Source organism: Vitis riparia, chromosome 12 (genome assembly GCF_004353265.1).
Source record: "Vitis riparia cultivar Riparia Gloire de Montpellier isolate 1030 chromosome 12, EGFV_Vit.rip_1.0, whole genome shotgun sequence".
Classification (NCBI taxonomy): domain Eukaryota; kingdom Viridiplantae; phylum Streptophyta; class Magnoliopsida; order Vitales; family Vitaceae; genus Vitis; species Vitis riparia.
In genome coordinates this window covers 11,064,486-11,203,235 of record NC_048442.1, presented here as the reverse complement: position 1 = coordinate 11,203,235, position 138,750 = coordinate 11,064,486, and the positions used below count along the sequence as shown (strand labels likewise).

The following is a 138,750-nucleotide window of genomic DNA, read 5'->3' as shown; positions in this document are numbered from 1 at the left end:
TTTTCATGATACATGTCCTGACTCGTTTATTTTAGCAACATTTCCCTTCCTATTATTAGCCTTCCTTTTAGTAGAAACCTGCATGAGTAGCAAATATATCACTCTAATATGAAAAATAAGCTTCTTCTAGAAAACAATAGATAGTAAAACATAAATATTTAAAACCATAAAAAGAAGCATAACTTTAACTTCAACAAATCAATACCAAACAACTAATATAAAGTGAAAGTTCTAGTTCCACATACTCATAGAAAATGAACTTCCTAATGTTGGGATTGAGCCTCAAAAAGCACGACATGATGTAACAAAGTTAGACTTAACTATCCTCTTGCTATCTCTTTGGTATATTGGCATTGATTTGGGCATTCAACTCATGTCTTTTACATTATACATGACTTGGATGCATTAGGAGTTGCACAGAAGATACAAGTCATCGGTTCCTTGCAAGTAGATAACTTGTCCATAGTTGGTTCATGGATTTGGACAATCCAATAAAGGTTGTAGTGCACTACCTTCTAATTGGAGGGATGCCTTGTCTTGGTCATTGGGATGAGTTTCTCATGGTGAGTGTATGTGATGAACAATGGACGAGACCTATGGTGAATCATGATGCAAGGTTAACAACTGTCATGATTCACCAAGATACTACATTGCATGGACTCTCAACCTTTAGAGGATATTAAGCATGTGCCAAAATCAATAGGAGACTTTAACCTATGGATGAGACAATAAAGTGGTCATATATCCATATGGATTGGGTCACTATTGATAGAGGTCGGTGGTAATGGGTATTCTCAATAAAGGTACCATGATATCTCATGAGATTGAGACAGTGTGTCCCCTTGGGTGATCCAAAGGACATGTGATCATAAAATATGTGGCCACATTAATTTCTTTAGTAGAATTTGACATATGCTCCTTAGAATTAGAGTATGTCATTTGATCACATAATCAGTGGGATCTGTAACTTAAGGATTTGAGAGCTAATCTTGATAGGTGATAACACTACCTTGTTAGATTATGAACACCAATTCATGGAGAGTTTGCATACAGTGGATAGTAGGTCACGAATCTGAGCACTTGGTGTTTCGTTGTAATATACATAAGGCATGGGAGTGTAGTTGACTCTCTATAGTGGGATATTGAGTCAATTTCAAAATTTGATTCCGAGGGAGCTAGTACACCTATGGGTCCTAGTGGTCCTCGTCGTGAGCTCATATTCCTTGTTGGCACAACTTATGAGGGTTGGATGGGTTTTTAGTTCACTTTTGTGCATGTGGTCATTTTAATAATTACATAAGGTTGCACAGGGATAAGTGAGTGGTATCTTTAGATTAGGTTAGTTAATTAATTAGACCTTGTATGGTTAATTAATCAATTAGTAACCTTTTTAGGCTAGATTAAGTGACCCAAGCCCATGGTGGGCTTAAGTCACTTAAGCTTAGTAGGAAACTTATAAATACCCCTTTAGGGGTTAGGGTTTCCAAGTCTTACCATTCTCTCCTTCAGTTTAGAGAGAGAACCCTACCCTCCATCTTTGAGATTTCTACCATCTCAATGCTTAGACACAAGGAAGATTCATTGGGCGGAAGATTATGATGTTTACGAGATCCATTACTACTTTGGAGTTATCTATGGATTGGAATCAATCCTAGAACATTCGAATCAAAGGTATGTGACTTTATTCTCTAAATCTATGTTTTCTATGGTATCCTTATTTTTTTTTAGTACCTGTTTATTTGCTGCGATAGATCTAGAGAGCCCTAAGGATTGTTGCATGCACCCTACACAATCCAGGGCATGGAAACAGAGTAATCCGAGGTTCCTAACACCTAAAAGCTTAACACTAACTAGAAGTAATTGTAATACCTAGTGGAGAAATACACAAACCTATAGGCAAACAAGCCACAAATATCATCCTTTAGGTTAATAAAATGGGGAAATAAACATGCGATGGAGTTCAAATAAATGACATCTCGCCAAACAAGACATTGATGCCATGTTGGACAACTAATTTTCCTAAAAGCTTAAGCTTATAAGATTTGGGCACACAATGTATATCATGCACTCCAACAATTCTCATAATTTCTAAATTCAATAAGATCTTATGTTTCATAAAAGTAATAAACTCATTTCTTTTTATTAGTTGTTTTGTTTTACTAACAAGCAAATTGTCCAAGAAAAACACCTCAACAACCTACATAGCTCATGTTAAGACTATGGCAACACTTATTTTTCTGTATGGAACCCACCCTTTCTCTTAGGAGGGAGTAAAGTATTCCAAGAGCTAAGACTAAATAAATTGCTAGTGACCAGCCAATGATTTTAATGAATTGTTTATTAAAATGTAATCGGTGATTAAAATTTTTTTAATTAAGCTTCTAGTATTATTAGATGTAGATGCATATTAGTTTGATAAAAAAAAAAAAATCTATCTCCTTCCAAAGTCACTCATGGATATTAGTTGATGGATGGGCATAGTTGAAATAATTACAAAGTTTTGGGTTTCATTGTATCTTGTCTAGGAGTGAACCTATTATTTAGTAGAATTAATAATAATTAATTGATTACTATTCTAATTAAGAGTTAATTATAGGAATAGCAACCATTTACTTATAAAAAATAATAATAATAAAAAAAGAAATAGCAACTAGTTGGAGTCAAGATTAGAGAAAACTTGTCAAGCCCATTTTCACCTTAGCTAGGAAACTAGCCATCTATTTGGATCTTGGAAATTCATGTTCTCTTGTTTGCTTTATCAAAGAAAATAAGAAGGAAATGAAATATAATGAAACAATAGTTAAAAACTTATAATATTTCCCAAATATGCTTTCTTTATATAAAAAGGTATAAATTTGCAAAGAATGGAGAAAAAAATTGAGTTCAAACTTAATTTTCATTATGTTTCATGTCTATCAAATGCCCACATCTAATTTATGTGCATGTTAGCGTCTACCTACAATTCAATCATGATAGCAATATGATGTACAAGTAGTTCTTTCAACTCTCCAAATTTATAGTTATAATGCATAGACTAGGCAAGTTAATATATCAACAATATACAAAACTTGATTGTTGGAGAAGAAAATTGGAAGATGGGTAAGCTTATCCAAAAAAGACCCAACCATTGAATGCATGTCTTGGAAACATTCATGAAAATAATAACACACTACAACAAATATTGCTTTTTGCACTAATTTTTTTACCATAAGCAAAATTTCGTGGCAAAATGTCACTTTTAGCCACAAATTCCTTTTTTGTCACTAAAAATAGTGGAAATAATTCTTAAAAAAAATACTTTTTACCATAAAATTATTTGTGATAAAATATTATTTGTTGCTACGAAATTAATTTTTGTTGTTAAAAATATGACAGGAATAATTCTCATGCAATATATGACATAGTGTCATGAACTCCACTTTTTGCCTCAAAATCATTTGTGGCAAAATATTGCTTCTAGCCACAAATTTGCATTTCGTTTTTAAAACTAAGATAAGAATAATTCTCACATAATATGTGACATTTTACAAAAAACTTTACTTTTTAGTACAAACTTATTTCTAATAAAAAAAATATATAAGGAAATACTTATAAATTTAATTTTTTGTTCTACTTTTTTTCTGCAATCTAATTTGCAGTAGACAATTACCTTTTATTTTAATTATATATGCACCACTTTTTATATAATAAATTAAAAATTAAATAGAACTATTAAATAATTAATATTTTATATTTAACAATTTATAAAAGTATTATACAAAATAGTCATTAATTATAAAAATAGTTTTTCTTTATTAAAACTAAAAAAAGCTTGTTGTTGATAAAAAGTGAAAAAAAAGAAAAAAAAAATAGTCATTTGATATTTTTATGCAAGTTTAACAATTCTAAAGTTGAATAAATAAATGAAATTTCTAAAAATTTAATAAAAGTAAATAAATTTTGAAGCTTGCATTTTATTTTAACTTTTTCTTGGCAAAAAATTATTTAGTGATTAAAAATATAATGAATCAAATAAAATAAAATGAGCGAAAAGTAGGTTTTCATGTGCTAATATGAAAATATTAGCAAAATGGAATCCCAACTTTATATATTTCAAATTACCCATTCGACTCCCATAATATTTGGAATTTCATGCACTATTTACTGATATGTATTTCAATACTGACGTTGTCGGCTACCTTGCCAATCAAGCCTCCAACTAAGGCTGCCACGTATGAAAAAAAAAACAAAAACTTAAAACTTCACCAAGCACTTAACTAATTTTGCATGAACTCTCTGCTTCTTTTTCTAGAAAACCTAAAATCCCATGAACCCTAACCTCTCGACCCTTTCCCAAAGTCCCAAAATCCCATGAATGCCTAATCTCTCTTCTTCTTTCTCTAATTCTCAAAAATTGAAATCCAGTGAACTAACCTTTGTGTTTATCTAAAAAGATTGACAATGCAAAAACCCTAATGCATCGCTTCTTACTCTCATTTGTCATTCTTATTTTCTTAAGCCCATAAACTCTCATCTCCATGATACAATGAGGAGTGTAGCTTTCACAAGTGAATTTTATACATTTTGAAGTCGGATTATTTAGTGTGAGAAAAAGGCTTTGGCTGTTGTAGACTAGATCCTATAAATCCCATCTCACTTCACTTATCTTTAGGTACCATAATTTCCTGCTAAAATCTTACACTATGAGCCCATATATGTTTGATTCACCCATGATCTATACTTGATTTCATTATTCAAGAGTTCAAGAGTTCAAGTGCTTCAAAACAGACCATGAATCCTTCAAAATTTTAAATCTTATGTTATGGGTGTTGTTCAAAACCACAATAAATTTGTTCTTATGTTATGAATCGATTTAGTATGAAAGCATTATTTATATATATTGTGTTGTAGAAACCATAGTTAATTAGCTTTTTTCTATTTCATTTTGTTTGTATGTGTTTAAACCTGAGAGTCATAGAACTCCCTTAAAAATTACTAAAAGAGAGGGATATTAGTAGGGTACCTTAAAAATCTTTATGGGTATCTCAATAGCACTAATTTCACAAAACATACAATGGTATGTTTTATGAATGCTAGTTCTCATTGGGTTTTGAGAAAATAATATAAAGACAATATTGAAGCTTCAATGTGTTTGACCTCTTGTTTGGTATGTTGGAAAATTGTAGGAAAGGAAAATAAAGATACTGAAAATTCAAATTGTTAGGTGTAGGAATGCTACTCTAAATATTCACATGATGAAAAATGGTCTATTTCATCCAATGGTTTTTTGGCCTCCCAATTTTGATTGAATATTTAGAGCCCCTTATGTTATATATATATTGGAATTCCAATAGCTCTTGGGATTGATTTTAAGAATATTAAAAACTATTAAAACTTGGATATTTTGTAAATTTTTTTAAAATATGGAAGTGGTTATCTTATTTGTTGATAACCTGTGCTCTTGGGACTGATACAATATTGTATATCTAATTTTTAAAAACTTTATTTTATTTGATTCTAAGAATAAATTTCTCCTTTAAAACCAAATATGAAAAAAAAGTATTTTTCTAAACATCTTAAATTTATTTTAATTTTTTTTTTTGGAATGGATTCTTTAAAAATTTGTTTTAGTTGAAAACTAGTTTTAAGCCAAAACTTAGGTATTTTAAAAAACAATTTTCAAAAAAAAATTATCAATATTTTTAAGAATAAAATTTTGTTAAAAAAACTCAAATATAAAGATTGTTTTTATTTGTAGAGAAAATTATTTTTTTTTAAAAAAACCTTTGTTTTTGAAAGCAAACAAACTTTGTTTTTTAAAAAAAAAAAAAAAAATTGGTCAAATAAGGTTTGCTCTTTGTAAAACTTATTTTTGTAACAAATTCTCAACAAATTATTCTATACAAAAATTGAAAAATAAGACAAATATAAATTTAAAATTTTTACATATCTATTTTATTTTCTTTAAATATATATATATATATATATATATATCATAGCGTAATGCTTACTATTTTGGGTGAACTAAGACTAATGACTACCAATCATGCTTACTATTTTATGTGTACTCGATTACTTGTCTTTTAGACACAATGAAAGCTTGGGATGATAGGGACAATATTTGATTAGTTTCTTTGGTTCCTTTTTATGTAAGTTACATTACCTATTTTGTGATGTAAGTTTTCTTGTTCAAGACCCTTATGCTTTGCAACCTAGTCCTCTCTCAGTTTTATCACATTGAGATAGTAAAGCTAGATATATCATTAGCATTATGTTTTAATAGGCTAATCGGTTCAACTTATGTATTAGCTTACTAAACCTTAGGTACTACTTTAGTGAACTTTAGGTACTACCTTAGTAAACTTTAGGTACTACCATAGTAAACATTGGGTTACTACCTTGGTGAACCTTAGATACTCCATATGTGAACCTTTGGTAGTTCCTTTGACATTCTGTTTTAATAGGTCATTTAGTTGGTTCGCTTTAGGTACTAGTTTACTGAAGTTTGGTACTACCATAGTGAACCCTAGGTATTATCCTAGTGAACCATAGGTACTACCTTAGTGAACCTTAGGTACCACCTCAGTAAACCTTAGATACTACCTTAATGCACCTTAGGTACTACCTTAGTGAACGTTAGGTACTACCTTAATGCACCTTGGGTACTACCTTAATGAACCTTGGGTACTACCTTTGTGCACCTTGGGTACTACCTTTATGAACCTTAGATACTTCATTTGTTAACCTTAGGTACTTTATTTTTTAACCAAAGGTAGTTCTTTGGTCTCAATCATATGACCTACCTTTGGCATTAAATTAGGATGAATCTATAGCTTGAAGAGCAATTGAGAAAGTATGGAACTTGTCTACTCAATACCCAACTTATTTAATTGCATTTAGATATGAGCATGATTATTATTTCTTAATAGGTTAGTCATTTTCTTATCTTGGCACCATGGTAGGGATTGTGGCATGGGTCATGGCATAGGCGGTGACACGTTTCATGTGTCTTGGCTCAGACCATGGCAACATGGCATGGGCCATGGCACGTGTCATGGCATGGTCGATGACACTTATCATGTGTCTTAGCATGGGCAATAGTAATCGTCACATGTCTTGGCTCGGGTCGTGGCACCATGACATGGGTCATGGCACTATGACATGGGTCATGGCACCATGACATGGGTCATGGCACCATGACATGGGTCATGGCATGCATCATGACATGAGTGGTGTCATGTGTCATGTGTCTTGCCATGGGCTGTGGCACGAGCGGTTGAACGCGTCATGTGTCTTAGGTATGGCTATGGCACCATGGCATGGGTTGTGGCATAAGCGATGACATAGGTGGTGGCACGCATCACGTGTCTTGACTCGAGCAGTGGTACGCGTCATGACATTGGTGGTGGCATGCATCACGTGTCTTGACAAATGTCGTGGCATGTACTACATGTCTTGGCTCTAGCTATGGCACAATTTCAGGGATTGTGACATACGTCATGGCACAAGCGGTGACACAGGTCACATGTCTTGGCACGAGGTGTGGCACCATGGCAGGGGTCGTGGCACGAGCAGTGGTACATATCATATGTCTTGGCTCGGGTCGTGGCACAGGTAATGGCATAGGCAATGGCACATGTCACATGTCACATGTCTTGGCTCAAGTTGTGGCACCATGGCCGGGACTATGGCATGGGTTATGGGATAAGTAGTGGCATGCATCACACATCTTAGCACAAGTCATGACACCATGGTAGGGGTCATGACTCAGGCGGTAACAAACGTCATGTGTTTTGGCTCGAGCCATGGCACCATGGTACAGGCCTTGGCATAGGTTATGGCATCAGTAGTGGCACGTGTCACATATCTTGGCTCAAGTAGTGGCACCATGAAATGGGTCGAGGCACTTGTCATGGCACAGGAGGTGGCACGTATCATGTGTCTTAGCTCGAGTCATGACACCATGGAAGGGGTCATGGCATGCATTATTACATAAGAGGTAGCATGCGACACGTGTCTAGTCTTGGGCCATGGTACCATGGTAGGGGTGGTGGCACACATTGTGACATGGGTTGTGGCATGCGTCACATGTCTATGCTTGAGCCTTAGCAACATGGCATAGGCCATGGCAAGGAAGATGGCACGCGTTACGTGTCTTGGCATGAGTAGTGGCATGCGTCATGTGTCTTGGCATGGATAGTGGTACCATGGTGGGGGTCATGGCATGCGTTATGGCACTGGCGGAGGCACACATCACATGTCTTGGCTTGGGTCATGGCATCATGGTAGGGGTTGTGACATTCGTCATGACACATTTTGTGGCATGCATCACGTGTCTTGACTTTGACTATGGCACTGTGGCATGGGGGTCGTGGCACCATGCTTGGGGTTGTGTCATGCATCATGGCACAAGTGGTGGCACTCGTTACGTGTCTTGGCATAAGCCGTGGAACCATGTTATAGACTGTGGCATGCGTCATGACACGGTAGTAGCACACATCATGTATCTTGGCACGAGTCGTGGCATGCGTCATGACATAAGTGGTGACATGTGTCACATGTCTTGGCATGGGGCATGGCACCATGGCAAGGGCCGTGGCATGCGTCATGGCATGAGCAGTGGCACACGTCACATGTCTTGGCTCGGGTAATAGCACCTTGGTAGGTGTAGTGGCACATGTCATGGCATGTGCGGTGACATGCATCACATGTCATTGTTTGGGTCATGACACCATGCTTAGTGCTATGGCACACATCATAGCATAGACAATGGTAAGCGCCATGTCTCTTGGCATGAGTCATGACACCATGTTAGGGATTGTGGCACATGTCATGGCATGAGCCTGCATGCGTCACATGTCTTGGCACGGGCTGTGGCACCATGTCACATGTCTTGGCTCGGGTTGTGGCACCATGGCATGGGAGTCGTGGCATGCATCATGTGTCTTGGCTCGGGCCATGGCCCCATGGCATGGGAGTTGTGGCACCATGTTAGGGACCATGGCACGCGTCATGGAATGAGTAGTGGCATGTGTGATGTGTTGAGTCATTGCAGCCGTCACGTGTCTTGGCTCAGGTCGTGGCACCACCATTTTCTAAGTTTCCCTACTTCTGTGTTTCCATGTGCCTCACCCTTGGGAAGGGAGTGACCGACAGATTGATTGAACAATCATGCTTCCAAGTTTTCGTGTTTCCATGCCTTGTCCATGTCTTAAGGGCTTGAGCGTCATGGAAAAAAGGAAGGGGAGGGATGGGTGCAATCAGCAGATGCATTGAAGGGTCGGGGGGGGGGGGGGGGGGAAGCATACTTGGCACCTTCCTAAGGGATTCTAAACCTTAGAGCCGCAGTCGGGGAAAATGGAGTGGGAGTGTAGTAGGGTGGTTTACGGGAGGGGGAACGAATCAGAATGACATAAGGTTGAAACATAATGGATCACAACAGCAAGACCACTCTGCCACTTACAATATCCTCTATTTTATATTTAAGTCATCTATAAAGGATCCTAAGTATTTGTAAGGATTCAACTTATGGAGGTGATTTCAGAAATTTATAAATGCATTTTTCTGTTCAAAGCTAATAAAGATGCAACTGCATTGAATGATCCACAATATTTTGTAAATCCATGGTTTGCCAAATATGAGGTTGCTAAAAAAAGCCTAACTCATTACTGCCACCAATGTCACCACTACTCAAATGATGACCATGTTCATTACTTGAGTTATCAACATTTTTTGGTTGGTATAGACATCTTAGTGGTGCTTATTCTTGAAAAAGGAAAAAAATATCTTATGGCTGATAGAGTTATCAAATAAGTAAGGAAAAATTGTGATAAGCACGACCGTATTTGAACTAAGAATTGTTTATGGATAGAAAAATTATTCACAAAACAAGGTTCTAATATTTAGGTGGAAGCCCCAATTGGTTGACTACCATATTTGTAAGGATTGGTTCCATCACTAGAGACACATTTTTGAAAAACTTGAGGGAATTCAATATTGTGTAAAACAACAATGATCAACAATCCAAAGTGATTAAGGTTTCAATCCGTAAAGCTTAAAGGTTATATCTTCAGTCAAAAAATTGAAATCTAAAATATTGTTTTTGATTTCATTTGCTTTAAACTAACTAAATCATGAGCCAAAATTTTTTTGGAAATAGGAACAATTTAGCAAGGATTTTAATATCCTAAGTATTTGACACGGTAGTGTAGCTAGTGGTAATGATTGCTATAAGTATAGTTCTAAAATGTTGGAAGGGCATCAAGGTGCAAAGTCCTCCTGAAGCCTAAGGCGTAAGGCATGCTTAAGGCATGAGCTTTTGTCAAATGAGGTGCACCCTAATTTACATACATAATTTTATATAATAAGCTTGGAAAGGTACGAATTTTTTTTTTCTTTTTCTTTTTTTTTTTCTTCTTCTACTCAGTGATTGCCAACACACTTGAGATAGGAGAAACCCTAATTTAGGGCTTGGGCTATTTTTATTTTTTTTTTCATTTTGTTAGGTCAAAGTGCAACATTTGAAGCATTAGAATTTTAAAGAAAAAAAATGCCAAAACAACATGATTTTGCCCCTTGAAAAATAAAAATAAAGAAATGTAAAAACAACGTCATTTTGGTTCATTTCTGTTTAAAATTCTACAACTCAAAACATTGTGTTTTAACTTAACAAAATTATACAAGAAAATACAAGAAAGAGGTTGTGTGAAGAACTTAGGCAAGAAAAAGGTTCAAGGATAAAAATTGATAAAGAAAATACAAGTTGAAGAAATGGAAATATACAATACAAAATTATCAAATAAGTGAAGAAAAGTTTAGAACCATTCTCATGCAACACTGTGAACACTGACCTGTCCCCACTGATTCTTCATTACTATTGAATATTTTACCAACATAACTAAATGGACGAGAGTTGATTCCTTTTTCTTCCTTGTTTCCCCATTTGGCTTCTTTAAAGACTCTTATGGATATAAAAAAACTCATAAAGAGAGAAATCAAAAGTGAAAATATGAAAGAAAAAGAAATATCATAAATTTTATGTGGCAGACAAACTGACTTGAAGAATCCATTATATCACAAACATACATTCTCTTCAAAGATTTCATATTCAATAGAAAACTAAAACATTGGATCATTGATAAAGACATATAACAACCTATTATATATAAAAGTAGATCACCCAAAAACCCAAATTTCAACTCATACTAACCGATTTAAGACATTTCACCAAACAACTTTTTAGCAACAAATATACAACCTAGCTTGGCAACTAAATGCACCCTAGAAACACAAAAAAGTTATTGAGATAAATAATAAGAAATTTAAAACATAAAAGACAAGTCTATTAACACTTTACAATCAAATGGCATGTTAGCTAGCCCAACAAATTCAAACAAATACCCAAAACCAAAGAATATGTAATGTATAATAACACACTACTGCATCATAATATGTTGTAGATGCAAGCAATTTGCATAATAGTTAAGAAGTGCATTGAATTTTGAACTTCACTAAATCAGTGGCAAGTATTTTGTTTGATTTTAGAAAGCTCTATAAAAATAAAATTAAAAAATAAAAAAGTTGCCAAAATGTCAAGTTTGAGTTGACTCCATATTGATTAATTAACTGAAATAACACTCCTTTGTTTGAATTTTATTTACATTTAAACCATTTTAACTTGAACTTTACTTGTGGTGGGGGGTAAAGGGAATTGGGAGCTCATTTAGATTCCATATTTGTCATCTCTCACTTTCTATGCACTAGACAAGCTTGAAAATATATGGAGATTCAGTTGAAGGTAAGATGTCACATGGAAACTCACTTTCAAAACTCAACAAGAATCTCACAACTTCAATGTTGAGGTAGAAAAAGGATTTTTACCAACCCAAAATATCAATTCATGTACACAATGCAGACGTAAACAATAACTTTGTTTGTCCTTCAAATTTTGGATTTGGAACTTTTACTAAGATAACACATCGTAATCCCTCTCTTTTAATGCTTTAAATTTTTTATTTAAATTTAAATATAAGTTCAATAAGTCAAAGAAAATAACTTAAACATTGTTATTTTCATATAAACCATGTGATGCTTTACACAATATTTACATTTAATAAACATTAATAAGGAAAATATTAAGGTAACATCCCTCAGCCTTAAAACAGGTTTCTACTAAATAAATTGAGATAATTATGACAATTGATATGTAAACCAGTGGATACCATGAATCAAGGAATATATTAAGGCAATAACAAAAACATAATCAAGGAACATCCAGTCAAGCCATGCACACTCAATAAATCAATAAACAAAGCAAAGGAAAAAAGTGTACCTTGTTAGCTTGTTAAAAGTTTCCATAAAACAAAGGAGTTAATTCACAAGCAATAATATCATAATATGTCTAATTATGCATTTCACCCAAATCATGAAGCAAGGATAGGACAACATAAACATTAAGCTAAGCAAGATGGTTTAGTCATGAGAATATAACATCTATACTAATGAAGATAAGGGGATAAAGAAAGGAAGACACATACCTTATTGGCATGTAAAGCGCGTGCATAAAGATGAGATTAATTCATGAATAATAATAATGAGCTTAAAAAATCAAAGTTTAAATTTATATATACATAGCATGCCTCAATTCAAGGAATAAAAGATAATAATGAATAAACTCAAGGGAAAAAGGTATATTATTTACAAATTTAAGATTGACTAACTTGTATTCATCTATAAGAATCAATTCACATAAAATATCAAAGGAATGATTTTAATATAGAGAAAAGTCCAATTAATATACTTAATCCATCTACAATGTGAATTAAAGTGATCAAAATTGTCAAAAATATATGAATTATCATTAACAGGGCATAATAGAGGTTTTCACAAAATAAATTATAAATAAATATCAAGAGTTGTTATTTCATCATTATTCAAAATGTTGAATTAATTAATCATATCTCAATTAATACTGAATTAAATCACAAGTGGGTTACTACACATAAAAATCAACATGTGACAAAAACAAGAGACTTTGCAAAATAAATCCTAAAAAATTATTTAAAGATGAAACTTATCATGAAAAAAATAGGTAACCTCTCCTATGTGTTTAGATTACAACCTAAAACATCAAATTAATTAATTATGGCTCAATTAGTACCAATTCTCACAAAAATCACAATTAGTCCAGAATAGAGTAGTTTTCCATGACATATAGAAACTAATTTATTTAACCAACCTAGAGATGTGCAAAAATCCTACCAAAATTTGTATAATGTATTTAAAATGTCTATTTTATATATAGGAAAAATAATTCCAAGACATGATCATGTACGTAACATATTTAAAATTAAATAAACATTTCTCAACTTCAAAAGAGAACCCGTGTAGTACATGCAAAAAGAAAAAATAACAATTTTTTAATATTTTATGTATCTAAAATTAAATTCAAGAAGTCTAGAATAAAGAAAAAATATCTAAATAAATTAAAGAGGTCATTTAATAATTTAATGTTGTAAAGACATTTCGGGTGTCCAGAATAGTTCTTAAATTGTATCTACTAAAAGACTAAATTAAATCTATTAATGAAAGAAGTGTTTTAGGTTCAAACATAATTTATTTCATACATTTAAGGAGTCCAAAGCAATATCCAAGCATTAAAATAATTTTAGAGTCTCCAAAATTCTTATGGAAATTTATCTAATGTGCAACCACCAAACTCACTTTAATCCACCACAAGTTAGGTCTCCAAAAATCCATTTACAACACAACCCCATTTGAATAAGCTTTCCATATGCTACTATATATTCAACCATTAAACTAGGCACTATACAATTGCCATTTTATTCCATTAAGTATTGCTACAATTAGCTTTGAATCCACATGAATTCCATTTGAATCCAAACTTTAAACCGTTGAATATGGATGAAATCTCTTCATTAATTCAAAGCATCATCACAACTCAAAGTGGATGAAATTTCTCCATTAGATCAAAGCATCATCATGACTCAAAGTGATTGAAATCTCCATCAAAATCCAAGCAATCAATAACTGCAACTTTTCTCCATGAATTAACAATTGAAGATAACTGAATCTCCACTAAGGGCAGTTGAATGTTCCACTATGAATGGTTGAATTCTCCACTAAGGACAACTATAATTCCCAAACACGCACCAAGAAGCCTTCAAATTCTTTATAAGTCAGTTGCAAAATTTTCACTAAATCTGAACTTCAACATGACACTCTAGTGGCTACAACTACAATTGAATTTATGCTCCCACACGGCTAAAAATTCGACCATGAGATTCAGCACAAACATGACCACAAATTTAACCACGTAATCGTTTTGAAAAAGTCACCAAACTTAGCCGTGCAATTCGACATGCTATGACTGTAACTTGTTGTTTTTTTCATCCACTGAATCCGTCCACTTTCCCCCTAAAAATTTTTCTCACCAACCAAACAAACTTTCTTTCTAATCTCCTCTTTCTAGTCTCTCCCAAGTTCTAAAGATATATCCTAAAGTTCCCCTTTAGAATCTTCAAGCAACAACCCCTTAAAAAATGCATGTGATGTAGTTCTTCTACTCTCCTCCCCAAATGTGATTTCCATGCCCCTCACCTTCTAGAGACTTCCACCCTCCTAACCACCACCTTTTTCCAAAATATTTCCATCTCATGACAACTTCATGAATTTTACTCTAACCAAAGCTTCTTACTTCCAAAATTTTCCTCCAAATATGCTTTTCAATCCACATGACCTCTTATCTCACGTGGCCTCAAGAAAATCATGCATCTAATAATCTAATCAAACTATGCACTCACCAAAAACAAAAATAAATAAATAAATAAATAAAAATAAAAATGATCACTTGCAAAATATAAAACCTAAGTTAGTGCACATGCCATACAAAATTACAAACCAATCTTATGCAACCTAAAACAAAACTAAGAGAACAAAAATCATGTAACAAAAAAAAAAAAAAGCAAAGAAAATTTCATATTTACCAAAAACCAAAATTGAAACTCATGAAACTAAAAATCAAAATGTTAATCACATGCAATCAAGCATAACAAATATCAATCTCATGCATGCAACCAAGATCAAAATATCAAAAATCACCTAATCCTAAAATTGTGCAACAGGAAAATAAAACCTAAACCTAAAGCACTTAAAATCAAACAAAATCCTAAACTAAAATTAGAGGTCATTGAGCAATCACACTAAGGACCCCTAGAAACCTTCTAAGATATCTCCAAAGAAATTTTAACAAAAATGATCACATGAGTCATAGTGGATCACTAATGGAAACTCAATAACAACTCAAAAAAGGGTCCTAAGTGCATAATGAGGGAGTAGAGGATGAAGAAAGGCAAACATCGAATAACATGTTCCAAATGGACAAAATGGAGGGACTACACTTGGAAATCCTTATTTCTAATACGCATTCTTAAATCTAATTTGACCATCTCATTTAAAAATCAATCTTTGTCTAGTGTGGGTGAGTTAAGCCTTCTAAAAAGGGAAGCAACTTAGGATACAACTAAGAGTTAAAATCTAATTTGCTATACAAGATGGATAGATTAGAATGAGATGGTCAAGAATGAAACTTTCTAAAATTTGATGTTACCATTCTTTTGATGATTACAAATCACAATACGTGAAAGTAGTATTATTGCACTCAATGATTTGTAGGCATCACCTAATTAGACATTGGCCATATTGTAGACCCTCAATTTTGTCCTCCTAGCACATGTCCTATTAGATACTTGTTCAATACTTTACAGTAGTTCCTCGGTGGCCCATAGCTACTCACGTTACTTACCTTTCTTGAGCCACCTCGGAGACTCTGGTTAAAGGATCGCCTAACCCCTTTATTGTGACCCTTGGCAGTTTTGATTTAGACTTAAGCTTTCCATTCTTTTTTAGGATAGTTCTTAGGCATGTTTAGGTCACTGAGGCAATATCCCAATCACTTTAAGACACCTAGTTCATTAGACACCCACGTAAGCACACTTGGTCCACTTCGTTCGCCCTAGCGCACTAGGACACACCCTAAGTCACCTTTAGATGTTCCTGCATGGTTTGCATGATTGCATGACTCGTATTTTTGGTGGTTACATGGCTCGTATGGCTTGCATGTGGTTGATTTTTATTTTTTTGTTTTAATTATTTTTTATTTTTTATTTTTAGGTGTGTGATTTAAATTTCTTTTGATTTTCAATTTCATGATATTTATTGATTTTAATCTTTATTTTATTTTACTTTATTTTTCTTTCTATTTTTATCTTTATTTTATTTCTTGCATATGGAAACGGTTGCCATCTATTTGGAGGGAAGATCACCAAAATTTTAGGAAAAGGAAGAGATTGCTGCCCATAGAAGAATATATGGAAACTTCCATATAGAAAAGGATTTTTAGAGAGATGCAATCTCCATGGACAGACAGATACATGGAAAGAAAGACGAGATTTTATGATTTTCTAATAGGAGGCACGAATAGCAAGGGGATTCGATACCGAGATCTGGCACTAAGAGGAGGCCAGCAGATGAGGAGGATTCTTTGATTGTCAAGGGCAAAGAGAGAGGTTGTCAAGGGAAGAGGAAGGAAGCACGGAAAAGACTAGTGGGAAAAATCTGAGAATACAAAAAAACCAGTGGAGATTTTCTCACCGAAAGGAAGTGTTTCCAAGTATGTTTACTGTAGACCCCTTCTTGATTCCGATTATCCTTTTGATGTATGAATTTTCGTTGGATTTTGAGTCTCGTTTGGATGCTAGGGGGTAGAATGACGGAGGTCATATGTTTGTCTACATTGGTACTTGATTGCTTCTATAGATGCTGTTGATTTGTCTTTTTGGAGTTCTCTAATTTTGATTTAGGGGTGAAAGGTTCTATTTTTTTTAATTTCCTGTGCATTACATGAGAACTATGGCTATACTTGTTTGCTGGAATCTGCTCGTACCTCTCTCACCATTCCAAGCCCATTGACAAAGCAATAGAATGTGGCTTGGCTTGGTTATTCTTTTTTTGTTTTTATTTTTATTTTTTCTTATCTCTACTCTATTTTCTGAAGCTCTTTCTTTTTGTATTCGTTTCTTCTTTTTCTTTTCTTTTTCTAGTTTCTTTTTTTGGGGGTACCCTGTCTCTGTTAGGCAACAATTTCTGGAACTCTTGGGATGGGAAGAATTTTGTCCGGCCAACGTTCCACCTTCTCCGGATATATCACATCCGGAATTCTGTCCGGCCTAACATTCCACCTTCTCCGGATATCTCACATCCGTAATTCTGCCCGGCCCAACGTTCCACCTTCTTCGGATATCTCACATCCGAAATTCTATCCCGCCGACATTCCACCTTCTCCGGAAATCTCACATCCGGAATTCTGTCCCGCCGACATTCCACCTTCTCCGGATATATCACATTCGAAATTATGTCCGGCCCAATGTTCCACCTTTTTCGGATATCTCACATGTGGAATTCTGTCCCGCCAACATTCCACCTTCTCCGGATATGTCACATCCAGAATTTTGTCCGGCCCAACGTTCCACCTTCTCCGGATATCTCACATCCGGAATTCTGTCCCGCCGACATTCCACCTTCTCCGGATATCTCACATCCGGAATTCTGTCCTGCCGACATTCCACCTTCTCCGGATATCTCACGTCCGGAATTCTGTCCGCCAACGCTCCACCTTCTCCGGATATCTCACATCCAGAATGTCCGGCCAACGTTCCACCTTCTCCGGATATCTCACATCCGCAATTCTGTCCGGCCGACGTTCCACCTCCTCCTCTATTTGCTTCTTTGATTGGGAATTTATTGTTTTGAATTTGAATTTTTTGAATCATTTTTCAACTAAATATTCTCAGCATTAAAAAATCCATCTTTAATAATCCTTTGCTGTCATTTTTCCTCTCGGCATGCACTTTCACTACTTTCTTTGACTTTCAACCATTTTCTTGATCTTCTTGATTTTTCACAAGTGTGAATAACTTTCATGATTCCAAACAATGGAATTCATAGAATCAACTCATGCGAAATTGATTAGGGTTTTGGAGAGGGCCCAACATTCATGATATGTTCTTCGATAGTGTTTGTCCGATAGTTGATTAATTGTGCTTTCTCTTTGAGATACGTGAGATTATTATGCACCTATCATTAAGCAATCTTGTTTCCCATAGAGGCGTTTTAGCTTGCTATCCAGGTACGCTCCTTCACACCTATTTTTGAGAATTCTATAGACACATATGTTACTGATGACTATATCCATACATGATGCGATTCTTGGGTGTTTTGATATATGCTTGACTTGCTTGGATAAAACACTTTGTGTGATATATCATCTAAACTAAGCATTGATGCTTTATAATAGCGCTCAAGAAGCGGTTCAGGTGCGCACCCTAACTCTCCTTTATTGTGTTCTTATCTTGTTTAGCATGCAATTTTTTTTTTTTTTTTTTGAAATCACCCTTGCTTACTTAGGTATCCATGATCAACTATTTAATTGCCACGTTTCCCTCAACTTAGTCAGTAGAGACCTTTATAGGGCTTAGAGGGGTGCTACCTTTTAGAGGTACCTTCCCAATAAGTAACCTGATCCTCGGACCTAAACTCAGGTTTCCCAAAGACATGCTTTTTCCAAAACTATGGAGTAACTTTTAGGGTTTTTCTTTCTTGTTTTATTTTCCCTTTAAAATAAAAATAAAATAGGTGGCGACTCCAACTTTTCCAAAACTAAATATTTTTTCACAAATAAAAAGCGAGTCTTGCCGATCGAGTGGGGACGCACGTGAAAAATGCGGGTCTACAAATTGGCGACTCCACTGGGGATCTTGAGGATCAAGCTTGAACACTAGTTAGGAAAATGTGGCGTTTAATTGGTCGATTAGTGGGTACCTCTTTTTTAGGCAAGGTGATTCGATTTGCTTGTTTGTTTGGTTTGCTATCTTAACATGTTTGATTGCCTTGGATGATCACTTGTTTGTTTTGCTCACTTTAGCATGATTCACTTTCACATATGTTAGATAGGACTTTGTTTGTTTGATATTTATTTGCTTCGCATGACTATTTGATGCGATCACTTAACTGTTTGTTCACTTTAGCATGATTCACTCTCACATATGCTAGATAGGACTTTGATTGTTTGATATTTATCTGCTTCGCATGACTGCTTGTTGCATGACAACCCTATCTCCTACATGTTCGTATGATTGCTTGTCTTCGTTCACTATCTCACTTTAGATCTTAGGTTTTTTTCGGATACACCCACATCCTTCATTGTGCACTTTAGATTATCCCTGAGTGTTGAGAGATTGGAGAGCCTTCACCTTTAAGAAACCCCCTGGGAACACGAGGAAGTTCATGTGTGGAGGTGATGACCACCTTGCATGGAAGCACCCCGTCTCCTTCGAGGCGTGCAGAGGGTTGCGTACCGCCGGAGGGTACGATCGCTTCTGCTATGGATCCTTTGACCCACCCATTTTATCCTATAGAGCCACCTCAACCTTGTAGGCTAGCCTAGATCCAATTAAGATTTCATTCCTACACGTGGGTGCATCTGTGGACCTTCAGAGCTGCCTTGGTCACGATTGGGATTGGTTATCACTTCCATAGTCTCCTTTTGGTGCGATCAGAGATGGGTATCAGATTGAGTATATTTGGGCTTTACTTCTACGCACTTGGTTCCTACAGAGTCACATTCGTACCGCACCTTATCCAGTGTTTCCATATTTGTAGGAGGGTTTATCGTGATCGACCTGGATTCGCCTTTGTGGATTAGAGTTGAAGGTAGATTGACCAGAGTATCAGGCCAATCAGATTAGAGATCAGATTAGAGGGATATGGACTCACAGGTAGTTACCGTTGATCAGTTTGCCGCAGCCATGGCTTCTATCCAGGAGGCTATAGCTAACCTTGGTCAGAGGATAGATGGACAGCAGACCCAGCAGGTCCCAGTTCAGGAGAGTACCCAGTTCGATACCACAGTATTGCCACCTCCTCCGCCCAGCCAGTCAATACCACAGGCTATACCTTTCACTCTGCATAGTCAGATCGAGACTGCCCTGCCTCCTGTCACATCGCCTATCCCGACTTCAGAGGACCCACACACACGTATGGATAGACTTGAGCAAAAGTTGAGACAGATGAGGGCTTCAGACGGAGTTGTTACTTGGGAGGATTTTGATGGAGCACCAGTGGCTAGTTTGCCGGCCAAGTTCAGGATGCCCGAGATTGAGAGATACACAGGCATAGGCTGTCCTCGCATCCATTTGAGGCTCTATGGTACAGTTATGAGGGCCCACGGACTGGATGAGGCCCAGATGGTTATGCTTTTCCCTATGTCTTTGAGTGGTGCGGCACAGCGTTGGCTCGCTTCATTGGATGCATCACGCCGCAGGACTTGGGATGACTTGGCCCAGGAGTTTTTGAGACAGTTTGCATTTAACACTGTCATTGATGTTTCGAGGAGAGAGTTAAAGGCTTTGAGGCAGAGGCCAGAGGAGTCAGTCACTTCATTTATCTCCCGCTGGAGGGAGAAGATTTCACAAATTATTGATCGTCCTTCAGAGAAAGATCATATTAGCATGATCATGAGAAGCTTGCAGCCTAGATTTGCTAGACACTTGATGGGATTTCCCCATAAAGATTTTGGATCTTTGGTACAGGCTTTGTATGGTATAGAAGAAGGCATTGCTAGAGGATTGTGGTCCAAGTCTTCCCCTATTGATTCTAAGGGGAAGAAGCCTTCAGGAGAACAGAGATCAGGAGATGTTGGTTTTATTAGTTCAGCAGGGATGAGACCTCCTAGACACTATCGGACAGTTGGACAGACTTCTGGATTCTACTATCCACTATCACCCCATGTGTAGTATAGCCCACCTGTTCCCTCCAGACCCATGACTCCTACTTACCTACATCCAGTCTCACAGCCTGTTTTTGCCGCACAGGTCACAGAGAGACCTCCTGCCCCATACACCCAACCCCAAGCTCCACAGACCACCAATTATGTGCAAAGGTCATCACGTCAGTTTGCTTAGTTGGGTATGCCTTTGAGTCGAGCTTTTCAGAAGCTCGCAGAGGGTGGATTATTGACTCCATTAGCATCTAGGCCTTTACCCCAGCCCATACCACCTCGCTTTAGGATGGACTTACATTGTTCCTACCATCAGAGACCAGGGCATGACACGGACCATTGCACTGCTTTGAGACATGCTATTCAGGACTTGATAGACCAGGGTTTGGTCAACTTGGGGCAGCCAAGTGTGACTACGAACCCTCTTCCTGCTCATTCTACACACGCAGTGTCTCCATCTTCAGGAAATATTTATCACATGGACCTTATAGAGGATGACAGTATACACATGTTGAGTTGGGATGATGGATTACCCGAGTCGATTGTTTTGCATGAAAGTTATGAGGTTAATGGGGTTTCATTGGTCCCTCAGACTCCTGCACCATTCAGTTTGATCCCGAACGAGGCATCATTCCAGTTGACTCATCCTACACCCTTAGTTATTGGATGTCAGGATGCTTTTGTCCCATTCACTTTATGGCCAGAGGATGATGATTCAAAGGGGAGAGAGGTACAGATTGTGACTCGTAGTGGGAGGATAGCTCAGCCACCACCACTAGCAGTCAGACCATTTGAGGGTGCAGCCTCTCATGAGGAGGTTAGGAGAGAGGATGATGAGGTTTTGAGACAACTACAGAGCACTCAGGCTCGCATTTCCATCTGGAGTTTATTAGCATCATCCAGTACTCGTAGAGATGCTTTGATTCGAGCCTTGAGTCAGATTAGAGTAGAGACTACCACCACTCCTGAGAGATTGATTCATATGATGACGGCTGGCAGGGCCACTTGCATTATGTTTTCAGATGATGACTTGCCACCTAATGGTTTAGACCACGTGCGCCCTCTATACATCACAGTTGGATGTTCAGGCCATAAAGTCCCGTCTGTCCTACTGGACAACGGCTCAGCCCTGAATGTTTGCCCTTTAGCCACTGTTATAGCCCTTGGTTTCGCGCCTTCAGATTTTGGTCCTTCTACTCAGACAGTCAGGGCATATGATAGCACCAAGAGGGAGGTTATGGGTACCTTGATGATTGATTTGCAGATTGGTCCAGCCACATTTTCCACTTTGTTCCAGGTTTTGAGGATTCCTACATCATTTAACCTGCTACTAGGCCGACCATGGATTCATATAGCTGGAGCTATTCCTTCTTCCCTTCATCAGAAGGTGAAGTTTATTCATGATGAGCAGGTCATCACAGTGCGGTTTACCAGGGATATATTTGCCGCTTCTGAGCCAGTACTTCAGATCAGTCACACTGAGGACGACCTACTTCTGACTGGGTTTACTTTTGATGAGATACAGATTCTTGAGATTGAGGATTTTTGCAGAGATTTTGTAGCTATGTCTTTTGATCAGCATAGCAGCACAGTGGTCCTTGATATGATGAGGGGTATGACCTTTCTACCTGGCATGGGGTTAGGAGGACGTCAGCAGGGACCGAGCGAGTTCATAGCTGCCATTGACCATGATACGACATTTGGACTTGGATTCATCCCTACTGAGGCCGATTACCGTTACATGGCGCGGCTGCGCAAGGAGAGGGTGAGGGCCCGTTTATCCCACACACCATTTGATTATCCCATTCGACCATATAGGATGAGTTTGACCGACTACTTTGTCAGAGGATCAGAGATTCGACCTCGTCTAAAGGAGATTGATAGTGTGGTTCATATAGATAGAGAGACCGAGCTTCAACATCTATTTCACCAGCTACAGTTGAGTGATGGGGCTCCCGACACTTCTTTCCCTATGGCGATTACTCCCACGTCTCCAGATCGAGCTAGCATGTTGTCTCTATGCTTTCTAGAGGAGATCACTAGTGATGGGGTGATTGTTGATCCTACTGAGATGATTGATGGAATTGTTCCCCATGATGAGTACCGTGATGAGATGGACATGATGACCGTGAGCCAGATTACCAGCATTGTTCAGCTTCAGCCTGTTTCAGCATTTGATATGTTTGGGGTGTCTACCATTGAGATCCTTGAGAGGACCCAAACTATTCCTATTCCAAAGCTTCTAGAGGATGATAGTAGTTTATTTGAGGGCATTGTTAGCCCAGTTGAGGGAGCGTCCGACCTTGTGGACCCACTTTTTTCTTTTGATGTTTTATCAGGATTTGTCTCCCGCTCTGACGTTGTTACTATTGCTTCATTTATGGATTTGAGCATTTTTTAGTATTCGCCTGTCTCTTGTGATAGCATCTCTATATCTGCACCCCACCCACCCATCTCACAGATATTTGATATAGATGATGAAGTTGCATGGCCCGATCCGGATAGGGACTCTTCTGATCATGACTCTGATCCCATGGATGAGAGAGTTTCACCTGCTACAGGGGATGTTGAGACTGTTGATTTTGGCACAGAGGATCAGCCTAGAGAGCTGAAGATTGGTTCACCCCTATCTACAGATGAGAGAGATAGACTTATTCATTTACTCAGGTCATACTTGGATGTTTTTACATGGTCTTATGAGGACATGCCTGGTCTTGATCCTTCTATAGTTCAGCACCACTTGCCTATCCTACCACATGCCAGACCAGTTAAGCAGAAATTGAGACGATTACATCCATGTTAGAGTCTGCAGGTGAAAGAGGAGATTCAGAAACAACTCAGTGTTGGATTCATATCAGTGGTTGAGTATCTAGAGTGGTTAGCTAATGTCGTCCCAATACCCAAAAAGGATGGCAAAGTTAGAGTTTGTGTGGACTTCAGAGATCTTAATAAAGCCAACCCTAAAGACGACTTCCCTCTCCCACATATTGATTTGTTAGTTGATAGCACTGCATGTCATTCGATGTTGTCTTTCATGGATGGGTTTTCAGGGTATAATCAGATTTTGATGGCTCTAGAGGACATGGAGAAGACAACCTTTATTACTGAGTGGGGAACCTACTGTTACAAGGTTATGCCATTCGGGTTGAAGAACGCAAGAGCCACTTATCAGAGGGCCGCTACTACTTTGTTTCATGACATGATGCATAGGGACGTTGAAGTTTATGTGGATGATATGATTGTGAAATCCCAAGGCAGAGCAGATCACCTAGAGGCTCTGGAGAGATTCTTTGAGAGGATCCGGGAGTTTAGATTGAGGTTGAATCCCAAGAAGTGCACCTTTGGAGTAACTTCTGGGAAGTTATTGGGACATATGGTCAGTGAGCGGGGCATAGAGGTTGACCCAGATAAAATCAAAGTCATACTTGACATGCCTGCACCAAAGACTGAGAAAGAGATTAGAGGTTTTCTGGGTAGATTACAGTACATTAGTCGTTTCATAGCCAGATTGACAGACATATGTGAGCCCATATTTCATCTTTTAAGGAAGAACCAGCCAACAGTTTAGAATGATGATTGTCAGCTTGCATTTGAGAAGATCAAGGGGTATTTGCTTTCTCCTCCTGTTTTAGTGCCTCCTACGCCAGGACGTCCACTTTTTCTATATTTGTCAGTTTCAGACATGGCCTTGGGATGTATGTTAGCTCAGATTGATGACTCAGGGAAGGAACGAGCTATTTACTACTTGAGTAAGAGGATGCTGGAGTATGAAGTGAAATATGTTATGATTGAGCGCCTATGCTTAGCACTAGTTTGGGCTACCAGGAGATTGAGGCATTACATGACAGAGTACTCAGTGCATTTGATATCCCGCCTAGACCCATTGAGATACTTATTTGATAGACCTGCATTGACTGATAAACTGATGAGATGGCTCGTACTTTTGACAGAGTTTGATATCCAATATGTTTCTCAGAAGTCTATTAAGGGAAGTATTGTCGCCGATCACCTAGCCTCACTACCGACATCTGAGGATAGACCAGTTGATGATGATTTTCCAGATGAGGAGTTTGTTGCTATGACCAGCTTATCAGGATGGTGCATGTACTTCGATGGTGCAGCTAATCAATCAGGGTATGGGATAGGTGTTCTGTTGGTATCCCCTCAGGGTGATCATATTTCGAGGTCCGTTCGTTTGGCATTTTCTGATCGACATCCTGCCACGAATAACATAGTTGAGTATGAGGCTTGTATCCTTGGTTTAGAGACTACATTGGAGCTTGACATTAGACAGATGGAGGTATTTGGTGACTCCAATATGGTACTTAGATAGATTCAGGGGGATTGAAAGACTAGGGATGTGAAGCTTAAGCCATATCACGCTTATTTGGAGTTGCTGGTTGCGAGATTTGATGACTTGAGATATGTTCATCTACCTAGAGCGTAGAACTGGTTTGCCGACGCCTTAGCTACCCTAGCTTCTTTTGTGGACATTTCGATTGATGTAGTTATACGTCTATTGCTGATTGAGTTGAGGTTTGCACCCGCCTACTGTTGTTTGATTGGAGAAACAGAGATCCAGGATGATCTACCTTGGTATCATGACATTTATCAATTTCTTAGATTTGGCACGTACCCTGAGGTAGCCACTGCCAAGGATAGGAGAGCACTGAGGAATTTGGCCACTAGATTCGTGATTTGTGGAAATAGCTTATAAGACGATCAGTTGATGGTATGCTTCTATTATGTTTAGATCGAGCCTCTGCAGATCGAGTGATGAGAGAGGTTCATGCAGGAGTTTGTGGTCCGCATATGGGAGGACACATGCTGGCCATAAGATTATGAGGACGGGTTACTTCTGGTTGACTATGGAGACAGATTGTTGTCAGTTTGTTCAGAAATGCCCAGAGTGTCAGATTCATGGTGATCTTATTCATGCACCGCCATCAGAGTTACACGCTTTGACCTCGCCATGGCCATTTTCAATATGGGGTATTGATATTATTGGGAAAGTTTCACCAAAATCTTCCAGTGGTCATGAGTTCATCCTAGTTGCCATAGATTATTTCACCAAGTGGGTGGAAGCCGCATCATATGCGAGGTTGACAGCTGTTAGGGTTGCCAGTTTCATCAGGTCACACATCATTTGCCGTTATGGGGTTCCCCATGAGTTGATTTCAGATAGAGGGATGCACTTCCGAGCTGAGGTAGATACTTTGTTGCAAAGTATGGCATCCGACATCATAGATCTTCAGCATATAGGCCACAGACTAACGGGGCAGTAGAGGCTGCGAATAAGAATATTAAGAGGATTTTGAGAAAGATGGTTGAAACTTCTCGAGATTGGTCAGAGAAACTTCCTTTTGCATTGTGGGCATACCGTACCTCTTTTCGTACCTCTACAGGAGCTACACCTTACTCTTTAGTATATGGTATGGAGGCTGTTTTGCCGGTTGAGACAGAGATGGGTTCTCTGAGAGTAGCCCTTGAGCAGCAGATTTCTAAGACAGAGTGGGCTCAGGCTCGGTTTGACCAGCTTAACCTTTTAGATGAGAAGAGATTGAGAGAAACTGATCATATTCAGGCCTATCAGATGAAGATGACTTGTGCCTTCAGGAAACGGGTTAAGCCTAGACCATTACAAAAAGGGGATTTAGTTTTGAGGATTCTCAGAGGTTTGATTGGAGACCCTAGAGGAAAGTTCAGACCCAGTTGGAGTGGGCCTTATGTTATTCGAAAGTTGACTCCAGAAGGGGCTGCATGGTTGACTGACTTAGATGGAAACCAGTTTTCAGAGCCTACCAATGTGGATCAGCTGAAGAAGTATTATGTTTGAGATTATGGTCGCAGGATGGGTGGCCATCATTTCGATCAGCCTTTCACCTTATCACCTTTATTAATATATTAAACTGTTGCTGCCCATTGAGCCTCACGTGGTATGTTATAGCCTTATTTCTTTCTTATAGCCTTGATTACCATTTCTACACCTGGGTTGGGACCCTTTGATGTATATGCATGCTTTGCTAGGAAAGTCTCATGAGCTTTAGACTTATAAGTCTATCTTCTCATTCTTGTTACCATCCCCTTATCGCCCTATTTGTTCTATTTTACTATCATCACATTTTCATTGTCTCTCTTGCGTTTAATATTATTTGTTTCATCTTATCTCTTCTATTTCTTGGGTTGATGATTCTTCACATCTTGGTGCAAAAGAGGGCAGTCATATCACTCTATCCATGCCCTCATTTGGCATTGATTCGGAGATTTTAGTTTGAGAGGTTGTCTCATGGGTTAGGGTTCATGTATTCATCAGTGGTCTGAGAGAGTTTGTTCATTCCTTGTATCTTTCCCATTGGAGTTCGATTTATTGATGATCAGAGCATGCGCATCCAAAAAAAAAAAAAAAAAACGCAATGACATGTTTGTGTATGGTATCTTGCTCCATTGGGCACTTATATCACCTTTTGAGGTTTATTTACTGGGTATTTTGGTCGTTGTGGGTTCTTGTGAGATTTTTATACGAGTTTTCACTCCTTGAGCCACCTCGTTATGCATTTGAAGTGTTGAGGGTTCATGTGAGAGTTTTATGGTATCCTATGCTTATCGGATCATGGTTGATATGTATTAGATATGAGAGATGAGTAATCTTTTTACTAGGGTCTCCGGATCATTGTCTAACTCATCATTCCATCATTGGTGACATGACTTTCCTTTATTGTACTAACATGGGTTGACAATCATCTATTCTACTTTCTCATTGCCTTCTTTTGTATCCCATTACCTCTTTCCAGATATTCATTCCACCTTTTATCTATTCCCTACATATTGATACACGTTTTTTTTTTATTCGATACCTTCTTCACATCATTCACATGTTTCATTGATGGTTTGACCACTCACCATTTTTCTCATCTCGCCATTGACATTTCCTTTGGTTACCTTTAGGTCCATGGCTCATGAGATTTTTCTATGCATTACATCTGGTACACGAGGGTATGAGTTTGATCATTGGGTATTTGAGCCTAGTTTCCCTTCACTTCTTTCACCCTTTCACCCTAGCCTATGTTACGTCCCGTGTCTTAAGACCACCCTAAGGCCATGAGATCAGGCGTTATCTTTGACAGTCTTCACTTGGACAGGCTTTTGTAGACTGGTTGAAGTATAGTCATTATCATGTTCTCTTTTATGGAAGATACTTTTGGAAGCATTTGGTCTCTCTTTTGCTTGACATATTGATGTTTGATGGATTTTTGAGTTTGGAGACAGTTCATCAATGATATTGAATTCATCCTTTTGTCGACATCAGATATCCATACTGGGGCATATTCCCCTTTCATTCGGTTGAGATGAGCCCATAGTGGAGCACCTTCTTTGAGCCTGGGCATTTTCACCGATCAGAGGCCCCTAGTGGAGTATGTTGAGATGATATTAGTTCCAGTGGAGCATTATTGAGCTCATTGACAGTTTTCATGATTCCAGATTCCATCTGCGAAGTATTTTTAAGATAGACTAGTGGATCATTTTTTAGTTGGAAGCAGTTTTCAGTGCAGTGTATAGATCTTGTACACTGGGGTATATTCCCCCATTTGGAGGTCACCAGATTCCCATCAGATTAGGTTAGGGATTCATCAGAGACGTGCTTCTACTCTCGAGATTATCATATTCCTCATCATTTTGGGTATTCATTTGAGATTAGATTTAGAGAGTCTTCCTTGAGGTATTGGCTGATACTTCATTCTGATTTCTTAGCGGATTATTGTTGAGTTGGAGACAGTTGATTAATGATGTTGGATTCATCCTTTTGATTGTGCGTCAGATATCCACACTGGGGCATATTTCTCCTTTTCTCTGAGGTTTTCTAGTTGTTGTTGGATGATATGACTATTCCTATCCATGGTCATAGAGATGTTTGATTGATTTTAACTGATTCTCTACTGTACATCAGTTATCCATACTGGGGCATATCCCCATTTCCATGATGAGATTATGTCCGGGCAGCTGTATATAGATGGATGATCGTTGTTGGTTGTTTATCTCACCACTTCGACATCAGATATCATACTGGGGCATATTTCCCTCTCCTTTGTGAGATTAGTTTGGGCAGTGGTATGAGGATGGATGATTAGTGTCGGTGGTTTACCTCATGATTTTAATATCGATACTAGGGCATATTTCCCCATTTTCTTTGAGTATCCTTGAGATCGAGGCAGTGGCCAGCTTGGTCCTTAAGATTGAGGCAATGGCCAGCTTGGTTTTAGATTGAGATTAGTTTGGAGCTTTTGGCGATTGATTATATCAGGACCTCCCTACATGGATTTGTTGAGATAGAGATGGATCATATCGGCTTTCAGCGGAGGAGCATGGTTGGATCCTTTAGCCAGATGTTCATGGGATAGATTTGTTTTCATCATTGTCACCTTGCAGATTGGATTACCTAGATGAGCAGTATTTTGTGCACTTTGAGATTTACCTTTTGAGATCCGTAGACAAGGCAGCTTTTCAGACACAGAGAGTTCTTTCAGCTTAGACTTTTCGGAGGTTTGTCATGATGCATCAGTTTTTGACCTATTGATTTCAGCGGATGATTGATTTACTGGTTGTTTTAGCAGTGTGAGCACCCTGGATACTGGGGCATATTTCCTTTCTTGAGCTCAGTAGTTCGACTCTCGTCATTTTGAGTATATGACTTTGAGCCCATTTACTTCCTATCCACTTTCGAGTTGGTCTTTTTTATCTGTTCTTTCCAGGCCCTGAGCCTCATAGTCCTGAGCTATCCACCCCTTCTAGACCCCGAGTCTTATGGCCTTGATTTATCCGTTCCTTCTAGGCTTCGAGCCTCATAGCCCTGAGTTATCCATTCCTTCTAAACCCTGAGTCTTCTAGCCATGAGCTCTCTTTCTTCCCTTAGGTCTTGAGCCTGGTAGCCCTGAGGTATCGTTTCCTATGGACCCAGAGTCTTTCCAGCCCTGAGCTGAGCCTTCATCATTTGGTCGCCCATGAGTGGTTTGACTAGGAGTTTACGGATCGCATTCTCCTTCTAGCCGATCAATCATAGAGCCCGGAGCTCACAGCCCTGAGCTGTTTATTGTAACCCCGAGTTACTCATTGCATCATGACCCAGAGTCATTTATGTCATCCATAGCCCTGAGCTATTTATTGTAACCCCGAGTTACTCATTGCATCATGACCCAAAGTCATTTATGTCATCCATAGCCCTGAGCTATTCATAATAACTCTGAGTTGCTTATTGCATCATGACCTAGAGTCATTCATTTCATCCATAGCCTTGAGCTGTTCATCATAACCCTGAGTTACTCATCGCATCATGACCCAGAGTCATTCATAGCATCCCGAGCCCTGAGCTTATGACCCAGAGTCATTTGCATCCTTCACATCCTTGAGATGTTTCATTTTCATCATTCTAGCCACTTACAAGTGGCCTCGACCCGGCACCATGAGCCGGAAAGCATCCTGATCGGCTATCCCTTTAGAGCCCTGAGCTCATGACCCAGAGTCGTTTCTCTTATTTATGACCTAGAGTCATTCTTTCCATTTAGAGCCCTGAGTGACCCGGAGTCATTCACTTCATCTATGACCCAGAGTCATTCTTAGCATTTATAGCCCTGAGCTCATGACCCAGAGTCATTTATCCTATTTACGACCCAGAGTCGTTCATCCAATTTTTGACCTAGAGTCGTTTGTCCTATTTTTTGACCCAGAGTCGTTCATCTTGTCCATGACCTAGAGTTATTCATCTCATCCACAACTTTGAGTCATCATTTTCATCTCTTTCCATCTTTGTGCTACTCGTCACATATCTTTCTCTCCTTACTGCCATACCCCCACATAGAGTTGTTCTATCCTTGTCGTTGCAGCCCCGTGTTCTAATCCTACTCTCGTCATATGCCAAGACAAAATCTCTGGTCCTTCTTTAATTCTTCAGTATAGTTCACTTTGTTTCACTCATTACTCGTATTTCTACTCACATTCTCTACGCTCGTGATCTATACCGAAGAGGGGCATATTTGTAGACCCTCAATTTTGTCCTCCTAGCACATGTCCTATTAGATACTTGTTCGATACTTTACAGTAGTTCCTCGGTGGCCCATAGCTACTCACATTACTTACCTTTCTTGAGCCACCTCGGAGACTCTGGTTAAGGGATCGCCTAACCCCTTTATTATGACCCTTGGCAGTTTTGATTTAGACTTAAGCTTTCCATTCTTTTTTAGGATAGTTCTTAGGCATGTTTAGGTCACTGAGGCAATATCCCAATCACTTTAAGACACTTAGTTCATTAGACACCCACGTAAGCACACTTGGTCCACTTCGTTCGCCCTAGCGCACTAGGACACACCCTAGGTTACCTTTAGATGTTCCTGCATGGTTTGCACGGTTGCATGACTCGTATTTTTGGTGGTTACATGGCTCGTATGGCTTGCATGTGGTTGATTTTCATTTTTTTGTTTTAATTATTTTTTATTTTTTATTTTTAGGTGCGTGATTTAAATTTCTTTTGATTTTCAATTTCATGATATTTATTGATTTTAATCTTTATTTTATTTTTACTTTATTTTTCTTTCTATTTTTATCTTTATTTTATTTCTTGCATGAGGAAACGGTTGCCATCTATTTGGAGGGAAGATCACCAAAATTTTAGGAAAATGAAGAGATTGCTGCCCATAGAAGAATATATGGAAACTTCCATACAGAAAAGGATTTTTAGAGAGATGTAATCTCCATGGACAGACAGATACATGGAAAGAAAGGCGAGATTTTATGATTTTCTAATGGGAGGCACGAATAGCAAGGGGATTCGATACCGAGATCTAGCACTAAGAGGAGGCCAGCAGATGGGAAGGATTCTTTGACTGTCAAGGGCAGAGAGAGAGGTTGTCAAGGGAAGAGGAAGGAAGCACGGAAAAGACCAGTGGGAAAAATCTGAGAATACAAAAAAACCAGTGGAGATTTTCTCACCGAAAGGAAGTGTTTCCAGGTATGTTTACTGTAGACCCCTTCTTGATTCCGATTATCCTTTTGATATATGAATTTCTGTTGGCTTTTGAGTCTCGTTTAGATGCTAGGGGGTAGACTGACGGAGGTCATATGTTTGTCTACATTGGTACTTGATTGCTTCTATAGATGTTGTTGATTTGTCTCTTTGGAGTTCTCTAATTTTGATTTAGGGGTGAAAGGTTCTTTTTTTTTTAATTTCCTGTGCATTACATGAGAACTATGGCTATACTTGTTTACTGGAATCTGCTCGTACCTCTCTTACCATTCTAAGCCCATTGACAAAGCAATGGAATGTGGCTTGGCTTAGTTATTCTTTTTTTTGTTTTTATTTTTATTTTTTCTTATCTCTACTCTGTTTTCTGGAGCTCTTTCTCTTTGTATTCGTTTCTTCTTTTTCTTTTCTTTTTTTAGTTTCTTTTTTTTTTTGGTACCCTGTCTCCGTTAGGCAGCAATTTCTGGAACTCTTGGGATAGGAAGAATTCTGTCCGGCCAACGTTCCACCTTCTCCGGATATATCACATCCGGAATTCTGTCCAGCCCAACGTTCTACCTTCTCCAGATATCTCACATCCGGAATTCTGTCCCGCCGACATTCCACCTTCTCTGGATATCTCACATCCAGAATTCTGTCCCGCCGACATTCCACCTTCTCCGGATATATCACATCCGGAATTCTGTCCGGCCCAACGTTCCACCTTCTCCGGATATCTCACATCCGGAATTCTGTCCCGCCGACATTCCACCTTCTCCGGATATCTCACGTCCGGAATTCTGTCCGCCGACGCTCCACCTTCTCCGGATATCTCACATCCGGAATGTCCGGCCAACGTTCCACCTTCTCCGGATATCTCACATCCGGAATTCTGTCCGGCCGACGTTCCACCTCCTCCTCTATTTGCTTCTTTGATTGGGAATTTATTGTTTTGAAATTGAATTTTTTGAATCATTTTTCAACTAAATATTCTCAGCATTAAAAAATCCATCTTTAATAATCCCTTGCTGCCATTTTTCCTCTCGGCATGCACTTTCACTACTTTCTTTGACTTTCAACCATTTTCTTGATCTTCTTGATTTTTCACAAGTATGAATAACTTTCATGATTCCAAACAATGGAATTCATAGAATCAACTCATGCGAAATTGATTAGGGTTTTGGAGAGGGTCCGACATTCATGATATCTTCTTCGATAGTGTTTGTCCGATATTTGATTAATTGTGCTTTCTCTTTGAGATACGTGAGATTATTATGCACCTATCATTAAGCAATCTTGTTTCCCATAGAGGCGTTTTAGCTTGCTATCTAGGTACGCTCCTTCACACCTATTTTTGAGAATTCTATAGACACATATGTTACTGATGACTATATCCATACATGATGCGATTCTTGGGTGTTTTGATATATGCTTGACTTGCTTGGATAAAACACTTTGTGTGATATACCATCTAAACTAAGCATTGATGCTTTATAATAACGCTCAAGAAGCGGTTCAGGTGCGCACCCTAACTCTCCTTTATTGTGTTCTTATCTTGTTTAGCATGCATTTTTTTTTTTTTTTTATATCACCCTTGCTTACTTAGGTATCCATGATCAACTATTTAATTGCTACATTTCCCTCAACTTAGTCAGTAGAAACCTTTATAGGACTTAGAGGGGTGCTACCTTTTAGAGGTACCTTCCCAATAAGTAACCTGATCCCCGGACCTAGACTCAGGTTTCCCAAAGACATGCTTTTTCCAAAACTATGGAGTCACTTTTAGGGTTTTTCTTTCTTATTTTATTTTCCTTTTAAAATAAAAATAAAATAGGTGGCGGCTCCAACTTTTCCAAAACTAAATATTTTTTCACAAATAAAAAGCGAGTCTTGCTGATCGAGTGGGGACGCACGTGAAAAATGCGGGTCCACACATATATTTATTTCTTTAACACTATTATAACTTTTCCTTATAAATTTAAAATTTTAAATAAATTTCTCTCGCAACTCATTGCTAGAAAATTGTCTGTTATAAATAGTACATTTAGAATTTTAACCAAATATGTTAAAATAACATAGAATATTAAATTAATTGATTTTAATATTTTTTATTTGTTTAGTAATAAAATTAATTTTATATTGGAAAATTATATTTGAAAATTTTTTTTATTAAAATATCTAATTTCACTCTTTTAAAAATTTTTAATTAAACAAAAATGGACTTTAGCATTAGCATGTTTGACTGCATTATGTTTCAAGGAAATGGAATTAAGGAAGAAGTTTAAAAAAGGATAAATTCAAAGAAAAGCTCCAAAAGGGAAAATGAGAGGAAAAAGTGAGAGAAAAAATAAGAGATAAGTGGGAAATGGGGCAAAGCCACCTTGGAGGACCTTTTCTAACCATGTGGATCCCACTTTCAATAACACTTTTTGGATTGTGTGAACTCCCATTTTGTGGACCCCCCTTGGATGACCATTTTTAGCCGTGTGAACCTAGTTTCAACAACACTCTTTCAAGCGTGTGAACTCAATTCTCTGGACCCACTTTGGATGAACTTTTTTAGTCGTATGGACTCCAATTTCAAGATTCAATAACACTTTTTCAATCATATAAACCCTATTTCCACAATACTTCTCAACCACCATGGCTCATTGACACACCTCAATTCCACACTTAGCTCATAAGTGTACTTGGTTTTTAGAAATGTTATTTGAAGGTGATAGTTCAATTTGAACCAAATCAATATCATGTCTAATTTAATATGGTCAATACAAGCATAATTCAATCTTATTATTCTAAATTTAAATTAAGCTCAAGTTAATCAGTTTAGCATTAAAAGACTAGGTTAATAAGTGAATTAAATTTGAGTAGAATAAAATCATTTATAATATAATAAATAAATAAATAAATTTCTTCATTGAATTCAAAGATAGTATAAAATAAGTATGGATATAAATTATAAATAATATAAAAGTATTAAATCATGTTTACGTTAGGCTAGCTCATATCATTCAAACCTTGATTTAAATTAAACTTTAATTAAATTTGGATGGAAAATTTTGAACTTAAGCCTAATTCATATACTAAAAATGATTGGATGATCCTACTTTAAAATTTGATTGAATCCAATTTAGGTCAGACTAATCCGTCCAAATTGTAGCCTTACCTATCCCATATCAATATGGTGAAAATGATAAAAGAAAAATTATAGTGGTGCAAGCACCCTTTTTCTTACCATAATTAATTATCACCATAGCATAATGTAATATAATTTTTTTTTTATAGAATTTAAAATATTTATTTTATATTTTTATTTCAATAAATATTTTAAAAGTATGATAAAAACAAAAATAATGTTATTCCACAACTTTTGCAACCCGCCTTAACTTCATATATAATTTTATGCAACAATTCTATCTCTTCCTCAAAGTATTGACACATTAATATAATAAATTAGAAAAAAATCATTAAATTTATAAATATATGCTTTAGGGCTAAGCAACTGAGTATGGCAATCTAACATCCTATTGGTGAATTTTCATTGAGATTAAATGCTAAGAAAAGGAAATGGGTTGTTGGTAAGTGGACCTAGCTTAGATTATGCTTGTTATATGAGAATTTTGTTATAAACATAAATTTTTTTATACTATAAATGCTTGTACAATTGAATTGAAAAGAATCCATTTTCACTTGCATAACCTCTAAAAAAAGCAAAAGAAAAATGGAGAAAAATGTGAAAGAAAAAAATACATGTGGGAAATAAAGGTTCCCAAGTGGACTCAGTTTGGACAACTCTTTTTAGTCGTGTGATCCCATTTATCATTTTTAATCATGTCGACCCTATTTTAAACATCAATTTGTAACAATGTGAACCCTACTTTTAACTTTTCCTTCCATAGGTGCTGACATCACATTCAACCTTCATTTCTATCCACGTGAACCTCACTTTCCAATAGAAAAAAATGATATTGTTCCACAATTTTAATTTGAAACTTGCCTTAAATTAAGTGATAAATTCATATGAAAATTCTAACATCCTAATAGTAAGTTAGGTGGTCTTAGGGTTCAAATTAAATGAGATGTTTCTTCTTGGATATGCATCCATTTATTGAGATAGTGAAACCCTCTTCTCTTTTTCCCTTTTAAAACTGTGAAGGTAATGAAACTTGGGTGATAAGTCACAATTAAAAGTTGGGAGAAACATCCCTAGTAAAAAGTCGATCAAACATGGGCACTTGCATATGAAGCCTCTATCATCTTTCTTTCTTGCTTCTAGTTACTTATATATAAATTTTTAAATTTATACTTCCATCATATAGTCAAGCTTCCTATACCCTAATGACTTTTTCTAGTAAAACATTTCATGACCATTTCTATGGAGCCTTTGTTTGAAAAAGAATCAAAACATTCGTGAATGACCAACTTAGGAGATGATTTAAAGACTCATTCTATCGATGAACCCAAACTTGCTTTTTTATTTACAAATTTATGTAAAAAATTCTCTCTCCTCCAAGAATTGACCTACTAATTTCATAAGTTACAAAAAAAAACTTACTATTAAATGCTTTGGAGCTATGCAACTTAAGAAAGATGATATGATATTCCATCATTAATGTAAATTCAGTTTCAAGTGCTAAGAAGATATAAAATCTTTTAACACAATATTAAAATAAATTCTAAAATATGGTGAAAGTGTAACTTATAAATCCTACATCGAAAAATATTTAATAAAATATATGCTAAAATAACATAAAATACTAAATTAGACAAAAAAAAAATATTAATGATGTGAGCTAAGTAATTGATTTCATGTGAAAAAGAAAAATTCATCATCTTTTTCATCAAAACTAATATTCACTAATGGAAAAAAATCAAGATTTTATTTTTTTTAATATCGGAATTTTGTCACACCGTACTTGTATTGGACTGGAAAAAAATCAAAAATAAAAAACAAGAGAAAATGTGATAAATATTTTCAATGTGAATATCTTATTATTTACCATTCTTATAATATTTTTAATGTATAATTTAAAAAAAAATTAACATGAAAATGAAATATTTTAATAAATAATGTTAGTTGGGATCCTTTTTATAAGAATCTGAATATATTTTTTTTGTCATTCCTACTTTCTCTCGTGTCTCCCACTAGTTTCCTTTTTCTTTTTGACTTTTCAGCCTTACTTTTATCCTTTTTTAAAGACAAAAAAAATCTTATGTTGTGAGAAAAGATAAGAAAATTCTGATGATTGTTTATTTATTTTATGTAAGGGTTCCATCAAGTCCCCATTCAATATTCATAAGTTTAACCTGTGTACTCCCATTAACTTGGGAGCATAACTTCAAACCTATGTGACTAAAAACAAAGTTTGGAAAACAAGGAAGAAGGAATGCAACTTAGATAAAACAAAATTGCATATTCTTAAAAGAAAATGAGATCTTTACCCTAAAACCTAGAATGGATTTTTTTTATTTTTTTTAAGGTTTTTAAATGATTCAAATTCTTTTGAAAATGATTTTAGGAAAGCAAAAAGAACCATGTGATTTGATAAATCCAAAACATTGGATACAAAATGAGGACTTTTTATTTTTAACTTAAAAAGGTTTTGAAAATAAGAGAAATATCAACTTGGATCCCCTTTTTGGCCCTTTCATTTAAGATCAAGGACCCATATCTATGATGGATAAAATTCATTTTTGACTTAAGAAGAACTTTTTTATCTTACTCAAAACAATTATCTTATTTGAACCAACTGAAATTTAAACACAAATAGATAGAATTCGATCAAAACAATTATTGTTCACATTAACTAAAATTGTAAAGCGAATAAATAAGATTCAATCAAAATGACTACTAATGAACTTAAACTACAAGTTAAATATTATGGAGTCAATCAAAATGATAACAAAATTTCCGAAAACAATTAAACTAGGATAAGTTTTAATTGAAAACAAAAATAGTGAACTCAACATATAAATTACATACCATGGAACCTCTAACTAAAATTTCCTAAGGTAATTAAATTGAAGTAGAATTTAATCAGTGACAAAACTAGTGAACTCAACAAATAAATTACATATCATGGAACTTCAAAATAATAACTAAAATTTCCTAAGGCAATTAAACTGAGATAGAATTTAATCAAATGACAAAACTAGAAGAAGGAATTTGATCACATGGGATTGATTAACTAAAAAACCGAAATGACAAGAATACAATAACATGGAATTAATTTAATTAAGAAACTAGAATTCAAAACACTCAAGAACAAAATAGGATTAGTAAATAAAAAAGAAAAATAAAGTTATCAACTTGAAAACTCAAATACAATGACATGGAATTAATTAAGCTAAGAAACTAGAGTTCTAAAAACACATGCTTGGAATCCAAAAACCAAAACTAGACAAAATTCAAATTTTATTTATTTATTACAATGAATCAAAATCAAAACTAAACTAATTTTAAACCCTTTTTATTTAATCTAGCAAATTAGAAACTAAAACTAAATAAAACCAAACCTTTTGAATTAATGTAATGAATCAAGATTAAATTAAACAACATTCCAACTTATCTTGTTGGACAATGCACATGGGTTGTGGAATATTCAAAGGTGTGGGTTGTGTCCTTGGATTTTTTTTTTTTTTTTTTTCGAAATTCTAGGTTTGTTCCAACTCATGGATGGTGTATGGAAGCTTTTCAATGGTGCCCTTCTCATGGCAGCCCATGGAAACCTACTGTGCACGTGATCTCATGCCTATAGAAAGTATACGGTGTGTCCCATTAATGGAATAATGGGCTTGTAATACTCGAGTTTTTAATGGCACGTCAGATTCAAGGTTCATAAAAGTTTTCATAAAATTGTTAGTCAAATGGTTAAAAAGAATGGTGAAGACCCACATATTAATATTTAATTAGGAGAGATTTTAGAAAAGTTGGTTAAAAGTCAATAGTTTGAAAATTTTGTCACGTTGTAAGAGTAGGAATTTCATAAATTAAATTTAGATTTGGAGAAAAATTTAACCATCAAATAATTGATATTAGATTTTGAAATTTTGAATATGTAAATTTCAAGAATTAATTTAATTATTATTGGGTAATTATCAAAGAATTGTAGGGAGAAAAACTTAATAAAAAAATGTATATCATATCAAATTGTTATAATGAATAATTAAAAAGAAATTAATTTAATTATATGATATATCAATTTAACTCTTATAATTGGAATTAAACCTTATAGAATTACAAAACATTAAATAGAATTGAATTGAAATTAAGTTAAGATTAAATTATGACATATGAATTTAGGAAAATGTACAAAAGGGTAAATTAATTAAATGCGAATTTAGTGAATTTGACTTTTGCAATTTTGATTCAATTGAGGAATTTGACAAATAAAATAAATTAAATGAAGTTATACTAAAGGGTTGAGAATTTGATTATTATAAATTGAATGACTAAATAATTGCTAGAATTAAGTTTTAGAATATTGCTTAAATTTTTGTTGGTAAATAAATATTGGTAAAATTAACGAGTTAAAGGTTATTATGAATTTCAGCTTCTTATATGTCGAAGAATTATTTTATGTTTAAAAAATTTTATGAAATTGATTTTTATTTTTATTGTTATTTAATAGTTAATGGAATCATGTCCTAAATGAATTTAATAGTAAAAATGTTTTAGGTAATTAAAGTCAAATTATATTTTTTGAAAAGTAGGTTTGTAGTATATTTAATTAAGAATACAATGATATTTTTCATAAAGTAGAAAATCATAAGTTGAGTATAATTTATAATTGTGGAATGTGAATTACAGAATAGTAGATTAATTTATATATAAAGAATGTGAATTAAATAAAAATAAATAAATAAATGACATGCGTGGTATTTTGGGATTTGTTATAATAAGAAATATATATATATATATATATATATATAATGGGTCAACTGCAGGGAGGAGTTAAAAAGGAACAAATCAAAGAAAAAAAAGAGAGTGATGCAAGGAGTCGACTAAGAGTGGAAAAAAAAAATGGCGTCAGCTTTAGGACGTCGATGGACCTACCTAACAACATTCGTTTCACGTAAAATTTTAAGAGGATACTTTATTCAACACGAGGAACATTTTTACAAAAGTTCGATTTTTGTTTCAACGGTTAGATTTTTGGATTTGAGGTTGGGTGGTTTAACCCTAAAACTTCTATTTAATGTTTTTTCTTAATATATATATATATATATAGATTTGTTTTTGGGAGATAAATGAGTAATATTTGTGGCATTTGAATATGATTATTGATATGAGAAATTTTATTTGGTGATTTACATAATTTTCTTTGGAATTTTTGTGATGTTGGGATTATTTAATTGTGGAAAAATTGTGTTGGGTGATTAAAATTATTAAGACTATTGTGAATAAATAAAATTAGGGTATAAATTGTGTTTTGTTGATATTTGTATTATTGGGAATTTTCTTTGATGTTTTTGGTGATTTAAATATGAAAAAATAATTATATTGAGTGTTAAAAATTATTGAGATTCGTTGGAAATAAATAAAATTAGGGTATAAATTGTGTTTTGTTGATATTTGTAGTATTAGGAATTTTCTTTGATATTTGGGGTGATGTAATGGTGGAGAAATTATTATGTTGGACTTAATAAAATTTGTCTTGGAAAAAAATTGTGGATAATGATATATGAAATTATTGCATTTCATATGCATCATGGTTGTGTGGATGAAAAAAATGAAAATTGTTGGAAGGTTGCATGAAATGGAAAAAGAAAAAAAAATGATGATGAAAAATAAAGGTCCATGAAAGGCGAATTAAGAAGGGAGTGAGATCCTTAGGGTGAAAGGCCCAAAAGTTTACCCCGAGAAGACTCCGAATGGGAAGTGTATTTGGGTACTGACGTGTATCATTCGGTGAAAGCCTGAGAACAATAGTGCATTGTATAACTGTTTGTCACATCCTCACATGCATTTTATTTAAATGTTGAGAATTGTTGAAGTGATATAATTAGATCAAATAAAATGTTTGGATTGTTTATTTTATGGTTGAATGTTTTATTTTGTGTATCATTAAACCTTAGTAATACCAATTTACCTCCTTAGATGTATGACACCCTATTGAGCAATGTGGAAATACTCGCTTCTTCTTTCTTGAAACTTTTTAGATGCACATATTGCTCATGTGGACCAACAAATAGAGTAGGAAAGGCTTGCCACAAGAAATTTTGGAGCAACCTAGAGGGTTTTAGTATTGTTGTTATATTTGTTTATTTTGGAATTGAGTTAGTTGATTGTTAAACTATATATTTTGTACTTGGACTTTATTTTGTTTAAAATTTGCTCAAACTGTGGACTTTTATTATAGACTTGGATTAGAAACCTTAATGATTTTTATTTTCTCATGCTGCTTTTGAGTATTGTTTCTATATTGGTGAATTGGAATCTTAGTTGGAATAAGTTTTGTTTTAATTTAAATTGTGATTTATCTTTAGAAAAAAAAAATCCAAGGTGTTTTGGTTGACTATTAACTTTGACTAGGAGAAACCCTTAGGGTCAAACCTTTGACCTAGGGTCACAAATCGAATTCTGGGTTACCCAGAATCTAGGGCGTGTCGGGGCTGCTACCAATATCCCTCCAAAGGGGCAGTTTGTGGAGGATATCAAAAGAATAGGAAAAACAGAAAATCCAAATCTAAGAATCCCATTTTCGACCGATTGTGTGTGTTGCTCTCCCCACGTGTCGATGTTTTTTCAAATAATGGTGTAGCCCATGGAGCATTGCAACCATGCGTGTAGATCCATTTTCAGTGGTAGTCCGCATGTGTCATTCTTCTTGGGTGGTAATGTTTTTGTGTCATCCTTCCCCTGTGTGGTTATGCATGGAGATTTCTTCCGAGTGGTGCGTGAGTTCTTGGTGCATCGAATCCTTTAGGAAGTGGGTTGTTTGTGATTCTTCTCTATGCATATTGTTGGGTGGTCCTCCAATTGTAGCCTATGGAGGTGTGTGACTGCTTGTCTTGAAGAATTATCCTCTATGGTGTGTCTAAATGGCAGTCTACATGGAAGAAAATTCCCTCTAGAGTGTGATGGCCTTGGGAATCAATGATGCAGTTGTTTTTCTTCAAGGATGAGACTGCATGTTATCCTTGGAATCATGTGTATGGCTTTCTTCATGAATCATATGGTTATGTGATCTCAAGGGTGCAACCCTCATGGAATCCTCCTATGCACACTACCCTTGCAAAATCCACTATGAGGCATGTTGGGAAAACCCCCAGAAGATGTAGTCCACTCTCTGTTTTGTTAGTGTGCCCCTGTCATGGAGATTTTCTATGGTGCGTCTTTGTTGAATGGTCTTAATGTTGCCTCTCATGCTACCTTCCTCCTATCTTTCTCACCACCGTGCTGTGTAGACCTTTTAAAAGATGTAGCCCGCCCTCTCAATGCATCCAGTTCACATATCAACCAAGATGCAACCTTCAAAATCTCCTCCAATCTCCTTTCCATATATCTTTGTGCATGTTTCCTTAGAGAGGATTTCCAATAGTACAATTGTGTTGTCTAACCAAAAATATTCAATTGTGCTTCCTTAAAAAAATCCTTAATGGTGTCGCTGTATTGAAAAAGGATCCTAATAATACATGTTGCCCTCGGAAAGAATATTTCCACCCATATGCAACTTTAAATCTTTCCTTAAAAAAATTTGGTGATCCTCTTTCCAAAAATCCTTCTGCAACCTATATTTTGTCTTGTAAATCAAGATTTTCATTCTTTAGCTGTGTGTGCATTGGAGAGAGTTCATGGCAGCATGTATATTTCCTTTTTGGAGAGTCATCAAATTCTCATGCAAAATAAATAAATAAATAAAATATACAAGTTAGAAACATTATAATAGGAAAATAATAATAATAATAATAATAATATAAGATCATCAATCACATGTAATTTTCTGAAAATAAATAAATAAATAAACATAAACAAATAATAATAAATAAATAAGTAAAGAACTAAATAAATAAATAAAATCAAGCACAAGCAAGTGTTAAAAATGCAAATCATGCAAACTATGTAAGTCATGAAAGAATTACCTAGAAAGTAACCCAAGTGAGGACCAAGATGTGCCTAAATGGACTTAGCGAACCTAAGCGGGCCTAAATGGGCCTAGATGGGCCCAGGTGAACCTAAACGAGCCTATGTGAACCTAAATGGGCCTATGTGAATCTGAATGGGCCTAAGTGGGCAAAGGTGAACCTAAGTAGGCTAGGTGTGCCTAAGTGGGCCTAGGTGAACCTAATGGCCCTATGTGAACCTAAACGGGCTTAGGTGAACCTAAATGGGCCTATGTCAATATGAGAGGACTTAGTGAACTTAAGTGACCCAAAGTGTGACTTAGTGATCCTAAGTGACCTATGGTGATTAGTAAGGTGCTTAAGTTACCTAAGGTGAGTGTGTGTAATCTGGAAGGTGCCTAGTTGACCATGGGTGAGTGTGTGCAAGCTAGAAGGTGCCTAAGTGTGCCTAAGAAGTGTATAAGTGAACCTAAGTTATTTAGGATGCATCTAAGTGATCTAAAAAATGTACCTAAATATGCCTAAGTATGCTATCCTAAATGATATACCTAAATGAGCTATCCTAAAAAATGAAGGAAAATCCTAAGTTTAATTCAGGGTTGCTAAGGGTCACAATGAGGCCAGATAAGTCTCTCATCGAAGGGTCCTTGAAAGTGGCTCAGAAAAGAAGCCGTAGAAGTGTCAATGGGCCACTAAGGGATGACTAAGAGTCAAGAGAGAAGTACATGAAGGCACCTAGTATCACATGTGCTAAGATGACAAAATGGAGGGTCTACACTATCATCATGGTACTTTATGGTATTATTATGGATGTGATTGTTATATACCCTAGACCTATATCATGTCGTAGAGATAAAATGGCATATTGTAGTTGATGGACCTTGTGATCTTTATGTCGAGAGATGAAAGGGCACTTGAGCAGTTTGGATAAGAAGCATGCCTAGAGATGTAAGGGCATAGTGTCTATATGTCACCATGTTGTATGAGATACATGACATCTATAGAGGCCATTGTGATATGTCAATGGAGGAAGGGGCACGGTAGCACTGATATTGAGTGATATTGGGATGTGCCAAGAGTTAAAGTGGCATCGTAGCCATGGATTACACATGTGTTTGATTGATTATACACTAGGTTGTCCAATGTTGTTTGCCTACTTAGTTCCCATGCTAAATATTTTTTACATTGAATCGTTATCTGCATGATGAAACTCCATTTTATATTTTGGATTGACCATCCTAAAACTTACATTATAATATCATTCATTGAGTTATACTCACTCTATAGTTTCCTAAATTTTTCCAGATGAGGACCTAGTTGAACCAGACACCGAGCGAGTTACCCTTTTTTTTTTATTATTCTTTTGATAAACTGATGGCATCTAGTCATCTTCATACATTTGTGCAAAGTTTGTAATGGGGCCTTATGACCACTTTTATGTACTAAAAACTTTGTAGCTTATAAAGGTAATGAATAAATAGTTTCTTAGTTATGCTTCCTTATGTTGCTTTAACACATCATATTTGATTACAAGTTAATTTCCTAAGATAGTATTTTCATCTCAGTCTTTTAACTAGGAAGAAGACACTATCTTGCATGGATGACGCCTGCAAAGATGAGTCGTCACATATTTTAATTTGACCAAAGGCATGACTAGATCTTTTCTAGGTGATCAATTTCAAAATATAGAACTAGCTAGTTGTATTCCCTTGAACATCAATACTTATGTTTCTATGTTGACCCTTTTATACATTGATGATTATGCATTAGGTTTCAAAACTAAAATTATGATTTAACTTCTACCTTTGAACTTGAAACCTCATTCTTGATGGATTGAAGTATACTATCTAGGAATTTAACTAGGTTTATTATTAATTGATTTAATACTGAGAGTTTAAATACATTATGACTCTATCTCAAGGTGTTTATTGCATCTTTACTTCAATTCATGTGAATTTTTGTTCTTTTCAAAGTTATTTGTTTCTTTTCTTAGTGCCTAGCTTTTAACTCAAATGCTCAAGTGTCGTTACCAACGCTCAAGTGTTTGTTCCAGCACACCATGCACTTAAGTGTTGTAAGTTGTTTTTAGCGCCACTTAGAGCGATTCGATTGCTTAGGTGCTCTATGTCATATTCAGTGCCACTTCCAACGTTCACGACACTTGAACAGTAATCTGCATTGAGCGTTCCTATATGCTATTTAAAGCCATCTTGTGTGCCTTTTAGAACATTTCACATTTCCGAGTTGTTTCGAGCGCTCTAGGTTTTCTCTTCTTTGTCCTTTTAGCCCACTTAATTTTTTGCATTTTTGTTCGTATAATATTGTTTTGCACCTTATTTTTAGTATTCTTGGTAGTTTAGTTTTTTTCTTAGACTTTTATCTATCATTCTTGATTTTTCATGTCCTTTCATATTCTATTAATTATAGTATGGCTAGTCGTAGATGTCCGTGAGAGCTGACCCCTCCTAGGTCACCTAAGCCCATTTAAGGCATCACATTATAGGGTTCTTTCGACCTAGCAAATCTTCTAGTCAAGTGTTTCCACTATTAGGAGGCACAAAACCCCTTCTACACTTATTTCTATGATAAGCTAGTTGAGATCAAGTGTCCGGTGAATCTTAGAGCTTTCGAGGACACTCCTCTCCCTACTATCATTAGATAGCAAGGATAGGAGACATTATTCTCTCTTTAAGGGATGTATTACCTCTCATCTTTTTCTCATGTTCAATGCGAACATACATTTTGTTATCGTCGGAGTCACCTTTAGGGTGACTATGTACGACTAGTCGTTTCTCATCTTTTCTTGTCCATCAGGCATGTACTTGGCATGCTTAGATTAGAGGTCTGTGTTCTGTCTTTTTCTCCGAAAGTATAGGCTCTCAAAAGAGGAGAGCTTGATGTCATTCTAACCTTTCTTTATGATGTTCTTCCCCCTTTTTCATCATATATTCTGATTGTTGGCTTTCCTAAGCCAACATGGCTATTTGCTAATTTTTTCACCTACTTCTTCTACCCTTCTACTCATAATACCCAGATTCGTTGATCGTTTACTCAGTTAATTCATGTCATACTCTCTGTCCAATAGTTTGATATTGGCTAGGCGATTTTGGACGTGATGACTCCTCTTCGCAATCCATCTTATAGAGAGGGTAGTCTTCCCTTCGCCCTCCTTATCTCACGTATTTTGGAGGATATGGGATTTGCGATAGACCCACCACTAAGAGTCCAAGCTACCTATGCCTTTTTGGATGGGAGCTCCTGGGCCAAGTACTATAGTCATGATTATGGACTCATGGAACCCTTAGCTCACCATGGTCCTCAGGATGCGGCACCTTAGGTAGCTTAGGAGGCTTTAGTTAAGGAAGATGGGCTCTAAGCTATGGAGTAGGATGTAGTTCTTAAGTCAAATTTTTTTAGCCTACTCTGAGGACACACTCCAATTAAGGTCAGGCAAGTTCTTCTTGAGCTACTCACGAGGCATCGTCTTCCATCGACCCGACTTTCCAAGAGACATTGGATTCCATGCCCCATATTCATCAAAGGATAGACTTATAGGACATTCAGCTCCATGAGATCCAAGGTCAGCTCGACTGCGTCATATCTTAGATTCATTCTCAAGACGCCTTGAGTTTTGTCCCTTCTCCGCCTCCTTCAGATACTTAGATATTTATTTTTTATGTTTTATTTGTATTATTGATATGGATTTGTTCTTTTTTTGCACATCTTATGTATCTAGAATCATATTTTTGATATATATATATATATATATGATGCTCTTATTTTTCTTTCTCTCTTGTGTCCTTTCTAATTTATATATTTCATATGCTTTGCCATTTTTGTGACAAAAAAAAGAAAATCACTAACAATATTTGACTCACTTAAATAGGGGAAGCATAAACATATTACTTTTAAGAACTAATTGCACATAAGAATTAATTGAGAAAAGGTAAAGAAACTTCTTGACAAATAGGGGAGTTAATAATTTTTTAATTACTTATTTAATTCGTTCTTTTAATCATTGAATTCTTAAGGGAAATTAATTGAAATATTGGAGAAAATTAAACTTGAGACACTAGAGGAAACCAAATCAACTGTTGAAAGCATAACTTAGAAGTTTAAGAGAGATACCTAACACAAATGTTTCTTGCAAGATATTAATGTTTGAATTGTCCATCTCTCTATCATAGAAGCTTCTTCCCATAGTCTTTACTACATATATCATGTTTGATGATAGACCTCTAGGCATTGTTGTTTGATTTATTGTGTCTTATCAAGCTTCTATTATGTTTGGTTGATTTGCACATATATATATTCCTCTCGAGCTTTGTTTTGTACCTTGGTGTCATTATGGGGATATGTTCCTTTTACATGCTTTCATAATACATTAAGCAAAATCTCAAACTATCTTGTTATATTACTTTGATCATATCTTATTTCACATATTGATTTACCTTTGGTATAGTTTTCTATATAGAATTGGAAGATAAGTACTACAAGATGATGCAAAGCATTCCCTTAGTTTGTTTTTAATTGAGCGTTAATGTGTGTTATGTAAACTTCGTTATGAGAGTTTGAGTGGGTTTATGTAACAATGTTTTGTCACAAAATTGTCAAAAAAGGAGATTGTTAAGACATTGAGTCTTGTTTGTATGTTGGCAATTTTGTTCCTTTTAATGTTTGGCCCTAGAAATATTTTTAGATAGTGACTTGCTCTCCATTAAAGATCACGAGTTGTTGTTCGTTTAATTGAGAAATTACAGATACATCTAAAAATGCTTAGCTTTTGGCAAGTTAGGCTTCATTGAGGTATAAAGAGGTTGGTAATTATTTTGAACTTAAAATTAATTTTTATAAAGTTTTTGAAAAATAAGGGAAGCTTAAGTGGGGTGTAGCACTCAAGCACTGATCGCTTAAGTGTCCCATACCACTCAAACGCCCAAAGCACTCAAGCTACCTAAGTGGGCTCGAGCAGTAATGAATTTCCAAGTGAGATTTTTTTCATGCAAATCTGATTTAGTAGTCTTTTAAAACCAAACCTCTTCACGATTTATTTATATAAATACCTTATTATAACCCCTTAAGGGTTAGAGATCATGTAGAGATCATTAGGAGATCATGTATTCTTTAAAAAGGGTTTCTTAGAGAGAAAATCTAACATGGCACACCATTCCCGATCTCTTATTCAAGGATTTGATATTTGAATCTTGGGTTAAAGATCTTCATCCCTTCAACAAGGTTGAAGTGTATTCACTAAAGCAATCAACGATTATTGTATTACGAACATGGATCATGTTGTAGGTATTAGAAAGTAAGTCTTTAGGGTAAAGAGATCAGGTAAATTTGTGTAATTTGATTTCATATAGTGGATTGAAATTAGTGGTCTTAGACCTCGTGGTTTTTTTATCTCCACAGTTAGTGGAGGGTTTTCCATGTAAAAATCTCTTGTATCTCATTGTTTATATCTTTTGATTAGTTTGTTTGAATTGTCTATCATTATTTGAATAGATAATTTCTAACTACTTGTAGGGTTAAAAATTGAGCATAATATTTAATCCTTATATGGTAATTTTTTAAATACACCTATTCACGGTGTTACCCTATTGGACTTCAAGGCTTTTTCAAATATCTCATATAAGGATGGTGACTAGGGTTCTTTTCTCTTTAAAGGGAATAAGAAGATTGAATTAAAGCCCTAACTCTTAAGGAGGGTTTATATAAGCTTCTAGTGAGCTTAAATGACTTGAACCCATCTTAAGCTTTGGTCACTTAATCTAACATAATGATATTTTAATTGATTAATTAGCCTTATTGGGCTCCAATTAATCAATTAACCTTATTTTCTTTGCAACTTCTAATGCACCTAAATAATTTACAATGCAAGTGATGTAGGTTTGAATGCTTAGATAATAACAATGTAATCATTGATATAAAGTGGAAACTAAAAACATAATATAAATATATTAATGAAATTTCATTTTGTATATATCATGTTATGCTTTTGAAGGTTCTGTCCTAACAATAGAATTTCTAACATCCCTTTAGGTTCTCTTTATTAGTAAGAGGAGTCATCACTACGACCCATGACCTAATCCTATACCATGATGCCCTCATTACAATGAGCATGATCCCGACCCCAATGTTGGCTATAAGTAGTATCACTTAAAGCTATGGAGTAACTGTTCTAGTTTTAGATGAATATTGAGTTCCAAATCCTATTTTAGGTCTTCTAGATTATATATAAAATAAGGTTTTTTTTTTTCAAAATAATGTTTGAGAAGAATCAAACACCTTGATTAATAATAGAAAGGAAAATGAAACAAAAAAATAAATAAAAAAAAGGAAGTTAACAACTAGCAACAAGAATAAGAGAAAAAAATGTAGTAATATATCAAAAGAAGAATGAGGGCACTAGTAGTAAGAATGAGATCACCTAAAGTTGCATGCCCTAAAAGATATTCTTTTTGACATTTTATTTTATTAATAAAATATTTATTATGACTTCATTGCACATTTTGAATAAGTTGTATTTGTTTTAATACAAGAGCAATGCATTAAAAGTGCCCAAGGTTTGGATTGTAGATGACCACAATGCATAACATTATGGTTATCAATTCATTCCAAACTAAAAATTAGTTTACAACCATAAAGAAAGTGGACAATCTATATTGGTTGAGAATAAATAATTGTCATATTATATAGTATGATTTGACTCCTTTATTGGAGTCATTGAGCTTACAATTTATACTTGTGTTAGACAAGGATTATCGAGTAGATAACTTCATTAAATGATAATCATAAAGTATTAAGCTTAACTGATCAGGGGTTAAAAACAAGAAAAAAAATCCACGTTAAGCGCATAAATATCAATGTAGGTTAGCTTTTCTTTGAACATAATATCTTTGTAGAAACAATCAAAATTTTTGTATTTATTATCGGGCATCAGAATTTGTCATGTGGGTCAATCCTGGTGAGCAAATGAGAGATTTGCTATCCTCTCGACCCAAATCTAGTAAGAACATATTTAGAAAATTATTAAAATCATTTATGTTATTTTTCAATGGTATTTGCAATAATTGGTGATTTCCATATGTTGAGTTAATAAATTTAAATTAAATACGAAATAAAGAGCATTAGTGGAAGTGAATGCATCCAAGCTTTCCTTTTTGGAAAACATTTAACTAGAGAAGTTCAAATTAGGACTAAAAACAGTTATTTTCCATTTCCGCGGCCAAAATCTAATTTTGGACATCCAAGTTGGGCTCGTTGCAGCGGCCCACATGCCGAAAGGGGTAATTACCTTGGAGGCCCACTTAAGGGGACAATATCCTTGGAGCTTTATCAATTAAAAGCAGTTATTTTCCATTTCCGTGCAGTGGGATCTGCCAAAGCTTGTGAGAGCGTCCATCCATAAATAGCAGCAAACAACAACATCAACAACGACACATCTTTCCCCACAGAAGAATCAATCCACAATCCAATCGGATTTCCCCAGCCAATTAGGGTTTCTGGAAATCACAAATTTCTGGCCAATGATGTTGATGCGGTGGTAGTTTTCCTGGGAATCGGAACCGACAATCCATGGCGGAAGAGGGATCCGAGAGGGAAAATGGAGGGCTGGTGGCGATGGATTCCATGGAATCACGCTGGGTTTTCCAGGACGAGGACGAAACGGAGATGGAGGACGATGACGAAGATTTGGGCCTGCGTACGGCTTTGGATTCCGAGGATGATGAGAATGGAGAGCAGAGGTTGATCCGCACTGGGCCCAGAATCGATTCCTTCGATGTCGAGGCCCTCGAGATTCCCGGCGCACAGAGGAACGATTATGAGGTGTGTTTTTGGGGCTTTTTTTTTTTTTTTTTTGTTGTTTCGTTGCTTGAATGGAAAATTGGGGAAACGGGAAAGAAAATAAAATGCTGGATGTTTTGTTGTTATTTCTTTATTTTCGTTTTAATTTTGATTTGAATAGAGAAAAAAAAAATGAAGGACAACCTGAGCTCAGCTGGTGTCGTGGTGTTAGTGTAAGTTGACTGAGGTTTTTGTGCATTTTCTCGGTAACCTAACAAAGTGTTTCTGTAGCTCTCATTTAAAACGGAGAGAAAGATTGGAGATTTAATTTGGTAACTTATGTTTTGTTTTCTCATTTCCATATGTGTTTCTGGGAATGACAATTCACAACAATTAAGTCAAGTAGTGTCATTAGGGACAGTTGAGCGGATGCTTTCGTTTTCTCAGGTCATGCACAATGAAGAATGTAGTATTTTAAGTTTTTAAATTTTTTGTTCTTTTCTTAAAGTTCATTGGCAAAATCAACAGAACATTATGAAAAGAAGGATTTGTTATGTAGGATCTGGTCTAAGCTGCAGTGGAACTCTGTTCAACATGAGTTGGATTCTTAAATTAAACTCTGATTGAGAGAGTATTTATGGAAGAATTTGTAGTATTCTCTACTATTGAACCTATTTAGACTCTGATCCAAGTTTTTGGGTTACAGTTCTCAATATTGACTTAAAAGATGATTGCATATAATCTGGAGTGTGTACATGGGCTTTGACTAAAAGTTGGGTTAACTATTTCCTATAATGCTAATGATGGATGACATTATGGACTGCCTGTTGGGAGTATGTTACTTTTCAACGTAATGCCCTTGTTATTGGAGAAAGGTTGTCAAGGCATTTGTAGTGTTCTTAGGCTAGAGTAAAGTTAGGTTCTAATTCAAGCTTTTTGAGTTTTCATTATCATTGTGGACTCTTTTGTCTAACCCCAAACTTTATCTGAGAAGGATAACTTGTTCCAAAAGTTCATACAATGAAGTTAAGAGTGTAGATTAGTGTTTTAACCTTCCTTGGCTCATATGTTATCCAACTTGGACATGGATTTGTTGCAAAGAGAACAGCCTTGACTTGGAAGTTCCTAGTGGGGTCTATATCTTTCCTTATGTAGTTGCTTCCCTGTTTGTTTCTTTGCCTCCTTTTGTATTCTTTGAGGCCTTTTATTTTTTGCATTATTTTCTTTCTAATAAATTCCACCTCATATTTATGAGGAGAAAAAAGGGATAACAGGTGATAGGAGAATCATTAAATATGAGATTGTCTGACAATGTGTTTTCCACAAGCTTCATACTTCTCCTTGTACTCCCTCTCCCTTATTATCAACATGAATTTTGTTTCTTGTCTAAAAACATAGAAGGAACAAAAGAACTTTCTATCTGAACTTTTTAAATTTAATTGCAGGACTTTAGTCTGGGAAGGAGAATTATACTTGCTTTTCAGACACTTGGGGTTGTCTTTGGTGATGTTGGAACAAGTCCACTATATACCTTTGGTGTGATGTTTAGTAAGGCCCCCATTAAAGGAGATGAAGATATTATTGGAGGACTTTCACTAGTTCTATACACCTTGATTTTGATCCCACTGATCAAATATGTCCTTGTTGTCCTTTGGGCAAATGATGATGGTGAAGGTGTGTAGATATATGTTCATGGATGTGTGTTTCTGTGTATAATATTCATCTTCAACTGTATCTTACATATGAATGAATTTTTTCTGTTGTTACCTAACCATGGCAGGTGGTACGTTTGCTTTATACTCATTGATTTGTAGGCATGCTAAGGTCAGTCTTCTCCCAAATCAACTTCCATCTGATGCTCGTATATCAAGCTTCAGGCTAAAGGTGCCATCCCCAGAACTTGAGAGGTCACTAAAAATCAAGGAACGACTTGAGACTTCACTGACTCTGAAAAAGCTGCTTCTAATGTTAGTACTTGCTGGTACTGCTATGGTAATAGCTGATGGGGTTGTTACGCCTGCAATGTCAGGTTTTTACATGCTATCTCCTTTATTCTTTTTGGCACTTGGACAAAATTGAATGATGCAATAATTCAAACGAAAAAGTCATTTTCCATGCTTAATTCATTGGATCATTGGCTAGCTGGAGCTTAGTTTTGACGATAGGATTGTCCCCCCTCTCCCCTTTTTTTGTACAGTGATGTCAGCTGTTGGTGGGCTGAAGGTTGGAATATCTGGAATAAAGCAAGGTGACAGTAGACTTTTTCAATTCGCTCTATGTCCTGCAATAATGATTGTTTGGTTGTTTGATTGTTTGATTGTTCAGCATTCTGTTATTTAATGCATAGTTTTCTCCTAAAGAAATGTATAATTACTCAAAAAGGGATAATATCAGAATGTTTAATTTTTCTGCTTATTCTCCTTTTCGATTGAGTATATAAAGTAATAATTTCTTTATTGTTCTTAGTTGGATTGGCAAATGCATAGTTTTTTAATGGGACGATTTGCTGGCGTGGGGCCTTCTGGTTTAAAATGGAAAACTCTGATCTCATGGGTGGGTTGTAGTATTCCAGCTCCCCTGTTCTAAGGAGGGAAAAGGAAAAAAAAAAAAAAAGATAATGGTTTTTAGGAAAAGTCACATTTCAATTCCTTATTTAAAGAAGTTGACAGTTTGATGCTTGTGAAAATGATAATTATTAGTTACTACTTATCCATGATGGTGAAGTTGAACTTGTAAAATAGAGAGTTTATCATATCAGTTCTGATGGGGATGTGCATAGATTTGCAACAATTTTGCATTGCAGAGTCTTGACTTCACCCTTTGCTGATTTGGTTGGCCTTTGGAGGCATCATCTTATTAGGACCCTTTTTTTTTTTTTTTTTTCCTTTTCCCTTAAAATTTGTAAGTCTTACAAATAATGGAATTAAAAGGAAAATAAAACTTTTTAAGGTTAGAAACTTGAAACTTTATAGAAGCTTTTTATAATAAGAGCTTTTGATAAAAAGATTTTTAGATTTTAATAAGGACTCAAAAAAAAATTTAGGGAAAAAAAAGATTATTAAGTTTTGAAATATGGAAACTTCTTATTAAGGAGAATTTTCAAATAAAAATTTTGTCAAATTCTAAATGCAACTAAATTGCCAACTACTCACTAAATATGACTCTAAAACCTAAAAGATTGCAAAATTACTTAAATGGTCTTAGAGATTCATCCCTATCATTGTGTTAAATTTTTCCATCTTGAATTGTTGAGGAAGAGATTGTAAAAGCTGATATGGATTTTTAGTGGTGCATTTTAGGGGATGAGAGGGAATTGAATGTTGTGATGTGAGAATTGTATGTTTACTTTAGGATAGAGAAGGTGGATGTGATACGATAGAAGGTACCTATTTAGGTGGGGGAAAGGAGTTGGGGAAGAGAGAGAAGGGTGATGGGTAGTGGGGGAGTGTTGGAATTGAGATTTTCTTTTGATAGGCAAATAGATAATATATTAAGAGAAAAAAAGCCTAAAAAAATGCCCCTAAATTATATAGGTGGTATACAAAAAGCTCCAAAAAGAAGGGCTGACGACCAAACAAGGTAGCCCATAAAAAGACCTATCTATTCACATGTAAGGCTATAAAAAAAAAATCTAATGTTGTGAAATATCTCCATCCCCATTGCATCTAGAGACCACTCTAACAAGGATTTAAAAAATGTCTCCTTCAATCTTTAATCTAATAGCTCTTCCTCATCGAAGATCCTTCGATACTCTTTCCACATACACCAAAATAAACATAAGGGAACCATGCACCAAATCTTCTTTCGTCTTTTCTCCATGCTCCTTACCTTCCATCAAGAAGGTTTTTCACCAAATCTAAAAACACTCACTTCAATCCAAAAGTAGCTAAACTAAGATTTCACAACTTTTTCATCCTATCATAATGGATTAGGATATGATGTTTTCTTCACTATCTTTACATAGACTACATCTATTTTCCATCATCAACCCTCTTATGATGAGACTTTGTAGGTTGTGTTTTTGAGTTGGGTTTTGGGGTTGGTGGCTTATATTGTAAAATTTCTATAGGGTAGAAGGTGGAGGTTTTAGGAAGGGCAGGGTAGTGTGGATGTGGCTATAGTGGGGTGCTTGAAGTTGGTCTCATCCTAGTGTTACTTTTGTCTAGGGTTGTTATGGTTTTTTAGGCTTTAGGGTGAAATCTTTTGTATCGGATGTTGGTTGGGTGTTGGTTTGTTGTTTCCTTCTCCTTTTGCTTGTATTCAGTTGCTACTTGTATGCTCCATGTGTACTTTGTGTGCCCGTTTCAAACACTCTTAATATATTTGTGTTGTTTACGTATAAAAAAAAAATCTATTGCTATAGTCTCCCCTCAAATTGCTTCCTAGGCAAACAATTAGGTTCTTAGAGGAGCATGAGCCTCCAACTTTCTTGAGTTGGGAACATCTCTCTACTCTCATTGCATAATGGACTATATTAAGACTTGACATAAAAGTTCCTTTTTTTTGATAGGTAAACAAAGCATATATTAAAAGCGCTTGGAAAATGCGCATAAAGTACACAAGGAGTATACAAGTAGCAACCGAATACAAGCAAAAGGGAAAAGAAACAACAAACCATAACCTGAAACAAAAAAAAAAAAAAAAAACCTTCACCTTAAAGCCTTGGAAGAACAAAGAGACCCTAAGCCTATCTAACCTTTTTTTTTGATTGGCAAACACACAAAAAACATAAACTAGAACTACCCAATTGCTATTTCCACTCTTCTTTGCACTTCTTGAAACCACCATCTTTAGACTCCAACCCCTCTCCTGTTCTAAATAACACTTATATATGAGGAAAGATGAACACCAAGCCTGAGCCTACCAACAACTGGAAAATCACAACTAACGAGGTCACTTACAAACCATCTCCCACCCATTATTTTGGCTCCTCTCTTTCTTTTTTGATTGCAATAATTGACCAAACATTCCAATTTACGAAGCCCCCTAACAATGCTAGATGTAGAGGGAGTCCTTTTTGCAGCTAAAACTTTGCTCCCCTTTCTAGTTTCCAACTTTCTCAGCAAGGAAGCAATTTCCTTCTTATGTGCCCTTCCACTGGCGTTCCTAGAAAATTGCTGAAGGAGACATTTTTAAAGCAAGATTGGAGAGGCTCTCATCTCCCACCGGCCCCCTACTTGGGCTCCGAAAACCCGAAGCCCTTCCTCATTGCACATTTATAGGTTTGCACTCTTGGCATCTTTAGAGTGATTATTCGAGGAGCCCTTAACCCAACCCTCATTAGAAATCAAACGCAATGGCTCGTAACCATCACCCTGACACATAACTGAAGGTTCTATGCCTTGCTCCTCTCATGGGACCAAGCTTTTAGTCCTCCCTGAAGGTGAATCCCCTCATCTTTAGACAAAGACGAATCCGAAGAAGAAGACCGTCCCCCCTTCAAGCCAATTGGAGAAGAAGACTTACCGGAAAAAAGTTCTGCTTCAAGCAAAAGAGCGGCATCAATAGCAGGCGCTTTCTCCTCTAGGCATGTGGAAGACTGAACTAAAAGATAAAGGGCATCATCATCAGAAACAAACCTCGGGCCATCGACATTAGCTAGAGAAGTCACCAAGTCTTAAGATAGACTTCCTCTTATGGGATTCCTGAACTTCAAGCAAGACCCCTTCCTATAACCATTCTCTTAATCTCCTTTAGAGGGTGAGAGGTTATAAATGCCCTTAGGCCACGTAGTAACCAGTTGAGGCCTAGCCCACCTCCATAGTTTTGCCATTTAAATTCCTTAAATTAGAAACATGGGCGAGGCTCAAACCACAAATGTTAAGGGCTAAAGGGCTGGAGACCACGACAACTTTCCTTATCATTACAGTCCTGGCCCAAAAGCACATCAAAACCTTTCTTGCAATGGGCCTCCTTAAGCATCTTGAGGTCCAATTCTCTAAGCCTACACCCACCATTAGAAAGGCCGAGGGATAGAGGCTTTTCTGAACCACCTGCTATTTCTCCAACTTTAAGACCCCTAAGGCCTCCTAAGCTTGATACGTCTCCTGAGCTTCTACTACCAAACAAAACTTTCTCTCTCATGCCCTCTCTAGTGCGTGGATCACCACCACCTTCTTCTTCTACCCTAGCCTTCTACGGCTTCGTAATTTTGCTAGCTATATACTGCGATAACCAAGGTGAGACCTCCCACCACAATTGAACTGAGTAGCAGAGAGATCTCCCCATCACTTGCAAGGATCCAGGAACATTCTTGCCATTTGACTTCACAAGAAATCTTGCCCATTGGAAATTGCGATGCCTTGCAGTGTCTTCGTCCACTGCAATGAAACCCTGACAACAATCCCTTAGATATTTAAATAAAGCCATGTCCCATAAATGTAAAGGTAGCCCTACCAGTGTAACCCACACCTCCTTCGTGTGGATGTCTCTTTGAGAGCTCTTAAGGACAAGCGTTTGTTAGCAAACCTCCTTAGACCTTTGTACAACACCTCCTCTACATCTTCAACGAAATCAAATTTCAAAAGGATGAGAGCTCCCCCTAATAAAAATAAATCAACTCTCCCTTTCAATTGCCAATTGTGAACTGCCCATTTCTTCAGAGTTTGTAGTTTTGGCACCAAGTCGAAGAAATCCCCCCACTGACACACTAGACATCTCTTCTGGGATTCCTTTTCAAGATAGATCTCCTTTTCCCCCATTTGAAACCAAATTGCCTCTCCCAAGCCTTTTAAACCTTTCTTTGCCTTGTCAGCAAAAGTTCCCTTTCCTACCCATCAAAAAAAGCAAAAGTTCCCTTTCCTATCTTCTTTTCTTTGTAAACTATCAACCCTTACTCCTTGCAGTCTCACTACATGTATGAGCTTAAAAATTGAACCACCACATCTACTTCCAATCTTGAAAGTGCCTTCCAAACTATATAGACCATTGGCCTCCAATGGTCTACTCCTCTTTTTAGGCCTCATTCACCAAGTTTTTTAAACACATTTCTTTTAGTGTTATTCAACTCAATTGACATTTAGTGTGATCAAAAGGGTTTGGGCATCATTGAGAGAAGCTTAGTCAAGACTTGAGGAGATGACATCTTTGTATTTTGTTTTGTAGTTTAAACCTTTTGTGTAGACTCCTTGTATAGTGGAGTTCAATCATATTTTAATCAAGTTTTCTATTTACGAGGAAAAATCCTCATCTTTCTTTTGTTCTTTTTAACTTTAATAAATACATCTTCTGTTTTTGGTAAAAAAAACCAACAAACGAACAAACCAACAAAGAAACAAAAGGCCTCCATTGCTTACCCTTTCCCACAATTAATGTGCTATTGTAGCATTCTTGTCAAAGGCTCAACTGAAAAGTAAGGGAAAAAGTTCTTAGATGGGATTGTCACCCACCCATCTACCCCACTAGAATTTAGTACTCGTACCATTTCTAAGTTAAGTAGTTGTTCTCATTTTAAAATCATCCAATCCTCTTCTAATGTTTTTCTGTAAGCTTACACTAAAAAACTCTCTCATCCATAGGGTGCTACAACCCTCCTCTATATACCCATATTTGGCTTGGATGAATTTTCCCGCACATGTTCAGTGACAAACCTCTATAACCATTTGCCAAGTAAGGCTTGGTTTAAGACCTTCCACCTCGTATCCCAATTCACCGTACTTCTTATCTTTGTAAACAATTCCCTATCTCACTAGATTCATTTTCCTTCTAGATGGCTAATCCTTAAAAGTTTCTCTGTATTTTTTCCAATCTACCCCTTACTCTTTTGGGAATTTGAAAAAGAGACATGAAGCAAATTGGAAGGCTCGATAGTGTTGGAATTGAGATTTTAATATTCTTGTGAGTTAAGGCTTTATCCTAAGATGTTTTAGGTTATTCAACTCCCTTAAAAGTAGCATTCACTATTTGGTCCATTGGCTAGTAGCCTACGATCCCAAGTTGTTTTTGCTTTGTATCATACCATGGGCTCTCTTTAGAACAATGAGGGATGTCTCTTAAGTTGGCATGGCAAGTTCATGAGAGGAAAATGGAAGAACATGGAAAAGCATCTAACTTTGCTTGCACATAACACATGGAAAGGACGAAATGGGGAAACCTTTGAAGGGTTTGAATTCCTATAAAGGAAGTTGACAAAACTAGTTTGACATTTCCATGATGTTTGGACAATTGAGTTCATAGGGGATAGGAGTGTTTCCTATCATATTGAACAACTTGGGATTTTAGTGGAGACTTGAGAAGTTTGTTTTAACAATGAAATGTATAAAAACCATATGGTAGTTGCTCTCGTCTGATGAAAAATGTATAAGAACAAGGAACCTATGGTAGTATAATGGACCAAGTATCATCCATTGAGATTGTTGAATGTTGGTAATGAAGCGAGAAAATGGTGTGAATTGAAATGATAAAAATCAAAGTTATGGTGTAGTGACAAATTATATTTGAAATTTGATAAAATTTATAAAAGTTGAAGAAGTAAATTTGGCTAAAATGGAAATTAAATCTTTCAAATGAAAAACCTCTTAGATTTAGAGTTCACTAGAGATCAATGTCTATGGTGATTTAGATCATCATGATCTACTCTTCATTAAGTTAGGGTAACACCTTGAAATCTCACCTGAATTGATATTTGATTCAACTTTAGGTCTATATCAATTTAATTCTCAAATTAGGTCTCCTAATTTGTGGATTAACCTTCATACTTGGCTCAATTCTTTTTAAATCACCTTTCAATAGATTCTATCATGAAACTACACAATCTCACCAAATCTAGCCTTAAGAGTGGGTGAATCAATCAAGATTGCACTATATTCCCCATTCGAGGCAATTGAAAAAGAATATTATCTTAAAATCATTACTCAACCAATTCAATCAAGAATACCTTTGATTTTTAGTCCAGTTGACTAATTCACCTTAGATCTCAACTTTAGTTCCTTCCACCTCTAATAAAAATGAAAAACTAGCGACACGTGTTTGGAGATTTGATTTCACAAGATATGTTTGGCTTTCAAGAAAAATAAAAGAAAATTGCTAAGAAAGTGAAACAAAATTTCTAGTTCCCCAAAGAAAAATTACAAAGCTCCCTCAATTACAAAATCGCCAAAAGTTGCAAAAAGTTTTAATTTAGAGTTTCTAACTCCTATTTATAGGCCAAGTACAATAGTGTACACTTGTCACCATGCTAGAAGCCTTCTAGAACCTTCCAATTCGCCACGTTATCATTGGAAAGGCTCTAATTCAAAAATAGGAGTTTGGTGCCAAGATTCCTCATACGGTGTAGTGGTTGCTCACATGGACATGCAAATACAAGTAGCAAATTTTAGCAAATTTCGGCTCAAAATGCATAATTCTTGTTAGGCTCGCAGAGGTGTTTGAAACTTCACATAGGCATGTGAAGAGAACAGGAAATGCAGCTGAATTGCACGCATTCTGTGGAGGCTCACATGGCAATTCCAATTATTGCACGGGTGTGCAAGCATGGTGCATGGGCTGCCATTAAAATATACTTGCTGGTTCCCTTGGCAGAGGTATTCCAATTTTTGCATGGGCATGTAAGATTGTCCATTCTTCCTCCAACTGCATTGCAAATGAGCAAACGAGCTCCTCCTCTCATGATCAATTCAAGTGCTCAAACAAGCTTCTGATTATGAAACTTTTATCTTCAAACAAGCTTTAATGCATGTAATTTCCTAACCAAACCTGAATTTTGTCTCCTTTAAAAGATCAATCCATAAATTCCCTTAAAAACCCTTAAACCCATCATTCTCAGCCATGATCCATCTTGAGACACTCCATATCTCTTCCAATTGCATCACCAATAATCTTAAAAGGAAATTCAATACATCTTAAGCATGAATCAACTTTGCACTGACTGTCCAGATGCATCACAGCCTTGGTCATCTTCTTCCTCCACTCAAATGCAACTTCAAATGGAACCTCATATGGCAATCACCTTCCTCACATGGATGAATCTCTAAATCCCCGAAAATGCGGCTATGGCTGTTGGGATAGCCATTCAAGCACTAAAGATCACCTTCACATGGGTGTGTCAAACTAACAAAGCATGACCCTCTTTTTAATGCATTCTCTAATGAGCTTGGAATGGTAACCAAGAATAGCATTGATGCTTGCATAGGTGTGTGAAAAAACATAGAGTGCAGAATTCCACTTTCATCCTTCCTCCATTTGCATAGGCAAGCAAATTAGAGGTTTGTCTCCCTCAATTAAGCTTGTAAAACCCCATTCCATTTTACCAAGAACTCCCCATTGTTGTGCATACTTGAATTGGAATCCAAGCATGCCATTTGCAACTTCACAAAACATCTTTCATCCTTGTAACTACCCAAGTCATTAGTCCACAGGATGAACTTGACATATGCATAGCCATAGTTGTTAGCTCGTAAAACGTATCTTGTATTGTTTTTCTATTTTTTTTGTATTGTGTATCATATAGTATCGTGTATTGTAAATTTTTTTATATAGTGAAAAATAAATAGAAAAATATGTATATGTGTGAATATCTATTGAAAGTATGGATTATAGAGTAATATATAACCAATTTTATGGAAGATGGTAGAATGTAAAGAGTTAAACTATATCATATCATATGAAAACATTGAATGTTAAAGTTTTGACAAGTTCAAAGTAACAAAATATAACTTTAATTGGAGTTTTCTTCTTTGGTCGATGGAAAGGATGGGTTTTGGAGTTAAGTGGATTAGTTGGATTCAGTGGTGTATTGGTATTGTTAGTTTCTCCGTCCTTATTAATGGAACTCCCTCCGGTTTCTTCCAAAGTTCTCGGGGCTTGAGACAGGGGGATCTTTTATCCCCTTACCTTTTCGTGATTGTCATGGAGGCTCTTAGTTGCTTGTTGAAGAAAGTGAAGGAGGGATGGTTTTTACCGAGGTGGCAGCTCAGTGGTAGAGGAGGTGCGGGAGTGGAGATCACTCATTTGCTGTTCGCAGATGACACTTTAGTATTCTGTGAGCTTTCTATTGATCAAGTGTCCTACTTGAGTTGGCTTCTTATGTGGTTTGAAGCCATGTCGGGGTTGAAAGTGAATTTGGACAAAAGTGAGATCATCTCGATGGGGAGAGTGGAGAATGTAGTGGATTTGGCTCTTGAGCTTGGTTGCAAGGTTAGCACGCTCCTGTCTTCTTACTTGGGTCTTCCTTTGGGTGCTCGTTTCAAGGAGGTGGTAGTTTGGGACAGGGTTGAGGAAAGGCTGAGGAAGAGACTTTCCTTTTGGAAAAGACAGTATATTTCCAAAGGGGATAGACTGATTTTGATCCGGAGCACTCTGTCCAGTATGCTTATCTACTGTATGTCCCTGTTTTATATGCCAAGGAGTGTGAGTTTGAGATTGGAGCTGATCCAAAGGGATTTTCTTTGGGGTGGTGGGGCCTTGGAGAGGAAGCCCCATTTAGTGATTGGTCTATTGTTTGTTCAGATAAATGAAAGGGTGGTTTGGGTGTGAGGAATTTAGCGTTGCTGAATAAGGCCCTCTTATGTAAGTGGAGTTGGCGTTTTGCGGTGGAGAGGGAAGCTTTGTGGAGGCAAGTTATTTGTGCGAAGTATGGGGAAGAAGAGGGCGGATGGAGGTCTTGTGTTGTGAGAGGTAGTTTTGGGGTTGGTTTGTGGAAAGCGATTAGGAGAGTTTGGGATGTGATAGGTGACAATATGGTTTATTCTGTGGGGAATGGTAGAAGGGTTAGATTTTGGAAGGACAAGTGGTGTGGAGACAATCCTTTGTGTACTTCTTTTTCCTCTCTATTTGCCATACCCTTGGCTAAGGAGGCTTGGGTGGAGGATGTGTGGAGCCATTCTGGTGGGGGAGTGTGGGCTCTTAGGTTCTCTAGGCGGCTTAATGATTGGGAAGTGTTCGATGTGGAGCGTTTTCTATTAAGGCTGCAAGGGAGGAGGGTTTATAGTGATGTGGAAGATCAAGTAGTTTGGACAAAGGTAGGACATTATCATATCAAATTTGAGGTAAGGGATGCCTATGTGAGAAAAGGGAAATTCCTCAACTTGTAGGGTGCTATGAGAGTTGATGAAGTGGAGAGATGATTCGAAATCAGTCGTTTGTAGTGGAGAGAAAGGTTTTCCAGGTAAAGTCTGAAGGTTTTAATGGGGGAACGTGGATTTCAATAACAGAGAGAAGTCGAGGTTTTGTGGTTTCTTTAGGTTTTGGAGAGGAGGAGTCGGGTTGGTTATTGGAGCAGTTGAAGAAAGTTGTGGATTTAGAGGCTTCCAGGGGTTTCATTCGAAAGATGAGGGGCAAGACTAGGACTCATCTGATGGAGATATGTTTTAATAGCAGAGGGAGATATATGAAAATCACAGAATTCGTTGCAAAGAGAAAACCTTTGGTTTTAGTTGTTCCCGAAGGTGTTAAAGGCTATGGGTGGGAAAATCTTAGGAAGGCGATTGTTTCAATCCAAGATTTCTCTGTTCAAGCTGAAAGAGTTTCGAAGGAGAAGCAAAAAAAGCCTCAAGAGAGCAAAGGAATGTACAGAGGTGAGTGGTCCTATGCTGATGTGGTTGCAGAGAAAGGACCTAGGAATGGTGTAGAGATGCTAGTTGGAAAATGGGCAAGAGCTATAGTTTGTGAAAGCAAAGGAAAAATACGAGACTGGTGTGATGTTGGAAAAGCTATAGCGAGAAGGGTGGGTATGAAAGGAATGGTGTCTGTAACACCCATTTATGCTTACAAAGGGGGTTTTTTTGTGGATTCTGCAAGGAGAGCTCAGTGGATTCAAGATCAAGGGAGCTTCACAGCGAGAGGAGAGGTTATTGCTCTGAGGAGATGGTTGCCAAAAGAGAACTCAGTCGTTAATGGAAAATTTAGACGGGGGTGGTTGGAACTAAGAGGCCTTCCTTTCCATCTGTGGGATGAGGCGCAGCTGAGACACATTTTGCAGAAGTGGGGGAGGGTAACGAAGGTGGCGAGGAAATCGTTGAAGCTTGTTGATTTGATGAAGGTAACATTGTGGGTGGAGATGCTTCCAAATGTCGTGCTTCCAGCGCTACTAGAGGTAGAAGATGGAGATTGGACATACATGGTTGCAGTTACAGTCACCGGAGAAGATGACGGAGAAGCCCCTCTCAGGCCTGAGTCAAATCGCAGCAAGGACGAGTTGAGGTTAGCGGGGGTTGCGTCTTTCAGAAGCCACAGATCGCTGAGGGGTTGCGAGTTACTGCTAGGACCAATGAGTGCCGTAGCTGGAGGCCTCGTCATCATTCCCATTCTCGTTCTTCAGATTCAAAATCGTCTAAGGGGGAGAAAGGAAAGGGAAGGTGGATGTTGGGCCCAACGGTGGGAAGCAACGTCGGGTCAACAAAACCAGACGCCTTTAAAGCCTGTTCTGATTGGGCCCAATTTGGGGCGAAAGATTTTGGGCCCCTAGCGGGTCCAGCCCACGAAGGTTCCTCTAATGGTGGCCCAGATGCATCTTCGTCTTCAAAGCTCCTACGACCAGGGTTCACTGCAAAGAAAATAATGCCGAAAGGTCATCCTCAAGAGTCGTCAAAGCCAAAAGGATCCTCAGTCTCCGTAAGGCGCATAGCAAGAAGTTGGCCGCCGAGATTAGAGGAGGCGTCTTCTACCCCGAAGCGTAACTTAGAAGGAGGTGGCTCATCGAAGGCAAATCGAGACACTTTTCGGGGCAAATCTCGCTCCAGTAAGAGCGATCTTTCTCCTGGTTTAGAAACATCCAAAGCTTTTACCGGCGAGACAGAGGGAGAAGAGGGGATTTCGCAATGCAAATTGGTCAATAAGGTGCGTCCTCCTTTCTTAGCTGTATCCGAGCGGGATCTTCCTTTGGTTAGGGCTTTTGAGCCAAAATTTCTTCCCGAATCCTCTGTTTCTTTGGTTCATCCTTCTCGTTGTCAGCCTTTTTCTTCGTTTCCGTTGGAGTCAAGCTTTGCCGTTCAGCGTGGTTCCTTTTTTATCTCTCCTGTTGTGAATATCAGCCGTCGTGGTGGTGCGTCCTGTTCTGAAGGTGTGGTGTTTCCCCTAGAAACCTCTAACCAAAAATTTAAAGATCGGCCTTTCCTTAGGAAAACACTCAGTAACCCTGAGGAGCATGGTGTCTCAGGTGAGGCTTCGCCCCCAGAGCTAGAACCTTCCACCCTCCCATTGGAAGGTTTTCAGGTTGAGGGACTTACGCCTAGGAAGATGGTCAAGGTTCAGTCGGTTTTAGAGAGTTTGAGGATTAGAATTGTTAGGGATAATGGAAAAGGTGTGGAAGGAGAGAACAAGAGTGCTCTCTCTGCGGACAAGGTTTATTCCAGAAGAAAGAGGAAAAATGATTCTGGAACTCGAGGAGAGGATTAGTACTGGGTGCTGGTTGTGTTGGGTTGTTTTTTGCTTTCATGAAGATCTTAAGTTGGAATACAAGAGGATTAGGATCTAGGAAGAAAAGGAGGACTATGAGAAGGTTTTTAAGTACTCGAAACCCAGATGTGGTGATGCTTCAGGAAACAAAGCGAGAAATTTGGGATAGGAGGTTTGTGAGCAGTGTTTGGAAAGGCAGAAGTCTGGAGTGGGCTGCTCTTCCTGCTTGTGGGGCTTCGGAGGGGATTGTGATTTTGTGGGATTCAATTAAGTTCAAGTGTACAGAGAAGGTGTTAGGATCCTTCTCTGTAACTGTAAAGTTGAACTCTAATGAGGAAGGGTCTTTTTGGTTAACCTCAGTGTATGGCCCGAATAAGCCTTTGTGGAGGAAGGACTTTTGGTTGGAGCTTCAAGACCTGTATGGTCTGACTTTCCCAAGGTGGTGCGTAGGAGGGGATTTTAATGTTATCAGGAGGATATCTGAGAAGATGGGTGACTCTAGGTTAACAGTCAACATGAGGTGTTTTGACGAGTTTATAAGGGAGAGTGGTTTGTTGGATCCCCCTCTAAGGAATGCGGCTTTTACATGGTCAAACATGCAAGTGGATCCTATTTGCAAGAGATTGGATAGGTTTTTGTTCTCTTTTGAGTGGGATTCTTTTTTCTCTCAAAGTATTCAAGAGGCCCTTCCTAGATGGATCTCTGATCATAGCCCAATTTGTTTGGAAACTAATCCTTTAAAATGGGGACCGACTCCTTTTAGGTTTGAGAATATGTGGTTGCTCCATCCTGAGTTTAAAGAGAAGTTTAGAGATTGGTGGCAAGAGTGTACGGTTGAAGGTTGGGAAGGTCACAAGTTTATGAGGAAACTAAAGTTTATTAAATCAAAGTTGAAAGAGGGGAATATAGTGGCCTTTGGAGATTTAAGAGAGAGGAAAAAGCACATTCTTTCGGACTTAGGCAAAATTGATTTAATTGAACAAGAAGGGAATTTAAATCTTGATCTGGTTTCGGAAAGGACCTTAAGAAGGAAGGAGCTAGAGGATTTGTTATTAAAGGAAGAGGTTCAATGGAGACAAAAATCTAGGGTTAAGTGGATTAAAGAAGGGGACTGCAACTCTAAGTTTTTTCACAGAGTGACCACTGGAAAAAGAAGTAGGAAGTTCATTAAGTCTCTGATTTCTGAGAGGGGGGAGACTTTAAGTAACATTGAGGTTATTTCTGAGGAGATTGTAAATTTCTTTGGGAATTTCTATTCCAAACCTGAAGGTGACTCTTGGAGGATTGAAGGGATTGATTGGGCCCCTATTTCTGGAGAGAGTGTAGTTTGGTTGGAAAGACCATTTTCTGAAGAGGAGGTTCGAATGGCAGTTTTCCAATTGAATAAGGAAAAGGCCCCTGGCCCTGATGGCTTTACTATAGCAGTTTATCAAGAGTGTTGGGATGTGATAAAAGAGGATCTTATGAGGGTGTTTTTTGAGTTCCACACTAAGGGGGTAATAAATCAAAGTACAGATGCAACATTCATTGCTATGGTGCCTAAGAAAAGCCAAACTTTTAAAATCTCAGATTATAGACCTATTAGCTTGGTTACAAGTTTATACAAGATAATTGTTAAGGTCTTATCAGGGCGTTTACGCAAAGTTCTACATGAAACAATCTTTGGCTCTCAAGGAGCCTTTGTGGAAGGGAGACAAATTTTGGATGCTGTATTGATAGCCAATGAAGTGGTGGATGAGAAAAGAAGGTCAGGGGAGGAAGGGGTAGTCTTCAAAATTGATTTTGAGAAGGCCTATGATCATGTGGATTGGGGCTTTTTAGATCACGTGCTTCAAAGGAAAGGGTTCAGCCAGAAATGGAGATCTTGGATGAGGGGCTGTTTGTCTTCATCTAGTTTTGCAATCCTAGTTAATGGGAATGCAAAGGGTTGGGTTAAGGCCTCTAGAGGTTTGAGATAGGGAGACCCTCTTTCTCCTTTCCTTTTTACTCTAGTAGCAGATGTTCTAAGTAGGTTGATGATTAGAGCAGAGGAAACTGGGATAACTGAGGGTTTTTTTGTGGGGAGGGATAGGACTAGAGTGTCTTTGTTACAGTTTGCTGATGATACCATCTTTTTCTCTAAAGCCTCTTTGCATCATCTTCAAAACCTCAAGATTATCCTTTTGGTTTTTGGGCAAGTATCTGGTTTAAAAATCAACTTAGAAAAAAACACCATTTCAGGTATTAACACTAGGCAGGAGCTGTTGTCTAGTTTGGCTTCGGTTTTGGATTGCAGAGTGTCAGAGTGACCTTTGTCTTATTTAGGCCTTCCTTTGGGAGGGAACCCAAAGACAATAGGCTTTTGGGATCCAGTGGTTGAGAGAATTTCGAGGAGGCTGGATGGGTGGAAAAAGGCCTATTTGTCTTTGGGAGGGAGGATTACTTTAATTCAGTCTTGTCTGTCTCACATCCCTAGCTACTTCCTCTTCCTCTTTAAAATCCCAGTATCAATAGCTTCAAAGATTGAGAAGATGCAAAGGGATTTTCTTTGGTCTGGGGCGGGGGAAGGGAAGAAATATCACCTTATCAGATGGGAGGTTGTTAGTAGACCAAAGGAGTTGGGAGGTTTGGGCTTTGGGAAGACTTCTATGAGAAATATTGCTCTCTTAGGGAAATGGCTTTGGAGGTTCCCTAGAGAAAGGAGCGGTCTTTGGCATAAGGTTATTGCGAGTATATATGGGACACATCCTAATGGATGGGACGCCAACACGGTGGTTAGATGGTCACATAGATGTCCTTGGAAGGCTATTGCTCAAGTTTTCCAAGAGTTCTCCCCTTTTGTCCGCCTAGTGGTGGGCAATAGGGAGAGAATTCGGTTCTGGGAAGATCTTGGTGGGGAAACCAAACTTTGTGCTCTCAATTTGTTGATCTTTACAGAGTTATTTCTGTGAAAAACCTCACTGTCTCAAATGTCCTTGGCAATTCCTTACCACTGTCTTGGAATTTTAACTTTCGCCGCAATCTAATGGATTCAAAAATTGATCTCCTTCAGAGATTAATGTCCTCCCTTAATTTTGTGCTTTTTTCTCCTTCTTCTTCAGATTCAAGAGCGTGGTCTTTGTCTTCGTCAGACTTGTTTTCAGTGAAATCTTTTTTCTTGGCCTTGTCAAAAGTCTCAAATCCTTTAATGTTCCTTCCCGCCAAGTTTTTATGGAGCTCAAAAGTCCCTTCAAAGGTTAAGACCCTTGCTTGGTTAGTAGCACATGGGAAGGTAAACACTAATGACAAGTTGCAATTGAGAAGACCCTACAAAGCCCTCTGTCCTCAATGGTGCATTCTTTGCAAAGGAAATGGAGAGTCGATTGACCACCTTTTTCTTCATTGTCCCGTTACCATTGGACTTTGGCACAGGTTGTTCAATCTAGTAGGGTTGGTTTGGGTCCCTCCAAGGAGCCTTGAGGACATGTTGGTTATTACTTTTAAAGGCTTGGGGAACTCATTAAGAGGCAAGACACTTTGGCAAATTGCTTGCCTTACTTTGATTTGGATGGTGTGGCAAGAGAGAAACAATAGGATCTTTGACGATAAAGGGACAACGGAAGAGATGGTATGGGATTTGATCCAGTTTTATTCTTCTTTATGAGCTTCTTGTACTGAATCTTTTAGAGGAGTTCCTCTAAACATTCTACAACTCAATTGGATTGGGGTTTGCGTTTCAAAAGTTTGAAGATTGATGGGGTTTCTCTTTGTTTTTAGAGTTCTATTGTTGGGAGTTTTATCCTTTGTTCAATTTGTGTAGGAAGGACCTCTCATCCTTCCCTTGGTTTTTTTCTCTTTCTATTGTCTCTTTTTTCTCTCCTGTATTTGTTCTTATATTAATATAATCTTCTTCGTTTCTGATAAAAAAAAAGTAGTTTGGACAAAGGCAAAGGATAGAAGATTTTCTGTTAAGTCTCTGTATGAGGCTTTGGAATCGGAAAGACTAGGGGATTTTTCAGCAAGAGTTATTTGGAACTCTTTGGTGCCTCCGAGGGTGAGTTTTTTTGCTTGGGAGGCTACATGGAAAAAGGTCTTAACCTTGGATTGTATTCATAGGAGAGGGTTCTCTTTGGCTAATAGATGTTATTTGTGTCTGTCAAAGGAAGAGTCTATTGATCACATCCTTTTACATTGTGTGCTGACAAGAAGTTTATGGAACTTTCTTTTTTCCCTTTTTGGGGTTTCGTGGGTGCTCCCCTATTCAATTAGAGAGGCGTTATTGGGGTGGCTTGGGCCTTGTGTGGGAAAGGAGAGGAAGAAAGTGTAGTTTTCAGCTCCCTTGTGCCTTTTTTGGATTGTTTGGAAGGAAAGAAACAAGAGGGCTTTTGAAAAGGAGGGACATTCGATTCAAGGGTGTAAATCGTTTTTCCTTTGTAATCTTTGGGCTCCAACTAAGGGGTTTTTTGACTCTGGCCCCCCTTCCTTTGTAGATTTTGTAGATTGGTTAGGCCTTGGTTAAGGGGTTCTTGTTTCTCTCTCTTGTATACTACCTGTATACTTTGGGGCGCGTCCTTGATGTGCCTTTTTTCTTTTAATATATTGCTTTTTATTCATAAAAAATATAACTTTAATTTATAGATTCATTACATAATCCACAAAAATAAACTTCTTCAATTTTTAGCTATGATTTTTTGTTTTAAATTCTAACTAGGCATATGCACTTATTGTGTTGTTATATATATATGCCTTTATGTGTCGTCTTCAAATTTTTAGCTTTTTAGGTTCGTCATCGTTCCTTTTTATACTAAAAAATAAATTAAAAAAAACTAATATATTAAGTAAAATTTTTTATTCACTAATCACTATTATTTTCATTATCGACATTCAAACCATTCAAATAAAATTTTTCCAATAGTCATTGTAAAGATAAACTTACTTGACTTCTAATATAGCATTTGACAACAAGAATGCAACTTTTCATATAAGATTGTTTTACTTATTTCTCTTTTTTATAATCAAATTTTAATTTTTTAGTATATTTTAAACAATTAACATAATAAATTCTTTTAAAAAAAATTAATTTGATTTTTAAAAAAAATATAGAAAGAGGTTGTATGTATCATTGTATAGTATATCACGTATAGTATCATGTATCGTATATGTATCATAAGATACACTTTAAAATGAGATATAGATGGCATTACATATCAATTTCCATAAAAATGCATCGTATCGTGGTATCATAAGTTTTTAACACCTATGATTGCAAGCTTTCTCACTCACCATCTTTCCACAACTTCACTTCCATCCTTTTCAATTGGCTCATCTGCTTTCTTTTCACCAATTGCACCTTCAAAATACTCCTCTACTCAGACGAGTGGTTAGTGATCATTGCAAGAATGCAAACATGTTAATTGAGTATTTAAGAAATGATTACTACCCAAAAGTATGAAATATATATCAATTAACACCAGTAATATGCACTAGTAGTAATCATGTGTATGTGTGTTAGGGGGTGCGGGTGTGGGGTGGTGGTGAGAGTGGATATTCAAGGATCTGAGGCCTAGCTTGACCATTTTCATGATACAAACCATGCATGAACTGTAAACGTGTTCCTGTTGAACATGCTTCATAATTTGTTGGATCTGTTGGGTACAAGAGATAATATTAGATACCCTATGATGATTAGAATCTTGCATATCTGCTGAAGGTTGGAGAAATCAACATGCATCAACTTATCATGTTTTCATGCTGATTATTAGGCTGAAGCTCATATTTACTCACGTGGGAATATATCTTTGCCATAACATCTCATTCCTCAATTGCTGTCATAGAAAGATAAAGATACTGGTAAACTTTTGTTCCATGGAGAGAAATAACCCTGAAATTTTAATTTTACTATTTCCTTCCTATTTCTCATTAATGATACTATCTCAGTAGGGCTCTTCAATTCACCCATTCTCATAATCAAATGTTTATTTTCTCACAAAAGATAAATGCATTCCCCAAGTCTAAGTCAAGTAATTTGTGCTGTATAAAATTTAGTATTAGTTAATTATCCCATGAGTTTGGGTCAAGTGGTAAGCATGGGGGTCTCTCGTGTGCTAGTTCTTTTAACGGTCAAAAAGGAAAAAAAAAAAAATTCAACTTTTAGCCAGTTGAACATTGGATTGTCCAAAATAACCCCACAGGTACTGTAACTCCCACGGATTGGATTTGTTGTCCTTGAATTGCTAACTACACACGTCTCTACAATTACGGTCTACTCACTCACCTGGAGCAAAAAAAGAGAACTTCCTATACTAGAACAGGCCTGACACTGGCTGCAAGAGGGCAAAGACACTGCTAAGGTGAGGATTAGAGCACCTAGATAGCAGACTGCTGTAATGATAAAGGATTAGAGCACCATAGATTGCAGTAATTCATCTTTCCAATGTAATTATTTTATTTATTGTCAACTTCACAAGCCTATGGAATAATTTTTGGAATTTTATAACCTTATTTGTATCAAATTGCTTTTGGATTTGTCACCTACAATTCCCCTCCAAATTTTGCCATATATTGAGCTCTAATTTAAAGTTTTTCCTTTTTTGCCTCTTTTGAAGACAACCTATTAGTTTCTTGGCATCCAAAATCTTGAGGATTCTAGCACATTGGTTTTAGAACTTCCACTCATGCAAAGACCTAATTTGATGCCCCACCCACCCCCCAACCACTGAAAAGGGGAAAATCTGAACTCACATATGATCCAACAAACATCTTGACAATGTAGATAGAACCACATTGAAGAATTTTTCTTCCAAGAGGTATAGAGCGTTTTTCCTCCCCGAGTGTATTAACTCTGGTGTGTGCATAGTACATTTTCTACCCATAGTCATGCAGGTATTTTGTGGAGTGGTATAAGTTTCTACTTTCTGATTGGCAATTGTGCTCCTTGGAACGATTACTTGTCCTTCTACCTATTAAAAAGAAAAAAATGATTGCTTGTCCTTCTTTCTATTTACTCTTCAATGCAATTAATATGTTTGTTTCTATTAAAAAAGGGGAACCCAGCCAATTCAGATAGAGTTTTTGTTCTTAATTATTTGACCAAATGAAAAAGATGCCCACTAATGGTACATATAGATTGTGATGTTTATTAAGCTTTTAGCCATGCATATATTATATGATTCATGAGATGTAATTCAGTTCAGCAAACTTTTGCAGTGAATTAGTTATGGTAGAATCTTAAGCATGCTGCTCCATTCATAAATCCTGAGTTGAGGAGTTTGCTAAATCCCATGCTCTAGCTGTGTCAGCTTCTAAACCCATATTGCACCAGTGCTAGATGGGGAGGTCCACCAATCTGAATATTGGTGATAGTAATTATTATTCTTATGAAATTGAGGATTTTGTCCTTTCTTCTCTTGCATCTGTTCATTGTGTTTGCCCAGCAACTTAAGTTGGAACATTAGTGACCTACTATGGTTGCTATCAGCTCTGAAGTTTCATACATGGTTAGACTACTCCCTATGTTAAGTTGCAGGTTATAGATTTCACATCTCCTAACTAGAACCAGATTACTCTCTTATAGCCTTGTATGTTCAAAATTTGAGGTAAAATGAGCATATTTGTATTTCATTTTGCATATGTGGATGTGCTGTTGAAGTGGTTTGGACATATCTATACTCTTAGTTTCTATTTTTCTTTAAATTATGTTGCTTGTGCCTTTGTGATTTCAATTTTCATTAGATGAATCTTGCCATTTTAATAAATTGTCCATTTCATTTTTCCCCCTTTTCCAATATTTTTTCTCAGATACAGTAGTGTATTTTTGAGTTGTAGTGTATGCATTTCTGATTTTAATTTTATATGTAATCAATCTGGCCATATTAATAATTTCTGCATTTCTTTTTCCTTTTCTCTCTTTTTTTTTCTTTTTTTTTTTTTTGTGTCATATGCAGATGAAGTGGTGATGATTGCAGTTGCCTTCCTTATAATTTTGTTCAGTGTACAGAAGTTTGGGACAAGTAAAGTGGGACTTGCTGTAGGTCCTGCTTTATTCATATGGTTTTGTTCTCTCGCTGGAATTGGGATCTACAACCTTGTAAAATATGACAGTCGTGTCTTAATGGCATTTAATCCTGTTCACATCTATTACTTCTTCAAGAGGAACTCGACTAAAGCCTGGTATGCCCTTGGTGGTTGTCTTCTATGTGCAACAGGTAACAAGTCAATTGAGGAATTTTACATTTCAAGAATGCACGGTACTTGACATGTCTTGTGGATAGGTTCAATAATTGCTTTAACTATTAAATTTGGTTTTTTTGTCCTCTCAATTGATGTTATGTTTTTCAAGTCAATAAATGTTTCTTTATCCTACAGGTGGATACCATCCACTTTTGTTCAAAAAAAAAAAAAAAAAAGTGGACATGCTATTCTACCTGATGATGTAAGATCCCCAAGGTATCAGCTTCATTTTTTAGCAAACAAGTGCTTAGGTGAGAAAGGATCTGAAGCAAGAAGTGTTTTTTTTTTTCCTTTCGATATAGGGGAAACAAAAAACGAACTCCCTCCCCTTATAGCAAAGATTAAAGAGAATTTATAGACAGCAAGTTTAGTTTAACTTCTACTGATGGATAATTAAGCAAATGAAAGGATAGTCATTAACCTCTCTTAAACAGAGATTCTAGTGAAAAAAAATTCTGAAGTGAAGTCTAAGTGGAGTTCAATTATTGTCGTGCTATGAAATCACTCAGCAAAAGCAATTGTTTGAAACCTAGGTAACAGAGGTTCTTTTCTCTAACTAGAGATGTCAAAATGGCTAGTTGACCCTAAGTGGTGAACTACCTGGTTGATTTTTTTCCATTGGGATGATTAACTGAGTTCAATTCAACAATTCATCTTTCACTATATTGATTTGATTGATATTTTGTATTATATATAAGTTTTGCAATTGAAGTTGGCTTGAGGTATGATAAGATGCTACCCTTGAACATGTTGTCAGATTAGTGACTAGAAATTTAGTTTACTGTTAATCAATGCTTCATGAAAAAGGCAAGAATATGATGTATGTAATGGATAATGAATCATATATTATTGTCAACTTGTATTACTTTAAATTCTTAGTGCAACACAGAATTTCCTTTGTCGTTTTTATTCTTTTGCAGGAGGAAAAGAGTACAAAACTTATGATTTTGATTTTGCTGGATTTTTCTTCTGTTGTTAACTCAAACAAATGTTGTCCACTCGGAGAGATAGGAAAGGAGAGTGTGCTGGGGTGAAGTTGAGTGTGGAAGCTCCTCCTCATTGTGTACTTCCTCTTCCTCGTTGTTTCTTGGTGTTGGCATCCATATACATTACATATATATATGTATGTATGTATGTATGTAGGTAGGTAGGTAGGTAGGTAGGTAGGTAGGTATGTAGGTAGCCAGTTAGGTGGTCATGTATGTATGTAGCCAGTTAGGTGGTCTAAAAGGCTTGTATAGGTGTGGGCCAAATTGGTAGTTAAAATAGAAGCCAATTAAGGCTGGAATAGGCAGCCAGAATCTAAAGGACACAAAACCACAAAACAGGAAAGCCACCATAATAGCTCAAAGAACTATATGTCTTAGTTGTTTCTCTTGAAACCTTGGGAATTTTTTTCTCCATGTTTGCTCTATGGCCATTAAGACAATTTTTTGTTTTTTGATAGGCAACCAAAAATATATTAAAGGCACCAAATAAAAACAAGGGGGTGCACCCCAAGTTCACAGGAGGTATACAGAGGGAGCCAACAAAATAGAAACACCTCAAAAGAGCATAGAAGACACCCTCCCACTGACACACAACCAGCCAATAAAATCTAACAAGGAATTAAGACCCTCTCGAATATGTAGGCAAGTCCAGTGGAAAAGGGTACAAATAAGAGAGTCCTTTAAAGCTTGATCTGAATATTGAATTCCATCAAAGTATCTTCAATTCCCCTCTTGTCAAAGAATCCAAGACAAGCAAAGAGAGGTTGTCCATCAAATCTTTTCTCTATTTTTGCTAACAAAACTCCCAAGCCAAGTCTTTAGCAAATCTTTCATAGAGAATGGGAGGACCCAAGAACAACCAAAGAGAGAAAATAACATATGCCAAAGACCCTTGCCTTTCCACAATGGATTAGCAAGTGATCAGCAGATTCTTCTGATTTCATGCATACAACAATAGTTGGCTAACAACCATCCTCTTCTCTTAAGTTGATCTAAGGTTAAGAACCTTTCCCAAACCGCCTTTGAAGCAAAAAAACCAACCATTAAAGGTGCCCAAGAGCCCCACACTAGCTTAGAATGTTGGAGCATGTCTTTTTCTGATTTAATCTTCTAATTACAATGGAATCTTCAAAATAAAACTCCTATTGATTTGGTTATCATTTGACAAAAACTGAAATTAATATATATTTTTTTGATAGGTAAAAAACGAAATTAATATTGAAAGTTATGGTTTTGAGTTATGTTGTTTAAAGACCTTTGAACGCTTATCTATAGGAAGCAAAATTATTGGGAAAATTAGGATAAGGTGTAGCAAGATAAAAATATTTGAAAAATGTGACTAACTTTTATCTTTTTCAAAGAAACGAAAAGATTAAAACACATTTTAATTCATATAAAGAGACTCCTAACGGAAAATTACATTTATAACCATACTAAACAATAAGAAAATCTTTTATTTTCTAAATATTAAATGCAACATAATTAAATAATAACTAATTAACCTATGGAATCACAAATATTATCTACAAATTAAGTTCCTAATATGAAACCCTAATATCATAACTCTTTTCTACGTTAACCCTTTCAAAGAACTTCATCTTGTTCAAATGTCATCATCTCAATTTCCAATACCATATGTTGTATTTTTTATTTTATTTAATTGATAAATGTTATATATTGAAACATTTCAAATAAATTTATGTGAATTCAAAAAGCAAAAAGTTAATCATAATTTTTCAAATATTTTTATTTTGTTATGCTCTTGAGGCCTGACTCAAGTGGTAAAGGGATGGGGAGGGTTTGTGTGAGGTGGGTTCAAGTCCCAATGGGGACAAAAATTTACCTATCAATTTTTATTTATTTTTTTATTTTGTTACATCTTATCTCAATTTTCCCAAATTTATTTATTGTATTTAAAGGAAAATATGATATATATATATATATATATATATATGAAAGCAAGGGGCCAAAAACACAAGGCCAAAATAGAGGACTTTGGACCAACTCCTTATGTCCATCGATGAAATGTAGTTAACAAATGTTATTCAACTTAGTTGGCTTTTGGTTTGTAATTTGAAGGGGGTGGATAATGTTGAGAGAGTTTGATTGTGGTTTTTGAGATATTTTTGTACATGCCTTTATTTGTAGTTCTTCCTGTTTAGTGGAGGAGAATAATCTTACTTTGATCAGGTTTTGTATTTTATGAGAAAGACCTCTTTTATATATATATATATATATATATATATATGTATGTATGTATGTATGTATATTTTGAAAGGGGTGTATAATGTTGAGAGAATTGATTGTGGTTTTTGAGATATTTTTGTACATGTCTTTTATTTGTAGTTTTCCTTGTTTAGTGGACGAGAATAGTCTTACTTTGATTAGGTTTTGTATTTTGTGGGAAAGACCTCTTATACATACTTTTTTTTTTGATAAGTAAATAAGATTTCATATATAAAAGAGACGCTAAAAAAGCGACTCAAGGTATACAACACCTATACACCCGCCTCCAACAAGGCCAAAAAACAAAGATAGCCCAACAACACAATCCTAATTAGAGCCCAACCAATCAATAAAATTAGCTATAGTTAGAGGGCAATCATCTATGAACAACTTAGTCTCAGACTAAAAAGAAAGGATAAAAGAGTATTTCAGTCGCTGAATTGACAACATATCATCCTTGAATGTCAATCTATTACTCGCCTTTCAAACCGTCCAGAAAATGTGAAGAGGAGCAACTCTCCACGCCTTCTTGCATTTTTTGCCCACGAAAAAACCATGCCAACTTAGAAGGGTCTCTCTAACTGAAGAAGGCAACACCCAAGACACCCTAAATAAAGTAAAAAGTGGATCCCATAAAACCCTTGTTCTTGAACAATGAAGGAGAAGATAGTCTATGACCTCCTCTTTCTCAAGACACATAAAGCATCTATTTGCCAATGCCCGTCCTCTTTTCTGGACCATATCCAAGGTTAAGGTTTTGCCCCACGTAGCCTCCCATGCAAAGAAACTAATCTTAGGCTGCACATTCACATTCCAAATATAGCTTGAAGGAAACATAGATGAACAACCCGCTTCAAGGGCAACATAGAGAGACTTGACCGAGAATTTACCACTCTTAGTTTCAGTCCAGGACACCATATCCTCCACATCCTCAATAACTCTCTTACCATGTAGCCGCTCCAAAAATCTTTTCACCTCCTCTACCTCCCAATCATTGAAAGCTCTTAAAAAACAGGGGTTCCAACCCTCCTCAGCCAAAGGGTCCCAAATATCTGCCACCCACGCTTCCTTCTCAACAGTCAAAGCAAAAAGAGAAGGAAAAGACATACACAAAGGAGAATCCCCGCACCATCTATTCCTCCAAAATCTCACCCTCCCCCCGTTACCAACAATGAAAACCATCCTATCACTCACCAACTCCCAATCCATCCTTATTCCTTTCCACAACCCCATACCATGAGCCTCTCTCACTTCCTGAGAGCACCAACCCCCTCTATCTTCTCCATACTTCCCTCTAATCACTTGATTCCACAAAGCCTCTCTCTCATTTGCGAAACGCCAATTCCATTTAGCAAGAAGAGCCTTGTTGAGAATGGAAAGGCATTTGACCCCCAAACCTCCTTTCTTCTTACATAAACACACCAACTCCCATCTTACTAAATGAGGCTTTATGTCACAAGCTTATTCAAATGAGCCTCCCCATGGCCTTATATAAGAGCCAGGAAGCTTCTGGAGACTCCTAGAGGGGGAAGAGTGTGGAAGGTTCTAGAGAAGCCTAGAGGAATCCACACAATTCTACACCATGGTGGAAGGCACGAGAGGAGTCCGGGGCTTTCTAGAGAAATCTAGAAGACTCTTGTATATACTTGTATATAGGCTTGTACCTAGAATGATGTAGGACATTCTAGAATAGTCTTGAGTTGTAAGGAACCCTCCAAGGTTCCAGAGAGTTCCATTGGTGCCTATAAATAGGTGAGGGCCTCATTTGGCCAAGGCACCAAGCAAGTGAGCTTCCAAGCACTTGTAAAGGCTTCTTTGAGTAATAAAGAGCTTCCATTCTTTAAGGAGTTGCCTACTAAGCTTTTTAAGCTTTCGAGTCGCAAGTGTCTTAGCCGAGCAAGCTAAGCATTGGGGATCAAGGCTGACTTAGCAAGATCAAGCGTCTTGACTTGCCTAAGTGCCGCACGAGCTTAGTGAACGACTAAGTCCGTGACAAGTGGTATCAGAGCGCGGTTACGAAGTGGGCATAACAAAGGAAGCATGTCGGGCTCCAACATGGATGAGACTAGTGAGCAAACCCGTGGGAGGGAGACCGAGCATACTGCACGGGGCCGAGGTAGGAAGGATAAGTCTCGTGACGCCTTAGCCAACATAGAGGCAAGGCTAGCCAAGGTGGAGCTAGCCATGGCAGACACCCGGGAAGGGGTGGACTTGATCGAGCAAGGCATGGAGAAGGGATTAGAGGATTTGAGGGAGCAGATCCAAGACCTTCGCGAGGGGGTGCTAGGCTCACAAGTTCAGCCGGTGTCACACGAGGAGTTCATGTCCTTCCAAGACAAGGTCATGACCATGTTCGCTAGTGTAGAGTCAAGGATGGAGGCCTTGGTTGCACGCATGGATGCCCGAGACCAAGAAATTCGTCAAGAGCTGGCCATCTACAAGACTGCGGTGTCAGCACGAGTCATGGCCACTCATGAGGCACCTAGGGTGGAGGTGCCCAAGCCACACACGTTCAGTGGCAAGAGGGATGCGGAGGAGCTTGATAATTTCTTGTGGCACATGGAGCGTTACTTTGAGGCCATTGCATTAATGGATGAAGCCACTGAGGTACGCACCGCGACCCTTTACCTCACTGATAATGCTACTCTATGGTGGCGTCGACGGTTTACCGACATAGAGAGAGGGACGTGCACCATAGACACATGGGATGCCTTTAAGAGAGAGATCAAGAGGCAATTCTATCCCGAAGATGTGGCTTACCTAGCAAGGAAGAGTCTCAAGCGTCTCAAGCACACGGGCTCGATCCGTGAGTATGTCAAGGAGTTCTCTACGCTTATGCTTGAGATACCTAACATGGCTGAGGAGGAGCTATTGTTTAACTTCATGGACAACTTACAAAGTTGGGCCGAGCAAGAGTTGAGGAGGCGTGGTGTCCAAGACCTAGCCACGGCCATGGCAGTAGCGGAGTCCTTGGTGGATTATAGAAGGGGAGACTCCTCCAAGCCCAAGCCACCATCCAAGGGGAACCAGGCCAAAGGTGGGGGAGACAAGAGGTCGCAAGGCCATACTTCTAAGGAAGGATCAAGCAAAGGCCCTAGTGGCAAGGATGGCAAAGGCAAGGACAAGCGGAAGGAGTTCACGCCCAGGACTAATTGCTTCCTATGCGATGGTCCGCACTGGGCACGGGACTGTCCTAAGAGGAAGGCTTTAAATGCTATGATCGAGGAAAAGGAGCAGGAAGGCGATGCTAAGGTGGGATCGTTGTAGCTCCTAAATGCCCTTAAGGCCAAGCCGTTGCCTAAGACGCCTCAAAGCAAAGGGCTGATGTATGTGGAAGCCCTTGTCAATGGGAAGGCCACCAAGGCCCTGGTGGACACAGGTGCCACTCACAACTTTGTCTCGGAAGACGAGGCAAGAAGGTTGGAGCTCCAAGCATCCAAGGAAGGAGGATGGCTCAAGGCAGTCAATTCAGCTGCCAAGCCATCACATGGAGTAGCTCGTGGGGTGACTATGCACATCGGCTCGTGGGAAGGAAGGGTCGACTTCATAGTGGCACCCATGGACGACTTCAAGATGGTGCTAGGAATGGACTTCCTACAGAAGGTGAAGGCCGTGCCACTACCTTTCTTACGCTCAATGGCTATCCTAGAGGAGGAGAAGCCATGCATGGTCCCTACGGTCACTGAAGGTACGCTCAAGACCCCTATGCTATCCGCTATGCAAGTAAAGAAGGGGTTAAAGAGGGAAGAGGTGACCTACCTCGCCACCCTTAAGGAAGAAAAGGATGATGGGTCGGGAGAACCCATGCCTAAGGAAATCGAGGGAGTCCTTGATGAGTTCAAGGACGTGATGCCGCCCGAGTTGCCTAAGAGACTTCCTCCTAGGAGAGAGGAAGATCACAAGATTGAGTTGGAGCCGGGAGCCAAGCCCCTGCTATGGGGCCATATAGGATGGCACCATTCGAGTTAGAGGAGCTAAGGAGACAACTCAAGGAGTTGCTAGATGCGGGGTTCATCCAACCATCCAAGGCTCCCTATGGCGCGTCGGTTTTATTTCAGAAGAAGCATGATGGGTCCCTACGAATGTGTATAGATTACCGGGCACTCAACAAGGTGACGGTGAAGAACAAGTATCCCATCCCGCTCATTGCTGACTTGTTCGATCAACTTGGAAGGGCAAGGTACTTCACGAAGCTGGACTTAAGGTCAGGCTACTACCAAGTCAGGATTGCGGAGGGAGATGAGCCAAAGACTACATGTGTGACCAGGTATGGCTCATATGAGTTCTTAGTGATGCCTTTCGGACTCACCAATGCCCCAGCAACGTTCTGCACCCTCATGAACAAGATCTTCCACCCATACTTGGACAAGTTCGTGGTGGTGTACTTGGATGACATAGTCATCTATAGTAACACTTTGAGGGAACACGTAGAGCACTTGAGGAAGGTCTTTAAGATCTTGAGGCAGAATGAGCTATATGTGAAGAAGGAGAAGTGCTCATTTGCTAAGGAAGAGGTGAGCTTCCTAGGGCATCGCATCAAGGATGGCAAGCTGATGATGGATAACAGCAAGGTAAAAGCCATCCAGGAATGGGATCCACCAACCAAGGTACCTCAACTCCGATCTTTTCTTGGTTTAGTTAATTACTACCGGCGGTTCATAAAGGGTTATTCGGCAAGGGCCGCTCCACTCACTGACCTTCTTAAAAAGAATAAGGCATGGGAGTGGGATGAAAGGTGCCAACAAGCCTTTGAGGATCTGAAGAAGGCTGTGACTGAGGAGCCAGTGTTGGCACTACCCGACCACACCAAGGTCTTTGAGGTACACACAGATGCCTCAGACTTTGCTATTGGAGGAGTCCTTATGCAAGAAAGGCACCCAATCGCATTTGAGAGCCGCAAGCTGAACGACACGGAGAGGCGTTACACGGTGCAGGAAAAGGAGATGACTGCTATCGTCCGCTGCTTGCGCACCTGGAGGCACTATCTGCTAGGGTCTCACTTCATAGTGAAGACCGACAATGTGGCCACTAGCTACTTCCAGACACAGAAGCAGCTGAGTCCTAAACAAGCTAGGTGGCAAGACTTCCTGGCCGAGTTCGACTATACGCTGGAGTATAAGCCAGGAAGTGCTAATCATGTGGCCGATGCCCTAAGCCACAAAGCGGAGCTAGCGTCTATGACGAGTCAGCCCCAAGGAGACATAATGGAGCTTCTAAGGGAGGGGTTGCAACATGATCCAGTGGCTAAGAGCCTCATCACCCTGGCTCATGAAGGGAAGACTAAGCGGTTTTGGGTGGAGGACGGCCTACTCTACACTAAGGGGAGACGACTCTATGTGCCTAAGTGGGGGAATATAAGGCGGAACCTGATAAAGGAGTGCCATGACACCAAATGGGCTGGGCACCCTGGGCAACGACGCACGAGGGCACTACTCGAGTCGGCTTACTATTGGCCTCAGCTACGGGATGAGGTTGAGGCCTATGTGAGGACTTGTCTTGTGTGCCAACAAGACAAGGTGGAGCAACGACAGCCTAGAGGCCTGTTGGAGCCACTACCCATAGCAGAGCGCCCATGGGACAGCGTCACCATGGACTTCATCATCGGGCTACCCAAGTCGGAGGACAGTGGGACGATCATAGTGGTAGTGGACAGGTTCTCTAAGTATGCGACCTTCATAGCAGCCTCGACTGACTGCACTGCGGAAGAGACGGCGATGCTATTCCTAAAGCACGTAGTCAAGTATTGGGGGTTGCCAAAGTTCATCATTAGTGATCGCGATCCGCGTTTCACTGGGAAGTTTTGGACGGAGCTCTTCAAGCTTATGGGTTCGGAGCTTCACTTCTCCACAAGCTTTCACCCACAGACAGATGGGCAGACTGAGAGGGTGAATGCCTTACTGGAGCTCTACCTAAGGCATTTCGTGAGTGCTAATCAGAAGGATTGGGCTAAGCTACTAGACATAGCCCAGTTCTCATACAACCTGCAAAGGAGTGAGGCGACCAATAAGAGCCCGTTCGAGCTAGCTACGGGGCAACAACCGTTAACTCCTCACACTCTAATGATTGGCTACACGGGGAGAAGTCCAGCGGCTTTCAAGTTCGCAAAAGGGTGACATGAGCAAGCTGACATAGCACGCTCGTACTTGGACAAGGCCGTTAAGAAAATGAAGAAGTGGGCTGACAAGAAGCGACGACACACGGAGTACAAGGTCGGAGACATGGTGCTTGTCAAGCTCCTTCCTCAACAATTCAAGTCCCTAAGGCCGGTGCATAAGGGCCTTGTGAGGAGATATGAAGGACCCTTCCCTATACTTGGGAAGGTTGGCAAGGTGTCCTATAGAGTCGAGCTGCCCCCGAGGTTGAAGATTCATCCTGTCTTCCACGCAAGCTACTTGAAACCCTATCACGGAGACAAGGATGATCCAAGCCGAGGGTTGTCCAAGAGGGCACCTACAGCGGTCGTGACCTCCTATGATAAGGAGGTAGAACACGTCCTCGCAGATAGGGTCATCAGGAGACGAGGAGTACCTCCTGCTACAGAATACTTAGTGAAGTGGAAGGGACTACTAGAAAGCGAGGCTAGCTGGGAGCCAGCAGAGGCACTATGGCAGTTCCAGGAGTAGATCGAGCGGTTCCGGGCAGAAGGCGCGACGAGGACGTCTGCGGCATAGGTGGGGGAGAGTGTCACAAGCTTATTCAAATGAGCCTCCCCATGGCCTTATATAAGAGCCAGGAAGCTTCTGGAGACTCCTAGAGGGGGAAGAGTGTGGAAGGTTCTAGAGAAGCCTGGAGGAATCCACACAATTCTACACCATGGTGGAAGGCACGAGAGGAGTCCGGGGCTTTCTAGAGAAATCTAGAAGACTCTTGTATATACTTGTATATAGGCTTGTACCTAGAATGATGTAGGACATTCTAGAATAGTCTTGAGTTGTAAGGAACCCTCCAAGGTTCCAGAGAGTTTCATTGGTGCCTATAAATAGGTGAGGGCCTCATTTGGCCAAGGCACCAAGCAAGTGAGCTTCCAAGCACTTGTAAAGGCTTCTTTGAGTAATAAAGAGCTTCCATTCTTTAAGGAGTTGCCTACTAAGCTTTTTAAGCTTTCGAGTCGCAAGTGTCTTAGCCGAGCAAGCTAAGCATTGGGGATCAAGGCTGACTTAGCAAGATCAAGCGTCTTGACTTGCCTAAGTGCCGCACGAGCTTAGTGAACGACTAAGTCCGTGACATTTAGCTCCAAATTGCCCCCACCCCAAAGGAAATCCCTTTGGATCTTCTCTAATCTCTGTCTAACTGAGCTTGGTAAGCACAACAATGACATGAGATAGATGGGTAAATTCGATAACGTGCTTCGAATAAGAGTCGCCCTCCCTCCCTTGGATAAATATTGTCTCTTCCACATGGCTAACCTTTTTCGGAAGCGCTCTTCCACACCATCCCAAACTGTAACTGACTTAAAAGGAGCACCCAAGGGCATCCCCAAATAGGTGGTTGGAAGACTACCTAGTCTACAACCAAATTCCCAAGCAAGATCATCCATATTCTCTACCCTCCCTACTGGAATGAGTTCGCTTTTTTCCAAATTTATTCTCAATCCCGAAACGGCCTCAAACCACATAAGTAACCAACTAAGATAAGTCAAATGGTCTTGAGAAGGTTTACAGAACACCAGTGTATCATCAACAAACAACAAGTGGGAAATTAGGACCCCTTCTTCACTCTTACTCTTCGCTTTACAACCCGATAAGAAACCTCCCTCTACAGCCCTTTTGAGAAAAGCACTAAAGACCTCCATAGCTATCACAAAGAGATAAGGGGAAAGGGGATCGCCCTGTCTCAAACCCCTGGAGCTTTGGAAGAAGCCCGTAGGGGTTCCATTGACCAACACGGAGAAACTTGCAGTGGATATGCACCACTTTATCCACCTGATTTATTTTTCCCCAAAACCCATTTTCTGCATAATTGTGAGAATGAAAGTTCAGTCCACGTTATCATACGCCTTCTCTATACCCAGTTTGCACAAAATGCCACTCTCATTATTCTTGAGGACCGAATCAATGGCTTCATTAGCTATCAACACTGCATCTAGGATTTGTCTACCTTCCACAAACGCCCCTTGAGCCTTGGAGACCACCTTTCCAACCACCTTTTTTAGCCTATTGGCTAAGGCCTTGGCCAGCCACTTGTACAAGCTTCCCACCAAGCTTATAGGCCTAAAATCCCCTAAGGCTTTAGCCCCTGCTTTTTTTGGAATTAGGACCACAAAAGTTGCATTTAGGCTTTTAACAAATTTGTCATTTTCATAGAATTCCTTGAAAAAACACATCACATCAGCCTTCATGAAATCCCAAGCAAATTGCCAAAAGGCCATAGAGAATCCATCTGGCCTCGGGGCTTTATCCCCATTACAGCCCAATAGTGCATCAAATACCTCCTCTTCCGTAAAAGGAATCTCCAAGGCACTAGCGTCCAAAGGCTCCAAAGTCTCAAATTGCAACCCGGAAACAAAAGGGCGCCATTCCCCGAATTGGAGAGCAACAACCTAAAAGCATTGGCAATCCCTTCCCTAATTCCATTCTCCTCCGTAAGCTAGGCTCCATTAATCTTAATTTTGTCCACATTATTCCTCCTCCTGTGAGCATTGGCCATCTTGTGGAAAAAACCGGTATTTCTATCCCCCTCTTTCAGCCATACTTCCCTAGATTTTTGCCTTCACATGATTTCTTCAAGTAAGACCCATTTTTTATAATCTTCCCTCGCTTCTTTTCTAGCTTCTAGCTCTTCCAACGACAGTCTGCTAATTTTCTCCTTGGCATCCCAAAACTCCACCTGCTCCAAAGCCAAATTCTTTCTATATTCAACCCTACCGAAGGTGTTTATGTTCCACTCCTTCAGCTTAGCCTTCAGAAATTTTAGTTTTTCTGCCAAGATGAAACTTGGGGATCCACTGAAGCTACCTCCCTCCCACCAATACTTCAAAAGGTCCTTAACACCTTCTACTTTTAGCCACATATTCTCAAATCTAAACGGGGAAGGGCCTCTTCTCAGGCCCCCTTCGTCCAGAAGAAGCGGAAAGTGATCGGACACAGTTCTTGGTAGGACATACTGCCTCGCATCACCAAAATGACTGTCCCACCCCTCATTAACCAAGAAACGATCCAGCCTTGAAAAAGACTAATTATTCACCCCTCCAATCCAAGTAAAAGGACCCCCAACCATAGGCAAATCCTTTAACTCTAGATCTTCTATAACTTCTGAGAACCTTCTCATATTTGAATTCAGGCTCCTTCCTCTGCTACACTCTTCTGAACTTAGAATGGCATTAAAATCCCCTACAACGCACCACGACCCATTCCAAAGCCCCTTAATGGCCCCCAACTCCTCCCAAAAATTCTCCCTATCCCTCCTCAATGTTGGGCCATAAACCCCTGTAAACGTCATATGAAACCATTCTTGCAACTCTTAAAAATGCAAGAAATAGGGAATAATCCTTTTTGAAGGTCGACCAAATCCAACATCCTATTATCCCAAAACACCACTATACCTCCAGCTGCGCCCCTTGAATCTACAACTCCCCACTCAAGAAATCTTCCCACTCCTAAACTATAGATAATGCCCATTGACATTTCCTGTATCTTGGTTTCCTGTAGGCAAACCAGATCCACCCTATTCTTCTTTATCAAAGCTTTGATCATCTTCCTCTTTTCGCAATTATTGGCCCCTCTTACATTCCAAGTAAGCAGTCAGAGCTTCATTTAGACCTGCTCGTACTCCCCCTCCCCTTTTCCTCCTCCTCCTCCCAGATGGTTCACTGTCCATTCCAACTTTCTCAATTCTCTTTCGAATTTTGACGACTCCAATTTTTTCCTTTTTCTACTATTCAACTTTCCTTTTTGAAGTTTCCTCTCTTTCATTCTTTTAAGCAAAAACAAAATTTCCCCTTTGAAGCCCTCCGTCGGCATTCCAAGATAGCGGCTAAACTTAGCCAAGCTACTAGAATGCCAACACAGTTCCCCCTCTTCGTCCCTCTCCTCCTCATCCTCTTGGGAGACCCTTTCCGAAACCCCCTTTGATGCCTCCTCAAAAGTCCCAGACTCCCTACCCGCCAGATCCAAGACCTCAGCCTCCCTCCCATCCGCCAATATCATCCTTAACGGGCCCATAACATCTCCCCCTACGGCTTCTGAACCACTGCCCCGATCAGAAACCCTGGCAATGGCAAAACCTTCCCCATCCTGCCTAGAAGGAGTAGAAGAAAGAGAGATTTCCCGCTTCCCCGAAGAAAACAAAGAACAAGAGAATTGATCAGAGTACCTGGAAGCCTCCTCCATCAACGCTTCGTCGATGATCATTGTGAGATTAAAGGTCGGATGAAGCGACCCCAGTTGGGAACCAAACATTTCCCCCTCTTGCTCTCCACAAACGCACAGACTCCCATCGCAAGCCCTAACCCCTTTTAATTTCTCCAAGTTGGGTTGTCCCACCACCACTGGGCCTTTAGAAGGCTCCGTCATGGGCCGACCCATCTCCACTAAATCTTTAAAGACTTCAAACACTTGGCCCTCCTCAACGGGCCCTCTCCCCAGCCCTGACTCCCTTTGCCGGCCCAACGGAAGTTCTTTTCCAGGCCCGAAAAAAGAACTCTTCCCCCAATCTGATCGCTGGCCTCCTTTTGTCTCATCAGCCTCTGCTACTGTTTCCGACACAGTACTAAAGGACTCAGCTTCCTTTCTGCAGCCCCTTTCACCAACTTCGCATGCCTCAGCCACTTTTGCAGGTTCCCCATGCATCTGTACCTTCACCATTTTGAATCCAGCGTGTGAATCTCCTTCTCCATCATCCCTAACCTCCCGCTCCTTACCCTTCTCGTTTTTGATCATTGGAACCACTTCCGACATCCCTGGTTTCACCTCCCACCATAGCTGGAATGCATAACAAAAAGACCCAACTGCTACTTGCAAGGAGCTCGGCCACTCTAAACCTTCAGATCTCACTAATAATCTGGCCCATTGTAGTTCCTTAAAGTTAGCAGTGTCTTCGTCCACTGCGACAACCCCCCGCAGCAGTCCCCGATTTTTCTAAATACTTTCTGGCTCCAAAAATGCAACGGCAAACCCACAACTCTCACCCAAACACTCTTAGCCCTCTCGCCATTTTGAGAACACCCCACCTTTGGGTCTCACCTATCCAAGTGCAGGATCGACTCCTTGAACCATTGGTGTCCTCTTAAAAGCACCTTATCTGCCTCTTCTTTATTCTCAAATTCGATCAGCAAGAGAGGGCCCCCTAGCCTCGCAAGCTTCACCCCTCCTTTAATATTCCACAGGGATCTTCCCTAACTTTCGAGAGTGGGCATATCTGGAGCTGACATTGGAGACTGTTCCCATCTCCCAACTAGGCACCGGTTCAATAACTCCCTTTCACTTAGGATATCTTTCTCCCCCAACTATAACCACACTGCTTCCCCTAACTTTTTCGCTCCTATTTTCACCACATCAACATAGGATTTTTTGGCTTTCCCCTCAGATTCCCCATCTGTACGCCCTGTCCCATAGAAAGCAGCAGTTCCCCTGGGCTCATCCCAAGTCAAAACTCCAAGAAAGCGAAGCTTTTCAGCCAACAAGACCCAACCTCCCAAAATACCTTTTCCTTCTAGAAACACTAAACAATATCTCTTTGATTCCGAGTCAACCACAGAGCATAATAAGAACCTACTTGCCTCATTTGCACGACTTTCTAGCTTAAACTTCCTTCCTCCATTTTCCCAACTTTTAACAAAACCCTGCACAATAACACCCTTGCAGCAAGCCTCCACTCCTTCCAACAAGCAACACAAACTGAGGTTTCCAAACTTAATCCACAAAAGTAAAACCTCTACTCCTTTCCACAATGATTCCCTTAAGTCTCTCCCCATACACCTCCACAGAAATTTCAAAAGACTTTGAGTCCACTGCAAACCAGCATCTGCCTCCTCTTTTAGCAGACATCTCAGATTGCATACCCCACTTATACATACTTATACATACATCTATATATATAGATATCGTTTTTGATTAAAAAAAAAATCTAGTTAACAAACTTCCCTCCTCAAAAGAACCCCAACAACATGGGAATAAAGACTTGATGTTGCCTTTCAAATTTAATTCTGCTAGTTCCCATCCTTCAGAGAATCTTCAATTTTTATTTTTATTTTTTCTTTTCAAATGCAACAGCATGGGAATAAAGACTTGAGGATGCCTTTCAAATTTATTTCTGCTAGTTCCCATCCTTTAGAGAATCTTCAATTTTCTTTTTTTTTTTTTCAAATGCACCATAGTAAAGCACTAAGTTTATGATTTTGACCTTATGCCTTTATGATGACTTTGTTTTTTTTAATCAGAAACGAAGAAATTTATATTAAAATAAGAAAAGATAGAAGAGAAAGAGAAGAAAACAAGAGAAGGATGAGAGGTCCTTCCCACAAAAACAAAAACTGAACAAAAGAGAAAACACCCAACTTTAGAAAACTAAAAACAAAAAAAAAACCCTAACACTCTCAAACTTTTGAAGTGCAAACCGCAGTCCAGTTGAGTTGTAAAACACTAAGAGGAACTCCGCTAAAAGTTGCAATACAAGAGGCCCAAAGAGAGGGATATAAAAGAAGCAAGTCCCATAACATCTCTTCCGTTCTCTCCTTATCCTCAAAAATCCTATTGTTTCTCTCTTGCCACACCATCCATAACAAAGTAAGGCAAGCGATTTGCCAAAGTGTCTTGCCTCTTAATGAATTCCCCAAACCTTTAAAAGCAATAACCATCATGTCCACAATACTCCTTGGAGGGACCCAAGCCAAACCTGCTAGATTGAACAGCTTGTGCCAGAGTCCAATGGTAACAGGACAATGAAGAAAAAGGTGGTCGATCGATTCTCCATTTCCTTTGCAAAGAATGCACCATTGAGGATAGAGGGATTTGTAGGGTCTTCTCAATTGCAACTTGTCATTGGTGTTTACCTTCCCATGTACTACTAACCGAGCGAGGGACTTACCTTTGAGGGGGCTTTTGAACTCCACAAAAACTTGGCCGGAAGGAACAAGATAGGATTTGAGACTTTTGACAAGGCCAAGAAAAAAGATTTCACTGAAAACAAGCTTGATGATGACAAAGACCAAACTCTTGAATTTGCCAAAGGAGAGAAAAGCACTAAACTAAAGGAGGACATTAATCTCTGAAGGAGATCAATTTCTGTATCAGTAAGATTGCGACGAAAATTAAAATTCCAAGACAGTGGAAAGGAATTGCCAAGGACATTTGAGAAAGTGAGGTTTTTCACAGAAATAACTCTATAAAGACTAGCAAATTGAGAACACAAAGTCTGGTTATCCCACCAAAGATCTTCCCAAAAACGAATTCCTCTCAGAGATCAAAGACTTAATGAACTTCCTGCTTCATCTTCCATTGACCATTCTATGAAAGAACTTAGAATTGCAATCCCCTTCTTTTATCCACTTGACTCTAGATTTTTGTCTCCAATGAACCTCTTCCTTTAATAACAAATCCTCTAACTCCCTTCTTCTTAAGGTCCTTTCTGATAACAAATCAAGATTCAAATTCCCTTCTTGTTCAATTAGATCAATTCTACCTAAGTCTGAAAAAATGAAAATTTTCCTCTCTCTTAAATCTCCAAAGGCCACTTTATTCCAGTCTTTCAACTTTGATTTAACAAACTTTAATTTCCTCATGAACTTGTGACCTTCCCAACCTTCAACCGTACACTCTTGACACCAATCTCTAAAATTCTCCTTAAACTCAGGATGGAGCAACCACATATTCTCAAACCTGAAAGGAGTCGGACCCCATTTTAAAGGATTAGTTTCCAAACAAATTGGGCTATGATCTGAGGTCTATCTAGGAAGCGCCTCTTGAAGACTTTGAGAGAAAAAAGAATCCTACTCAGAAGAAAACAAAAATTTATCCAACCTCTTGCAAATAAGAGCAACTTGCATGTTTGACCAAGTAAAAGCCGCATTACTTAGAGGGGGATCCAACAAACCACTCTCCCTTATAAAAACATCAAAACACCTCAGGTTGAATGTTAACCTAGAATCACCCAGTTTCTCAGAGATCCTCCTAATTACATTAAAATCCCCTCCTACACACCACATTGGGAAGGTTAGACCATACAGGTCTTGAAGCTCCAACCAAAAATTTCTCCTCCACAAAGGATGATTTGGGTCATACATTGAAGTTAACCAAAAAGACCTTTCCTCACTATAATTTAGCTTCATAGTTACAGATAAAGACCCTAGCACCTTCTCTGTACACTTTAACTTATTTGAATCTCACATAATCACAATCCCCCCTGAAGCCCCACAAGCAGGAAGAGTAGCCCACTCCATGCTTCTACCTTTCCAAACACTACTCACAAACCTCCTATCCCAAATTTCTCTCTTTGTTTCCTGAAGCATCACAACATCTGGATTTTGAGAACTTAAAAAATTCCTCACAATCCTCCTTTTCTTCTTGGAACCTAACCCTCTTGTATTCCAACTTAAGATCTTCATGTAAATAAAAAAACCCAACACAAACTGCAACCAGACCTAAGCCTCTCCTTGGATTCCACAAACAGTTTTTCTCTTCCTTCTGAAATAGACCTTGTCCGCAGAAAGAGTACTCCTACTCTCTATTGCCGCACCTTTTCCATTATCTCTGACAATTCTAATCCTTAAACTCTCCAAAATCGACTGAACCTTGACCATCTTCCTGGGCGTGAGGCCCTCAATCTGAAAACCTTCCAACGGGAGGGTGAGAGGTTCTGGCTCTAGGGACGACACCCTACCTGAGACACAAAGCTTCTCTGGGCTACTAAGTGGTTCCCTAAGGAAAGAACAGTCTTTAAAATTTTGGTTTGAGGCTTCTAAGGGGGATGCCACACCTTCTAAAATGGGCACACCAACAAAACGGCTATACTCATCACCAGGAAAATTTGAAAATGGAACAACCTGAGAAACAAAAAAGTTTGACTCTAGTGGAATCAAAGAAATGGGCTAGCACCGAAAAGAGTGAAAAGCGGAAACAGAGGAAACGGGAAGAGATTTTGGAACAAAAGCCCCAGCCAAAGGATGGCCCTTCTCAAAGGAAGCTGAGAGAGGAAGACACACCTTGTTTGCCAAACTGCAACGTGAAATCCCTTCGTCTCCCTTTGTCTCCACAGTGAAATCTTTGGAAATTTCTGGATTATTTAATACAATTTTCTTTATATATAATTTTTGTAAAAACATAATAATATTTAAAAAATATTATATATCATTGTTAGATTATTTATAATGGATAAATAGATAGATCCCTTTGAGTTGTTGGATTAAAAAAAAAATTGAAAAACAAAAGTTTAATTTGCAACTAAACATACTAAAAAACATGTTGAGCATTTGATCATCAACATATGTTATAGACAAATCAAGCCTCTTGTGCTGCTAATATCTTAAAGGATAATTATTTTTATTTTATTTTTTTTGGACTTTTAGAAGGATTATATTTACTCAGTATCATACATAATGAGAGTATGTTAGATAGCTTATTTGAAATTTTATACATTACTTGTCTTACAATTCTTTTCCCGTCCATGAAAAAAATAAATTAATACGACAAACACTAGGAGACAGCAGAAAAATTAAATTAGAAGAGAATATAGGAACTCGACCTAGAAACAACAGTTTTTCCTAAATAAAATAGGGTCCATGGCACGAAAGAATGAAAAAGCTTGAATAACTCAGAAAGAGAGTGGTGCCTAGCTGTTGAAAGAACCAAACCCTCTCGTACTCATAAAAGGAAATGATTTGTGAACGATGAAGAATCTTGAATAGCTCTGCATCATGATCAACAAAATAGGCATACAAATCTGCTGCGAGAAGCAGGCAAAAGGCTCAAGGCCAGCAAGTAAGAAGATAAAAAATCCTAATTCGATTAAAGGGGGCTATTGTATTTGGATGAGGAGCGCTTGATGGACCGAATTGGCTGGGCATCCAAGTCATGGAACCTTTTTCTAGCCAATATCTCATTATTGGTTGAGTCCTAGATCAAGGTCATTGGCAAATGAAAAATCTACCGGTTCCATTTCCTTGTCTCTGGAGAGTAGCTTTAGTCTTAATCTGTCAATAAAAGTGTGTTACAGATTTTGGAGCAATTAGTTTTTTCCATTAGCAACAGCCATTTCATTGCACTAGAATAGTAAGTACAAAGAAGGATGTTCCTTTGGTCAACTATATAATTTGCTATACAAAATTTGACAAAAAAGAAGGATAATAAACAATCTAACTGCAGAAGGAAGATGGTTACAACTCCCTTAATACAACTATCAAAGGTAATAGAAAGAAAAAAAATATGCTTCAAAAGGAGCAGGACACTTGGCTTTGTGCTTTGCTAAGATATCCACCACATGATTGACTAAGGAGCACAATGAAAGTAACTATCCAATTCTAAAGTAATGGCAACAACTTAGTCAAGTAAACAATCAAACTTCAATAGGTCCCTTTCTCTCTTAGTCACCTAAGATATGACAACATTCAGAATCTTCTTCCATTGAAAGATTGGAAAAACCCTCCAAAGGGGTTAGGATCTCTACATTTAGAGAAGGCTCTCTCAGCATTATACTGAATGGACCCCTTACTATCCTCCTAGCAGCTGTGGGTTACCCAAAGAACACCCATTAAATCTTACTACACCTATTGTGGATTATGAGTATATAGGAAGTGTTTCCTTAGCCAACCTTGTGGTTAGAGTGAAGGTTCTTCATTTAGTTTGCATAGAGGTAGACTAGTGAGAAAAGGATGATCCTTGGAAAAAAAAATGAAATTTATGTAAGGTGTGCAAGGAGACAACTAACGATACTCTCATCCATTTTGTTAAAGCCTGACTATTATAGGATCTCTTACCTTTTATCTTTGGGATTTAGGGGATTCTTCTAGTGTCACTAAAGGAACTTTTTTTGAGTTGGCATGTGAGAGACTTTGACAAAAGGGGGAGGAAGGCCTGGAGGTTGGCTGTTATATGCTTGTTTTGGTGCTTATGGAAAGAGTGGAATGACAACGTTTTTATCGAAGAGGAACTTTCAATCAAAGATTGAAATAATTTTTTCTTTAATCTCTTATGGATTGGTCTAGATTCACTTTACAATTGGACTTCAGCTCTCTTTTGGACTTTATCGATGGTTTTAGATAGGGAAGGATTGTGGTCCTTGTATTTTCTTGTCCTTTTGTTGCCTTCTCTTTGTGCTATCTGTATGCCTACTTGTTAGGTTGCACCCCTGTTTTTGTAGCTGCTATTTTAATATATTCTATTTTTTACATATAAAAGAATATTGTTTAATCCAGAAGTCCACAAGTCCATCACTGATCATGACTTTAAATAAAGAATCAGCATCTCTTCAAATGGAAAACTGGCTGAGAATCGTCATTAGAAAGATACCTCATAGGAGAGAGGATTACTATTTTGTTGTTTGAATGGCAGAGTTACAATGTTGGAGAATGAAGTTTATTTTTGAAGAAAAAGGAAATGATGGCATTTTAAATGCTTATTTTAGAATTCCATTAGTGTGTTCTGAATTCAGTCTTAAGTTCTCTCTTTATTTGTCAAGTTTCTGATATTTTCAAGTGCAATTTATTTTTTAATTAATAAAGAATTTTATATGCAAATTGTAATTACTGATAGTGGAATTTCAAATAAAAGATATGGAAAGTAATGATCAAACAAAAATTAACTGAAGTTTTTATGTTATAGGGTCAATTACTCTGCTGATTTGTCAGTTATGATATCAATGTTGTCTAGGTTGATAGGTTGGTCTTTGGTTTTCCTATTATCTTCTTTGCATTTTATTGAATGCCATCCCAAATCACCTTCTCCTCAGGTTTATGACCCCATAGACCCATATACATGAATCTTACTAATTTTTTATAATGTTAGGATTAAACATCTACACCTATTATGTAATGCTTATGTGCTGCAGCACAGATGTTAGACATGAAAATGTTCTGCTATTAATGAATCTACTGTTTAACCAATGTAATGAATTGACAGTTCATAAATCAAAATAATAATAGAATTAGTTGATATTTTTTTTATCATTGTTTCTTAATTCAGATATGGTGACATGGAAATTATGTGGTTACATGAATTTTATTATTCCTTCCCTCTTTAATATTTCATTGATGACTTATTTGATTCAGGTTCTGAAGCAATGTTTGCAGATCTTTGCTACTTTCCAGTAAGATCAGTGCAGGTAAAGTAGGAATGAAATAGAAGTTGCTGGATCATTTATTCAACATGTACCCTTTAATATAGAATAATGAATATTGCACCTTGTGGTGGTTCTCCTCTGTTACTACTCCTACATGTTCTGATCAATGTATTCTAATTTATTTGGTATTGGTGGTTTGCAGCTTACCTTTGTGTTTCTTGTACTGCCTTGCCTTCTGTTGGGCTACCTTGGTCAAGCTGCATACCTTATGGAAAACCATGATCAATATGGTCAACTCTTCTTTTCTTCTATCCCAAGTAAGCTTCATTGTTTTCTCTATTAATCAGTTCATGTGTGTCTATCATCTAATTTGCAAAACCTATTTATAATAATACTTTTTTAACTTCCTAGATGCAATGTGTTGTGTGTGATTATATTAAACAAGTAGGTTGAATTTTAAGAAATTGTGGTTGCATGCCTATTGTTTGAAGAAAAAGGAACTGAAGGAAATTTTATTCTGTCTCCAGGTGGTGCTTTCTGGCCAGTCTTCCTCATTGCCAACATTGCTGCACTAATTGCCAGTCGGGCAATGACAACGGCCACATTTTCATGTGTAAAACAATCAACAGCACTTGGTTGTTTCCCTCGCCTTAAAATCATTCATACATCCCGGAAATTCATGGGCCAGATTTATATTCCAGTCATAAACTGGTTTCTGCTGGTGGTTTGCTTGGTGTTAGTCATCTTTATCTCAAATGTCAATGAGATTGGAAATGCATATGGTAAACTTCTTTCCAACCTACCTTTCATTCATAATATATATATATATATATATATATATATATATGCTGGTGTTTTCGTTTTCTGTTCAATTTTGTTCTGCATTAGTGAACGTTCTCAGTTTGTAAACACTTGGTTTCCAAGTTTCGTCTTGACATCTGTTGAAATTTGCATTGGGATTTGGTGACATGTTTTAAGTGTGGACCAGGTTAGACTTTGAGAAATGAGTGAAGTGGTCATTATTAGAAAATGAATTTGATATAGAGCTCAGAGAAAAGAAAGAAAGACCTCCACAGGAATCTGACTTAGAAGAAGCATATAAAGAATTGTGCATAAGGTCCTAGATGTAATGATATGATCAATGACATGTACCTAGGGTCCTAACTAGCATGAGGGTGATATAAAGAATTGTTTGTTTTCTTGCATTGGTTATGAATAAACTTATCATAACTTACAATGCATATTTATGAAGATGTCCCTAGTGCATAGTATTTGTCAACTATCTACTTTAATTTATGAAACTAGACAAGTGATTGATTCCTAGTTAGAGCTATGAAAAGATACTTTAGAATCCAAATGTTTTAATTTTTGCAGGCTAAAACAAACATCTAGAATATATAGAATATAATTTTAGTAAAACTAGGAGCAGAAATAGGAGTAAGGTGAAAATTATGGTCAAGAGACGCCTAAAGTGATTATTTCCATTATCTTGAATCAATTATTTATAAGGGGAGATTGGGGTGGATGATGTGCATAAAATTGAAGCAGAATGGATGAAGTTGAGTAGTGACTCTTATGTGTTGTATGATATGGATGGCCCATCAAATTAAAGGGAAAATATATATTTTTTTTATTAGAAGCAAATATCTTCATTCATTAAATGTTAAATACAAGAAGGATGAGCAATCCTCCAAAGATGTACATTGGTTGATAAGAATGTAAACAATATCCTGCTCCACAAAAAACTGGACAATCTTCACAAGGAAAAGAAAAACAATGTACACATGGTAAAGCAGCTTTATACACTATGGTGAAAGAAAATCTCCAACAAAGGAGACCAAGTGCTTTGCTTCTTGTTTGACTAATTGGTTTGTGATTTGATTAGCTGAAGGAGGAACCCAAGAGGAGCATCCCAACTCACTAGTGAGTAGCGACACCTATTATTTTGCATATCCGGTTATCAAACTTCTATGAGCCTCTCCCTATGAGACACCTAAGATATTACAATAGCATAATGTCCCTTTAGGATTATATTGGATAGACAAAGCTTTGGTCTGCAACAGACCCTCCAATAAGGCTAACATCTCTAAAAAGATACCAGTAGTTTATGGTGGGACTAGAAGTTTTTCATGATGGGAAAATGAGATGAATTGCATTGCTTGCCAGGGATGAGGGAAGAAGGAAAACGGTGGTTTGCAGTGGAGTCCAAGTCCTTTGAGATCTCTATTGAGGGGCTTGGAGGGAGTCTGAGAGGGTCATAGTGGAGCGTGGAAGAGGTTACTCCAGGTGGGTCAGATTTGGGGAGCTCAGTCTAAGCTGCCTTCTGGCAGGAGTGGAAGCTTGTTGCAGAGATGTTGAGTTGCCGAGGTGGAGCAAAGGGTGGAAGGAGAATGGAAGGTTGTTTAGACTGGAATGCCGGGAGAATGGGGCTGGAAGGTTCATTTTCTGCAAGGTGGTCACGGCAGAAAAAAAGAGCTTCTCCCTGGTGTTCCCAGAAGGAGAAGGAATCCATGGGGGATGGCTCATAGTGGCTGAGAATTTAAGGGCGCTCGGGGTGGTTCCTTTTTCTGAGAAAAATGTGGAGCCATAGGCTGTGTTTGGGAACAGCCGGAAGGCTGATAGTGGGAAGATGGAAGTGAGAGGATGTCGTATGCAAGTGTAGTAAAAAAGAATGAATGTTTGGAGGAGGAGACTATTTGGTTGCAGATTGGAGAAGGAGCTGTGCAAGGCAGAGAAGAGAAGCTTAGGAGGTGCTTGGTTAGGAAGATGGAGGAGGGACCTTTTTTAGTTTCAGAGGTTCAGGTGTTGGAGTTGTGGGCAAGGAGCACTTGGCAGTTGAGATGTGGCATGCAGGTGCATATTTTTGGGGGGTCTTTAATTCTCTTTGAGTTTGAGGATGTCTTGGAGGCAGAAAGGGTGTTGATGAGAGGATCTAGAAGATTCAGGGAGAGACTCATCAGTTTGGAAAGATGGCATCATGAGACTGGGTGCTTGGTACAAGAGGAGGCTTACAAGGAGTCGTGGGTGAGAATATTGGGTCTCCCTTTGCATTTGTGGAGCCGAGAAGTCCTCATTAAAATCGGGGACTGCTGTGGGGGATTCCTAGAAGTGGACGAAGGTTCGGAGAATTCGGTCCAAATGCAGTGGGCTAGGATCCTAGTGAGATCGAGCGGGAGAAGACTTCCCGGCTCCTTGCAGCTAGTGATCGGGTCTATGTGCTACTCAATCCAGTTGTGGTGGGAAGTCCTCCCGAAATTTTCAATGGTTGTTCCGAGAAGTTTCAGTGAAGGGTCGCCTGAGTCGAAGGTTAGAGGTGACGGTGGTGGTGATCCACGCGCGAGCAAGGGAGTGGAGAAAGACCTTGGCCAGGAGCAGACTGGTAGAGAAGACGTGTCAAGCTCTGGAGGGAAGAGTGGCTGTTTAGGTGAAGGATTGGACAACCATCTCCAAAAGGGAGTTGTAGGCGGGGTCGTTTTTGGAGGCGGTGGCAGGAGGGCCTGTTTCGAGATGACAGGGGACTCTAAGGGGGCAAGCGGGCCGGTGGGGGAAAGCCCAGATGAGAGGCAACAGGATAAAAGGGGAGTTGGGCCTGTGTTTGAAGTAAGGGGAGGATTGGGCCGGGCCCATTTCGAGGGCCCTTCTCTTTTAAGTGAGGGAGGCAGCGTGGGAGTGGAGAACCCGCTAGGGCTCATCGCGGGGGACGATCGGCAGCAGGACTGTCCTCTGGAGTGGTCCAGCCGCCGGAAGTTTGGAACTCAGGCGCCGATGAAGTTCTCCAGGCTGAAGCGTCAAGGTATTCCTCTTCTCCCTCTCCTTTGGTGTCTCGGGGGGTGCGGGCCTTCTCTTCTTCTCCTATTTCTTGTCGGAAAAGAGCGGCGAAAGGGTCTAGGGGGGTGCGGGCCCTCTCTTCTTCTTCTCTTTCCTATCGGAAAAGAGCGGCGAATGGGTCTCGAAGACGCAGTTGTGGATCGGCGACGGAAATGGTTGGAGTGGATGGGGACATTAGCCCACTGAACATGGTATTGGCTGACGGAAGGGATGAGGCGGTCTGTTCCGAGGAGGAAATGGCCATGGTTTTGGTCGAAGAGACGAGTATTGATGAAAGAAACTCTTTGAGGCAGATTGTGGGTGGAACGGAGTCAGTTGAGGAATGGAAATCATCTTGTCTTGCTCAATTTAGTGATTTTCTGGGCATGCCAACCACAAGATGTGAAGAGGAAATTTTAAATATGCTCAAGAAATGGATCATGAGGAAAGACCAGAAGAATCAGAGGAATGGGGCTAAAAGGGTCAAGGTTGAAACCTCAAAGTCTGTAAGGGAACTTAAAAGGTTGGAGTGCTCCATTAATTTTAAAAGTTTAGGGCATGGAAGAGCTCTATTTAGAGAGAGTGGGGGGTCAGTCTCTGAGGGTAAATGAAGTTAAGAATTATCTCTTGGAATGTGAGAGGGGCAAATGGTAGAGATAAACGAAGGCTCATCAAATCTCTAATCAAGACTCAGAAAGCGGATTTGGTTTGTTTGCAGGAGACCAAAATCCAAAGAATGTCGTCTAGTCTGGTTCGGTCCTTGGGGGTGGGAAGATCATTGGAGTGGGGAGCTCTTGATTCTCGGGGTATGGCAGGGGGGGTGTTAGTTTTTTGGGATACTAGAGTTCTAGAGCTGTTGGAAATGGAAATTGGGAATTTTTCGGTTTCTTGCCGATTTAAAAATGTGGAGGATGGTTTCTGTTGGGTCTTTACAGGGGTGTATGGCCCTGCTATTGGGAGGTTGAGGGAGGATTTCTGGGAGGAATTGGGGACAATCAGGGGATTGTGGCAGGACCCGTGGTGTTTAGGGGGTGATTTTAATGTTATTAGATTTTTGGGAGAAAGGAATAGGATATCAAGACTGTCGTCAGCAATGAGAAGATTTTCGGAGATCATTGACGACTTGGAATTAAGGGATTTCCCTTTGCAAGGGGGGTCTTTAACGTGGAGGGGTGGGTTGAACAATCAGACTCAGTCAAGGCTGGACAGATTTATAGTTTCAGAGGATTGGGAATGTTATTTCAGTGGGGCAATTCAAAGTCTTTTACCTAGAATTGTCTCTGACCACTGCCCAATTCTGCTGGACTGTGGAGGAACGAGGAAGGGGCCTTCCCCATTTAGGTTTGAGAATATGTGGCTGAAGGAAGAAGGTTTTAAGGATTTACTTAGGAATTGGTGGGTGGGATTCAAATTCAGAGGTTCCTTTAGTTTCACGCTGTCTAAAAAGCTGAAAGCGCTTAAGGCCTGCTTGAAGGTGTGGAATAGAGAAGTGTTTGGGAACGTGAATGCCAGAAAAGAATCAACTTTGAAGCAGATGATGTTTTGGGATTCAATAGAAGGGGATAGGGTGTTGAATACTGAAGAGCAAAATTCCAGAAAGCAGGCTTTGGAGGAGTATGAGAAGTGGGTGTTAATGGAAGAGACAGCTTGGAGGCAAAAGTCGAGAGAGTTATGGCTGAGGGAGGGAGACAAAAACACTGGATACTTTCATAAAATGGCCAATGCTCACAAGAGGGTCAATTCCATGGTGAAGATCAAGATAAATGGGACGTGGGTTTCTGAAGAGAATGACATTAAGGAGGGTGTGGTTCAGGCTTTCCACTCTCTGTTGTCAGAAACAGCTGAGTGGAGGCCTAGGTGCAATGGGCTGCAGGTTGGGGTCTTGGAAGGGGAAATTGCAACTATGTTAGAAGTTCCTTTTTCTGAGGAAGAGGTTTTTGGTGCCCTATCGGATCTCAATGGGGATAAAGCTCCTGGTCCTGATGGTTTCACAATGGCGTTTTGGCAATTCAGTTGGAGCTTTTTGAAGGAGGAAGTGATGGGGTTTTTCAAGGACTTTCATGATCAGGGCAAGTTCGTCAAGAGCATAAATGCATCTTTTCTGGTTTTAATCTAAGAAAGGAGGAGCCGAAGACCTCAAGGACTTTAGACCTATAAGCTTGGTGGGAAGTCTTTATAAGTTGTTAGCAAAGGTGTTAGCTAATAGGCTTAAAAAGGTGATGGGTAAGTTAGTGTCCAAGTTCCGAAATGCTTTTGTGGAGGGAAGGCAAATCTTGGATGCCTCATTGATTGCGAATGAGGCAATTCATTCAATGCAGAAAAGTGGGGGAGGGGGCATCCTTTGCAAGCTAGATATTGAAAAAGCATACGACCATGTGAATTGGAGTTTTCTTTTTTGGTTGATGGAAAGGCTGGGCTTTGGAGCTAAGTGGATCAGCTGGATTCAGTGGTGTATAGGGACTGTCAGCTTCTCTGTCCTGATTAATGGAACTTCCTCAGGTTTTTTCAAAAGTTCTAGGGGTTTGAGACAGGGGGATCCCCTTTCCCCCTACTTGTTCGTGATTGTCATGGAGGCTCTTAGTTGCTTGTTGAAGAGAGCAAAGGAGGGGGGGTTTTTGTCGGGGTGGCAACTCAGTGGTAGAGGAGGGGGGGGAGTGGAGATCACTCACTTGTTGTTTGCGGATGACACCTTAGTTTTTTGTGAGCCTTCCACTGATCAGGTGTCCTATTTGAGTTGGCTACTTATGTGGTTTGAAGCAATGTCAGGGTTGAAGATGAATTTAGACAAAAGTGAGATCATCGCGGTGGGAAGAGTGGAGAATGTAGAGGAGGTGGCCCTTGAGTTTGGATGCAAGGTCAGCAAGCTTCCTTCTACCTATTTGGGTCTTCCTTTGGGGGCTCGCTTCAAGGAGGTGGCTACTTGGGACGGAGTTGAGGAAAGGTTGAGGAAGAGGCTTTCTATTTGGAAAAGGCAGTATATCTCCAAGGGGGGCAGAATGACCTTGATCAGGAGCACTTTGTCCAGCATGCCTATCTATTGTATGTCCCTGTTTCAGATGTCAAAAAGCGTGAGTTCGAGATTGGAGCGAATCCAAAGGGATTTTCTTTGGGGTGGTGGGGCATTGGAAAGGAAGCCTCATTTAGTGGAATGGTCTATTATTTGCTCAGACAAACGAAAGGGTGGTTTGGGTGTGAGGAGCTTGGCGTTGCTAAATAAGGCTCTCCTATGTAAGTGGAGTTGGCGTTTTGCGGTGGAAAGGGAAGCTTTATGGAGGCAAGTCATAAGTGCAAAGTACGGGGAAGAAGAGGGTGGTTGGAGGTCTTGTGTTGTGAGAGGAAGTTATGGGGTTGGGTTGTGGAAAACGATTAGGAGAGGGTGGGAAGCGGTAGGTAACAATTTGGTTTATTCTGTGGGAAATGGTAGGAGGATTAGATTATGGGAGGAAAAGTGGTGTGGAGATGATAAGTTGTGTTCTCTTTTTCCTTCTCTATATGCTATATCCTTGGATAAGGAGGCTTGGGTAGCGGATGTATGGAGTCATTCTGGAAGGGGAGTGTGGGCTCCTAGGTTCTCTAGGAGAATTAATGATTGGGAGGTGATCGAGGTGGAACGCCTTCTCTTGAGGTTGCAAGGGAGGAGGGTTTACAGTGATGTGGAAGATGAAGTAATTTGGACTAAGGCAAAGGACGGAAGATTCTCAGTTAAGTCTCTTTACAAGGATTTGGATCCGGAAAGACGTGAAGAATTTCCTGCAAACATCATTTGGAATTCTTTGGTGCCTCCGAGGGTAAGTTTTTTTGCTTGGGAGGCCACGTGGAAAAAGTCCGTAACATTGGATCGTCTTCAGAAAAGAGGGTTCTCTTTGGCTAATAGATGCTATTTGTGTTTGGTAGAGGAAGAATTTATTGATCACATCCTCTTGCATTGTGGGTTGGCCAGAAGTTTATGGAGCTTACTTTTCTCTCTCTTTGGAGTTTCGTGGGTGCTCCCCTCTTCAACAAGAGAAGCGTTATTGGGGTGGTTAGGGCCTTGTGTGGGAAAGGAAAGGAGGAAAGTGTGGCGTTCAGCACCCTTGTGCCTTTTTTGGACTGTTTGGAAGGAAAGAAACAGTAGGGCTTTTGATAATGTAGAGCATTCGATTCAGGGGTGTAAATCGGTTTTACTTTGTAATCTGTGGGCGTGGTCCAGGGGTTTTTTTGTTTCTGGCCCCACTTCCGTTGTAGATTTTGTTGATTGGTTAGGCCATGGGTAAAAGTTTTTTCTTTGTATACTTCCTGTATACGTTTGGGGTGCTTCCTTGAAGTGCCTCTTTTTATTAATATATTGTCTCTTTATTCATAAAAAAAAAAAGGCTAACATCTCTACCTCAATAGTCAATCCTGCATCTGTAGGCTTAGAGTAATCTCTCAATACTGTACCTAAATGATCTCTTATCACCACCCCAATATCTAGTCATCTAAGATTATCTAAAGAACATTCATTAAAATTTAACTTTATTGAACCGATTGGAGGGGGTAACCAATCCAATCATAGCTTCTTCTTCGATCTCTTTGAGTAGAAAACACTCTTCCAATCTAGCATTAGAGTATAGAAAGGAATATTCCTAAAAGGCTCAATGACGAAGGCCCATAGGAAAGAGAAAAAGTAAGTTAAAACCCAATTGACATCCACAAATACCCATCTATCCTTAAATATCTTAGCATTCTTCTCCAACCATAAAACAATATCAAGGATGAGACAACCACTTGCCTTAAGAGTCTTCTCTTTTGGTACGTTGCCAAAGCCTTCAAAGAAGATTCTCAACCTCTCTGCTATGCCTTTAGGAGGAACCCATTGAACTTTTGGCTACGTGGAACAATCTTTGCCAAAGTTCTAATGTTGTGGAACAATGAAGAAAAAGATGATTAGATGATTCACTACTCTTCAAACACAACACATCGGTCCAAGATTGTAAGGCCTCCTTAAGTGAACCAACTTGTTAGTATGAGCCTACATATTAGCCACAAGCCATGCAAAGGCCTTAACCTTGGGTGGAGTTTTTGAGTTCCATATTAACTGAGCAAGAGCAAAAGGGTAAAGACAGAAAAAACATGAGATATTGAGAAAGCTTCATGGAAAGAGCTCACTGAGAAGAGTCCTGAGAGTGTCAATGATTAAACCCTTTCATCTAGGAAGTAAGGTGATTGGTACGAATATAGTAAGAAGGAACAAAGGCATGTAGTTCCTTAATCTTTGGATCAGAAAGGTTTCAATGAAAATTGAAATTCCAAGATGGACAAGTGGAGGATGAAAGTAGAACTGAGAAAACAGTTCAAATTTCTAGTCCTTATTATAAGTTTGAAAAGATTTGGAACTTGAAGCTTGAGAGGTCAATCTCTCAGTCAAGTCTTCTCCTAAATGAATTTTTATGCTATCTCCCATTAAGTATTGGGTAAAATTAGAAAAATCATTGAAAATTTGAGTAATAGCCTTTTAAGGACAACAGTACGACCAACTAACAACAATGTTGGCATTCCTTCCATTGGAGTATGGCCTATGAAGCATTGCTCTCTCTAGAAAACTTTCATAGCCACTTACCTAAAGGGGCTTTATTCCTCAAGGAGAATCTCCTTAACCTTGGACCTCCATCCCTTTTTTGGTTTGCGCACATGTTCCCAACCAATTAGGTGGTCTCTCTTTCCTTCCTTGAATCTAGTTGAAGAATAGGGTTTCACAGGAATAATTTTCTTTCATTGAGATTATTCTTTTATAGAGTTTACAACATATACAAATCCTTCGAATTAGGAAACTAAATCACTGATTAAAAGTAAAGAATAACTCCTAACAATTACTTTCCTAAAAATACAAAGATTGACAACTAATAAATAATTTACAGCTTTACAAAGTTATTTCTTTCCATATCAGTTTCGGTTTTCCAACACTCCCCCTCAAGTTGGCTTAAAGATATCTTCCATAGCCATCTTGCCAACTAGAAAATCGAATTGCCTCCTGTGTAGTCCTTTGGTGAAGACATTAGCCACTTGTTCCTCAGTAGGGATATAGGTCATACAGACCAATCCGTTGTCTATCTTCTCTTTAATGAAATGCTTGTCCACTTCCACATGTTTGGTGCGGTCATGGAGAACCGGATTGTGAGCTACTTAAATTGCTGCCTTGTTGTCACAATACAACTTCATAAGAGATGAACTTGTCATCTTTAACTCTTCCAGTAATCTTCTTATCCACATAATCTCACAAATACCATGAGGTACAGCTCTAAACTCAACCTTAGCACTACTTCTAGCAACCACGTTTTGTTTTTTACTTCGCCACGTAACCAAGTTGCCACCTACAAATGAACAATACCCAGAGGTGGACCTTCGATCCACTATGCTTCCAGCTCAGTCTGCATCGATGTAGGTTTCAATTTGTAGGTGTCCTCGTGACTTGAATAGAAGACCTCTACTTGGTGTCCCCTTTAGATACCTTAGAATCCTGTAAACAACTTCAAAATGCTCTGGTCCAAGTGCATGCATAAACTGACTAACCATACTCACTGAGAATGTTATGTCAAGGCGTGTATGAGATAGGTAAATCAATCTCCCAACAAGTCTCTGATAACGATCCCGGTCCTTCACATTCTTGGCTTTTATAGACTGCAGTTTTACATTCAGCTCTATAGGTGTTTCAGTAGGCTTACATCCTAACATACCTGTCTCATCAAGAAGATCAAGAACATACTTCCGTTGATTTACAAAGATACCTTCTTTGGACCTAGCAAACTCCATCCCAAGAAAGTATTTTAATGCCCCCAGGTCCTTAATCTCAAATTCCTCAGCAAGTTTCCCTTTCAACTTCTCTAGTTCATTGCAATCATCGTCGGTTAACACAATATCGTCAACATACACAATTAAGATGACTACTTTACCTTCATTTGAATGTTTGTAGAACATCATGTGATCAGCTTGACTTTGAGTATATCCATAATGCTTTATTACTTTGCCAAAGCGCTCAAACCAAGCTCTAGGCGACTGATTAAGTCCGTATAAGGACTTCTTCAATTTGCACACTTTCCCAACTCCAAAACTTTCTTCAAAACCTAGTGGAGGACTCATGAACACTTCCTCCTCTAGGTCTCCATTAAGAAAGACATTTTTAACATCCAATTGGTGTAAGGGCCAATTGGAATTTACTACAAGGGACAACAAAACTCTAATCGAGTTTATTTTAGCTACGGGGCGAAAGTCTCTTGGTAGTCTATCCCATAGCTTTGAGTAAAACCCTTTACCACAAGTCTGGCTTTGTATCTCTCAACACTTCCATCTGCTTTACTCTTTATTGTAAACACCCATTTGCACCCTACACCTTTTTTTTCCCTTGGTAAATCTACAACCTCCCAAGTGCCATTCTTTTTTAAGGCATTCATTTCCTCAAACACTGCCAATTTCCAACTCGGTTCATCTAATGCTTCTTGAATATTTCTAGGTACCACAAATTTTGAAATATTTGTAGTGAATGTTCTATAGTTGTCAGAAAGGTTACTATAGGAGATATATTTGGCAATGGGATGTTTAGTGCAAGCTCGGGTTCCCTTTCTAAGAGCAATAGGGAGATCAAGGTCAAGGTCCTGTGCAGGAACAATTGGGGCTAATCCTAAACCGGGTTCGGGTGCAGATATTTCTGGACTTGGACCAAAGTGTGATGGTAAACTTAGATTAGTAACAGAAGAAGAAGAAGCATGTATATGAGTAGGAATAGAAGGAGGGTTACCTAAGACATTTAGAGAGCCATTTGTCACGGACTTAGTCATTCACTAAGCTCGTGCGGCACTTAGGCAAGTCAAGACGCTTGATCTTGCTAAGTCAGCCTTGCTCCAAATGCTTAGCTTGCTAGGCTAAGACGCTCACGACTCGAAAGCTTAAGAAGCTTAGTAGGCAACTCTTTAAAGAATGGAAACTCTTATTAACTCAAGGAAGCCTTTACAAGTGCTTGGAAGGTCACTTGCTTGGTGCCTTGGCTAAATGAGGCCCTCACCTATTTATAGGCACCAATGGAACTCTTTGGAACCTTGGAGGGTTCCTTACAATTCAAGAATATTCTAGAATGTCCTACATCATTCTATGTACAAGCCTATGTACAAGAGACCTCTAGAATTCTCTAGAAAGCCCTGGACTCCTCTCATGCTTTCCACCATAGTGTAGAGTTGTGTGGATTTCTCCAAGCATCTTTAGAACCTTCCACACTCTTCCCACTCTAGGAGTCTCCAGAAGCTTCCTGGCTCTATATAAGCCCATGGGGAGGCTCATGTGAATCATCCTGTGACACTCTCCCCCACCTAAGCCGCAGACGTCCTTATCACGCCTTCTGCCCGGAATCACTCAATCTGCTCCTGGAACTGCCATAGGGCATCTGCTGGCTCCCAGCTAGCCTCGCTCTTTGGTAGTCCCTTCCATTTCACTAAGTATTCTATAGCAGGAGGTACACCTCGTCTCCTAATGACTCGGTCTGCAATGATGTGTTCCACTTCCTTGTCTTAGGAGGTCACGACCGCTGTAGGTGCTCTCTTAGACAACCCTCGGCTCAGATCATCCTTGTCTTCATGATAGGGTTTCAAGTAACTTACGTGGAAGACGGGATGGATCTTTAACCTCGGTGGTAGCTCAACTCTATAGGACACCTTGCCGACCTTCCCAAGTATGGGGAATGGTCCTTCATACCTTCTCACAAGGCCCTTATGCACCGGCCTTAGGGATTTGAATTGTTGAGGAAGGAGCTTGACAAGCACCATGTCTCCGACCTTGTACTTCGTGTGACGTCGCTTCTTGTCAGCCCACTTCTTCATTTTCTTAGTGGCCTTGTCCAAGTATGAGCGTGCTATGTCAGCTTGCTCGTGCCACCATTTCGCGAACTTGAAAGCCGCTAGACTTCTCCCCGTATAGCCTATCGTTAGAGTGTGAGGAGTTAACGGTTGCTGCCCTGTGGCTAGCTCGAACGGGCTCTTATTGGTTGCCTCGCTCCTTTGCAGGTTGTATGAGAACTGGGCTATGTCTAGCAACTTGGCCCAATCTTTCTGGTTGGCTCTCACGAAGTGCCTTAGGTAGAGCTCCAGTAAGGCGTTCACCCTCTCTGTTTACCCATCCGTCTATGGGTGAAAGCTTGTGGAGAAGTGAAGCTCCGAGCCCATAAGCTTAAAGAGCTCCATCCAAAACTTCCCAGTGAAACGCGGATCGCGATCACTGATGATGAACTTAGGCAACCCCCAATACTTGACTACGTGCTTTAGGAATAGCCTCGCCGTCTCTTCCGCAGTGCAGTCAGTCAGGGCTGCTATGAATGTTGCATACTTAGAGAACCTGTCCACTACTACTATGATAGAGCCGCTGTCCTCCGACTTGGGTAGCCCGACGATGAAGTCCATGGTGACGTTGTCCCATGGGCGCTCTGCTATAGGTAGTGGCTCCAACAGGCCTCTAGGTTGTCGTTGCTCCACCTTGTCTTGTTAGCAGACAAGACAAGTCCTCACATAGGCCTCAACCTCATCCCGTATTTGAGGCTAGTAATAAGCCGACTCGAGTAGTGCCCTCGTGCGTCGTTGTCCAGGGTGCCCAGCCCACTTGGTGTCATGGCACTCCTTTATCATATTCCGCCTTATGTTCCCCCACTTGGGCACGTAGAGTCGTCTCCCCTTAGTGTAGAGTAGGCCGTCCTCCACCCAGAACCGCTTAGTCTTCCCTTCATGAGCCAGAGCGATGAGACTCTTAGCCACTGGATCATGTTGCAGTCCCTTCCTTAGAAGATCCATTATGTTTCCTTGGGGCTAACTCGTCATGGACGCTAGCTCCGCTTTATGGCTTAGGGCGTCGGCCACATGATTAGCACTTCCTGGCTTATACTCCAGCGTATAGTCGAACTCGGCCAGGAAGTCTTGCCACCTAGCTTGTTTAGGACTTAGCTTCTTCTATGTCTGGAAGTAGCTAGTGGCAACATTGTCGGTCTTCACTATGAAGTGAGACCCCAAAAGATAATGCCTCCAAGTGCGCAAGCAGTGGACGATGGCGGTCATCTCCTTTTCTTGCACCGTGTAACGCCTCTCCATGTCGTTTAGCTTGCAACTCTCAAATGCGATCGGGTGCCTTTCTTGCATAAGGACTCCCCCAATAGCGAAGCCTGAGGCATCTATGTGTACCTCAAAAACCTTGGTGTGGTCGGGTAGTGCCAACATCGACTCCTCAGTCACAGCCCTCTGAAGATCTTTAAAGGCTTGTTGGCACCTTTCGTCCCATTCCCATGCCTTATTCTTCTTAAGAAGATCAGTGAGTGGAGCTGCCCTTGCCGAATAACCCTTTATGAACCGCCGGTAGTAATTAACTAAACCAAGGAAAGATCTGAGTTGAGGCACCTTGGTTGGTGGGTCCCATTCTTGGATAGCTTTCACCTTACTATCATCCATCATCAGCTTGCCATCTCTGATGCGATGTCCTAGGAAGCTCATTTCCTTCTTAACAAATGAACACTTCTCCTTCTTCACATATAACTCGTTCTGCCTTAGGATCTTGAAGACCTTCCTTAAATGCTCTATGTGCTCCTTCAAGGTGTTACTGTAGATGACTATGTCATCCAAGTACACCACCACGAACTTGTCTAAGTATGGGTGGAAGATCTTGTTCATGAGGGTGCAGAACGTTGTTGGGGCATTGGTGAGTCCGAAAGGCATCACTAAGAATTTGTATGAGCCGTACTTGGTCACACATGTAGTCTTCGGCTCATCCCCCTCCGCAATCCTTACTTGGTAGTAGCCCGACCTTAGGTCTAGCTTCGTGAAATACCTTGCCCTACCAAGTTGATCGAACAAGTCAGCGATGAGCGGAATAGGATACTTGTTTTTTACCGTCACCTTGTTGAGTGCCCGGTAGTTTATGCACATTCGTAAGGACCCATCGTGCTTCTTCTGAAACAGAACCGGCGCGCCATAGGGAGCCTTGGATGGTTGGATGAACACCGTGTCTAGCAACTCCTTAAGTTGTCTCCTTAGCTCCTCTAACTCGGGCGGTGCCATCCCATATGGCCCCATAGCAGGGGGCTTGGCTCCCAACTCCAACTCGATGTTATGGTCTTCCTCTCTCCTAGGAGGAAGTCGCTTGGGCAACTCAGGCGGCATCATGTCCTTGAACTCATCAAGGACTCCCTTGATTTCCTTTGGCATGGGTTCTCCCGACCCATCATTCCTTTCTTCCTTTAGGGTGGCGAGGTAGGTCACCTCTTTCCTCTTTAACCCCTTTTTAACTTGCATAGTTGATAGCATAGGGGTCTTGAGCGTACCTTCGGTGACTGTAGGGACCATGCATGGCTTCTCCTTCTCTAGGATTGCCATTGAGCGTAGGAACGGTAGTGGCACGGCCTTGACCTTCTGTAGGAAGTCCATCCCTAGTACCATCTTGAAGTCATCCATGGGTGCCACTATGAAGTCGACCCTTCCTTCCCATGAGCCAATGTGCATAGTCACCCCATGAGCTACTCCATGTGATGGCTTGGTAGCTTAATTGACTGCCTTGAGCCATCCTCCTTCCTTGGATGCTTGGAGTTCTAGTCTCCTTGCCTCATCCTCCGAGACAAAGTTATGAGTGGCACCAGTGTCCACTAGGGCCTTGGTGGCCTTCCCATTCACAAGGGCCTCTACATACATTAGCCCTTTGTTTTGAGGCGTCTTAGGCATCGGTTTGGCCTTGAGGGCGTTTAGGAGTTGCAACGACCCCACCTGAGCATCACCCTCCTTCTCCTTTTCCTTGATCATAGCATTTAGGGCTTTCCTCTTAGGGCAATCCCATGCTCAGTGTGGACCATCACATAGGAAGCAATTGGTTCTAGGCGTGAACTCCTTCCGCTTATCCTTGCCTTTGCCATCCTTGCCACTAGGGCCTTTGCTTGATCCTTCCTTAGAAGCGTAGCCGCGTGATCCCTTGTCTCCCCCACCTTTGGCTTGGTTACCCTTGGATGGTGGCTTGGGCTTGGAAAAGTCTCCCCTTCTATAATCTACCAAGGACTCTGCTACTGCCATGGCCGTGGCTAGGTCTTGGACACCACATCTCCTCAATTTTTGCTCAGCCCAGCTTTGCAAGTTGTCCATGAAGTTAAATAGTAGCTCCTCCTCGGACATGTTGGGTATCTCAAGCATAAGCATAGAGAACTCTTTGACATACTCACGGATCGAGCCCGTGTGCTTGAGACGCTTCATACTCTTCCTTGCTAGGTAAGCCACATCTTGGGGATAGAATTGCCTTTTGATTTCTCTCTTAAAGGCATCCCATGTGTCTATGGTGCACGTCCCTTTCTCTATGTCGGCAAACTATTGACGCCACCATAGAGTAGCATTATCAATGAGGTATAAGGTCGCGGTGCGTACCTTAGTGGCTTCATCCGTCAGTGCGATGGCCTCAAAGTAGCGCTCCATGTGCCACAAGAAGTTATCCAACTCCTTAGCATCCCTCTTGCCACTAAACGTGTGTGGCTTGAGCACCTCCACCCTTGGTGCCTCATGAGTGGCCATGACTCGTGCTGATACCGTAGTCTTGTAGATGGCCAACTCTTGACGAATCCCTTGGTCTCGGGTCTCCATGCGCGTAGCCAAGGCCTCCATCCTTGACTCCACACTAGCGAACATGCTCATGACCTTGTCTTGGAAGGACATGAACTCCTCATGTGACACCGGTTGAACTTGTGAGCCTAGCACCCCCTCGCAAAGGTCTTGGATCTGCTCCCTTAGATCCTCTAAGCCCTTCTCCATGCCTTGCTCGACCAAGTCCACCCCTTCCCGGGTGTCCGCCATGGCTAGCTCCACCTTGGCTAGCCTTGCCTCCATGTTGGCTAAGGCGTCACGAGACCTATCCTTCCTGCCTCTGCCTCGTGCAGTATGCTCCATCTCCCTTCCACGGGTTTGCTCGCTAGTCTCCTCCACGTTAGAGCCTGACATGCTTCCTTTGCTATGCCCACTTCGTAACCACGCTCTGATACCACTTGTCACGGACTTAGTCGTTCACTAAACTCGTGCGGCACTTAGGCAAGTCAAGACGCTTGATCTTGCTAAGTCAGCCTTGCTCCCAATGCTTAGCTTGTTAAGCTAAGACGCTCACGACTCGAAAGCTTAAGAAGCTTAGTAGGCAACTCTTTAAAGAATGGAAGCTCTTATTAACTCAAGGAAGCCTTTACAAGTGCTTGGAAGGTCACTTGTTTGGTGCCTTGGCCAAATGAGGCCCTCACCTATTTATAGGCACCAATGGAACTCTTTGGAACCTTAGAGGGTTCCTTACAATTCAAGAATATTTTAGAATGTCCTACATCATTCTATGTACAAGCCTATGTACAAGAGACCTCTAGAATTCTCTAGAAAGCCCTGGACTCCTCTCATGCTTTCCACCATAGTGTAGAGTTGTGTGGATTTCTCCAGGCATCTCTAGAACCTTCCACACTCTTCCCACTCTAGGAGTCTCCAGAAGCTTCCTAGCTCTATATAAGCCCATGGGGAGGCTCATTTGAATCATCCTATGACACATTGCCCAGGGCTTTCGGTTGACCATGTGCTGGGATGATCGGCTGGTTTTTACTTCTTCTAGGGACTTTTTTCTTGAATAAACCACAGGCTCAAGATTCTTTCTATTTTTTTTCATTCTTAGTATTTCTTCTTCTGACAGACCAATTTCATATTCGGATTCAGTAGGCTTAGTTTCCTTATTTTCTTTTTCAAGAGAGATATCAAGAATTACACTAGGCAAAGGTTCAACAATTTCCCAAAAATTTGGTTCCACTAATTTCTCCCCCTTAAGTAAACTTTTTGGTAAAATATGGGACATTTTCCATAAAGGAAACATCCATAGTTGTGTAAAAACGTTTTGTAAGGGGATTAAAACATTTGTAACCCTTTTTATTAGGAGTATATCCTACAAAAACACATTTTTCTACTCTTGGGTCTAACTTAGATCTTGACCTTTTTGGAATGTGTACATATGCAGTGCAACCAAATATTTTCAAGGGTAATTCAGAATTAATTCGAGATTTTGAAAATACCTTTTTCAAGCACTCCAAAGGAGTGGTATACTGCAAAATTTTTGTAAGCATCCTGTTGATTAGATATGAAGCAGTTAGTATGACATCCCCCCATAAGTATTTTGGAATATTCATGTAAAACATCATAGCCCGTGCTACTTCTAACAAGTGTTTATTTTAACGTTCAGCTATTCCATTCTGTTCAGAGGTATCAGAATACGAGGATTGATGTAAAATTTCTTACTCGTTTGAAAAGGTTTCCAAAACTTTATTAAAGTACTCAGTCCCATTATCAGATCTCAAAATACTGATTTTTGTTTGAAATTGGTTTTCAATCATTCTGTAAAATTCTTTAAAAATCCTTTCGACTTCAGATTTTTCCCTCATTAAATATACCCAACAAAGACATGGATGGTCGTCTATAAAGGTCATAAACCATTTTTTTCCTGAAATTGTGGTTACTTTTGAAGGTCCCCAAACATCACTGTGAAAAAGATAAAATGGTTTTGATGCATTGTAGGGTTTTGGAATGTAAGTTTTTCGTTGGCTCTTTGCCAATAAACAACTTTCACATTGAAATGATAAAGGATCAACCTTTTGAAATAACACTGGAAATAAATGCTTTAAATAAGAGAAACTAGGATGGCCTAATCTACAATGCCAAACCATTATTTGATCACGAACATAAAGACAACTAATACTACTTAGTCCTTGAGCAATTTTATTACTAGGTAAATTATCCTCGAAATAATAGAGACCATTGATCATCCTAGCACTGCCAATCGTCTTCCCCGAGCTCTGGTCCTGAAAAATACAATGGGATTCATAGAAGATAACACAACAATTAGAATCTCTAGATAATTTGCTAACATACAAGAGATTACAAGTAAGTTTAGGAACATGGAGAATAAATTTAAAATTTATTCCCTCAGAGATTTTTATTAGACCTTTTCTTGCAATAGGTGAGAAATTACCATCAGCTATCCGAACCTTTTTATTTCCAGGACACGATGAATAGGATTCAAACATGTTTGAGGAATTGGTCATGTGGTCGGATGCTCCAGAATCGATTATCCATGGAGTAGATTTAAAACGACAAGATAAAGCATATAATTCATTACCTGTGTGTGCCAAAGAAACACTAGAAGTACCGGATGTCAAGTTGGATTTCAGCAGTGCAAGAAGATGCTCCATTTGCTCAGTGGTGAAGGGGTTGGTCTCAGCCTCATTAGCAGTAGGAATAATGGCTCGGCCTGGTTTGTCACCTATTTTTCCTTTCCAATTTGTAGGTTTCCCATGGATTTTCCAACAGTTCTCACGAATATGGCGAGGTTTGTTGCAAAAATCACACCAAACCCATGGTCTTTCATCTGATTTGCGCTGAAACGCAGCAGCTTTATTATAGCCTCCACCCGTGGTAACCAAGGTTGAACCTTCAATAGCAACTCTAGGTCCCTTCTTGCCCAGCATCACATTCCTCCGACTCTCTTCTCTTCCAACTTCTGAAAAAACTTCACCAATTGAAGGTAAGGGTTGTCTTCCAATGATTCTCCCCTTTACCTCATCAAACTCGACATTAAGGCCAGCCAAGAACTTGAAGATCCGATTGTCTTCCATGGTCTTCTTATGATGAAGTCCATCCTCGGCATATTTCCACTCATAGGTGTTGAAGAGGTCAAGGTCTTGCCAGATCCGCTTCAAGGAGTTGAAGTACTTTGTGACGTTGTCCTCCCCTTGTCGTATCTCACCAAGTTTGAGGATTAATTCAAAGATCTATGATTGATTCCCTAAATCAGAATACATTTGATTTACATTCTCCCAAAGCTCTTGTGTTGTTGGATAGCACATGTAATTAAAGCTAATGTCTTCTTCCATAGAATTCACAAGCCATGTCATCACCATGGAATTCTCAGCATCCCATATAGCATAGTTCGGATCATCCACTGCAGGAGCCTTCTTTTCACCTGTCAGGTAGCCCATCTTTCCACGTCCTCTGATGTACATCCGAACTGATTGAGACCATCTTAGAAAGTTGTCACCATTCAAGCGAATCGTGGTGATTTGGACAGAGTGAGATTCCGAGGTGGTAAGATTGATTTTTGAAGAATCAGTGATGATGGGATTGTTTAGAGAAGGTTGAGGAACAATAGTGGACTCGTTTGAAATATCCGACATGGTTTCAGAGAACAAGGATTGAAAGAGAGGAAGAAGGAGGATTTCGACAAGCAAATTGCTAGCTCTGATACCAAGTTGAAGAATAGGGTTTCACGGGAATAATTTTCTTTCATTGAGATTATTCTTTTATAGAGTTTACAGCATATACAAATCCTTCAAATTAGGAAACTAAATCACTTATTAGAAGGAAAGAATAACTCCTAACAATTACTTTCCTAAAAATACAAAGATTGGCAACTAATAAATAACTCCTAATAATTACTTTCCTAAAAATACAAAGATTGACAACTAATAAATAATTTACAGCTTTACAAAGTTATTTCTTTCCATATCAGTTTCGGTTTTCCAACAAATCCAAACCAAAGAAAGTCCCTGTGGAATTTCTCAATCTTGGAGGCCACTTCTACTAGGACCCTAGAAATCGAAAGGAAATAAATTAATTTAGATAAGTGATAAACAAGATTACATAATGCATGCATCTCACGTATAGTGGGAAATTATTTGACTATTTATTTGTTTCATCATTTTTTTTGCTTATGACAATGGGAAAGACTTTATTTTAACTAGAATCTTTTGGGAACCCTACTATCTATTTATTTCTTTTGAGGGTTTTGAAAGCAGTTGGGAAGTGGGGTGGTAGAGATCAATGAAAGTGTGTGGTCTTTTGTGCTTTGGGTGTTATGGTTGGAGTGGAATGCAGAGAGTTTTCTAGAATATAATCAGATTTATGAAGGAATTATGGGATAAAATCTCATTTCTCACATCTAACTTGGTGTTAGACACCAAGAAGTTCCTTGCTTTCTTGCCATTCCATTGTTTTATCTCTTTGGACTAGAAAGCTGCTTGCACAACTAGAAAAATGAAAATTATTGGCTCTTGATCTCCTATCCCATAAGGTATCTTCAAGTTAAATTTCGATGATCATGCTTAAAGTTAAAGCCAGTTGGGAGTTTAGGGCCGGATGGCATGGGTAATGGGAGAAAAAGGAAATTATTTGCTTTTGCTCATTGTCCTTGTATTTCTTGTTTCTTTCTTTACTGTATTTGTTTTACTTTCTCAAAGGATATCTCATCATTATTCTTAATGCCCAGCTTGGAACAAAGATGATGAAATGAGCTCTTGTGCACTGCTTTAGTAAAGAGGTCACCAATTTGATCTTCTGACTTTATATATGGAGTGACAATTTCTCCATTCATAATAACTTCTCTAAAGAAGTGACAATTAACCTCGATATGTTTAGTCCTCTCATGAAAAGTCAGATTATTAGTTGTATAAGTAGCTTCCTAGTTCTCACAATACATTACTAAAGGAGTTCTAATTGTAATACCAAGCTCTCTCAATAGGTTCTTAGCCACATGAGCTCATAGGCAGTATAAGTCATTGCATGCATGGTATTCTGCCTCAGCACTAGACCTGGCTACAGCATTTGCTTCCTACTCCTCCAATTAATTAAGTTTCCACCAATATAAATGCAATACCCACTGGTTGACTTCCTATCAGACTTAGGACCTACCCAATCAACATCTGAGTAGCTTACTATATCCAAATTTTTACCTTTCTTGTATAGGCCACCCATACCAATTGTCTATTTGAGATATCTGAGGATCCTACAAGCTACTCCCCAATGAATCTATCTTGGACTCTGCATAAATTGATTAGTTGTATTGATTGCAAAAGTAATGTCTGGCCTTGTTACCATTAGATAGATCAATTTATCCACAAGGCTTCTATATCTCTTTTTTTCTTCAAAGTTAGGACTTCTCTCATCATCAAGTTGTAAGTTGGGATCCATAACAGTATTTGTAGGTTTGGACCCTAACATACCCATTTCAGTTACGGAGGCCTTAAACATATTTCCTTTAGAACAAAACTACTTCTCTTTTGCTACAAACAACTTCAACCCCAAGAAAGGTTGGAGAAATATTATTTTGCCGATTATCTTGCTGTCATGTTCTCCTCTTTTAACTTGAAGTAGTTTTGGCAGAAAAACTACAGGATTAAGGATAGGAGTAGGGGAAAATAATTCAGAACCAAGAGTTGATCCAGAGGCTGAAAAGAAAGGAGTAGACTCAAAAAAAGTTACATCTGCACTAATATAAAATTTTCCTAAAATAGGGTCATAGCAGTTGTAGCCTTTCTGAGTCCTAGAGCATCCAAGATGCATTTTGTTGACCATGGAGTGAATTTGTCTGAAGTGTGAACTGAATGAACAAAGTACACACAACCAAACACATGTGGAGTAAGACAGAATGGTGGTTTACCAGGGAAAAGTACAGAATATGGAATTCTAAAATTCAAAACGGAGATGAAGGAAGCCTATTGATCAAATAACAGAAAGTAAAGATAGCTTCATCCCAGAATCTTATTGGAACTTTCATGTGGAACATGATGGTTCTTGCAATGTCTAAGAGATGCCTGTTTTTTCTCTCGGCTACCCCATTCTACTGTGGGGTATATGTATTGGATGTTTGGTGAGCAAGTCCATTTTTTGTACAAAAATCTGAAATAGAAGCATTAGAAAACTCCCAAGGCATTGTTAGAACAAAATACTTTAAGAGATAAACTAAACTGATTTCTTGTTTCATTGAAAAATTATTAGAATACAAAAGGACTTCTGACCACTCTTTTAACAAGTATAACCAGGTAACTCTTGAGTAGTCGTATCAACAAAAGGCACATAATATTTGAAACCATTGACATTGGGAATTTTGCAAGATACCCACACATCAAAATGAACTAAGAAAACGACTTAGGACTAACTTTATTGACTTGAGGGGCAAACGAAGATTGATGGTGTTCCCTTACTTGACATGACTCACAATCGAAGGATAGACTTGAATCAACTAGAAACCCTAAAATCTGGAAAAGTCTCAGAGGAGGTATCCTGATCCAAAATGCCACTATGTTGAAGAGACGGATGAAGAGAGTGTATATTGAGTAGATGGTAGATAGAAGATATACTCCATTCCACTCATGCCCTCCAGTGATCATCTTCCTTGTACAAAGATCTTGAAATACACAAAAACAAGGGGGAAAAAAAGAAAGAAAAAGAAAAAGGTAACTGAACAGTCAAGCCTTTTTGTGAGTTGACTGACAGATAATAGATTACTAGTAAAATTCAGAACATATAAAACTGATGAAAGAGGCAAACAATTGGAGGAAACACTTCATCTAAGACTTGAGATTTGGAACCATTGACAAGGATAACTGAGGACTGTTTAGAAGGAGAAAAATGACTGAATAGATGAGCTACCCATCATGTGAGAGGAAGCTCTAGAGTCAATAATCTAAGATGTAGAGTCAGATGTGGATAAGAAAGTATCTGGAGTATCTGATTATGCAACTGTAGCTGTAGGAGTAGATGAAAAACCATTGGTTGGTTGGTTACCTGAAGTCAGAAGATGATTCGACTCCTCATAAGTGGGCACAAGGGAACTCTGGGCACTAGTTGAGCTAGCAGCCATTGGAGTGGATGATTGATCCACATGATCATAATAAGCTTGATTTGCCCAAGCTGGTTTGCCAAACTTCATCCAACACTTCTCAGATGCATGATTGTTGCATCCACAATTAGTGCAATGTCTATCTCCTTGGTCTCTACCACGTCCATGACCACATCAAGAAGCAACTCCTCTCCTCACGACCAGCAGAAGACATTAAGGCAGCAGCTTCCTGTGGACATTGTGTTGTGGGCTGAAATGAAGAATAGGCTACTATCTCAAGGACGCAATATGCATTGTTGTGTGTAGGCAGTTGATCTGCTAAAATGTATTCTTGGAACTTTCAAACACAGGATTTAAACCAGATTGGAAAATTTTCTATTCTGAATTCTTCTCTTGGTCGACAAAGCACATCTATGTTATTCGTGAGAGGATGATAGACATTGAGTTCTCATAATCCTTCCAAATTCACATAATATTCACCAAGTGATTTATCATCCTGTTGACATAAAAATATAGCGAAATACAAGTGATAAATGCAGGATACATTTTGATCTTGTGCAAACATTTGTTTCGGTGCATTCCAGATTTGCTTTGTTGTATTAAAGAACATTGGGTAAAGGCAATATGAGGCTCCATGCTATTCCAAAGCTAAGTCATGGCTCTAGCATCTTCCTTTAACCATGAATCATAATTTTTTCAATGTATCGGAGAAGGTGAATCATGCAGGAATCTTAACTTCTCCTGTGCCATAAAAAGATTTTCAACTCCTTTCGACCAAAGAATGTAGTTTGAATCATTAAATTTAACAGCAGTATAGAAATACCAGCCCCAGGAGGTGCAGAAGCAGCCAAAATGTAGAGAGAAATTAGATTATCACAAATAGTTTAGAAAATACCAGAGATTGAGTACTAGAGAATACAAGGTCCAGATCTGATCAGATAAATAATTGCAACATTAAGTTGGTGACAGCACCAGTAGAGATCAGAAACAAAGCTTCCAAAGCATGATCACTAATGTTAGCATCCAGTGGGATAGCTCAGGATTTTCTAATATAGGATAATGGTGGCAATGGTTAAGGATGGTGATTAGGGTATCAGAGCCTGCTCTGATACCATGGTAAAAGAGAGAGAAATTTTCATATAATCATGTTGAAAGTATAAGTGAACTATACACAGATATAGAGCAGATTCCTATATCAACAAGGAAAGAGCATATTCCTATATCAATATGGAAAGTCCACCTCATAAATGCATGGAGAAGGATTCTTATTTTAACAAGGAAAGTCAAACTTATGGAAAAAGAGAAAAAGTACTTTTAAGGAAAGCAATATTATCTTCTGTTCTTTTTTAATAGTTTTGTTAAAAGCTTCAATCAGTGGATCATTAGTATTATACAATGCATGATAGGGCACTGAACTTTTAGAATAAATTTTTTTTATGATAAATACTGATCATTAGTATTATATTGTTTCTTCTTTTACAACTGAAGGGTGGTTGATTTTGGAACTGTGATGACAATATGGCAATAACTCAGACTGAGGTTTATTAGGAGTACCCTTTCCAGCTTGCTACTTTATTATGTCTCTATTTGTCATTCCCAAGGTATTGAAAATCAGTTGGAAAAAATTCAAAGGGAATTCCTATAGTGGGGGTATACTTTCATGAAAAAATAAATGCATCATATGAATTGGGACATTGTTTGTAAGGAAAAGAAATAGGGAGGGCTTGGTTTAAAAAGGCTTACAATTCTGAACAAAGCCCTTCTTGCAAAAGGGATATGGAGGTTTTCTGTAGAGTAAATTGCCTATGGAAACAGGTTACTTGGCAAGTTTGGCAGGAGTGATGATGGATGGAGCTCCAAACAGGTAGGAGAGCCATTGACCTGGGGCTTTTGGAAGGTATTAGAAGTGGGTGGAGTGAATTCTAGCACAGGAGTAGCATCTCCATTGGGAGTGGGATTCAAACCAAGTTCTAGTTAGGAAGGTGGAGTGCTGAATCCTTTTCAAAAGATCACTTCCCCTTGTTTAGAATTGCTTCTAGTAGAAATGCTAGAGGTAGGGCATCTTTGGATTGGGGGGGGGGTGGGTGGATGGGTATGGTTTCTGAAATCCTTGCTTTTGTAGGTGCTTTTATGATGGAAGTTGGAGGAAGTAGCACTTTTTTTGAGTTTATTCATTCAGTGGCTATCTAAGGTTCAATGAAAATAACTAGTTTGTAGGGGAGCAAAGAATGGGAACTTTTCTGTCAATTCTTGCTGTTCTTCTCTTTGTGCTGGATTTCTGAAATGTTTCCAGTGACGAATTTCATGCTTTCTAAGCCTGGTCTGGGGTCCCATGAGGGTTGGGTTTTTTTCCTTGTGAAACTGTTTGGGAGAAGATTTTAACAGTTGATTAGCTTATGAAGAGGGGATGGCTGTTGGCTGATAGACACTGTCCATGTAGCTGTGAGGAGGAATCAGCTTGTCATACTCTAATCCATTTGTCTCGAAGTCCAAATGCTTTTGGACCTTGTGCTGGCTTTGTTTGGCTATTATTGGGTGTTCCCTAAGACTCTTAGCCTGGCAGGGTACAAGAATGCAAAAAGAATGGGAAAAAATGTGGAGTGCACATGGAAGGAATGCAACAGCAGAATTGTCAGAGAAGAGGAGCACCCCGATTAGATGCCTAAGGACTTATTCCTGAGATCACCTTTTGATTGGGTTAGGTTCCCTTGCGGGTTTGATCTCCCTGATGGATTTCCTTTAGGGTTTGGTTATAGATAGGCTGTATAGGTGCTTTATCTCAGTGCTGGTTTTTGTGCGGTTGTGTGCGTGTATGTTTCACTCTCTGTGTGTACTCCAGGTGCACTGAGTTTGCACCCCTGTTTTTGGCAAGGTGCTATTAATCTTAGCCATCATCTATCTATCTATCTATATATCTGGTTATATGGGGATAGTATTGAAAGTGACTAGCCTTTCTTATGTTGCTATTTGCTGAAAATGATATCACTGACTACATATGAACTTGAATTCAATCACATGCTTCCTATCTCTGAATGAATTAATGAATATTGCTTCCTTTGTGGATACTTGTGGAAGCTATTGCACTTTCTGATACTGATTCTGCTTTTACAGGCATTGCCGAAATTGGGGTGATGATGATGACAACAATCTTAGTAACCATTGTTATGCTTCTTATATGGCAGATAAACATTCTCATCGTGCTCAGTTTTCTGGTTGTGTTCTTGGGGGTGGAATTAACTTTCTTCTCATCAGTTTTATGGAGTGTGGGAGATGGGAGTTGGATCATATTGGTTTTTGCCATTGTCATGTTTTTTATTATGTTCATCTGGAATTATGGAAGTAAGCTCAAGTATGAAACTGAAGTCAAGCAAAAGCTTTCAATGGATTTGATGCGAGAACTAGGCTGCAACCTGGGAACAATCAGAGCTCCTGGGATTGGTTTGCTTTATAATGAGCTGGTGAAGGGAATACCAGCAATATTTGGCCATTTCCTAACCACCCTCCCTGCAATTCATTCCATGATAATATTTGTGTGCATAAAGTATGTTCCAGTTCCTGTAGTGCCTCAGAGTGAAAGGTTCCTTTTCCGCAGAGTCTGCCCAAAAAGCTACCACATATTTCGCTGCATTGCCAGGTAGCAGTCTCATTCTTGCAAGTTGTCCTTGTTACATATGTGGAATTGCATGACATTCATTGTCATCAATCATGCCTGCTATAGACACCAATTGGTGGAATGATATGTGAAAGGCCATTGATTTTTTTGTTTTTTGGGGGGTTGGGTTGTTGGAGAAAAACTGTGCCTTCATTTTCACCAAATATATATTTTATTTAGCCTGTAAAATAGTTCAGTGACATGTTACCAATTGAAGCATTCCTCAAGAACGAGATTATCTTCTTACAAATTTTCATTCTCTAACCCTAGTGTAATATTGATATGCCTAGTCCTTTAAACCTATTTTGTGATAGACCACAGGACTGAAGTTCCATCGCTCCACTGTGGTTGACAGGTATGGCTACAAGGATGTTCGCAAAGAGAATCATCAGACATTTGAGCAGCTGCTAATAGAGAGCCTTGAGAAGTTCATTCGACGTGAGGCCCAGGAACGGTCACTGGAGAGTGATGGGGATGGTGATACAGATTCTGAAGATGAGTCCTCCTCAGGGGTCCTTATAGCTCCCAATGGCAGCGTCTACTCACTTGGTGTTCCTCTCCTGGCTGAGTACAAGGGCACAAGGGGACCCATAACAGAAGCAAGCACCTCAGAGGAGGTGAGGCCAGAGCCTCCCTCAGACCCAACAGTGTCTGATACAGAGCATAGTCTTGAGAGGGAGCTGTCCTTCATACGCAAGGCCAAAGAATCTGGAGTTGTTTATCTTCTTGGTCATGGAGATATCAGGGCAAAGAAGAATTCCTGGTTCATTAAGAAGTTGATGATAAATTACTTCTATGCTTTCTTGAGAAAGAACTGCAGGAGGGGCATTGCCAACTTAAGTGTTCCCCACTCGCATCTAATGCAGGTGGGCATGACTTACATGGTTTGAAGTTTGAATTTGCTGCCAAAAAAATAAGACACGTTTTTATTTAATTTGACAGCAGAGGTTCAACAACAGAGGTGATTGGGCTTTGGGAGGGATATGGATGGAATATCTTAGATTTCTTCAGTTAAAATATGCATCACATCCATGGTTGCATTGTTCCTCATAGATGGCCTTTTGCATCCTCTAATCTTCTGACATTTCCTCACCTAATTATTTCACAAGTTTTGTAGTGTTTTCTTCTTTGGGTTGATGGCATCTCATATGGAACAAGCTCTTGTAATTTTCAGGTTCAAAGTCAGAGAATGTGATTCTTTATGTCATAATTCTGTTTCTAAAAGTTTGAATTTCGGCACATCCTTCCACTAATTCTAAATCTTTTCGACTTTTATGCAATTCTTCATATCAAAACAACCTTTTCTTTTCCATTTTTTTTTTTCTTTACAGGCAAAATACATTCATTAATAGAACAAAAGTGCTCCTAAAAGGTACTTCATATGCAAAAATTATTTACTTAGTATTCAATATCAAGTGTGTCCAAAAATTACTTTCTACTTTCCCTTATAGTCTTTCTTGTTCAAGCAAATTCTTATATTGTTCTTCATTTATTGCTAGTGTATTGTGTGCTTGTTTTTTAAGTAGGACTTTTCACATGGAAGAGCTTTGTAAAGATTGGTTGTTCCCTTTGAAACCAATTGTACTTGGAAGAAGCCTTGGCCCGAGGATCCTCATTCTAGTGGATCGACTTCAGGGCTTGGATGAGCTTGAGGATTGTGAATGTAGATGTGATTACATCAAACCACATTATAGTTGGCATTTGATTTACTCTTTCTATATTGCATTTTTCATTTATTGATTGCATACTCTCACTCTTATAACTTAGAGTTGCTAATTAGAAGGATTGTACAATTGGTATCACAACAAAGTCCCTTGTTTAAGTACTTAACTTTATAGAGATCATACTTATCCCTCATTGAAGGCTTTTAATCAATAGACAACTCTTCACTAGGAGCGACTATAGCTATTAAAAATACAAAATAACTTGGTATTGAAAATCCATTGGTTATGATCTTTGGGAAGTTAATCAAAATGGTCATCATACTCCTATAAAAGTTGACAATGCAATGGTCATTTCAAATCCATGAGTGGAATGAACTTGATAAAAATAAAGGTTCAATTAAATTCTAGAGTTGTATGTTATCTCCATTGCGCAATTGAAAAAAATAAGTACAATATGGTTTAACAATGTGAACCAATTAGAAATTACCATGAGGAGCCCCCAATAGGTTAATAAAAGAATGAAATGGTTAACATGCGTGTCCTGACCATAGAAGAGAAGGGGGATAAAGTAAAATGCCCACAAATTATGAGTGATTTACAAGAGCCTTTGAAGAATTGCATGATGATTTAGAAAACATGGTTTTAAAAAATGCCTCTTAAAAGAGGATATTCTCACTTCAAGTAGAGCTTGATGATTTCAAAGAAAATGTGTAGTTCGTGAAAAGTCTAAAAGTTCTCTTGAAAAAGGGCAAGAGATGTGTTAGAAAAGAAAAATGAATGGTTAGTTGCTTCACTCTTAAAATTTTCAAATAGGCAAACGATTTTCAATATAATTTTAACAAGCCAAAAGTGATTTTTTGGCACAAAAAAGGTTACAAGCCTCACAAAAACTAAAAGTATTTCAAGAATGATTTTTTTAAAAGAAGCCTCGAGTGGTATCTTATCTACCATTTGAAACTTTTTTAGAGAAATGTTCACATTAATAACACTTGTCTTCCAGAAACCCTTTCATATTGCTTTAAATTCTAAAGTTATTTGGGTTCCAAAAGAAAGAGAGGTTTGTAGGGAACTTGGATCACTCTATTTCCATGATTTGGATTTCATGAGGTGCATGAAAATCTAGCCTAGGCTCTCTAAATCTATCGCAATGGAAAACCAGGTATTCAAAAATCAATATTGATACCACATAAATCATAGATCTAGAAAATAAAGTCACATACCTTTGAGGCAGATGTTCCCAAATCAATGTAGATAACTCTAAAGTTGTAATGGATCTTGTAAACACCTTGATCTCTCACCCGATGACTCTTCCTTGTATCTAGGCACTAAGATGATAAAGATCTCAATGATAGAGGTTAGGGCTCTCTCTCTGGACTATAGGATGAAAATAGCATGACATAGAAACCCTAACCCCTACAAGGAAATTTATATGTTTCCTACTAGGCTTAAGTGACTTAAGCCAACCATAGGTTTAGGTCACTTAACCTAACCCAAAAAAGTTGTTAATTGATTAATTAATCATACAAGTGTAAACCTTCCATTTTATCCTCTTGGCACATGTCTTAGTTGTTATTTCAGTACTCTATAAGAGTTCTTTGGTGGCCCATTGCTACTCACACAGCTTACCTTTTGAGCCACCTTGGAGACTTTGGTTAAGGGATTTATCTGCTCTCATTGTGACCCTTGGCAACCCAGAGTTAAATCTAAGATTTTTTTTTTTTTTTTTTTTTTTAAGATAGCTCTTTTAGGTATACCTTTAGGATAGCATACTTAGGCATGTTTAGGTACACTTTTTATGTCACTTGAACGCATCTTAGATCACTTAGGTTCACTTAGACACTTCTTAGGCACACCTAGGCACCTTCTAGCTTGCACACACTCACCCAAGGTCACTTAGGCACCTTCCAAATTACACACACTCACCCTAGGTCACTTAGGCACCTTATTGATCACTTAAGACCACTAAGTCACACCTTAGGTCACTTAGGCTCACCCTAGGTCACCTAGACACATTACACTTCACCCTAGGTCACTTAGGCACTTTTCTGATCACCCTAGGTCACTTAGGCACCTTTTTTATCACCCTAACCTACGTTACATCTTGTGTCTTAAGTCCACCCTGAGGTCATGGCATCATGCATTGTGTTTAATAGCTCTCATGTGGGCAATACTTGAGATTGATCAAAGATTATTCAGATTATGATGGATCATGAGATGTGGCATGACCTTACACTAAGGCATAGCCACCTCAAAGAGTTTTGTTGAATATGTAGCCACTTTGTTCAATGTATTACACTAGGGTATACCCCTTTCATCTAGTGATGGATGTAGATGATTACTTGATCTTATGGTGGATGTTGAATATAATGTATTTATAGTGTACAATCTTTCTTTCCTTTCTTAATATAGGTCACATATATGGTAGTTAGTTCAACCTAGCCTTGTATATATATTTCTCTATTGTAAGAAGTTAATCACATGAATGAGAATTAAGGTTTTCTCTCTTTCTCTCTCTTTCAACATGGTATCAGAGCCAAGGGAGAAAACTTTATTCTTTCTGGTTTACCCGTGTAATTAATTCCGAGAATCCGTCCAGTGACTGTGTTTCATTCCGATCACCTTTTCCATCTCCCAAAGCTTTCCGATCAACCATATTGTGGTCAGAAAACCCTCATCACCGTCAACATTTTTCTGGCGATATTTTCCGGAGACTTTTCCGATGAGTTTTTTCCCGATGATATTTTTCAACATCGACCACATCATCTGGAGCGCAAAGAGAAGATCTGCAACTTTTCTCAAAGCACCAGAGCCAAAAACCGATCCACACGCCGCTTTTCTTCGACGACCTGAATCCCACATGCCGGCGCATGAGGGCGGGTGGCCCACTTTCTGGTGTCGAGCTTATACCAGCAGGCTTGTCCGGCATCGTCTTGCACTTCTAAGCCTCCATCAGTCCTCTCTGAACCCTACTTCTCCATTTTTTTGGCATTTCAGCCTCCGCGGGTTTTCTTTCAGCCTCCTTCGGCCTCCAACGGCAGCTCCCTTCCTTGGCCGAGACCTGTGTGTGCCTTGGGAAGGCCTCTTCTTCATCTCCAGTCACTTTTCTCATTTGTTTGGGTCCTAACATACCAGGTTCTTCTTCGACAGCTGTGATCCAACCTCCCTTTAAGGCTCTCTTCGATCAAAACGTGATTCAATCTCAGGTGAAGTGGATATGGCGACTAAAAATCCTATTTTTACATCCGTCATCTCTGGATCTCCTACTATCACATCGGAAAAATTGATTGGTAGTGAGAATTATCTCTCCTGGTCAGCGTCCGTGGAACTCTGGTTTATGGGATAAGGTTATGAGGATCATCTTGTTACACCTAAGGATGCTATACCTGCTGTTGACAAAGTGCAATTGAAGAAAATCGATGCACAATTATGCAGCATATTATGGCAATCTGTTGATCCCAAAATTTTACATCATCTTCATGCTTACAAAACCTGCTTTAAATTTTGGACTCAGGCTAAAGGATTATACACGAATGATATTCAACGATTTTATAAGGTGGTTTCTAATATTGTTCATGTGAGACAACAGGACATGGATCTGTCTACTTATATTGGTCGGATTGCGTCTCTTAAGGAGGAGTTCTTAACTTTGATGCCCTTCACTAATGGTGCTGAAGCTCAACAAATACAGACTGACAAGTTCTTTATAATGTTAACCTTCATTGGCCTCCGTCTAGATCTTGAGTCTGTCCGAGATCAGATTCTTCCTAGTCCATTAGTACCATCATTGGATGATGTGTTCGCTCGTCTCTTACGCTTCTCCTCTACTCAGACCTTGTCAACTAATGGTTCTTCAGATTCATCTATGTTAGCCTCTCAGACTAACTCTCGAGGAGGACGTAGTGGCAATCGGGGTCGAGGACAACGTCCTCGGTGCACCTACTGTAATAAGCTTGGTCACACTCGAGATCGTTGCTATCAGTTACATGGACGGCCTCCTCGCACTGCCCACATTGCTCAATCATCTGATCCTCTGCTATCTTGACCCGACTCCGCTGCAAGCTCCACATCTCAGAGTATCACCCTTATTGGTAGTGATTATGATGCCTATCTTCGATATCAGGCAGACACATCAGCTTCTGTTGCTTCTATCGCCAGACCAGTAATGTCTCTGTCTGCTTTACTCAGTCTCCTTCTCTTGGCCCATGGATTCTAGATTCTGGAGCATCTTATCATATCTCTAGTAATAAACACTTTTTCTTCTCTATTACTACTACCTCTGCCTTACCTATTGTTACTTTAGCTAATGGTTCCCAAACTATGGCTAAAAGTATTGGTTTGGTTCACCCTCTCCCTTCCGTACCTTTCCATTCTGTCTTTTATGCCCTTGAGTGTCCTTTTAATCTTATTTCCATCAGCAAAATAACTCGCATTCTTAATTGTTCTATCACTTTTTCTGATAAATCTGTGATCTTGCAGGACTGGAGTATGGGGAAGACGATTGGCATAGGGCGTGAGTTTCAAGGCCTCTATCACCTCACATCACCTTCATCTCCTGCAACTTGCATTTCCACCGATGTTCCTCTTCTCATTCACAATCGTCTGGGTCATTCTAGTCTCTCCAAGTTCCAGAAGATGGTCCCTCATTTTTCCACTTTGTCATCGCTTGCGTGTGAGTCGTGTCAGCTTGGGAAACATACTCATGTCTCGTTCCCAAAGGGTTTGAATAATCGGACAAAGTCTCCTTTTGAACTTGTCCACACTGATGTTTGGGGTCCGTGTCGGACCGCATCTACTTTAGGATTTCAGTATTTTGTCACTTTCATTGATGACTATTCAAGATGTACTTGGTTATTTTTGATGAAAAATTGAGCTAAGTTATTCTCTATTTTCCAAAAATTTTATGTTGAAATCCAAACACAATTCAATGTTTCTATTCGAGTGTTACGCAATCACAATGCTCGGGAATATTTTTCTACACCCTTTACTTCTTTATGTCCAACATGGGATCCTCCATCAGTCATCTTGTGCTCATACTCCTCAACAAAATGGGGTTGCTGAACGTAAAAATCGACATTTTGTTGAGACAGCTCGTACCCTCCTTCTCCATAGTCATGTTCTTTTTCGTTTTTGGGAGAATGTTGTTCTTACAGCCTGTTACTTGATTAATCGTATGCCCTCATCTATATTACATTACCAAATCCCTCATTCCCTCCTTTTTCCTACCCAACCTCTTTATTTCCTTCCTCCTCGTGTCTTTGGTTGTACTTGTTTTGTTCATACTCTCACACTTGGATAGGATAAGCTTTCCGCCAAGGCTATGAAATGCATCTTCTTGAGATACTCTCGACTTCAAAAGGGCTATCATTGTTATTCCCCTGACACTCATCATTATTTTCTCTCTGTTGATGTCACCTTCTTTGAGGACTCTCCATTCTTCTCATCCTCTAAATCTCTTTCCATTTCTGAAGTATTGTCACTTCCCTATATATCCACCCCTCAGATGTGCTCTCTCGTCCTCTTCAGGTTTGTCATCGTTGACATCATGTCGTTGCTCCTCCTCTCTCTTCAACTGAGGTACCTGATGACTCACCTCCTGTCCCAGCGATTTCTCCTACCCTGACCCTATCATCTACTCACTATTTGCCTATTGCTCTTCGGAAAGGTAATCGATCTACTTGTAATCTTCATCCTATTTATAATTTTTTTGAGTTACCATTGATTATCTTCATCCTATTCTGTCTTTGTCTCTACTTTATCCTCTGTTTCTCTTCCTAAGAACACTAGTGAAGCACTTTCTCATCCTGGGTGACAACAGACAATGGTTGATGAAATGGCTGCTCTGCACTCCAATGGCACATGGGATCTTATTTCTTTACCTCCTGGTAAATCTACAGCAACACCTTTTCAACCACTTTCAAACCAAAGACTTGGGCAAACTCAAGTACTACCTGGGACTTGAAATAGCTCAATTCAGTTCAAGTGTGGTTATGTCACAAAGGAAGTATGCCTTAGACATCTTGAAAGAAATAGGTATGTTAGAATGTAAACCTATTGACACTCCTATGGATCCAAATGTCAACTTGTACCAGGACAGGGGGAGCCTCTAAGAGATCCTGGGAGATCTCGACGACTTGTAGGCAAACTGAACTACCTCACCATCACTCGGCCAGACATCTCTTTTCCTATAAGTGTGGTTAATCAATTTCTACAGTCACCATATGACAACCATTGGGATGCTGTGATCCACATTCTTCGATATATTAAAGAAACACCAGGCCAAGGTATGTTGTATGAAGACAGGGGTCATACCCAAATTGTTGGTTACACATATGCAGACTGGGTTGGTTCACCCCCAGATAGGCGTTCCACCTCAGTGTATTGTGTTTTTATTGGAGGTAACTTAATATCCTAGAAGAGTAAGAAACAAGATGTGGTGGCCAGATCAAGCACCGAAACTGAGTATCGAGTTATGGCTTTGGCAACATGTGAATTCATATGGTTGAGGCAACTCTTTCAGGAATTGAGATTTGGAAAAGAAGAACAGATAAAGTTAGTCTGTGACAATCAGGCCGCAATACATATTGCATCTAATCCTATCTTTCATGAAATGACCAAGCATATTGAAGTTGATTGTCACTTCATTAGAGAGAAGATCGCATCAGGGTGCGTTGCTACAAGTTTTGTTAATTCAAATGATCAACTAGTAGACATCTTCACTAAATCTCTTAGAGGTCCTAGGATTAAATACATTTGTAACAAGCTTGGTGCATATGACATGTATGCTCCAACTTGAGAGGGAGTGTTGAATATAATGTATTTATAGTGTACAATCTTTCTTTCCTTTCTTAATATAGGTCACATATATGGTAGTTAGTTCAACCTAGCCTTGTGTATATATTTCTCTATTGTAAGAAGTTAATCACATGAATGAGAATTAAGGTTTTCTCTCTCTCTCTCTTTCAACAGTGGACATTTGATGTTATCTAACCTCTCATTCTACTATGCATTAGCTGTCATATTGGGGCATATCCCTCTTTTGTTGAGATTTCCAGATTGCCAAATTGCCATTGGTTCACATGGTCACTTTGTTTATGATGATGGATGTAGATTTGATAGTGTGGTTTTATCACGATTCTCTAGTGGAGTTTTCCCCTAGCCATTGATCACACTCATATTTTCTTATATCCTCCTTATTCTCAATGGATTTACCTTAGTGAGACATGTTTTCATCCATATTCTTAGTGTAGTAAATCAGTGTGATGATTCTCGATTCCTAGTGGAGTTTGCTTTTGAGCTAGCATGATGGGTCATTGCACATGTACCTTTTGAGTTATTGGTTGTCTCACCCTTCAACACAAAGATGATGAGTTGTATCATTTAGGGGGGCCTTTGTGACTTTGCATCAGCTGCTATATTGGGGCACTTTCCTTTGGTTGACATGAGTCTCAAGTGGAGTACTTTCTTTGAGCCTAGGCTTTTTCTCCAATTGGAGATCCTTAGTGGAATATGTTGAGATGGTATCAATTCTACTAGAGCATTTCTCGAGGTTTTGAAAATTTTCATCATCATGATTCCCTAGTAGAGAGATTTTGAGAGGGATCAGTTTGATTATTGTGCATTAGATTACATTATGAGGTATAGACAGTTTTTAGTGGATATGTTTTGTAGTTATCTTGAGTTCATAGTGGAAACCCTCCGAGACAAATCAGATTGATTGTTTTGTACCATGATCCTTAGAGGGGTATTCTTTTAGACATAGAGATAGTTTTCAGTGGATCATTTTGAGATAGTAAAGAGATTTTGAGATGGGTCATTTTGATTGTTGTGCATTCTAGTTCTTTAGTGGAGTGTAGTCTAAGGTATGGATAGTTTTTGGTGGATATGTTTTGTAGTTATCTTGAGTTCATAGTGGAGAGCCTTTAAGACAAATCCAATTGATTGTTTTGTACCATGATCCCTAGAGGAGTATTCCTTAAAAGGCAAAGATAGTTTTTAGTGGATCATTTTGAGATAGTGACAAATCTTATTAAAGTACTTTCGAGATGGATCATTTGTTCACTAGCCTAGTGGATTGTTATTGAGATAAAGATCGTCCTCAGTAGAGTATTGTTGAGCTCATTAACAGTTTTCATGATTTTGGGTTCCACTTATGGAGCATTTCCGAGATAGACTAGTGGATTATTACTGAGTTTGAGACAGTTTTTAGTGCAATGTACAAATCCAGCATACTGGGGCATATTTCCCACTTCGAGGTTACTATATCAGATCCAGTTGGGATTCATTGGAGACATATCTCTACCCTAAGATTATCAAATCCTTTGTCATTTTCGTTATCCTTTCGAGATTTGATACATTGGCAGATTCTTAATTCTGATTTCTTAGTGGATTGTTGCTGACTTGGAGATAGTTTTCAATGCAGTGTACAGATCTTGTGTATTGGGGCATATTTCACCATTTCCGGGTTACTAGATTCCCGTTAGATTTAGTTAGGGATTTATCAGAGACATGCTCTTACGCTTGAGATTATCATATCCCTTGTCATTTTTGTTATCCTTTGAGATTAGAGTTGGAGTATTTTCTTTGAGACGTTAATTGGTTCTTTATTATGATTTCTTAGTGGATTATTGTTGAGTTGGAGACGTTCTTTAGTGCAATGTGTAGACCATGCATACTGGGGCATATTTCCCCACTTTAAGGTTGTCAAGTTCACATCAGATTCAATTGGGGTTTCATTAAGGTAGGTTTCCACTCTTGAGATTATTAGACCCTTTGCCATTTGGTCATCCTTTTGAGATTTAATCTTGAGTATTTTGCTTGACATATGGGCGAACTCATATTCTAATTTCTTAGTGGACTATTGTTGGGTTGGAAACATCATGATTACCATAGTTCCTCGAGAAGTAATTTGAGTCAACTAGATGAGTGAGGATGTTCATGCTTTCGATATAGTAGATGAGTTTAGCTTCTTCTTATCAGTAGACTTTCTTAAGTAGTATGTTGATATCTCATTAGAGTGTTTAGTTCAATATCATTTTATTGATTATTTTTTCACACTAGGGCATACCTCCTTCATTGAGATTATTTGATCTTATGTTGACTCTAGGGTTGCTTGATCCATTTGCTAATCCTTATGAGCTATCATCTTAGGCATGTACCCCTTTTCGTTAAGTTCTTTATCTTTGTCATCCCTCCTCTAGATCCTTTAGTTTGTTTTTGGCTATCGATCATTCATTTGTCCTTATTTCTATTTTAGGTCTTCTCGATTGCAAATCCCATACCCACCCATCTCTTAGTTTGTTTGGGTTATCTCTAATCATTTTAGTGTCATTTATGGCATTCTTTTGTTTCAGTTTCCTTTGTGGCATCCTTTTCTTAGAGCATTATTTGAAGAATACTCCCTTCACAACCTAGAGTTGTTCATTACCTTTAATTCTGGAGTTTATCGTCATTCCAGTGTTTTTTTATGGCATCCTTTTATTCCAGATTCCTTTGTGGCATCCCTTTCTTTGAGCATCATCTAGGGCATTCCCCCTTCATAGCCCAAAGCTATTCATTATATCCCAGTTCAGAGTTTATTGTTGTTTCTGATTTTGTTTGTGGCATCCTCATCTTTAAGTATCATCTGGGGCATACCCCCTTATTTTCAATGAGTTGATCATCTCTATCTTTAGTCACCCTTAGTGGTTTGACTTGGAGTCCCTTAGGCATTAAGAGCCCACAACCTGAAGCTATTCATTATATCTCAATTCAGAGTTTATTATCATTTTCAATTCCTTTATGGCATCCTGTTCTTTAAGCATCATTTGGGGCATGTCCCTTCCACAGCCCAAAGTTATTTATTACATCTAAGTTTAAAGTTTATTATCTTTTAGTTTTACTCATGGCATCTCTTCACTTTGATTTTTTTGTGGCATCCTTTTCCTTGAGTATTATCTAAGGCAAACCTCCTTCCTTGAGATATTTAGATTCTCCTTTGAATGAGTTGATCATCCTTTTTAGTCACCCTTTAGTGGTTCGACTCGGAATCGCGAATTGCAATCTCCCTCACAGTTGATACTATTCATTACATTCATAGCCCTGAGCTATTCATTGCACCCATAGCCTGAAGCTGTTCATTGCATCACAACCCTGAGTTGTTCGTTCCTTTATAAATGTGAGTCCTTCATTACTTTGGTCATCTTTGAGTGGTTTGACCAAGAGTTTGCATATCGCACTCCCTTTTTTGTTCATTTTTAGGGCATACAAAGCCTATGTCCTTGATTTATTCATTGCACCCACAGCCCTGAGTTGTTCATTGCATCACAACCCCAAGTGGTTTGCATCACAACCCCAAGTGGTTCATTGCATCACAACCTTGAGTTGTTCATTACATCACAACCTCGAGTTGTTCATTACATCACAAGCCCGAGTTGTTCATTGCATCACAGGCCCGAGTTGTTCATTGCATCACAACCTTAAGTTGTTCATTATTTTCAATTACCTTTGAGAGATTTGATCTAGAGTTTACATACCGCACTTCTTCTTTCAATCGGTTTTATGGCATTCAAAGCCCACATCCTTTAGGCGTTCGGAACCCATAGCTCATATATATTCATTGCATCACAACCCTGAGTTACTCATCACATCACAACCCTGAGTTACTCATCACATCACAACCCCGAGTTGTTCATTACGTCACAACCCTAAGTTATTCATTGCATCACAATCCCAAGTTATTCATTACATCCACAACCCTGAGTTATTCATTACATCCACAACCTTGAGATGCTCATTGCATCCACAGCCTTAAGCTGTTGATTACATGTACATTCTCCATACCTTGTCATCCTTTGTGTGTAGAGTTATTTCTTTCCCTAGTTCAACGATCCCAAGTTTTAAGCTTACCTCGTCATGTGTTTAGACAAAAATTTTGGTTTTTTGGTTCTTTAGTATAGTTCACTTCGTTCCACTCATTACTCGTATTTCTACTCATATTCCTTACACTCGTGATCTTTACCGAAGAATGACATATTTCTAGACCCTCCATTTTGTTCTCTTAGCACATGCCTTAGTTATTCTTTCAATACTCTATATGAGTTTCCTGATAGCCCATTGCTACTCTCACAACTTACCTTTTGAGCCACCATGGAGACTTTGGTTGAGGGATTTATCTAACCTCTCATTCTGACCCTTAGCAACCTCGAGTTAGATCTAGGATTTTCTTTTTTCTTTTTTCTTTTTTATGATAGCTCTTTTAGGTACACATTTAGGATTGCATACTTAGGCATATTTAGGTACACTTTATAGGTCACGTAGACGCATCCTAGATCACTTAGGCACCTTTCAAACTACACACCCACCCTAGATCACTTAAGCACTTTCCAGATTGCACACACTCACCCTAGGTCACTTAGGCACCTTGTTGATCACCTTAGGTCACTTAGAACCACTAAGTCACACCTTAGGTCACTTAAGCTCACCCTAGGTCACCTAGGCACGTTACACTTCACTTATATTCACGTAGGGAACATTTAGGCTCACCATAGGTCACCTAGGCACATTGCACTTCACCCTAGGTCACTTAGGCACATTTCTAATCATCCTAGATCACTTAGAAAGAAAAGAAATCCTAGCATGCATAGTATCTAAATATCATAACAGAAATGGCTAGAGCATAAGGAAACACCAATTATTACACAAGTCATGTATACAACCAAAAAAAAAATCAAGGGTTATGATTAAAAACATGTAGCAAAAGGGATAACACACTATTATCAAAAGAAAAATTGTAGATTAATACCTAGGAACATCATTTTATCATGAAAAATTAAGACAAACCTCTCTATTATGTCTATATCATGATACAATAACCAAGGTCAAACCAAGATAAGTCAAATAACTCCAAAATAAATAACAAAGTTGAGCAAAGTACAAGATTATCAATATGAAGTCAGAATAGGAAGCATCACAAAACAAATCCTAAAAAATATCTTGAAGTGGAATTTAATTACAAAAATTTTCAAGAAACATCTCCTACACATCTAGACAACATACAAAAGCCCAAACACTCATTCAAACTATAGATTTAAGCAAAAATAGCCAAAAGCTACAGAAGGTCCAGAATTGCATAGAAAATTATGACATGCATAAACTAAATTTGTAAAAATATTCAAGTCTCCTAAAATCATACAAAAAATCATACATGTCCTTTAAGGTATCTAGTTTACAAATAAAAATAAAAATAAAGCCATGACTAGGAAGCACTCGAAAGTATTTTAAAAATGCTCAAACTTGATCAGTTATCTAGATTCAATCATGTGCAGTAGGTGAGTTTGAAAGATCATATCTACCTTAAGAAAATGTTTTTTTTTTTTCAGTATTTTATGTGTCAAAATTCAATTTTAAGAAGTCAAGAGTTTAAGGAAAATATTCCTTTAAATTTAAAAGATCACGAAGTAATTTAATTTTATGGAATACTCTCGGATGTGTAGCTTCATACAAATATATAACATGTTGAAAGAAAGGGTTATAATCAACTTTGAGAAAAGCTTTTTGACTCAAATAACATTCCAAAATCGACTATAAGAAGTAAGGAACGTCATATAATTTTTGGCAAAAATTTTATAACATTTTAAAATTATCAAAACGAATTTTAAAACTAAAGGTAAGCAGTTGAGTGGAAATTAGCACCGAGGATGTGTTTTGAAAAAATATTTCATATAGGGGTTCATCAACTCCCCATTCAATATGCATAAGTTTAACCTATGTATTCCCATTAGCTTCGGGGTACCACTTCAAAACTATATTAAAAATAATAATAATAATAATAATAATAATAATAATAATAATAATAATAATAATAATAAAACAAAACAAAACAAAACAAAAAAAACAAAGTCTTAAAAAACTAGGAAATGGAGAATGCAACTTGGATAAAATAGAGTTCCATATTTTAAATAAATAAAAAAAAAAAGTGAAATATTTGCGTTAAAAACCTAGAATGGATTTTTTTTAAGTTTTTAAATAATTTAAATTCCTTTGAAAATAATTTTAGAAGAAGCAAAAAAGAAAGAAAATGAACTTTTTAATTCTAACTTGAAGGAATTTGAAAACAAAAGGCAAAAAAAAAACAATTAGGATCTTCTTTTTGGTTACCTTTTATTCATGATCAAGGAGTCATATCCATGGTGGAGAAAATTCATTTTGACAAAAGGGAAAAAAAAATTTACTCAACCCAAAAAAAAACAATTAGATAATTTTAAAAGGATCACAACTCAAACAAATATTCTATTTGAATTATTTAATCAATATTTTTTAAAACAAATAAATAAGATTAGATCAAAACAATTATTTTATTTGAACTTGTTAAATTTCTAGAACAAACAAATTGATTTTAATCAAAATAAATGTTAATGAACTCAAGATATGCATCAACCAAATTTATGAAACAAATAGATAGAATTCAACCAAAACAATCATTTTATTCGAATTAACTAAATTTATAAAATAAATAAGATTCAATCAAAACGACTATTAATGAACTCAAGCTACAAATTAAATATCATAGGATCAATCAAAATAATAACCAAAATTCCAATCAAACAAGCAAATAAACTAAGGTAGGATCCTATCAGAAAGAAAACAAAATGAACTCAACATACAAACTAAGTATTATGGAACTGCTCAAAACAATAACCAAAATTCCAAATAAACAAGTAACAAAAATTAATGAACTCAACAAATAACTAAGTATCGTGGAACCTCAAAACCAAAGCCAAAATTCCAAATAAACAGGTAAACTAGGATAGGATCTAATCAAGAATAAAAGAAAATGAACTCAACATAAAAACTAAATATCATGGAATTGATCAAAATAATAACCAAAATTCCAAGCAAGTAAACTAAGATAGGATCTAATAAAAAATTAATGAGCTCAACACATAAACTTAGCATCATGGGATCTATTAAACTAATTTACCAAAACTTAAAAAGGTATAAATTGAAATATGATGAATCGCGAATTAAAGTTAACAAAATGTAGAACATGAAGTAATAATATGGGATCAACTAAACTAATCAATTGAAATTCTAGAAAACATGAAAACTAATTACGATGGATCAAAAACCAAAATTGACGAACTTAAAACATGAAAATAATGACATGAGGTTAACAAAACTAATCAACTAAAATTAAAAATAAAATAAAAAATACAGAAACTAAATATGATGAATCAAAACTAAAGTTAATAAGCTTAAAAAACATAAATATAATAACACGAGTTCACTCAAACTAATAAACTATAGAAAACATATGATCTAAAATTGGACCAATTGAGAATCGAAGTTAACAAACTTAAGATGACATGGAATCACATAAATTAATCAACTAAAATCCTAAAGCTAGACATAAATCAAATAGGATGAATCTAAAAACTAAAATTAATAATCTTAATAACATGAAGATAATGACACGAAATCAAATAAATCAATCAACTAAAATTCTAAGACTCGTGAATCAATAGGATGAATCCAAAAACTAAGATTAAAAACACAATGATAATGACATGGAACCAAATAATAAATTAATCACCTAAAATCCTAAAGCCACACATAAGTCAAATAGGATGAATCTAAAAACCAAAATTAACAAATTTTGAAACTTACCTCAAATTTTTTCGAAATTGATGTCATCTTCACGTTGCCAAACTCAAACCGTGTGCATCAATTAACTTGCTCTGAATTTCAGCAACTATATTACACATACGCAGCCACGTTTCCTATTAATGAATTATAAACAACTTTCAACCATGGAATCACGCACACATGCAACCACAATTCCCATTGAAAACACTGAATTCTCAGCCATGGAATCACGCATACATGCAGCCATAATCCACTTGAATTCCATAGAATTTTCAGCCATGAAATCATGTACGCATGCAGCCACTTTTTCCACTTGAACCACACTTCATTTTCAGCCACTATAACCTCATTACATGGTTGCATTTCCATTGATTTTTCAGTAAAAAAAAATATCAGCCACCAGAGAACCATTTGATGGTTGCCACTTTCATCCATTAAACTTCCCACATTGTATCCACTTTAAACAATAACAAGAATTCTCCCTTATGCAACCACAACTCCCTTAATTTTCAGTCATAAGAATCTTCATTTATGCAGCCACAATTTCCCCTTAATTTTCCACTGAAATTCGACATCCAAGAATCCACTAACAACAATAAAAAAAATTCAGCAAGTTTCAGTCACAATTGGAAGAATCGAACTCCACTTTTAGCAAATAAAAATAAAAATAAAAAATGATTTTCTCCATCCATAGTCGTGTCTCCATCATGAAATTCCCTACTTGTAGCCATTAAAATTCAGCAATCTTTAAGCTC

The 138,750-nt window shown here is 38.6% G+C and overlaps 1 protein-coding gene across 4 annotated transcripts; it reads left to right on the top strand.

Moving 5' to 3' along the window:
* The first annotated feature begins 50,245 nt into the window (after positions 1-50,245).
* On the top strand, positions 50,246-123,454 carry LOC117926641 (potassium transporter 7). 4 transcript variants are annotated; one of them, XM_034845822.1, is made up of 12 exons: positions 50,246-50,717; positions 52,121-52,349; positions 52,456-52,704; positions 52,873-52,923; positions 72,908-73,168; positions 94,605-94,657; positions 94,818-94,932; positions 95,143-95,397; positions 121,169-121,691; positions 122,065-122,575; positions 123,041-123,081; positions 123,236-123,454. In XM_034845822.1, exons 1-11 carry the CDS (start codon positions 50,466-50,468, stop codon positions 123,056-123,058), a joined length of 2,517 nt encoding a protein of 838 aa, XP_034701713.1. In that variant the 5' UTR covers positions 50,246-50,465; the 3' UTR covers positions 123,059-123,081; positions 123,236-123,454. The 4 variants fall into 4 exon arrangements, with proteins under 4 accessions (XP_034701713.1, XP_034701712.1, XP_034701711.1 ...); XM_034845821.1 differs by having other exon boundaries at positions 123,209-123,454; XM_034845820.1 differs by lacking the exon at positions 123,236-123,454 and having other exon boundaries at positions 123,041-123,147.
* Positions 123,455-138,750: the final 15,296 nt, after the last annotated feature.

Excerpts from the sequence above, each read along its gene's own strand:
- LOC117926641 (XM_034845819.1), top strand. The coding sequence starts at position 50,466 with ATGGCGGAAGAGGGATCCGAGAGGGAAAATGGAGGGCTGGTGGCGATG. Across the intron at positions 52,350-52,455 it reads GGCAAATGATGATGGTGAAG|GTGGTACGTTTGCTTTATAC; the intron begins GTGTGTAGATAT and ends TAACCATGGCAG. Across the intron at positions 52,705-52,872 it reads TGTTACGCCTGCAATGTCAG|TGATGTCAGCTGTTGGTGGG; the intron begins GTTTTTACATGC and ends TTTTTTGTACAG.